Here is a 144179-nt window from a genome sequence, read left to right as displayed (position 1 = left end):
TTGAGTTCAAGCACTGTATATCCTTGTTAGCCTTCTCTCTCATTGATCTGTCTAATATTGAGAGTGGGTTGTTAAAGTCTCCCATTATTATTGTGTGGGAGTCTAAGTCTCTTTGTAGTTCTCTAAGGACTTGCCTTATGAATCTGGGTGCTCCTGTATTGGGTGCATATATATTTAGGATAATTAGCTCTTCTTGTTGAATTGATCCCTTTACCATTAGGTAACGGCCTTCTTTGTCTCTTTTGATCTTTGTTGATTTAAAGTCTGTTTTATCAGAGACTAGGATTGCAACCTCTGCTATTTTTTTGTTTTTCATTTGCTTGGTAGCTCTCCCTCCATCCCTTTATTTTAACCCTGTGTGTGTCTCTGCACCTCAGATGGGTCTCCAGAATACAGCACACTGATGGTTATTGACTCTTTATCCAATTTGCCAGTCTGTGTCTTTTAATTGGCACATTTAGCTCATTTACATTTAAGATTAATATTGTTATGTGTGAACTTGATCCTGTCATTATGATGTTAGCTGGTTATTTTGCTCGTTAGTTGATGCAGTTTTTTCCTAACATCGATGGTTTTTACAATTTGGCATATTTTTGCAGTGACTGGTATCAGTTGTTCCTTCCCTTCAGGAACTCTTGAAGTATCAGTTCCTAGTATCAGTTGTTCCTTCAGGAGCTCTTGTAAGGCTGGTCTGGTGGTGACAAAATCTCTTAGCGTTTGCTTGTCTGTAAAAGATTTTCTTTCTCCTTCACTTATGAAGCTTAGTTTGGCTGGATATGAAATTCTGGGTTGAAAATTCTTTTCTTTAAGAATGTTGAATATTGGCCACCACTTTCTTATGGCTTATAGAGTTTCTGCCAGGAGGTCTACTGTTAGTCTGATGGGCTTCCCTTTGTGGGTAACACGACTTTTCTCTCTGGCTGCCCTTGACATTTTTTCCTTCATTTCAGCCTTGGTGAATCTGACGATTATGTCTTGGGGTTGCTCGTCTCGAGGAGTATCCTTGTGGTGTTCTCTGTATTTCCTGAATTTGAATTTTGGCCTGTCTTGCTAGGTTAGGGAGGTTCTCCTGGATAATATCCTTAAGTGTGTTTACTAACTTGGTTCCATTCTCTCCATGACTTTCAGGTACACCGATCACATGCAGATTTGGTCTTTTCACATAAACCCATATTTCTTGGAGGATTTGTTCATTTCTTTTCACTCTTTTTTCTCTAAACTTCTCTTCTCACTTCGTTTCATTCATTTGATCTTCAGTCACTGATACCCTTTCTTCCACTTGATCAAATCAGCTACTGAAGCTTGTGCATGCGTCACGTCATTCTCGTACAATGGTTTTCAGCTCCATCAGGTCATTTAATGTCTTCTTTACACTGTTAATTCTAGTTAGATGTTCATCTAACCTTTTTTCAAGGTTTTCAACTTCCTTGTGATGGGTTCGAACATCCTCCTTTAGCTTGGTGAAGTTTGTTATTACCGACCATCTGAAGCCTACTTCTGTCATCTCATCAAAATCATTTTCTGTCCAGCTTTGTTCCATTGCTGGCAAGGAGCTGCCATAATTTTCAGTAGAAGAGGCATTCTGGTTTTTTGAATTTTCATCTTTTCTGCTCTCGTTTCTCACCATCTTTGTGGTTTTATCTACATTCAGTCTTTGATGATGGTGACCTACAGATGGGGTTTTGGTGCGGATGTTGTTTTTGTTGATGTTGATGTTATTCTTTTCTTTTTGTTACTTTTCCTTCTAACGGCCAGGACCCCCAGCTGCAGGTCTGTTGGATTTTGCTAGAGGTTCACTCCAGACCCTGTTTGGCTGGATATCACCAGTGGAGGTTGCAGAACAGAAAATATTGCTGCCTAATCCTTCCTCTGGAAGCTTCGTCTCAGAGGGGCAGGAGCTATATGTGGTGTCATTCGACCCCTACTAGCAGGTGTCTCCCAGTTAGGCTACATAGAGTTCAGGGACCCACTTGAGGAGGCAGTCTGTCTGTTCGTAGAGCTCAAACTCTATGCTGGGAGAACCACTGCTCTCTTCAGAGCTGTCAGACAGGGACTTTTAAGTCTGTAGAAGTTTCTGCTTCCTTTTGTTCAGCTATAAGCTGTCCCCAGAGGTGGAGTCTACAGAGGCAGGCAGGCCTCATTGAGCTGTGATGGGCTCCACCCAGTTCGAGCTTCCCTGCCTCTTTGTTCACCAACTCAAACCTCAGCAATGGAGGACGCCCCTCCCCCAGCACAGGCTGCCACCTCACAGTTCGCTTTCAGACTGCTGCACTAGCAATGAGCAAGGCTCTGTGGGCGTGGGACCTGCTGAGCCAGGTGCAGGATATAATCTCCTGGTATGCTGTTTACTAAGACCGTTGGAAAAGTGCATTATTTGGGCAGGACTATCCCGATTTTCCATGTACTCTCTGTTACAGCTTCCCTTGGCTAGGAAAAGGAAATTCCCTGACACCTTGCACTTCCCCAGTGAGGCAATGCCCAACCCAGCTTCGACTCACCCTCGGTGGGCTGCACCTGCTGTCCAACCAGTCCCAATTAAATGAACTAGGTACCTCAGTTGGAAATGCAGAAATCACCTGTCTTCTGTGTCAATCACTCTGGGAGCTGCAGACCGGAGCTGTTCCTATTCAGCTATCTTGGAATGATCCACCCAATTAAATTCATTTTCTAGGGTTGCCACAACAAAGTACCAGAGACTGGGTGGTTTAAGAAACAGAAATTAATTTTCTCACAACTCTGAAGCCTACAAAGTCCAAGATCAAACTCTCAGCGGGGTTGATTTCCTTTTGGGCTCATCCCTCTTTTGTTTGCAGATGACCATTTTCTCTTTGTATCTTACCATTGTCTTCCGTATATATGTGTCTGTGTGCAAATTTTCTCTTCTTATGAAAGCACCAGTCCTACTGCATTAGGGACTACTGTAATGACTTCATTTTAACTTCATTACTCCTTTAACCTATATTCAAATCAAGTTACATTCTGAGGTACTGGGGTTAGGATTTTAATATGAATTTTGGATGGGAACAAAATTCAATCCATAATATCAAGATTACAAGAGGAGTCACTAACCCTCAGTGTATCCATTCCTCAACTTCTTTTTTGAAAGGTCAACAGGTATTTGGATTGTATTTGCCAGTCAAAACAATAGATTGATAAGTTTTGTGTAGACATTGCCTAATTTAGATACAAGCTACATAATCAGATTTAACCAGATATGGAGCTGTGGTATTTCCTCAACACACATAATGATAAAAGCGTAGGGCAGTAGTTACATGGGACTCCACTACGTGTTAAGCACAACACTTTCATATATATATACATATACATATATAATATATATATTATCTGTCTACATTCAGCAATCCTATGATGAGCATTTCAGAAATGCTTAGTCTGAAGTCAGAATTGGTAACTTTCTCAAATTAGCTCTGCTATAAAATGGTGAAGCTTGGGTTTGAATCTCTGTCTGATTCCAAAGACCATATTCTTTCCATATTTTATGCTGTTAAACTTGACCATTCTTCATATTAACAATCTTTTTGGAAATAAATATTTTATTGATTTCAATTTTATATATTTAATTGATCCAAAATGTTTTTTAAAAATTTTGTTACATGGGTATATTGCAGGATGCTGAGGTGTGGGGTATAAATTATTCTGTCACCTGGGTAGTGACACCCAATAAATAGTTTTTCCACATTTGCCTCCCTCCCTCTATCACCCCCTCTAGTGGACCTCAGTGTCTATTGTTACCATCCTTATATCCACGATTATCCAATGCTTAGCTTCCACTTACAAGTGACATGAGGTAGCTGCTTTTCTGTTCCTGCATTTATTCACTTAGGGCAATGGCCTTCAGCTGCATCCATGTTGCTGTGAAGGACAAAATTTTCTTCTTTTTAATGGCTCCACAGTATTCCATGGTGTATGTGTATCACATTTTCTTTATCCAATCTACCATTAATGGGCACCTACGTTGATTCCATGTACTTGCAATTCTGAATAGTGCTGTAATGAACATATGAATGCATGTGTCTAATTTTGGTAGAACAATTCATTTTCTTTTGGATATATACCCAGTAATGGGATTGCTTAGTCAAATGGTAGTTCCATTTTAAGTTCTTTGAGAAACTTCCAAACTGCTTTCACAGTAACTGAATTTCTTTATATTCTCACCACAGGGAACAACCATTCCTATTTCTCTGCAGCTTTGCCAGCATCTGTTGATTTGTGACTTTTAAAAAATAGCTATTCTGACTTTTGTGAAAGTGTATCTTACTGTGGTTTTGACTTGCATTTCTCAGGTGATTAGTGAGGTGGAGCATTTTTCATACATTTTTTGGCCACTTGTATGCCTTCTTTTGAGAAGTGTCTGTTCATGTCTTTTACACACTTCTTAATGGAATTTTTTGTTTGTTTGTTGAGTTGTTTAAGTTCCTTATAGATTCTGGATATTATGCTTTTGTCAGATGCATAGCTTGCAAATATTTTCTCCCATTCTGTAGGTTGTCTCTTTACCCTATTTATAGTTTTTCTTTCTTTCTTTCTTTCTTTCTTTCTTTCTTTCTTTCTTTCTTTCTTTCTTTCTTTCTTTCTTTCTTTAAATATGGCTTTTAAAAATTGTTCATAAAACTTATGCAATAATTTATATTCTTTAGACTTTACTACATAAATATAGACTCACTTTTGTAACACTTTCCCTAATGCCTTTACTTTATGCACTACTTATCAGAGTTCTAATTTGTTTAATAATTTGAAATGCATGATCAAAAGGAATTGTGTAAGGATTGTTTATGCTGAGAATATTAAATTTTCTGTAAAATTTTGTAGGAAAAGATGTTTGACATGCTTTGTATGTGTCAAATACTGGATTATCATATGTAAACTTTCTTGCACAAAACAGTCTAAATTGCACTACATAATTTTGTAAGACCTCTAGAAAATTTTTCATTATGTGTGTGGAAATAAACTCATTTTATGAAATTTTAACAACAGTAAGCTTCTTACTTCTTTGGTCTCTTTAGAAATGCCCTTTAGCCTGTGTAAGTCACAATAGTACCATGATTATGTTGAAATTCACTGAATTTCTGAGTGAAAAAATTGATCATAATAGAGAAGAACATGGGATGGAGAAAAGATAAAACAGATTAGGTCTGTTGTCAGCACCCAGCCACAAACTCAAAACCTCTGATTTGAGGGTGATGAAAGGAAAGGAAAAATTTTTTTGGATACAGGGGGTAAAATTTACAATAGAGATTTATCGATTTATTTAACTTTTACTTTAGACTCAGGGGTACACGTACATGTTTGTTACACAGATAAATTGCACGTCACAGGGGTTTGGTGTACAGATTATTTTGTTATCCAGGTAATTAGCATAGTATTCAATAGGTAGTTTTTTGATCATCACCCTTCTCCATCCCTCTACCCTCAAGCACGTTCTAGTGTCTGTTCCCTTCTTCGTGTCTGTATGTACTTAATGTTTGCCTCCCATTTCTAAATGAGAACATGTGGTATTTGTGTTTCTGTTTCTGTGTTATTTCACTTAGAAAAATAACCTACAGCTTCGGCCATGTTGCTCCAAAAGACATGATCTAATTCTTTTTTATGGCTGCATCATATTCCATGGTTTACATGTACCACATTTTCTTTATCCATTCTACTATTGATAGGCATTTCGGTCGATTTCATGTTGCTATTGTGAGTAGGGCTCCAACAAACATAAGAGTACATGTGCCTTTATGGTAGAACAATTTATATTGCTTTGAATATATACCCTATAATGGGATTTCTGGGTTGAATGGTACTTCTGTTTTAAGGTCTTTGAAAAATCACCACACTGCTTTCCACAATGGTTGAACTAATTTACATCCTCACCAGCAATGTATAAGCCTTCTCTTTTCTCCACAACCTCACCAGCATCTGTTAGTTTTTTGGCTTTTTAATGATATTAATTCTAAATAATACAAGAAGGTATTTCAAATGCATTTGATTTACATTTCTCTAATGACTAGTGATGTTAAGCATTTTTTTATATACTTGCTGTCTGCTTATGTGTCTTCTTTTGAAAAATGTCTGTTCATATCCTTTGCCTAAAGTTTTTTATATGGTTGTTTGTTTTTTGCTTATTAATTTAAGTTCCTTATAGATTCCAAATATTAGACTTTAGTCAAATGCATCGTTTGTAAATATATTCTTCCATTCTGTAGGTTGTCTGCTTACTCTGTCGATAGTTTCTTTGGCTGTGCAGAAGCTCTTTAGTTTAGTTAGGTTCCATTTGTTACATTTCATTTTGTTGCAATTGCTTTTGGCATCTTCATCATGAAATCTTTTCCAGGTCTTCTGTTCAGAATGGTATTTCCTAGGTTATCTTCCAAGGTTTTCATAGGTTTAGGTTTTACATTTAAGTCTTTAATCCATTTTGAGTTAATTTTTTTATATTATGTAAGGAAGGGGTCCAGTTTCAATCTTCTGATGGTTAGCCATTTATCCCAGCACCATTTATTGAATAGGTAGTCATTTCCTTATTGCTTGTTTTTGTCGACTTAGTCAAGGATTAGATGGTTGTAGAGCTGAAGCATTATTTCTGGCCTGTCTGTTTTGCTCCATTGGTCTGTGTGTCGGTTTCATATCAGTACCATGCTGTTTTTGTTACTGTAGCCGTACAGTATAGTTTTAAGTTGGGTAATGTAATGCCTCCAGCTTGGTTTTTTTTTTTTTTTTTTTTTTTTTTTTGCCTAGGATTTCCTTGGCTATTTGGGCTCTTTTTGGTTCTATATGAATTTTAATTATCATCAAATTATCAGCAAATATCATATCATTTGTTCCTCAGAATTTCAGGAGGTAGAAAGGACAGATGTTAAACTTGTTTCAAGAGTTGAAACTTCAGCTTAGAAGGGTTAAGTGATGAACATAAATCCACACAGCTAGTGATTGACAGGATTAAATAACCCATCTGATTTCCAGCCAGGTGCCTTTCCAACAAGTTAATGCTCACTTATAAATGAAAAGTGTTTGGTCATGTTAACGATGCAGAAGCTCTTTGGGAAATTTATATTGAAAAATTTGTATTTACATATATCTACAGCAGACTCTGAATAAGAAAAAAGAGAGACTACTTGATACACCAGTGCAGGAAACAAAAATCTTTTTGTTAAAATTTTAAAGAAGAAATACATTTAATGGGAAATTTCCAGATTTTCCAAATTTGTGTATATTTAAGTATACATCTCAATTTTGTTTCTTTTATGTATTACTGGAATATTCTGACACTGTCACTTTTTAAAGTTTTATTGGTAGTAGACTGGCCAAAATCTCACCCTATGAAGGAACTGATGTCCATTAAAACAGGGGTACTCCAAACCTCAGGCTGCAGAGCAGTACCAGTCCGTGGCTGGTTAGGAAGCGGGTGGAACAGCAGGAGGTGAGCAGCAAACAAGCAAACGAAGCTTCATCTGTATTTACAGCCACTCTCCATCACTCACATTACTGCCTGAGCTCCACTTCCTGTCAGATCAATGGTAGCATTAAATTCTCATAGGAGGGATTTTGAACCCTATTGTGAACTGCGCATGTGAGGGATCTAGGTTGTGAGAATCTAACTAATGCCTGATGATCTGAAGTGTAACAGTTTCATCCCAAAACAATCTCCCACCCCGCCTCATCCATGGAAAAATTGTCTTCTGCAAAACTGGTCCTTGGGGCCAAAAATGTTGGGAACCGCTGCTTTAAAGGTCTCTGATAAAAAAAAAAAAAAAAAAAAAAAAAAAAAAAAAAAAAAAGGACTGTGATGATGAGTAGTATTATGCCTTCTTGTCTGGCACGGTGGCTCACGCCTGTAATCCCAGCGAGCGTTTCGGGAGCTCGAGCACTTAAGATCAAATTAACTTCTACCTAATGAGAAGCTTTTCGAAAGTAATCAACATGGAGTTGATCTCTGATAAAAAATATACCTTAAAAATCTATCTGTACATCAGAAATCTTTTTAAGTTGGAAACATATTTATGATTTTAACTCTATATCCTTGAATTAAAAAATAAAGATATAGCTGGGCACAGTGGCTCATGCTTGTAATCCCAGCTCTTTGGGAGCCCGAGGAGGGTGGATCACCTGAAGTCAGGAGTTCAAGACCAGCCTGACCAACATGGTGAAACCCCATCTCTACTAAAAATACAAAAATTAGCGTGGTGTCGTGGTGGGTGCCTATAATCCCAGCTGCTGGGGTGGCTGAGACAGGAGAATCGCTTTAACCTGGGAGGTGGAGGTTGCAATGACTGAGATCATGTTGCTGCACTCCAGTCTGGGGGACAAAGCGAGACTCCATTTTAACAAATATATAAAAGGTATATACATTGTGAAAATTGAATAGTTCAGAGTCCTTTTGGTAAGAAATTATAGTTTCCTGACCACTCTTCCTCTATCTCCATTCCCATCCCCACAGCCAACATTTTAAAATGGCATTTATTGTAAGTTTCTAGTAATAACATCCATAACTATAAATATTTTTTATTTTTTGTGTGTGTCAATGTTACACCACATCAAGTTAAATTTTTGTAGAGACAAGATCTTGCTATGTTGCCCAGGCTGGTCTCAAACTCCCAGCCTCAAGCGATTCTCCTACCTTGGTTTCCCAAAGTCACCTGGCTACTTTGTTAACTTTAAGTAACATACTTCTACTTCCTGCTCTGTTTACTGCAGTCTATACTTGATTCCCTGTTCTATGAGAGGCTATAAATGGAGTACACTTGCCCTTGGTTTTTTTCACTCCCTCCTCTGTTTTCTTCCAACTGCTTCCTTCTTACAGCTATAATTTTAGTATTTTGTTTGAAAAATTGTTAACGTTTACATTATGTTCTGATCCCATAATAGAAATCATCTTTTATCCATTGGTTGACTTGAAAAGCTGACAACTTGTAAGCACCATTTTCATTACAGTATTATGACTATGTAAATATTATCTACCAGCTTAAGTAGTACTATATTCCCTTGTCTATACTACCTTTATTACTGACTTAGTTCCTAAGTAAGGTCAAGTAGATTCTCCTCTCCTATACCCAAGCTTGATTCATATTTTGTTTGCCTTGTGTTTGAACTATAAATTTATTGCAAAGGTTTAGTCTGCTCCTGATGGAGGAATTTCTATTTGCCCAAATTATATATGTCATCAAATATTTCTATGCTGTAAATTATATTTTTTATTGCAGTTTTATATTTTTTGTTGGAGAATAACTTTCCTGAGTTATTTATTATCCCAAACCAATCTGAATCAGTGGTGCCACTGAGACACGAGAGTTCCCTGATTCCCCCCTTGCAGGACTTGCAACTGGGGCATGGCTTATGTGTTTGGCCACGAGGCACTCAAAACCCTTACTAGAGGGGGAGCACGCAAATGGGCAGGTACAGGAGCCGGGGCAAGCAGTCTGGGGCTCTGGCCCCATGGTAGGGTCTAGGGGTGTGTGCCTGCAACTCGCAAAACCCAAGTGGGTACGGCGTGTGTTACAGTACGCTCTTTTAACTTTGCCATCTGCAGACGGCTTAAGTGTTAACCAGCTTAGTGGACCCTCTGCCTTTTGGCCAGGGCAGAGGGCCAGTGTGACAGCTTTCTGTATTCCAAGCTCTTGTCCAGCATCCCGGAAGAATTGAGTCACACCCAACCTTGAAGGATAAATGTGGGGATTTTATTGAGTGATAGAAGTGGCTCTCAGTGGGATGGATGGGGAGCTGATAGGGGGATGGAGTGGAAAGATGATCTTTCCCTGGAGTTGGCCGTCCAGTGGCCGAACTCCTTTCCCACCACCCTCAGCCAAACTCTGCTCATTCAGACACTCCTTGTCTTCTCTCTTTCTGTACAGTGTCATTCTGTCGTTCATCTGTTTGTCTCCTTGTCTGCTTGTCTTCTCATCTCCTGGAGCCTGGGGTATGGGGTTTATATGTGTACAGTATAGAGGGTTGTGGCAGACCAAAAGGCAACATTTTGGGTGTGAAAACAGGAATGCCTGTTCCCATTTAGGGGCACAGGAATCTACGCTTGAGGGCGGGGCCTTTGCCAGGAAACTGCCCTCTTCTACCCAGTATTTCCCTGGCTCCCGTCTGTGTCACAGCTATGCCGTTTACACAGCTGTCTTCTTGGGATGTAGGACTGTTCTCTTCAATTGGATTCCTGACTTCCTTTACATAGATTTCTGTTAAAGATAGTTCATTTTTTTCTTTTGTAAGAATTGAGTTTTAATTTTCTTAACAAAATATCCTCATTTCAGTTTTGGAATAAGATACTTTTTTGAAAAAAGAAAACATACTATTAAATATTCGTGATGTGTGATTCCTTCTCTGTGGATTTTGGAGAAATATCTTTGGCAAGCTTTGCCATTGATGATGCCTGGGGGTGAGATATATCCATTTACTTTTCCTTCATTAGAAAATCCATTACTTATTTCACTCAGTTAGATAATTACCAAATGGAACATCAATTAGTAGTTAGTGAAACTTTTCAAAAGTGATCATGAACTACGCTTCTGTGTGCTAGCCCATATTATTTTGCTCAAGATATCTTACATATATTTTCTCTCTTTCCATAGCCCTGCAACATAGGATTCATTTATATTTCATACATCAGGAAACAGACTCAGAAGGTATATATAACTTACACAAGGACAAGTGTTTAGTAAGTGGCCAAGCTCTGATTAAACCCATGTCTGACATGTTCTTTCTTGTAGGTGAAACTGCTTCTCTCAGAGTAGCCTTTGTTGGATTTTGGTAACAAAGATGAAAGGTTGGTCCTTGACCTGTTATGATGCATATAAATATTGAAGCATTTGGGTAATTTCCAACTATTTTAATTACTCTCCCAAAGTAATCTCTCTTTTTTGTCAGTATGGATCACTAGAAATATTCAGTTAGAGACAAATAGATGTTAGTTTAACTTTAAAAGAATATATATCAGTTGGGAGATTTTTATTCTGGTTAAGAATCACAACAGAAATTTCAGATATAATTTCCAAATGAAATTGTCATGTTTTAGTTTTCAAGCTTAGAATGCTATTCACATTCATGTACCCACATTAAGAAATCAGTAAAAAATTAAAGGATATTCAATTTCTTGAGTAATCGAGATTCCTTGAAAAATACTCTATGCTTAGTACTCATGTGGTATATATATGATGATTGTTTCAGTGGAAACTTTTGTTACAAATGAAAGCTGTGGGTTTTTTCTAGATCAGTGACTATAAAGAAGAAAAGTAAAGATACGTATTGGCTCCACATTTAGAAGAAAACTAAGAATATTATTGTTGAAAGTACAGGAATTCAATTTATGTCATTCATATACCAGCTTCAGAAGTATCGTTCTTTAAGACAAAGATGTAGGTAATGGAGGGAATGAAAGGAATCTGTATTCAGATATATTCAGTTTTAGCTTGAAATATTAAGGCCCAAGTAAGCCTTCTCTATGGAATTTCTGAAGAATTATCACAACTCCTTGATCTTTGACATCATTTTCCCAGGAGGCATTACTGCAGTCATTATTAGATTATGTCTTCCGGTCATCACCAACTCAGTTTCCCATACATCACAACCTTCTCCAAAGTTGCTATGACAACAGCATGATACTTATAACAAAGTAGCTAGTTAAAGCTAAGCCTATAAGCAGTAGGAAGCACTTGTAGAAATATTAATATCTATTGAATTTTGAGAGCTTCCAGCTGTTTCCACAATTCCACAACTCTAATAAAATGTATTAAAATCCTGATTGCTTCCAGGATTGAATTATTTGGGCCAAGGATATACATATCCTACAAATATGATGCACAGAAAGCACAACATTCAAAATGTTTACAGTAACTTAGAATCTAGTACTTTCATAGAACAAGCTATGGCATATTTTCATGGTGTTAAATAAGTGAGGAAAGAGAAAATCGAATGCTGATATTTTAAACTCAAAGAAAGTGATCTAAAGTGATTTTCCAAAAAGACATTAACCCTATCTAGAGCTTTTTGACCAGAACTCATTCCATCATGTAAATTAGGGGCCTCTTTCTTTTCATCTGTATGGATCCTTCTCTTTATTTGAGTAGCATGGAGGTTAACTCTTGGGGTCACCAGTAGTGAATCACTAACACTGTTATTTACTCAAGTAATATATAAAGTATTCCTAATACATGAATTTACAATTGTAATCAAGTTTTTCTATCCTCCAGGAGCCTTGATTTCATTCTTTGTTTTCTCCAGTTTATAAAAAAAGAGATAAAAAGAGAGAAAAACAGGGAAGAGAAGGATTTGTAGCAAAAACCAAGAATCTTATAAATTCTTAGACCTGGGTCCTAATTCTGAGTGAAATTTTCAAGTGTCACAACAGTTAAATCATTCATCCTCTATAGCAGTGGTACCCAACCCTTTTGGCACCAGGGACCCATTTCATGGAAGACAATTTTTCCATGGACTGGAGTGGGGGCAGGGGGATGGTTTCAGGATGATTCAAACACATTACATTTATTGTGCACTTTATTTATATTATTACATTATAATATATAATGAAATCATTATACAACTCACCATAATGTAGAATCAGTGGGAGTCCTGATCTTATTTTCCTGCAACTTGACAGTACCATCTGGGGCTAATGGGAGACAGTGACAGATCATTAGGCATTAGATTCTCATCAGGAGCACAAAACCTAGATCCCTTGCATGTGCAGTTCACAATAGGGTTTGTTCTCCTATCAGAATCTAATGACACTGCTGATCTGAGGTGGAGCTCATGTGGTAATGCGAGTGATGGGGAATGTCTGTAAATACAAATGAAGCTTCACTCATTCATTCTGCTCACCTCTTGCTATGAGGTTCAGTTCCTAACAGGCCACGGACCACTACCGGTCCATCGCTTGGGCACTGAGGACCCTGACATATAGGGTATGGCTACATAAATGTTCTTTGAAACTTTAGAGACCACTTTGTGCTGGAGATGGTTTAGAACTCATGCCAAGGAAAGAGTACATGTGGGGTTGTATTCTGAGTTCCATGGGAGACAGAAGAAAAAATAAAAATTTCTTCATAATGCCGACATTGTTTGCTTACAAATTGCATGAACTAGTTCTGTCAATAATGTGTAATTAAATACATTTTCCTTCGATGACCATTTAAACTGGTATCTATAAGAAGTGCAGCATTTGACAAAGTCTTTAAGATAAAATCCTTCATAGATTATTCCTCACTTAAGGATTGTAGATGGTGCCTTCAGTACGTTTTGTTTCAACTTCAAAGTACCTGACGGTCATTTCATTTCCCCTTTTCAAAAATAAACAACACAATGCAAACAGTTCCAAAATTTGAGGTTTAAGATGGACAAGCCAAATTTCTTATAAGACCTATTGCAATCAATAATGCATTATGAAAAACAATTGTTATTTAAAATTGAAAACAAATGTCATGAGGTCCACATTGAAAACCTCTGATTTGTTTTTGGTTTTGCTTTTATGACCTCGGCAATATTAAATCAAGGAATAATACTCTGTCACAGCCTGCAAAGCAAATCCAACTCCAGAAAGCATTAGTATAAGCACGGAGTATGGATTTTACTGAGGACGTTGTGGGTAGACTGAAGAAAAAAGGTAGTGTGTGGTACCTTAACAATACTTGCTCAAAATTCTCATTATACATTTCCAACCTCCAGGAATTCTTCTTCAGCCAAAATCCACTTCAACCACATCTTCCCTGCTGCCTCCCAGCCTCCTCCTTTACTGCTTATAGCCAGTTCTTGATTACAGATATGCTCTTGTGTTAGCTTTCTTTAGCTTATCTTCTTTTGTATTCTCCCACTTATCATCCAGCTCAGCAAGCAAGGCTTCCTAGCCAGGATCAACTCACTTTAGAAGAAAGCAAGGGATTACATATTAAAACAAAAATATATAAGCATTTTGTTTTAGTTTGAAAGAGTAAACTATTCTCTTTTCTTACACCGAGAAATGTGAGCAGCAATGAAAAATAAATGAAGATGACATAAGTTTGAGTTATTTCTAGTTCCATTTCCCGTAATGCATGATAAATTTCAACTAATCTCCTCCACAGGGAAACTTTTCAAACCAATTTTCTTCATTTGACTGGCAAAACAAAGCGTGATCTATTTTTCTTCTGTGCACTAATACAGAAAACAACCATGCTTTCATTTTCAAGCCAATAAATACAAAATGACTGATTAATTCGAGGGTAAGTCGTACTATGAACCAGTTTTAGAGTCTTTGGGATTTGCACAGCTGTAGAAGTTCTGTGTGTACACTTTTTAGAAAGTGTTGTTATAAAATCCAACTCAAAATAGTTTCAGCAAAAATGAAGGATTTATTGGAATGATACTGAATGATGTTGGAACAGCTCATATAGTTGAAGGGAAAACTTCCAGAACATAGAGAACAAGAAAACTCAGGACTTGAACAGAGAAGCTGACTTCCAAGATTCTCTACATTTTTGTCTTTGATTTATGTCATTTTCTAAGATGGGAACATCATGGCCAGAAGCTTTGGTTTCACATTTATGTCTGAAGAAGAAAAAGAGGCTCTACTTTGCTCTACCTTAGGAAAAGGGCATGGATGGCCTGATTTGTCCAACTTGTTTAGCAACCAAACATGAGCAAGTCATTGCAGTAAAAGATAAAGATGCAGTGCATAACCCAGGCACACCTTCAACTCTTCAGTGAAGGGAGGAAGCTCTTTTTATCACCTAAGTTACAGGGGCAGTTGTACCCAGTACAGTTACTGGGCAGACAAAACCTTGTCACAAGGGTCATACTTGTATTTAGGATAGCTATTCTTATGGTATATTTACTAATGGCTCAAAGAGTATTTTTAAAAATGTTTTAATATGGTGCAAAATAAATTTTTGGTGGAAAATGAAGAGGTTTAACATTTTAATGTACGACACATGGCTGTTTTAGTTTCCATCTCAAACTGGGAAATATTTTCATAAGATTTTTATAATGTGTTTTAAGATGATAATTGCCAAATCACACTATTCTTATTTACCTTCTTGGCTCCATCTGTTTTTTTCTTGCAAAGAGAATCCTGTTCATGTTAAAATAGATTATTTCTTGAGGCTCTAATTATGTACAAGAGGAAACACATCTGTGAATTTATCCTTGTTCATGAGGTTTTCATGTGTGGTAATTCATTATAATTGCACATTTACATGGTGGTAGCTGCCATACAGACGAAATAATGGTCAGTAATCCTGCATTCTGTTATAGTTCCACTGACAATGATAAATTTTTAAATCACTTAGAGATATGCATATATGAATAATTTTAGATTCATATGAGAAGCTAATGAGAACTCTAGAATACTGTGCTTACATTACTGGCTAGAGGAGGCCATGGGGTATCTTGAATTTGGTGTAGTAATGATTTGCCCCTGAAGAGGGATTTTAGAACTAATTCAAAAGATTTTAGAAAATGCTAAAGAATTAAACAGAAAAAAATACGTATCTGGAAATACTATATTTGGTCTTTCCTTAAATAAGTAAATAAATAAATGTATTAAAATTTCCCACGTAAGTTCATTCAACTGAGACAGAATTGGGAGAATTATTCACTGCTCTCAGAAAAATACCATAAAAAAGGGTGGTCATTATATTTTTGAAGTATAATAATACTGCTTTAAATAATTACAGTAGTTAAAGTAATGAATTGAGGGAGAAAAAAGCAAATAAATTTGTTTTTATATAATGTCTCCTATGTACCAGGTACCTTGCTAGGTATATTGGTACTTTAAACCTCCCATGTATCTGAGAGGTAGATTATTCTCCTTTCAAGGATATAGGAATGAAGGCTTCAAGATTAAGCAATTAATCAAAGGAACACATCTACTAAGCACAAGGACCAATATTCAAACCATATTTGCAAGTTATCTATTCATTTCTTCAGCCAATATTTATTGAACACCAATAAGAGCCAGGTACTCATCCAAGAGCTAGGAATATAGCAGTGAAAACACAACAACAAAAGACTAGAACTCCTGCCCTAGTGTAGCTTAAATGAAAATGTCATAAATAGGGCCCTGGTTGTGAAGTTTATCTATGTATGGACACACATCAACCAGTATGCCTGGTCCTTCATTGAATCAAATCTGATATTCTCACAGAATTTCTATCAAATTGAGAAAGCTCAGACTCGTGTCTTGTCATGCACCATTGATTAGTGAAGTTTTTCCCTCTCACTTTATTCTCTGACTTGATCTCTGCTTTGAATCCCAATAAGAAATCAAGAGTCAGAATCCTTGGAGAACTATTTGGTCAGTCTAAATTATGTTTCTGCTTAATGTCTGATTCTTGCTTCTGATTTTGAGTCTTGTTTACAATTTCGGTAGAGTGAATTTTGTGATTCTAGCTTTAGCTGTGACTTAAACCCACAAATGGTGTTTGATTCCATGGACTAAACCTAAGAGGCATTTTGTCTGTTTTCAGAAAATGCCAAGGTTTCCTAAAGCAAATTGCAAGAAAGGGTGTTTTAAATTCTGGTTTATACTTTTCCCTCAAATTTAATAGAATCATGCGAATGTGACCAAAAACATACTAAGGAATTGTGGATGTGGATCAAATGTAAGGTTGTTAACTAATTCTGCCTTGGGAAGAAGGGATGGTTAACCAGATTTAGAGAGATGGAATTACTTGACAAGAGTCACATAGTCAGATAGTGGCAAAAAGAATTGTAAAACTCAGTTTGTTTGTTTTTGAGACAGAGTCTCTGTAGCCCAGGCTGGAGTGTTCAGTGGCACGATCTCAGCTCACTGCAACCTCTGTCTCCCAGGTTCAAGCGATTCTCTTGCCTTAGCCTCCTGAGTAGCTGGGACTACAGGGGCATGCCACCTCACCTGGCTAATTTTTTTTTTTTTTTTTTTTTTAGTAGAGACGGTGTTTCACTATGTTGGCCAGGCTGGTCTTGATCTCCTGACCTCGTGATCCACCTGCCTCAGCCTCACAAAGTATGGGGTTTACAGGCGTGAGCCACGGTGCCCAGCAAAACTCAGTTTTTGATTCAAAGTTGTATTTTTTTTATTGCCAAACAATTTCTTTTTATTTTTTAAGTTTTCAAATTTACTTTATGTGTTCAATAATGTCATATTTTAATAAGAACACAGTGTTTTTATTTGCCATCAACCATGAGTTGGTTTTGAGAAAATACAGTATTATTACATCAGTTAATTATTGACTTTTCCATTCCTTTGGAGTGACTTTGCTAACAGGTGACAGTTTTCACTGTTTTCCAATTTGTGTTGATGTGTACGTGCACACACATACAGGAGTGGTTCTATTCACTAATACAGCATTCCTGTATTTGTCATGAAAATCAGGTATAGGTTTCTGATGGCTCTACCTTGTGTTTGTTTGATGGATGCTTTAAACTCAGAGGCAAATTAGTTTATTTTTGGCTAAGGGAAGCATTGTGAAGGTGAAGAAACTACAGCAACTTTGGCGATTGATTTGGTTCAACTTTGGGTCAGGTTACCTTATTTTTTGGTGTGTGTGTGTGTGTGTGTGTGTGTGTGTGTGTGTGTGTGTGTGTTTGGTGGTCATGGTCAAAAACACATAACCTGAGATCTGCCCTCTTAACAGATTTTTAAGTGTATCATATTGTTAATCATAAGCACAAAGTTGTACAGCAGAACTCCAGAAATGTCTCATCTTGTATGCATGAAATTCTATAGTCATTGAACAACAACTCCCAATTTTCCCTTCCCTGATTTCCTAGTAATCACCATTTTACTATCTACTTCTATGAGCTTGACTACTTTAGATACCTCATAGAAGTGAAGTTATGGCCAGGCATTGTGGCTCACGCCTGTTACCTCAGCACTTTGGGAGTCCGAGGCGGATGGATCACTTGAGGCCAGGAGTTAAAGACCAGCCTGGCCAAAATGGCGAAAGTCCATCTCTACCAAAAATACAAAAATTAGTGGAGTTTGGTGGCACATGTCTGTAATCCCAGCTACTCGAGAGGCTGAGACAGGAGAATTGCTTGAACCCAGGAGGCGGAGGTTGCAGTGAGCCGAGATGGCCCCACTGCACTCCAGCCTGGGTGATAGGAGTGAAACGATGTCTACAAAAAAGTGACTCCTTCAATTTCATTCTTTTCCAGAATTATTTGGCTATTGTGAGTCCCTTGCATTTTTATATAAACTTTAGGAGGAGCTTACTAATTTTGCAAGAAAGGCAACTGAGATTTTGAAAGAGATTGCACTGAATCTATAGATTAATTTAAAGAATATAAATTCTAAACAGTAAGTCTTCTGATTTATAAACGTGTCATCCTTTTTATTTAAATCTTCAATTTCTTCTAACAACATTTTGAGACTCTCTGTATAAATCTTTTACTTCTTTTTTTAAAGTTATACCTAAGTATTTTATTCTTTTTAATGCTATTAGGAAGAAATTGTTTCTTAAAGTACATTTTCAGAATGTTCATTGCAAGTATGCTGTTTTTATATTGATCTTGTATCCTACAATGTCAACTATTTTTATAAGTCAAATTCTGTAATACATGTTCTCTATTCATGAGTTTTTTAATTCTCTTCTGAATAGAATATAAATTAACTCAATAAAAAGTGTGCACTATCAAAGATTGTCCATATATATCAAAATATTCCAAAATGTAATTATAGGATTTAAAATTAAATCTTGCATACCATTCAAGTTATCATTGTATAATTTATTCAGTTCATCTTTTGTTTTTAAAAATAAATTTCAAACTCTATCTTTCTACAAGCATTGTTTTCAAGACCTACAAATCACTAAAAACCTCAGAAGCTAAACTTTTTTCATGCTCTATTCAATGAATAATTTCATGTAAGATTTAAAATTGATTGAAACCACAAGCAAAATTTAGACGTTTAAAAAATTGTTCAATATCATTGTAGGACAGATGATTTTTTTTTTCAAACATTTCTGAAATCTGATTGAGAACAACAGACAATGAGAAAGTGAATATTGCTGTGCTGAAGTGATTTTGATATTGAGTATTAACTTTGTGTTAGAAATTTTGTAGTTCAGTAACTATGTATAAATAAAGATATTCTTATGTTTTGACAATTACAGCCTCTACTTCAATTATTAGAATAGCACAATCTGTTTGCATGTTGCATTAATTATGCACTAACTAACTTAAGTGTTTGATTGCTGAAAGGACTTACAGACCCTAAATACTATATTTATAGAATAGTTTCATTGCAGGCTAAGATACAGTATAACAACTGCAGGAGAACAATATGCCTTGAAAGGGATCTGAAGCAATCTCAGGTTCAGTCTTTGTCCTCACATTGTTGGATCACACAGGATGCTCTTTGCTTTCCATTCTTGAATGATCACCAGCAGATGTGTGAAGCTTTGATTACCAGGAAGCCCAATGTCTGCTTGTGGTGAGGATCTTTTGTAGTGAGCTGCTTGCATAGGCACATTTCTGCTGTGCAATCAGCTGCAGCCATCGAAACCCCTAGATCCCAACAACACCAAAGGCAATTGCAGTTAGATAGACTGCTAAATCAAATCACTATACCTAATCAATGCTGACAGGTTGGTATGCCCTGCCTTTGAAACAGTTCATGAACCCGTGGTTACAGGACACAATTTGTCTAGTTAAAATATTTTATAGTGTTGGTCCATGGTCAGTACCTTGCTGCAGGCAACTCTGGAGTAAAGCATGCAGTCAACCCAGACCACCTGAGATTCAATCGTGCCATATAGTCCAATCCAGTGACACTCAGTCAAGGCCTTTTTATAATAAATTGTTCTTTATCTACACTCATAGAGTTACATCTTTCACACCAGTGATATAGCAAGCAAGTCAACAAAACACCAGTGGTTATTTTTGTAATAACTCAGGTGTCGATATCTACTTTAAAAGGCAGATCAACTACCCTATAATCCCTTCATGTTGCCTCAGGTTTTTGCATCATTTTAACATTTCTCTTGCCACCTTTGTCTATTGTAATTTTGACTCTGTGATAAGTGTGTGCTGATTGATTTAAAACTATGATTAACTGATTGCTAATTAAATCTGACTCCTCTTCAGAATAATCATCTTCCACTGGGATTAGAGTCGTGTTAGAGTTATTCAATATAACCATCATTTGGGTTTGCATTGTTTCATATTGCACTGAAGCATATGTCTTAGTCACCCCCATAACCTTAGTACTCAGTTCGACTGCCTCCCAGTTAAGATAATTTTGTTTTAGTAATGTCAGAGGCTTTGGAAAACAAAGTGCTTCACCCATATAAGCATTTGAATGTAAGTTAAGAGAGAAAGCTATTTGCTCTAAGCTTGTCTTGAGACATCAAAGATATGCTTGATTTTCTGTTTTGAAGACTGCATTGGTTAGCTCCTTCAGACTTGGCCATTATTTCACCTTCTTTCCATTTGTGACTTAGTTTGACCCAAATTTTCTCTCTCTACTTTGGCATATCAGGTTTGTCCATGAAGCTGGTCCATATTTCTGGAATATAAAATACCTCAGACTGGGCATGGTGGCTCATGCTTGTAATTCCAGCACTATGGGAGACCAAGGCAGGAGGATAGCTTGAGTCCAGGAGTTTGAGGTCAGCGTGGGAAATACAGTGACAGCCCATCTCTAAAAAACAAATTTAACAAAAAACACACCTCAACAATTTTATTTTTCTGAATTTAGCATCTGATCTTGGGAAGGAAACATTTTTATACTCGACATTTGTTGAAGCCTGAGAATCATGTATGGCTGCAGATTGGCTACCTATTAACCAGAGTATCAATGCAAGGATTTAAAATACATATAGCAAAGTCATATCATTATAAACAACTTTAGCTCTTTTGAGTAAATTTTCCTTCCCTCTTTTCTTTGGCCTTTCCTCCCTTTTTCTTTCCCTTCCTCTCCCACTTACTCAGAATTTAAGAACCCCAAACTATTGAATTCCTTGAAGATATATAGACTCCTTCAAGTTCTTTAGTTTATTTTTCCAAGCTTCTACAGACCTTCAAAGATTTCACAGCAGCACCATAAACAAGATATTATTATACACAAACTTCCAGTCTCTATACTAAAGATGGTTGTCCAACCAAGTCTACTCAGCTCTCACCTGGAGATAAGAAAATTATCACAACTTCTAGCAACCACCTAAAGAGAGTATTTAGACTCAGCTCTGGGGGATAATAACTAGAATAGCGAGGCCTTAAGTTATAATTTGCAAATAGTAATCTGACAAGACTTATAGAACTCAAGTTTTCAGTTTTTAATTTTTGAAAGTTAAAGTTAAATAGTTACATGCAAGTCTGAAGGAGTACAAGGACAGTTTTCAAAGATATGTTTATCAGGATGTTCCTTGATCCACAGGCTGCCCTTCCATCCAGTGGATTCTCCTGATAGAAGGAGATTTTAGTAGACTTCCCGGAATTGCCAAAAATATAATCTTCAAAATGTTATAAATCATAATTCCCAAGCCTAATGAGGATGTATCAAAGTTTTACTTAACTTATAATGAAGGAACCAGCCCGTTCAAAAGAGCGTAAGAGAGACCTATATACGCATGGTGAGTGAAAGAAAAAAGAAATAGAAAGGGAAATACAAAATTGGTTAAAGGCCTGTAGGGCATCAGAAGTATTACCTTAATTCCAGCACTTTGGCAGGCTGAGTCAGAAGGATTGTGTGAGACCAGGCATTCAGGACCAGCCTGGGCAATATGCTGTCTCTACCAAAAAAAAAAAAAATTGCCAGTCATTGTGGTGTGCACCTGTAGTCCTAGCTACTCAGGAGGCTGAGTCGGCAGAGAGAATCACTTAAGCCGAGGAGTTTGAGGTTCCAGTGAGCTGTGACTGAGCCACTGCATTTCAGCTGGGTGACAGAGCGGGTCCCTGTATCTAAAATCTGTCTATCAGTCTATCTATCTATCTTTATCTATCTACCTATCTATCTATCTATCTATCTATCTATCTATCTATCTATCTATAAAACATTTGGGTTTATTTTCTCTATCAGACAAAAGTAACATGTTTATAGCAAATAAAAATAATTTTTATCTTGCCAGTTTTCTACAAATTAATATCTGAGATTACAGAATTATAGTATGTTCAGGTCCTCAATAGTAGGAAGTCAAACATTTGTCCCCTTAGAGTCAGATGATACTCAGGGTTATTAGAAAACCTTTATATTCAAAATAAAGATTATAGAGTCATGTTTTTGTCTTATGAATTTTGGACAATTTTTCTTAATATCCCACAAGGCAAGAATAGGGTGCCCATTTCCTTGTCCTGGGTTGAAGGAGATGTATACTGATGGTAAAGGAACTGACTCACCCTTGTGTGGAATTGAGGATCTCCCATTTTATGTAAAATCATTATTTTGAATTATTATTATTCAAGAGGTGGGTTCAATATTTTGCAAGTAAATACTCCATGATCAAAATTATAGGCTGATTTTTGTTCCCTGAAAACAGTATATACCTTTTTAATGGTGAGATCTTATTTTTATTGTTGGTTAACTCTTCCATAACAAAATAGAGTACAAATTTTGAGACAGGAATAATACAGGGTGGTTGCAGGAGATTAGAAAATTCTGGCAGCAGTTTCACATGACTAGCAAAAGGAAACTTCTGAAATAGTTGCAAAAGCTATGAAATGATAAGACCCTGAAAAACCAGGGCGTGAACTAGGCTGGCTAAAACTGGACCCAACATGGCACTGGATTTGACCTAAGTTTCACCTAGGACTGCATTATATGCTCATTAACATACTAAACCACACACCAGTGAGTGCCATGACAGTTCAGAGAACATCCACATTTGGTTTAAAACCGGGTGACACCACAGTGCTAAGAAATCTCTATGTTTTTCCAGAAATGTTCACGAATATTCCACTTCATGGTTAAAGAAAGCAATAAAGCTAGCAGCCCCTTGTATGTGACTCTCTCTTGAGTACGCCCACACTCCTTTTTCTTGAGTGTGTACTTTTCCCTTTGCAATAAATCTCTGTACTTTCATTACTTTCAGACTCATCCTTGAATTCATTCTCCTGACAGTGTCAAGAGCCTAGCTTCTGGCTAGGATCAACATCTCACCTGCATCTGGGGTCCTCCCCTGGTCCACTAGAATCAGTTTTACTTACCATTTCTACCATAGGGTTTTCTTACCCTTTTTAAGAAATAACAGATTTTAGCATTGTCCCTTGACTTTTAAGGTAAAATTCTCCAAAATTTTTTAATAATTTTAAATGGAAAAATGAATAAGATATAATTGGTAATTCTATATTCCATGGTAAGTTACATTTTGAGGTTATATTTTTCTATGTTAATAAAACCTAGAACAATGCAATTTATTAAGATTATCCCCTAATGTTTGTAAATGTTAATAAGCTGTGGGGAAAAAAAACAAAAAGAATACAACTTTTTTATTTTAAGGAATTTCAGTCTCAGCAGTTTAGCCTTATACACAGAGGTCTCCTAAGAATGATTTGCAAAGACACCATCTCACACTAAAGACAATGCGGTGCTATCTTTTACTTCACAGCTACTTAGCAGAGTGTTTTACTAACTCCCTTATGTTACTCTGGAAACACATGTTCCTTTAAAGTATTTTTTTTTATTATACATTAAGCTTAGTTCAATCTGGGTGTCTTTCTGAAATCTCAATGAGTCAAAAGCATGAAGTACTCAGAGGCATGTCATGGAATGTAGTTGTAAAATGAATGTATTTGCAATTCACATTCTCTGTAGTAGTCCTTCTAAGTCAAGTTATAATGCCTTTTAAAATAGAGAGAAACACTTCTTTTAGAAAGATAATATGTTATTAAACATTACTTGACCACAATTATTTTAGGCACAATGACATTCTGTGTCTTGGAACAATTCAGATTTTTTCCCACTAGTAACACAGTTACAGTGCAATGTTTCTCCCTAGTAAGTATGCAAGAGATGGGATTGCTCCCTTGTAGGGCAAAATACTCATGTGCATTATCCATGAAATCTAAATTTCAGTAAGAAGTTAGTTATTTAAGCATTAACATTGTAGATCACTGTTTTAGGACACTGCCACTCTTTTTCTTTCTGTTCGTTTGCCTGTTTTTATTAGATTTTTTAACTATCTAATTTTTAAGCAGAAAGCAACTTGAAAACTGGAAGAGAGTCTGGTTATTTAAAAGTATAGATTTCCTAACACTAATCAACTTGAATTTTTTCAAAGATGAAGGTTTCTCTTATTATGTTTAATCTCTCATTCATTCACTCCTTTAACAAAAAACTAATAAGCATTTATTCTATGCCAGATATAGTAATAAATACTAAAGATGGGAAAGGAACATTTATATGAAGAAAATATGTCTCTGGTTTCTAGAAACTCGTAGTCCGTTTGGAGCTAATACAGCATTCCTTGAATGTAAATGGTGTTCCTCCCAAAATAACTCTTCTACTTGTTTACTTGTGCTGATCTTGTGAACAGGATGAAAGAAAGTCTAATCTTCCCTCAGTGGTCAGGAAAAGAGTTTCAGTGATAATACATGTATTGCTCTAGGAGAATTCAAGTATTAGACCAAGAATAGCTGCCTCATACTTTCCCCAACCACAGAATCACAGACTGCAGCTTGAAGTGATTACCCTTCCTCATTTAAAAGGCTAATCAGGACTGACCCCCTCATGCCTTACACTTCAGCCTATCTTGATTATCTAGAGAAGCCCAAGGCTCCCAGGCCATCCACTTTCCCTAGGACTAATTTCCAAATATTTCTATGTATTCTCTATTCTAACTATCAAATCCCTGAAAAAGCCTTTCACTTAATTCTATCCTTTTTTTTTTTTCCTGAGACAGAGTCTCGCTCTGTCATCCAGGCTGGAAAGCAGTGGTGCAATCTCAGCTTGCTGTAACCTCCACCCCTTGGGCTCAAGTGATCCTCCAACCTCAGCCTCCCAAGTAGCTGGGACAACAGGCACGCACAACACACCTGGCAAATTTTTTGTATTTTTGGTAGAGACGAGGTTTTGCCATGTTGGCCAGGCTGGTCTCCAACTCCTGAGTTCAGGCAATCTGCCTGCCTCAACCTCCCAATGTACTGGGATTACAGGCATGAACCACCTCCCCAGCCATCATTGTGCCTTCCTAAACTTCAAGATTTGTGATCAGCAAAGTCTCTTACCAGATATTCATTCCTTTTCTGAAATGCCTCTGACCCCTTGCCTTCTGAAAACTTTCTCATTGCCTTTCAAATGCAGGTTGTTTTCCCTCTTACAAACTTACAGTAACTTAGGGCTGGGAGGTGGGATAGATATTCTACTGGCTCACCATTGTCTCTTCCTGATTCTTATTTTAAACAAAATAATTCTTGAAATTCATGTCATGTCATAGAACCAACTGTAAATCCTCATTTGTGCCATCCCCAAATCACCACATCCTTTACATTCTTATGTTGAAAATTTTCTTCCTCTCCACCCAACCCTATCATTTTCTGAATGACTTTATTATTTCATGAATGACTGATCTTGGACCCTGAAGATAGTGGTCAAATCAGAAAATCCCTGTATGTCACTTAAGCAGGAAAGATTTATTCCAGGGTAACAAATGACTTGAAGAATCGTTGTGAAATCTGGAGGAAATGATCTATTAAATTAACAATGACTCCAGGATGGACCTCCAAATTATCTGTTGCCCTCCTCTAATTAGGAAGCTATCACCTCCAGATCCACCCAATCACCATCATGATAAAGAAGCTACCCCTACAAGAAGATCTTCAATAATTCAAAAGCTATGATTTGTACTAGAGAAAATGAGTGTGTTGTTCTCTGCCTCTTGACACTACAAAGCTAGTGATTGGATGCTGGGACCTTGGCCAACACTGCCTCCACAAACCTGCTGGCCAAGAGAAATAGAAACATCAAAAGCATATTATCTGCCTCACTTCTGCCTTCCAAAAATCAGACTAACCAAAAAACATCAGAGGGAAATGTCCTCATGTTTTATTTCCAACACCAAACCTATAGACTACATGCAATTTTCAGATCTTCTCAGCCTTTCTTCTTGTAAGAATGCAATAAAGGCCTCTTTTTTAAATGAAATCAAATTCCTATGCTTGAGCTCTGAACCCTAACTTTTCTTTATTTCTCAAGGTCTTCTCTCTTTGCAATCATGTGTCACCTCTATAGTGATTAATTCTCATCCTTTACATGAATGTCCTATGTAATCATCATATTAAAAAACAGAAATCTCACTTGACCCTCATAATGATATCCTTTCTGTTCCTCAAATATGGCAAAACTTTTCTTCCTTTCAATCATTTGCTCACATATATCTATCTTACCTTGGAATATTTTCCTTAGTTCTTTGCATGCCTGGCTTACATTTTCTCATATATACAGTTAATGTCCCAGTTCGAGTTAATCAGAGAGGCCTTCCCTGATCTCCCTCTCTCCCATGTCCACCTTCTCCAATTACTATCCCATCACACTGTTTATTCTCTTTATAATTCTCATCAGATTCTAAAATTGACCTATTTGTGTATTTGCTTATTTCTTCATTTATTTGTTTACTGCACTAGAATATAAGCTTATAGGGCAGGTATGTTTTTAGTCTTGTTCACTTTTTGTATTCACAGTCAATAGCACATAGTTTGGCATATTGGACAAGTTTATGTTGTCCATTGTTGTCCATTATCTTTTGAATAAATGAGTGAATGTTTTATACCAGGCAAAAGGCAATGATGGGGAGGTGCATATCAAGGGATGGAAGAAAAAAATCTGACATTCCCTATTTCCTTCCCTGGTCAAAGTTTTGAAGCTCACAAAAGAAGGCCATACATTTTCCTCCCCTTTCTTGTTCTGGCCTCCCTACAGTAAGTAGAGAGGATTCCTGACATAATTGTGCTCTACATCTATCTTTGAGCCACTGTAGCATTTCGGTCATTTCTCATTTCATGGAAGTTCTACTTTTTAATGATTTCTTTGATTTAGGAGAAATATTTGTAATATCATCTGGTATATGGCATGACTTTTTAGGCGTTTTTTTTTTTTTTTTTTAATTTATTTATTATTATTAAACTTCAAGTTGTAGGGTACATGTGCACAACGTGCAGGTTTGCTACATATGTATACTTGTGCCATGTTGGTGTGCTGCACCCATCAACTCGTCATTTACATCAGGTATAACTCCCAATGCAATCCCTCCCCCCTCCCCCCTCCCCATGATAGGCCCTGGTGTGTGATGTTCCCCTTCCCAAGTCCAAGTGATCTCATTGTTCAGTTCCCGCCTATGAGTGAGAACATGCGGTGTTTGGTTTTCTGTTCTTGTGATAGTTTGCTGAGAATGATGGTTTCCAGCTGCATCCATGTCCCTACAAAGGACACAAACTCATCCTTTTTTATGGCTGCATAGTATTCCATGGTGTATATGTGCCACATTTTCTTAATCCAATCTGTCACTGACGGACATTTGGGTTGATTCCAAGTCTTTGCTATTGTGAATAGTGCTGCAATAAACATACGTGTGCATGTGTCTTTATAGCAGCATAATCTATAATCCTTTGGGTATATACCCAGTAATGGGATGGCTGGGTCATATGGTACATCTAGTTCTAGATCCTTGAGGAATCGCCATACTGTTTTCCATAATGGTTGAACTAGTTTACACTCCCACCAACAGTGTAAAAGTGTTCCTATTTCTCCACATCCTCTCCAGCACCTGTTGTTTCCTGACTTTTGAATGATCGCCATTCTAACTGGTGTGAGATGGTATCTCATTGTGGTTTTGATTTGCATTTCTCTGATGGCCAGTGATGATGAGCATTTTTTCATGTGTCTGTTGGCTGTATGAATGTCTTCTTTTGAGAAATGTCTGTTCATATCCTTTGCCCACTTTTTGATGGGGTTGTTTGTTTTTTAAAACGCTCAATAAATTCGGTATTGATGGAACATGCCTCAAAATAATAAGAGCTATTTATGACAAACCCACAGCCAATATCATACTGAATGGGCAAAAACTGGAAAAATTCCCTTTGAAAACTGGCACAAGACAGGGATGCCCTCTCTCACCACTCCTATTCAACATAGTGTTGGAAGTTCTGGCTAGGGCAATCAGGCAAGAGAAAGAAATCAAGGGGATTCAGTTAGGAAAAGAAGAAGTCAAATTGTCCCTGTTTGCAGACGACATGATTGTATATTTAGAAAACCCCATTGTCTCAGCCCAAAATCTCCTTAAGCTGATAAGCAACTTCAGCAAAGTCTCAGGATACAAAATTAATGTGCAAAAATCACAAGCATTCTTATACACCAGTGACAGTCAAACAGAGAGTCAAATCAGGAATGAACTTCCATTCACAATTGCTTCAAAGAGAATAAAATACCTAGGAATCCAACTTACAAGGGATGTAAAGGACCTCTTCAAGGAGAACTACAAACCACTGCTCAGTGAAATCAAAGAGGACACAAACAAATGGAAGAACATACCATGCTCATGGATAGGAAGAATCAATATCGTGAAAATGGCCATACTGCCCAAGGTAATTTATAGATTCAATGCCATCCCCATCAAGCTACCAATGAGCTTCTTCACAGAATTGGAAAAAACTGCTTTAAAGTTCATATGGAACCAAAAAAGAGCCCGCATCTCCAAGACAATCCTAAGTCAAAAGAACAAAGCTGGAGGCATCATGCTACCTGACTTCAAACTATACTACAAGGCTACAGTAACCAAAACAGCATGGTACTGGTACCAAAACAGAGATATAGACCAATGGAACAGAACAGAGTCCTCAGAAATAATACCACACATCTACAGCCATCTGATCTTTGACAAACCTGAGAGAAACAAGAAATAGGGAAAGGATTCCCTATTTAATAAATGGTGCTGGGAAAATTGGCTAGCCATAAGTAGAAAGCTGAAACTGGACCCTTTCCTTACTCCTTATACGAAAATTAATTCAAGATGGATTAGAGACTTAAATGTTAGACCTAATACCATAAAAATCCTAGAGGAAAACCTAGGTAGTACCATTCAGGACATAGGCATGGGCAAAGACTTCATGTCTAAAACACCAAAAGCAACGGCAGCAAAAGCCAAAATTGACAAATGGGATCTCATTAAACTAAAGAGCTTCTGCACAGCAAAAGAAACTACCATCAGAGTGAACAGGCAACCTACAGAATGGGAGAAAATTTTTGCAATCTACTCATCTGACAAAGGGCTAATATCCAGAACCTACAAAGAACTCCAACAAATTTAGGCATTTATTTTTTGCTCCCCGGCCTCAACCCTTTTTAAAAATCAAGCATATTTCCTTCTTTTTTTCTTCCTCTATTATCCACAATAGTATACAAACCATGAGGGCAGAGTTCATGCCTATGTTTGCTGCTCTATCCCCCATACCAAACATTATGTCTGACATATAGTGGGTTCTTATTTAACATTTTTTGGAATGGCAAAAGTAGAATTTCCATTTGGGTAGCATGATTTTTCCAAGTTCGGAAAACATGAACATATTTTATGACCATTAATTACTCTTAAGAAAATACTTTAAGGATGTTTGTAAATATATTTAAGAAAAAAGCACAAAGGTTCAGAGCAGCTATTTGTTGAAAAGCAAGATACTGTGGTAACATCTATGAGTAAGAAAATGAATAAACGAAGAGCTGTATAGTCATTTGACAGAAGCCTAAATACAGTGGTCAAGTAAATGAACTATAGATATTTATCAACAGGATGAGTTGTAAAAATATAATTTTAAGGAAGAAATAGCAAGTCATAGAAGATTAAAAATAAATTATTCCACTCCATGAAGTTTAAATATATGCAAACATACAAAATATATGCTTCAGGAGCCCTTTTGGGTGCTGTAACAAAATGTCATAGACTGAGTGCCTTATAAACAAAAAAAAAACGAGTATATATATATATACAACATATATATACACATATATCTTACAGATTTGGAGACTGGGAAGTCCAAGATCAGTGTGCCAGCAGATTCTGTGTCTAATGAAAGGACATTTTCTGGTTCATGGATTATTGTCTTTTTGCTGTGCCCTCACAGGACAGAGGGAGAAGGAGTCTGTCTCCGGGAGTCATTATTTTAAAACATAAATTTTGGCAGGGGGCCCAATCACTCAGACCATAGCAGGAGACATACATACGCATAGCAAAAATATAAATAAATGCTTGAATATGGTAAACCAGAAATTCAAAGTAAGGTTATCCTGCTATGGATGGAAGTGAATGGTATAAGAGGGCACCTATGAAAACTACATAGGGGCTTCATGGTAACACTTTCTTTTCTTCCTTAAACTGGGTGTTGGATACAGACACTGTTTATTTTTCAAATTTTTATGTGCTTGAAATATTTCATAATAAATGTCAAATCCCAAAGTTCTGAAATAAAATAGAGCAAGGATAAAAGATATTCTTCCTTAAAGAATATAAATATAGTCAGAGGCAGAGCAAGATGGCTGAATAGAAGCCCTCATCGGTCATCCTCCAAGCAGGAGCACAGCATTTAACATTATCTACACAAAAAAGCACCATATCATGAGAACCAACAATCAGGTGAGTGATCATAGTACCTGGTTTCAACTTCATATCACTGAAAGAGGCACTGGAGAGGGTAAGAGAGACAATCTTGAATTGCCCAAACCACCCATCCCTCATCCCATGGCAGTGATCATGTAATGCAAAGAGAATCTGTACACTTGGGGTAAGGAGAGCACAGCAATTGCGGGACTTTGCATTGGAATCGTGTGCTATCAACACCAAGCAGAACTCAGCCACTGCCTATGGAGGAAGCATTTAGATAAGTCCTAGCCAGGGGGAAACTGCCCATCCCAGCAGTTGGAACTTGAGTTTCAGCAAGCCTTGCCACCACAGGCTAAAGTACTCTGGGGTTCTAAATAAATTCAAAAGGCAATTTAGGCCACAAGGACTGCAACTGCTAGGTAAGTCCTGGTGCTATGCTGGGTTTAGAGTCACTGGACTTGGGGTGCATGTGATCTAGTGATACACCAGCTGGGTGGCTAAAGGAGTGTTTGCATCACCCCTTCCCCAACCCCAGGCAATGCAGCTCGCAGCTCTGAAAAAGACTCTTTTCTTCCTCTTGAGGAAAAGCAAAGGGAAAAGTAAAGGGGACGTTGTCTTGTAACTTGGATACCAGCTCAGCTACTGTGGGATAGGGCACCAGGCAGAGTCACAAAGCCCCCATTCCAAGCTGTAGCTCCTGGATAACATTTCTAGACACACCCTGGGCCAGAAGGAAACCTGCTGCCTTAGAGGGAAGGACCAGTCCTGGCAGGATCCATCACCTGCTGACTAAAGTGTCCTTGGGCCCTGAACAAGGTAGTACATGCTGACGGATTACTCTGAGACACACTGGCTTCAGGTGTGACCCAGCACATTCCCAGCTGTGGTGGCTATGAGGAGAGCCTCTTTCTGTTTGAGAAAAGGAGAGGAAAGGGTAAAGGGGATTTGTCTTGCAGCCTAGGTATCAGCTCAGCCACAATGGGGAAGAGAAATAAGCAGGCTTTTAGGGTCCCTGATTTCAAGTCTTGGCTCTTAAATGGCATTTCTAGAACTACTCCAGGCCAGAGGGGAGCCCATCTGCCCTTCAGACTCAGTGCTGTGTTGGCTTCAAGTCTGACCTAGGACAGTCCCAGTGGCCGTGGCCATAGGGGTGCTTGTGTCACCCTTCCCCCAGCTCCAGGGAGCTCAGCACAGAGAGAGAGTCTCCATAGTACTGGGACAGAGTAAGGGAAGAGAACAAGAGTCTCTGCCTGGTAATCCAGAGAATTCTCCTGGTTCTTATCCATGACCACCAAAGTGGTACCTCTATGAGTGTGCAAGAACCATAGTATTACTGGGCGGGAAGTGTCTCCTAATATAGACATGGCTGCAGTGACCAAAAACTGAGATCACAACACCCAAGTCCCTTCAGATACCTGAAAAGTGTTCCCAAGAAGGATGGGGTACAAACAAACACAGACTGCAAAGACTCCAATAAATTCCTAACTGCCCAGACATCAAAAATTATTCGCAAGCATCAAGACCAACCAGAAAATCATGATCTCACCAAACACTAAATGAGGCACCACTGACCAATCTCAGAGAGACAGAGATATGTGACCTTTTAGACAGACAATTAATAATAGCTGTTTTGAAGAAACTCATAGAAATTCAAAATAACATGGAGAAGAAATTAAGAATCCTATCAGAAATTAAGAATCCTCAATTTAAAATAAATTGAAAGAATTTAAAAAATCATCAGAAATTCTGGAGTTCAAAAATGCAATTGACATACTGAAAAATACATCAGAGTCTCTTAGGAGCAGAGTGAGAAACTTCAGAAAGAATTAGTGAGCTTGAAGACAGGCTATTAGAAACTACACAGAGGAGACAAGAGAAAATAGAGTGAGAAAGAAAGAAGCATGCCTACACTATCAAGAAAACAGCCTCAAAAGGGCAAACCTAAGAGTTACCATCCTTAAAGAGGAGGTAGAAAGAGAGGTAGAAAATGTGTTCAAAGGCATAATAACAGAGAACTTCCCACACCTAAAGAAAGGTATCAATATTCAAATACAAGAAGGTTAGAACACCATACAGATTTTACTCAAAGAAGATTACCTCAAGGCATTTAATATCACACTCCCAAAGCTCAAAGATAAAGAAAGGATTCTAAAAACAGCAAGAGAAAAAGAATCAATAACATACAATGGAGCTCCAATAGGTCTTGTGGCAGCCTTTTCTGTGGAAACCTTACAGGCCAGAGGAGAGTGGCAAGACATATTAAAGTGCTGAAGAAAATTTTAAATTAAAATGCTGAATGAAATTCTATTTCACTATATTTATTATTCTAGGATAATTTAATCCTGGAATAATATATTCAGGGAAATATCTGGTGAATAATTTATCTGATAAAATAGCTCCTTTATGTTTTCTTCATTGAAACATGAAGGAGAGATAAGAGTTTCCCAGATAAACAAAAGCTCAGGGATTTCATCAACACCAGACCTGTCCAACAAGAAATGGTAAAGAAATTTCTTCAACATGAAAAAAGATGGATATTAGTAACCATAAGAAATTATTGAAGGGACAAAACTCATTGGTAATAGTAAGTACACATAAAACAAAGTAAATAGAAACAGCAAAAATTTAAAATTCAGGAAGACAAAGTCAAAGTGTAGAGTTTTTATTAGTGTTTCTTTTTCTTCTTTGTTACTTTGTTTATGCAATCAGTGTTAAGTTGTCATCAGTTTTAAATAATGGGTTGTAAAATATTATTTGTAAGCTTCATGGTAACTTTAAATCTAAAAACATACAATGGATGAACAAAAAATAAAAAAGCGAGAAATTAAAACATGCCACAAGAAAAATAACCTACATTAATAGAAAAGAAGCAAAGAAAGAAGACCATAAAACCACCAGAAAACAAATAACAAATTGGCAAGAGTAAGTCCTTAAATATCAATAATAACATTGAATGCAAATGGAAACCAAAACAGAGCAGGATTAGCCATACTTATATCAGAGAAAATAGATTTCAAGACAAAAACAATGTGAAGACAAAAAGAAGGTCATTATATAATGATAAAGGGATCAATCTGCAGTATAGACCAAAATGACCTAATAGATATTTACAGAACAGTTTACTCAACATTCTTCTCCTCAGCACATAGATCATTCTCAAGGGTAGACCAGATGTCAGGACACAAAACAAGTCTTAAAAATTTTTTTTTAATTAAAATTATATCAAGTGTCACCTCTCTCCACAAAAAAGAAACTGAAAATCATTAACAAGAGGGATTTTAGAAACTATACAAACACATGAAAATTAAATAATATGCTCCTGAATGATCAGGGTGTCAATGAAGAGATTAAGAAGGAAATTTAAAAATTTCTTAAAACAAATGATAATGGGAATACAATATACCAAAATCTATGGGATACAGTGAAACAATAGTAAGAGGGGAGTTTTTAAGTGCCTACATTGAAAAAGAAGACAAACTTCAAATAAAGAATATAATGATGCATCTTAAAGAACTAGAAAATCAAAAGCAAACCAAACCCAAAATTAATAGAAGTAAAGAAATAATAAAGATCAGAGCAGAGATAAATGAAATTGAAAAAAAGAAAACAATAGAAAAAATAAAAGGTATTTTCTTGAAAAGATAAACACAATTGACAAACCATTAGCCAGATGAACTATGAAAAAATGGTAGAACATCCAAATAAATAAAATCAGAGATGAAAAAAGAGACATTACACCCAATATAACCAAAATTCAAAGGATCATTAGAGAATACTAAGAGCAAGTATATGCCAATAAATTGGAAAACCTGGAAGAAATGGATAAATTCCTGGACATGTACAACCTACCAAAATCGGACCATGATGAAATCCAAAGCCTAAACTGACCTATAACAAATATCAAGATTGAAGTTGTAATAAAATGTCTCCTAGTGGCAGGGCATGGTAGCTCATGCCTGTAATTCCAGCACTTTGGGAGACTGAGCAGGTGGATCACCAGAGGTCAAGAGTTTGAGACCATCCTGGCCAACATGGTGAAACCTCGTCTCTACTAAAAGTACAAAAAAAATTAGCCAGGCGTGGTGGTTGGCACCTATAATCCCAGCTTCTTAGGTTGCTAAGACAGGAGAATAGCTTGAACCCAGAGGTAGAGGCTGTAGTGAGCCAAGATTGTGCCATTGCACTCCAGGCTGGGCGACAGAGTGAGACTATGTCTCGGAAACAACAAGAGTCTTAGCAAACAAAGGCCTGGGACCCAACAGCTTCATTGTTGAATTCCACTGAACATTTAAAGAAGAACTAATACCAGTCCTACTCAAACTATTCCAAAAAAATAGAGGAGAAGGAAGTACTTCCAAACTCATTCTATAACACCAGTATTCCCTTGATGCCAATGGCAGACAAAGATGCATTAAAGAAAGAAAATTACAGGATAACATACCTGGTGAACATTAATGCAAAAATCCTCAAAAAATACTAAGCAAACTAAATTAATCAATACAAGAAAAAGATCATTCATCACCCCCAAGTGGGATCTATCCTAGGGATGCAAGGATGGTTCAACATATGGAAATCAATCAGTGTGATACTTCTTATCAACAGAATGAAGGACAAAAACCATATGGTCATTTCAATTGATGCTGAAAGGCATCTGATAAAATTCAACATTGCTTCATGATAAAAACCCTCAAAATCTGGGGAAAGAAGAAACATACCTCAACATAATAAAAGCCATATATGACAGACCCACAGCTAGTACCATACTAAATGGGGAAAACCTGAAAGCCTTTCTTCTAAGATCTGAAACATGACAAAGATGCTCACTTTCACCACATTCAACATAGTAGTGGAAGTCCTAACTAGAACACTTAGACAAGAGAAAGAAATAAAAGGCATGTGGCTGGGCACAGTGATCCACACCTGTAATCCCAGCACTTTGGGAGGCTGCCACTACACTCCAGCCTGGTGACAGAGTGACATTCCATCAAAAAAAAAAAAAAAAAAAAAGACGAAGAAGAAGAAGAATAAATAAAGTCATCCAAACTGGAAAGGAAAAAGTCATATTATCCTTGTTTTCAGATGATAAAATTTTACATTTGGAAAAACCAGAAGACTACACCTAAAAACTATTTGATCTGATAAAGAAAATCAGTAAAGTTGCAGAATTCAAAATCAACATATAAAAATCAGTAGCATTTCTATATGCCAACAGTAAAAAAAAAAAAAAAAAAAAAAAAAAAAAAAAAATTGTAAAAGAAATCTGGAACATAATCCCACTTACAATAGCTACACATAAAGTAAAATACCTAGCAGTTAACCAAAGAATTGAAAGATCTCTACAGTAAAAAGTATAAAACACTGATGAAAGAAACTGAAGAGAACACAAAAATATGGAAAGATATTCCATGTTCATGTGTTGGAAGAATCAATATTGTTAAAACATCCATACCATCCAAAGCAATCTCAAGATGTAGTACAACCCCTATCAAAATACTAATGACAGCTGGGCACGGTGGCTCATGCCTATAATACCAGCGTTTTTGGAGGCTGAGGCAGGTGGATCACTTGAGGTCAGAAGTTTAAGACCAGCTTGGCCAACATGGAAAAACACCATCTTTACTAAAAATACAAAAATTAGCTGGGTGTGGTGGCACGTGCCTGTAGTCCCAAGTACTTGAGAGGTTGAGGCATGAGAATTGCTTGAACCTGGAAGGCAGATGTCACAGTGAGCTACAATCACATGACTGCACTCCAACCTGGGTGACAGAACGAAACTCTGTCTCAAACAAAACAAACAAACAAATAAAAACCACTGACATTCTTTGCAGAAATAGAAAAAAGTCCCCAAATTTACATGGAACTGCAAAAGCCACAGAATAGCTAAAGATATCCTGAGCAAAAAAGAACAAAACTGGAGTAATTATTATTCATTACCCAACTTTGAAGTGTACCACAGAGATATAGTAACCAAAACAGCATGTTACTGGCATAAAAACAGACACATAGACAAATGGAATAGAACAGAGAACCTGGAAACAAATATATATATCTACAGTGAACTCATTTTGACCAACATACCAGGAACATACATTGGGAAAAGGACAGTTTCTTCAATCAATAGTACTGGGAAAACTGGATATCCATATGCAGAAGAATGAAAATAGACTCATCTCTTGTCATATACAAAACTCAAATCAAAATGTATTAAAGACTTAAATGTAAGACCTCAACATATGAAATTATTAAAAGACAACATTGGAGAAACTCTTCAGGACATTGGACTAGGCAAAGATTTCTTGAGTAGTAACCCAAAAACCCAGACAAGTAAAGTGAAAATGAACAAGTCAAGCTTAAAGCTTCTGCACAGTGTAAGAAACAATCAACAAAGGAAAGAGACAATCCCCAGATTGGGAGAAAATATTTGCAAACTACCTATCTGACAATGGATTAATATAGGAATATATAAGGAGTTCAAACAACTCTTTAGGAAAGAAATCTAATAATCCAATTTAAAAATTAACAAAGTATCTGAATAGGTTTTTCTCAAAAGAAGACATACCAATGGCAAACAGGCATATGAAAAAGTGCTCAACATCATTGATCATTAGAGAAATGCAAATCAAAACTACCTCATCCCAGTTAAAATGACTTTTATCCAAAAGAGAGGCAATAACAAATGCTGGAGAGGATGTGGAGAAAAGGAATTCTCATACACTGCTGACGGGAATGTAAATTAGTACAACCACTATGGAGAACAGTTTGGAGGTTCTTCAAAAACCTAAAAATAGAGCTACCACATGATCCAGCAGTCCCATTGCTGTGTATACATCCAAAAGAAAGGAAATCAGGATATCAAATAGATATCTGTACTCCCATATTTATTGCACCTGTATTCATAATAGCCAAGATTTGGAAGTAACTTAAGTGTCCATCACCAGATGAATGGATAAAGAAAATGTGGTACATATACACAATGGAGTACTATTCAGCCATTAAAAAGAATGAGATACTGTCATTTGAATCAACATGTATGAAACTGGAGGTCATGTTACATGAAATAAGCCAGGCATAGAAAGACAAACTTTGCACGTTCTCGTTTATTTGTGGGAGCTTAAAATTAAAACAATCGATCTCATGGAGATAGAGAGAAGGAAGGTAACTAGAGACTGGGGCTGACAGTTGGGGGATTTGGGGGAAGTGGGTATGGTTAATGGGCACAAAAAGTAGTTAGAAAGAAAGAATAAGAACTTGTATTTGATAGCACAACAGGGTTACTACAGTCAACAATAATTTAATTGTACATTTAAAAATATTTGTAACACAAAGGATAAATGCTTGAGGGGATGGATACACCATTTACCTTGATGTAAGTATTACACATAGTATGCTCTATCAAAATATCCCATATACCTCGTAAATTTTAAATGTATACTCTTAATAGGTACCCACAAAAATTAAAAATTAAAAAAAGAATATGAATATGAGGCTTAGGGAAACATTCACTGAATATTGACTTGATTTCTCAAAATTACAAAACGTATATTTTATAAGTAATATTGGAAACAATAATTAACACCGTCACTAACGTCTTAGACTTCAACTAGTATAATTCGGTTTTCAGTATTTTTCCCAAAATTGTTACTTCCAGTCGTTGAAAACGTAACTATCATGTTTAACTTGTAATTGCTGTTGAAAGAAAAGAATATGAAAATAGTTAGAGTACATTGCAAACGTAGCTAGCAGTATTTGTAAGAAGACTGAGATTCTGATGGATTTGCATAGAATTTGAATTATAAGTTACCTCCTTATAAAAGGCAAATTCTACCTTTAATAAAGGCATATACATTTGATAGTAAATATTCTAAATTAATCGCAAATGTTAGCTTATTTAGTCCTCACTAACAAGTGTTATTATTTCATTTGACAGATGGAGTAATTGAGGTGCAGAAAGGTGAAGTGATTTGCCCAAAGTCACACATTTTGTGAGAGGTGAAGGTAGAACTGCAACCCAGGTTGCCCAGTCCGAAAGTTCGATCACTAATAGAAGTTTCCCACCCATCCCTAATCGACAAATTCTCAGTACAATAGAAAATCGTGTTTTTGTTTTTGTTTTCTTTTTCTTTTTTTTTTTTTGAGACGGAGTTTCTTCGCTCTTGTTGCCCAGACAGGAGTGCAATGGCGCGATCTCGGCTCACCGCAACCTCGGTTTCCCGGATTCAAGTCATTCTTCTGCCTCAGCCTTCCGAGTAGCTGGGATTACAGGCATGTGCCACCACGCCCGGCTAATTTTGTATTTTTAGTACAGACGAGTTCTCTATGTTGGTCAGACTAGTATCGAACTCCTGAGCTTAGGTGATCCGCCCACCTCGGCCTCCCAAAGTGCTGGGATTACAGGCCTCAGCCACTGCGCTTGGTCTCAGAAAATCGTGTTTTTAAAGCTCTTTCAGTTGTAATATAGTACAGTTCTGTGAGGAGGAGAGCTCTGAGTGCTTACTAGGCATCAGGCAATTTTTCTGTGCTATATACCCACATCTTCCAAATAACCTTATGAGGTCAGTAATGTTATTATCCATGTTGTACAGATGAGGAAAATGAGGCACAGATAATAGAAATAATTTTTTAAGCATCTCATAACCAACCGACGGTGGATTCAAGTCTATAAAATCGGATTGCAGTCTCTATAGCTTGTCTCTTAAGCCTTGTACGTCAGAACTATTATACTTCTTTTAATTTACAAAAGCAAAACAAACATGAAACTAAATGGAGGTATTATAGAAGTGGGGAAATGGAGAGAGGTGGAAGAGGGCTTTCTGTGTTCAGTAGCAAGGGAAGTGGCGGCAGCTGGCAGTGAGTGGATTAAAATGTTACCACGGAAAGCGCCAGTTTAACTCTGGCCTTGAAATCCTGCCAGCACGCTTCCCAGAGCGTTGCTCCAGGTTGGGTGGACAGGATGGACATCCTCGGTGTTGCCCGCTCTCCATCGCCCCCGGGTGCCGGCATCAGCCGCTGTCTGGACTTTGGCGCCGGGACCCGCGGGGTTGAGGCGCCGGCGCTGGAGGCGGCCGGGAGTTAGCGACCCTCCGGGGCGGGGGACCACCCCGCACATGCGTCCTCAGCGCCAGACCCTGCGCCGGCGGCGGACACGGATCCGACGTCAAGAAGTGGGCACTGCCCGCCCCGTTTTTTGTCCGTGCCCCTCGGTGCTAGGTGAGATCCTCCAGCACCAGGAGGCGGGAGAGGGAGTGGCTCGGGTGTTGAAGCGGGATGAGCTGGAGGCGGTCGAATCCACCTGCTTCGCCCGCGCTGGCTCAGGGCACTCCGAGCGGGCGCGCGCTTTCTCGCCGGGGTAGTCTGAAGGTCGCGGACTCTGCCCGGCTCTGGAGTTTGTTGCGGATTTGGGCGTGGGTGTGGGTAGGAGGTCCCTTCCTGAAGCCCCGAAGAGCAAGAGGGACATAAGTTGGCGCCTTTCTCTTCCACTACTTTTTTCAAAAAGTAGTGGAAAACCACGGTAAAAACGGAGTTCCCTCCTGGGCTGTAGGGATGGGGGCCGCGGAACGCCCCCCTCCCCAGGTTGTCCCCCAGGGCTCTGGGCTGGCTTCTGTTGGGGCCTCTCCGGGACTGGCTGGGCCGCCCAGGCCCGCCCCTCCCCAGTCCCGGCGCCCTGGGCCCTCTGGTTGCAGGGGTCGCGATTTGCAGCCAGGGCACGCGGGGCAGGTGCAGACTCTGTTGCGGGGGACCTACTCGCCTCCCTCCTCCTGCCTTTCCCGCGAGCGGGGCAGGTGTCCGCTCCCAACCCGATCCCCAGTTCGCGGCCAGAGGGCTGAGCCATGGTAGCTCGGCGTTGAGTGGAGACCCAGTTGGCTGCCGTCTCGCCGTTAATCCCCGGCAAAGGCGGGAGAGATCGGGGTGAGCGGTCAGTACTGGAACCTGAGAACGTTTGGGGAGCACAACACGGTCCCGGGAAACCGCTGCTTAACCTCCCTCTCCTGCGTTTTAGATCCTCTTTTGACTGTCCCACATCTGATACTCCTTACTGTATTGTACACTTCAGCATTTGTTAAGAGGGTAATCTCATATTAAGTGTTCTTACCACCATACAAGAAAATAGAGGCATGTTGACTGTTTCATCTCCAATTTTAGGAATCTGTACATGACCTAATTTAAATATCCAAACTAAAACAGTATCTTAGTGAATATTTAGAGGGATGCACTGACTCGCTGAACGCTAGAATTTTTCTGTGTTCCACAGTCTGTTGGAAGATGCAACCATGCCTTTTCAGAAAACTAAATCCGACTAAGGTATTAAACAGCCTATGTTCTGAATAATTACACTGACAGTTTACAATGAAGGGACGTGGGGGAAAGAAGATATTATGACGGACTGGGGTCCTTTGAGAACATAGCAAAGAAAGGAGGGAGTTGAACACCTGGAAGTCCAGTTCGGGAGGGATGCCTGATAGAAAGTTGATCCAAACTAGGGGGAACAGGCTCCAGGGAAGATGAGGAGGGGTAAGGTGGCCGCTGAAAGCGCCTTTTTGGAGGTGTGTTTTAGATTCAGGTTCCTCTATAGCCTTTTTCTTTTTAAAACATATTTGCTCTGTCCATTTCTTTCTCTTAATAAATGTTACCTCTGTCCAAACAACAATAACTTTTCATCAAATAATATTTACCTGCACTTTACAGATTTTCTAAAAGTCATAATGGCTTATTGCTACAGTCTGGATTAATTCTTCACAAAGGAGATAAATATGACAGTGGCTTATCAAAGCAGGAGAGTTTTGTTATTGTTTTAATACAATTGACCCTCTGTATCCGTGGTTCTGCATTGTGGATTCAATCAACCAGGGCTGGAAAATATTCGGAGAAAAAAACAGTTAAAAATAATACAATTAAAAACAAAAAAAAAATACAGTATAACAACTATTTCCACAGCATTTACATTGTGTTAGGTATTTTAAGAAATCTAGAGATTATTTAAAGGGTATGGGAGGATGTGCAATGTGTGTAGATTATATGCAAATACAAGGCCATTCTATGTAAGAGGCCTGAGCATCCTCAACACCTAGTTGGTAAGGGTGGAGGTTGTGGGGGGTGGTCTTGTAAGGAATCCTAGGTGATATCCTGGAACAGCTGTATTCTCCTACGAGCCTGGCTTTGTTCAGACATTTCTTCCTCAATATTTGCCCTCAGTATTTCTTATAAAAATAAAGTAATGCTGTAAGGAGATACAAGACAGAGGAGATTCCTGATTTGGAGGATCTTTTGATCAACTTGTGGAAATGTACAAACAAGAGAGAAATAGTAAAGCAAAGTATTTTAAAATGGCACAGTATAGATTGAAACAAATGGCAAGGGAATGTAGAAGAGAAGAGTGATTACAGAAAGATGTACTTCTGGATGCCAAACTAAGTTCTAATATATAGCTTTCTTTTCTATAACGTACCGTGTTAGTCTGTTCTCACACTGCTGATAAAGACGTGGTAATTTATAAAGAAAGGGTTATTTATAAAGAAACTGGGTAATTAGTAAAGACTGGGTAATTTATAAAGAAAAAGAGCTTTAATGGACTCACAGTTCCACATGGTGGAGGAAGGCAAAAGGCACATCTTACATGGCAGCAGATAAGAGAGAAAATGAGAATGAAGTGGGTTTCCCCTTATAAAACTATCAGCTCTCCTGAGACTTGTTCACTACCACGAGAACAGTATGGGGGAAACTGCCCCCATGATTCAATTATCTCCCTTTGGGTCCCTCCTACCACACGTGGGAATTATGAGAGCTACAATTCAAGATGAGACTTCAGTGGGGACACAGCCAAACCACATCACATACTATAAACCCAAAGTACTTGAGACAAGTCTCAGTCAATTTAGAAAGTTTATTTTGCCAAGGTTACAGATGCACCCATGACACAGCCTAAGGAGGTCCTGATGACATGTCCCTAAGGTGGTCAGGGTACAGCTTAATTTACACATTTTAGGGAGACACAATACATCAATCAATACATGTAAGAGTTATTGGTTCCATCTGGAAGGGCTGGACAACTTAAAGATGGGGGCTTCCAGTGTCATAGGTAGATCCTAAAATTTTCTGATTGACAATTGTTTTAAATAGTTATTATCCATAGAAAGGAATGTCTGGGTTTGTGGAGACCTCGGTTTTATCATGTAGAGGAAGGCTCCAAGTACTAGGCTTCAGAGAGAATAGACTGTAAATGCTTCTTATCAAATCTAACGTCTGTGTTGATGTAAATTCTGGGGAGCTATAATGAGGCAGGTCCAACCCTCTCTTCTATCATGTTCTGAACTAGATTTTAAGGTAACTCTGGAATGCCCTTGGAAGAAAGGAAGGGTCCATTCAGATGGTTAGGGGCCTTGGAATTTTATTTTTCTCTTACAATACATATTGGGTTTAATAATTTGACAAAGTATAGGTAGTTTGTGTCAACAAAGGTTTTAGAGTTAAGTTACCTCCCTGCATCACATCGATAAAATCAGTAGTAGATGAATTGCTCAGCTGTTTTTAGGCATGTGTTGAAACAGACCTGTAGGCTTTGCTTTGTCTTGTTTGGTTTTGGCCTGGTGCTTGAGGCAGAAAACAGACCAGCTGAAGCAGAGTTTCTAGGATACCAATCAATTACACAACTAACAGTTGCTGTAACCAGAACTTCCTGCATGTTTAACCACTTTTTTTACATGACATGAAAATAGGCCACAAAAACTTAGAAACTTACAGACTTAGAAACTTAGAGACTTAGAAACTTACAGACTTAGAAACTTAGAGACTTAGAAACTTATAGACTTAGAAACTTAGAGACTTAGAAACTTAGAAAGCTTAGAAAAGCCACACCAGGCTCTAAAGCACCCACCCAATGACCAGGTGGCCATCTAAAGCACCCGCCCAATGACCAGGTGGCCATCTAAAGCACCCGCCCAACGTCCATGTGGCTATCCAAAACACCCACCCAAAATTCCCGGAACTCAAACAGAAAAACGAGCCCGAGAAATACCCCGCGCGGGTTCAAACCAACTAATCAGAGTAAGACACCCTGCTCAGGCCATAACCTGCTCCAATCATCTTGCGCCTCAAGCTTTGTGAGTTTCTGTGGTTTTTGCCTTTATAAACTGTCTGTACTAGGCATTCGGGGTCCTGTGGCCAACTTCGGACATAGGACCCTAGCGCACTAGCAATAAATCTCTCCACTGTGACTTCCGTGTCGAGTGGTCTCTCGCGACGACCCCTGCCCAGGAAGGAATCTAAAAACTAGGTTCCTACAGACACCTATCCCCATTTTGCTCCAACCAACCATCAATGTCAGTAAATCCACAGACTGTAATGATGACCATGTTATTATGAGATATTTTATTTCTAATTAGAAGGCATATTGTGCATTTCTTCTTTATTTGCTATAGGACTTTTTTGAGGAAATTGTGAGGAATTCCATAAATCTGTATGTTATTGCCATGATTAGAGAGACTTTTCTGTTGAATAGACTAGAGATTCTCAAAATGTGGTCTCTGAACCAGCTGCATCAATATCATCTGAGAAGTTTTTAGAATGCAAACTCTCAGGTACCACCTCAGCCTTACTGAATCAAAAATTCTGGGGTGGGACCCAGAAATCTGTTTTAACAAGCTCTCCAGGTGATTCTAATTCATACTGGAGTTTGAGAATTACTGTAATAGACCATAGTAGGAGGCTTCTCAAAATGTGGTCTGTTGATCATTGCAACAAAAACATCTAGGGTGTTTGTTTCAGAAAAAAATGCATAGTTAGTATTATTTCCTCTCTTCCTCAACCATACTGCATCTGAGTCTGTGATTTGCAGGCTGGCCAACTGCATAGCTAAGTGGCTCATCAGTTAATTCACACACATAATGAAGTTTTACAATCTTTATTGTAGGAGTCACTGTGTACAATGTATGTGTGTGTGTTTTGAAGTCAATTTATCTATCATTTATTAAAGGAAATGTACACTCAATAAATAACAGACAGAAGGATAGAATGGAAATATTGGTTTCTTATGTACTGGGAAAGACTAAAGATTACGCTCCTCCCCACTGAGAAATTAATTTTTCAGTTGCAAATAAGGCTGCCTCCAGATTTAATGCACTATCTATCAGTAATACTCAAGAACCCTGGTTCTATTACTTACCAGCTCTGTGACACTGTCAAGTTACTTAACTTCTTTAAGCCGTAGGCTTTCTCATATGTAACATGGAAATCCTCCTGGATGAATTTTGGGATTTAGCTTAAATGCCATCTCAAAGAGACCTAACCTGACATTTCAATCTGGAGTAGTCATTGTGACATGCACAGTCTCTTCATGGGACTTAGGATCTGTTATTCTTATTTATTTATTTATTGGTTGGTTGGTTTTATTTGCTTCCACTGGAACATATGATGCATGAGGGCATAGAATTTGCTTATTTTGTTCACTCTTGTATGATCAATAACTAGAACATAGTAGGTATTTCACAAATATTTTTTGAATGAAGAACTGACTAATATAAAGACTTGTTCAGGGCCTGGTCATGGTGGTAGCTCTATAAGTGGTTGGAGTATGATAGCACAAGTACATGGGAAGTACTAGGGAGCATGATGGAGTTACCTGGCTAAGGCAAGTCCACAAATTAGAGGCTTGCCTTTGTTTTCTTGTATGATTTATTTAAAAAATATCTTTCATTTTTTTTTTTTATTTCTGAAGCTTTCTGAGTTTTAGCTGTGCACATTCTGTTTTCTTCTCTTGTGTGATTAATCAGTTGGTAAAATTTGATATTTGTGTATATTTGATACTGATTTCTTTTACAGAACTAAATTTTCTACCTATGTGCAAATAAATATTTATTGTACAAATGAATGATGAAGTATGTGTCCCAAGTGATGATAATTTTTAAATTGCATTGGAATTACTTCTAATGGGCTTAGAATTTTTCCTCCCCCAAATGTTTTTCTTCTTTATGTAAGAAAAATTCTTAAAAACACAAACTCTACTATGTGCAGACTCTCATAATACTTGCTAATAAACCAGCATAAATAATTGTTAATTTAGGTGCTAAAGGAAATAATCTGGTAGGAAGGGGAAAAAATAATGATGAAGGATATAAAAAGGGAAGAATTGCAGGATTTATGTCCTTGCATAGGAAAGAGAGGGAAGAATTGTACAAAAGTGGAGGGATAGGCATAGCTTGGAGTCAAGATGATTTATCTATATTGTTAGGAAGAAAAGCTGTTACAATTACTTTGTAAATTAGTTAAAAGAAGAAAAGAGAAGAAATATTTTTACTGTTCTTTATAATTACAAAATCACGCTTATTATCCCTCTTTGTTTTAGTGTGGATTCAAGTTCCTGCTTGGAGTTACTTGCTTTTAGCCTGAAGAGCTTCCTTTAGTATGTCTAGTAAGATGGGTTTTTTAGTAACAACTTCTGTTCATTTTTATATGTTTGAGAATGTCTTTATTTTGCCATCATTTTAGAAAGACAGTTTTGTTAGAAATAAGGTCTTTGGTTGGCAGTTACTTTTTGATCTTTCAGCATTCTAAGTATGTCATTCTCCTACCTTCTGTCTTCATTGTTTCTGATGGAAAGTGAATTGTTAATTTGAATGAGTTTCTCTTGTATGTGATGAGTTATTTCTCACTTGCTGCTTTCAAGATTTTCCCTTTGTCTTTGACATTCAACATTTTTGCTATGATGTTTCCTGGTATGGATCCCATTGCACTTATCCTAATTCGATTTTGTTGAGTTTTGTAGATGTGGTGAATAAATGTTTTTCATCACATTTGGGAATTTTTCAGCCATTATTCTTTGAATATTTTTTTATGCTCCATCACTTCCCTTCTCTTCTTCTGTTATTCCCATTTCATGTATGTTGGTGCACTTAATAGTGTCCCTGCATTTCTGAGGTTCTGCTCATTTTTATTCATTACCTTTTCTCTCTGTTTTTTAGATTGCATAATCTCTATTGATCTGTCATCAGATTTTCTGATTTCTTTCTTCTGTCCTCTGAAATCCACTATTGGGTCCCTCTAGTGAATATTTTGTTTCCGTTAATATACATTTTTACTTCACAATTTTCATTTGGTTCTTTGAAAACTTAATTTCTGTCTTTTTATTGATATTCTCTAATTGATGACACATTGTCATCGTACATTTCTTTACTTCTTTAAGTATTTTTTCTTTTAGTTTTTGAAACATATTATAGTAGCTGCTTTAAAATCTTTATCTGCAAGTCCACCCTCTGGTTCCCTTCAAAGGCAGTTTCTGTTGCCTGTTTGTGTGTGTGTATGTGTGTGTGTGTGTGTCACACTTTCTTCCTTTTTGCATATCTTGTAACTTTTTTGTTAAAAAGAAAGCTAGACATTTTAGATAACACATTGTAGCATCTCTGGCTACTGAACTTTTTCAGGCTTGTTTTTGATGTTGTTTGCTTGTTTATCTGTGTGGTGACTTATCTGGACTATTTTTGAGACGTCTGTTGTACCTTCTGTGTGCAGCCACTGATGTTGCTTCATATAGTGCAGCCTTGGACACATGCACAATCTTTCTATGACGATGGTGGTTTTAGAAGGGTTCTGTTTTACTATTTCTTTGATTTCTTTAGTAAACTATTTGCTTCTCTTGGTATCAGGCTCAGCTGTAAGCCAACACTAATTGCCAACTGATTACACTATTGTTTTTGAGAATGCCCTAGGGCATAGATTGCTCTCCAGTTGCATATAATTAAATCCAGTCCTGTTTCCAGGGGCAGTCTGGGAAACCAGTCTTTGAGATTTGTTCTAGCCTCATGAATGCTCTTCCTGTCTCTTTCCCTGATTCTCTCTGGTAAAATTCTAGTTGGTCTGTGATTTCACTTATTGCTCTCGTACCCTTTCTTAGTTGCTTACTACAAAATCTCCATTGTTTTCAAAAACATCCCTAGGTTTGAAAGTTTCCACACTCTATTCTATATAAAGTAAATTTTCTTAGGGAGCGTTTTGAAGCTTTTTGTTTTTATTGCCAGCCTTTCCCCCGGGCATGACACCCTGTTTACAAATAAGGCATTTGTGGGGGCAGTAGCCTCTGATCATCTTGGGTTGCCTCTCCTGGCATGGAACCTCTGCCCTACTAGCAAGCTGAAGGTGAGGGTAGCTATGACAAACTGTACATCAACTAATGGCGTAAGTCCATAAAGGAAAACTCTGCTGATCAAGACTTTGGGTAATATGTCATTCTAGACAGCCAAGGTTTACAAATAGCTTAAATCATTTCCATTTTAAAGCTTTAATCCTTGTGGATGTGAAACTTTCTCAGATGTATTATATAATTCTCCAACCTTATTAAACAGATCATACTAATTTAATTTCCTTTTGCTTTATGATCAGGAATTATTGTAAATATTAAGTATTGTGGAATGCTATAACATGGTGATATTCTTAGACTTATTGAACAGGAGGTAACTGACCCCATGTTGAAACAATTTTGAGTTAATTGCGTGCTTACATTTGGGAGATTTCCTGTAAAATTTAAATTTAATTTATTTTGAAAAATCAGATCTGTGTAGCTTTCATTTCCATTTGGCTACAATTGGCTAATGCTGAGCAGTGGCTGTCCCTTGTATCAGGTTGGTTCGAAAGCAACCAACCTAATAAAAGTTTTTTGCATATTTGCAAAAGCTGCAATTACTTTTGCACCAACCTGATAGATGGGCATGTGTTTTCTACTTTATCTCAGTCTTCACCCCTCCTTATTGTCATATGCAGGGTTCCTTTACTCATTTGCCTGCTTTGCTTACCCTCTCCCGAAAGTATCAGAGTTTGGTCTTCCGACTTTTTAATTGGACATGGAATCCAGATAGTCGCAATTCTAAAAAAGAAAAGAAAAGAAAAGAAAAGATGGGAGGGGCCTGTAAAAGAGGTAGCAGGCTCTAAGTGAGACTGCTAAATGAACCTCGTGACACTTAATTTGACCACTCAGAGGCCTTCTAAAAAATTACTTGTGGCCAGGTGCGGTGGCTCACGCCTGTAATCCCAGCACTTTGGGAGGCTGAGGAGGGTGGATCACAAGGTCAGGAGATCGAGACCACGGTGAAACCCCTGTCTCTACTAAAAATACAAAAAATTAGCTGGATGTGGTGGCAGGCGCCTGTAGTCCCAGCTACGTGGGAGACTGAGGCAGGAGAATGGTGTGAACCTGGGAGGCGGAGCTTGCAGTGAGCTGAGATCACACCCCTGCACTCCAACCTGGGCGACAGAGTGAGAGTCTGTCTCAAAGAAAAAATAAACAAAATTACTTGTAACTTAAAAAAAATTACAAACTAGTTTCAGATCAATGATGTTTCTAGATAGCTAATCCTTTAAAAAGGAAGTGTCAATAGAGGACTTCGATGATTATCTTTGAAACTTAATGGATAGGTTGGATGTAGTTTATTCACTACATTCAAAATTTTTAATAAGCTAATTCACAGTAGTTATTTCATATAGCAAATACCTGGTCCTTTTCCGAACTTCCATTTCTTTCCCCATGATTTAGGCCTCAAAACTTCTTTCTATACTCCTGTAATAGCTTCCAGATTTTTCTTTTTACCTCTGACTTTTTGTCTTTGGTCTTTTTTTTCTTTCTTTCTTTTTGAGATGGAGTCTTGTTCTGTCGCCCAGGCTGGAGTGCACTGGTGTGATTTCAGTTCACTACAACCTCCACCTCCAGGGTTCAAGCGATTCTCCTGCGTCAGCCTCCCAAGTAGCTAGGATTACAGGTGTCTGCCACCATGGCTGGCTAGTTTTTTTAGTTTTGGTAGAGACGGGATTTTGCCATATTGGCTAGGCTGGTCTTGAACTCTTGACCTCAGGTGATTCACCTGCCTCAGTCTGCCAAAGTACTGGGATTATAGGTGTGAGCCACCGTGCCCGGCCTTCAGTCTATTTTTCTTGTTTTTTTTTTTTTTTTTTTTTTTTTTTTTTTGACAGAGTCTCGCCGTCACCCAGGCTGGAGTCCAGTGGCACGATCTTGGCTCACTGCAAGCTCTGGCTCCCAGGTTCACGCCATTCTTCTGCCTCAGCCTCCTGAGTAGCTGGGACTACAGGTGCCCGCTACCACGCCAGGCTAATTCTTTGTATTTTTTTTAGTAGAGATGGGGTTTCACTGTGTTAGCCAGCATGGCTTCTATCTCCTGACCTCGTGATCCGCCCGCCTCGGCCTCCCGAAGTGCTGGGATTGGAGGCGTGAGCCACTGCGCTCGGACCTTCAATCTGTTTATCATACAGTTGCTGCAGTGCTACTTTGAAACCCAAAATCTTACAGACTATTTTGGCCGGCTGTGAGAAATTTGTTAGCATGTTGTTCAATCAGAACCAGTGTAGTAGAGTTAACTCTGTAATGAAAACAAAACTCTAAGATACTCTATGTGCTAAATACAAAGCAAACCAAGAAATGCAGGCTACAGATTTTGTTTCTATAACTGCTTATGAGATATTAGCTGTAATTAATTACTCTCTTTCTCTACTACGCCTTCTAACATTACCTTGGACTTCAGCTAGGAGTTCAACTGGGCAGGGTTCCTTCATTTCAGTAGAATTGGGTAGAATTGCTATAGTCTTCCATTAATCTGTATCATCAAGCAAAGTCATAGAAGGAGAGCCCTTGGCTTTCACGGTACAGTCCCTGACTATATTTCTCAGGGGTCACAATTGAACTCTCTTCATGAAGCAAGTATGTAAACACAGCTGACAGAATAGGCAATATGGTAACTTGGAAAGGACTGGCTTTCAAGTCCTATCTAAGATGGCCCCACACATGGCTATGAGGATCAAATAGAACCCAGTTATGAGTAGGGTTCATAGCTGAAATATAATATATGTGTTTGTGTATATATAAAAATATATATATGTGTGTGTGTGTGTGTATATGTGTGCAAGAATATACTACAGTCTCTGGCAGGTAAAAGCAAACATTTGTTATTTTATTTTGTTATTTAATGGTTATTCAAAAAGAGAAATATGCATTCTATAGGGTAGTAACTGCCTGTCAATTACCAGGTAATATGTTAATTTACAGCAGTAATAAGACTACATTAGAAATTGGAGTCAACACTGAATTTCACTTGTAACAATTAGGTGCCATTTTCATATACCCATATATCTTCTATGTGTGCTAAATTGAATAATTAATGGAGGGTATAATATAAATTGCAATAGGTGCATCTTTTGAGTATTTGTAATGGCATAATTATCTGCAGTTTCCAAGTCATGTAGTTGTGGCTTTTTGTTTGCTTGTATGATTGTCAGGAGAATTGATAGTGGCTTCAGTATTTTCCTTTGAAAATAGGCTTTGCTACGTGATCAAAGAGTGAATGTAGAGGTACTGTTAATTGCTGAAGCTATCACTCAAGCTTTATAATTAGGAACTAGGGAAATAACCAATGAATGGGATTAAGACATTCCTGAAAGTACTGTGAGGCAAACTCAGGACAGAATAACATTTATCATATGGATTCCATAGCCACCACACTACACAGTGGGATACAGTGGCAGTGTGGATCCCCAGACATTAGTGCTATTTTAGTGCCTGTATTTGATCATCTAAAAAAAACAAGATTGGTATGTTTCCCTATTCCCAAGACACAGTTACCCAGATAAAATAGCCACATATATTTTTGGAGAAGGTTCAGAGTAAGATTCAAGAATACAAAATGATATTAATTTGGCATTTTCTCTCAATGGTACCCTACCCCTTTCACTTAGAGGCTGCTGGGAGTGAACTGACTCAGGATCTAGAACAGTTTGAGAGGCAATGTTGGAGCAGAGTAACTTTATCATGCTGGTGTTCACTAGATTTGGATTCTTTTTTTCTGTTTTACAAATCAGATATGACCTTAGTGATTGCTTATTAGTTTCATTCCTGGAACTTCATATTTTAGCCAGAATCAGAGATCTTTTCATGAATCAAGGTTTTCTGTACCACATGTGTCCTAGTGCCTGCTAATGTTGATGATAGCAGCTGATTTCCGTCATTTTGGGCTCCAGTAAAAATTGCTGAAACTAGAAAGTCTTTTGCATTTGCTCCACTTGCTGAATAGATTACTGGTCTGGAGATCACAGTGAGTTGTCAATATTTAAAAGACTGGTGTTTTCTCCCAAGTGTCTTCATGCAGCAAGAATGGAGATTGATTGGGGTTCTAATGGGCAAAGAATGAGGAGACAAATGGGTGAGATGCACAATAAATCTAGCATTCCACTCTTCAAAGTAAATGCATTACCTGTGCCATGTTGAGTTCTTATTCTGGGTACTAGAACAACAGTGAGAGGAGGTCATAAATGAATTGTATATGCAGTCATCCCTCAATATCCCTGAGGGATTTGTTCCGAGACACCCATGGTTTCCACAATCCACAGGTGCTCAAGTCCCTTATATACAATGGTGTAGTATTTACGTATAACCTATGTACATTCTACTGTATACTTAATTTTTAAATTTTATTTATTCTTTTTTTTTTTTTTTTTTTGAGACAAGGTCTTGCTCTGTTGCCCAGACTGGAGTGCAGTGGTGCAATCACAACTCACTGCTGCCTCAACTTCCTGTGCTGAAGCCTCTCAAGTAGCTGGGACCAGAGGTGTGCACCACCACACCTGGCTAATTTTTAAATTTTTTGTAGAGACAGAGTCTTGCTATGTGCCTATCAGGTTTTGAGTTCCTGACCTCCAGTGATCCTCCCTCCTCAGCCTCCCAAAGTGCTGGGATTATAGGAGTGAGCCACTGTGCCTTGTTGCCATATACTTTAAATCATTTCTAGATTACTTATAATACTTAATACAGTGCTTATACATTACTTCATTTTCATGGATTTAACTTAGTATTAGGTGCAGTGGAAAATTCTAGCTTTGCTTCTTGTAACATTGTAGATTTTTTTTTCTGAATATTTTCAATCCTTAGTTGATTGAATCCATGGATAGGGAACCCATGAACACGGGGAGCCAATTGTGTTTCTTCTGCAAGAGAGTCAAGATAACCTCAGGTAAAGAAAACTTCATGGTGTTTCTGAGAGATTTGTGTTTCTGTAGTTCCCTATTTCTTCCAATACTTCTTAGATATCAATGTTAAACTTGTTAATATCTTACTGTTTTTTTTTCTGAGTAGTGTTTTAATGTTTACAAAAGTGTTCTATTGAGATAGTGTCAATTTATCTGGGTCAGTTTGGAAATCCGTAGCATAAGTTTTTGTGTTTGACTTTCTATGAGCTCAATCTTAAAGGACATCAATATGAGACTTGCAGCAGGTTATTAAAAGGTCCTCAGTTTGATTTCATACCTTGAAGGGAGGGCTTTAAAATGGGAACTTTTAATTTTCGTTTTGTTAAGTTCCTTTACGTTGTTCAGAGCCACTATTTTCCCCAACAGTCTAAAAATCTTCATATTCACTTTATCTTGGTAAATGACAGCAGCTAATTGTCCCACCAGAGCTTCACCATCTGAGATGACTACAGTTGAAAACTTGACTTATTTTGCAGTTTGTAGCAATCAATGGCTACTGGTTTCCTTTCCTGGAATTTGAAGTAGATTTTTATTTTCATTGGACTTACCTCAACCCAATAAGTAAATGCAAATACGGCAAATATGCCTAGGATTCCTTTGCCTGAATTCTACACTGGTACCAATTTCTCTAATTGTAGCATCCTTTAGTTGCAAATCACAGAAACCAATTCTGGCTAACTTAGGCAAAAAGCAATTTGTTTACTCAGAGAATAAAAAGAAAATCTAGTTTCCTAGGGTAGGTCAGGGAATTCCTGAAGTATCAGTGTGGCATTCTTGTCGGTTAACCCAACTCCAATTGCTTTCTCTCCTGAGATTCAAATTGGTCTTAACTGAGTCACATCCTCAGCTACCCTATGGTGACAGTGGGGCTGGGGGTTTGTGGCAGATGGTCATAGTCCTGTAATGAATAGCCCCACCAGCCACTCATGGCATAGGGACACAGCAGGTCTCCCAAGAAGGTTGTGAAGCCCAGAAAGCAAAATAGAACAACCCAGATTACCCAATAACACATGATTTGACCTTTTTATTAATGGCATTTCTTAAGCAGATTATAGTGGTGTTTAAAATATATGTACCATATAATGCTTAGAAGATAATTTTCTTGATACAAGTTTTGTTTATTTCCTAAAGGGAACTGTTGAAATGTGCAGAGTATCTGGAAAAATATCATCTATATCTATGTAAACATTACATTGTTATTTAATTGAAGTTATATAATTACATAAAAGTATGTGATTCAACAAGTTTCTTCAACCTTTGGATATGATGGAGCAAGGTAAATGAAAGTGGGAACAAAAGCAAATGTTCTTGCACAACAGGAAAGATTATTGTTAAATATATAAAGAAGATAAATTCCTAAGGGTATTAATGGAGAAGAAATATCTGCTCAGCAGGCAGATATTGAAAACAATAAGAATCTCAACATGAGTCTCAAAGGCATATAATTAGCATATGGAAAAAACAGTTTGGACCATTAGTTCTCAACTGTGGCTGTGTGTTAGAATCATGTATTTAAAAGCACAAAAGCCCTATCACCATCTCCAGAAAGTGTATAGTGGGGCCCAGTAGGACTGCTGTTTTGCACAGTTCCATGGGAGTCCATTCACATCGAAAGTGTATGCAATGTGTGGCCCTTGGACTTGGGCAATGTGTGACCTGTATGGCTAGAAGCAGTGACCTGACCATCAGCATTAAGCTATTTTTTTTTTTTTTAATTTTTACTATTGTCTTTGTCCACCAACATTTTAAAAAATTTACCCCATTTTTTTTTTTTTTAAAGCTTAGCCAGACTAGCAACTACTGGAGTCAGAGAATCCTTTGTCTCTTATTCCCACGCCCAGCTGTAGGGTGCCTTTTTGTGATTACTCTTTAAAATTGTCTTTGTGTTAACCTTGATCTCACCTGTCTACAGATGTGGTGGGTAGAATTGGGGACATTGAACACACAGAATTATTAGCTCCAGCCTGTACCTTGCATGGGTGACACTGAGCACATCTTATTCCAGGACAAATGTTGAAAGAGCTGGTTATGGGGCATGTTTGGTGACACTGAAATGCTCAAATGTGTTAATGGTAAATGGCTAATTATGATTTATCTGTAGTAACAGCCTATGGCAGAAGAAGTCATCAGAGTAGCTAATCTCTTTGTGTCCAGTACAATCCCTATTACTTAACCATCTCCCTAATGTACTTTCTTTCCTTTTTTTTTTTTTTTTTTTTTTTTGATAAAGGACATGTACGTTAACTTAGAAAAACAGGAAAATATGAAAAAATGTTTCAAATTTAATTAATTGTTGGTGCTGCTTCTGACTTTATTATATGTTTATGTTATATCCTTAATATCTTATTTTACAGAGGACTAACTCATATAGCGAAAGTTCACAATTTGTGAGATGTTTAAGCCTGTGTTACAAGAGGTACACGTGAAGATATTGATATTAATTAAACTCAAAAGAAAGTAATAAGGAAGAGCAAAGGACTCACAAGACTCAGAGTATATTCATGTGATGCTTTAATAAGGTAAAGGATATGGTGCAGTGGGGAAACAAGGCCCAAACAATGAGAAGCGTGCAAGGCTTCCAGGTGCCGCCCTCAGGGGCCATTTCTGGTTTTATAGGTGAACTGAAACAACCTTATTCTTATTTCTTGGAGTGCTTGGAAGAATAGTAGTGATAGTTGGATAAGATATGAATGAGATTTACTACTGATTTATAGAGTTAGTATATACAGTAATTTTTATATGGTGTAATTAAAGTATAAATATACTAGTGATTTACTGGCTTAAATAAATGGCTTAAATAAACACGTCATTATTGCATCTCTGCCTTTTTTTTTCTTCTGGTTTTATGATCATGGCCAGATATTTTAGAATCTGTAAAACATTGTTTCACTTGTACATGATCTAAGGAAAGGCCAATGCTCTTCTTTAGCAATTCACAGGTGGTCTTCCTTGTTTGTTTAATGTGTACAAAATAGTCCTCAAAAGTCTGAATTAGTCAGTGTATATTTTAAATACCCCAAAAGAAACTCACAATTCCAAGAAATCATGTGTTAAATAATTTTGTAAACTTCAGACATTCTTTGCAATATAAATCTTCATCCCTCACTTCTTTTTTATGCATTGATTGGGAATATAGCTATTCATTTTTGAAGTCATTGCCCCTATTTTGATCTTAATGTATATTCCTCAAACTATAAAACTCTGTGAATCTTTACTGTGAATGGGAGAAGGACATATGTCTTATAGGGACTGTTTCCATAGAGCTGAAATGAAAAGGCATAGTGTGTTGGCAGACTGCAGAACATAAACCTGAGAAAATGCTTCCTTTGCTGCTTCCTTAGTAAAGCCCTTCAGGAAAATATTTAATTGCTACTGTCAGAAATCCAACATGTATTAGCCTAAGCAGAAAATGGTATTTTTAAGGAAGAGGCACAATAGGCTGGCTCACAGCAAAAAAAAGGAAACTTACAGGGTTGAGGACAATGACCTGGATCTCAGCAACTCGAAATGAGAACTGAAATGTTACTCTTGTTATCACTCTTATTTTCTTTGTTTTTAGGATTCATGGGCCTCTCCGCATGTCAGAGATCATGGTCCAGAAGGACAGCCTTATCCTAGCCAGTTGCTGCCAAAGAATCCCAAGGAAAGCTGGTGACTAATCCAGCTGAGTCATAACATTGCATATCAGTATTGCTCTGTGCTGAGAAATGGACCCATTTTATGACAAGGAGGTGGGAGAGGGCAGAATATTATTGGCCGTCTCCACTAGAATAACATGGTTGGTGTAGGGAGGGGACATTATTACCAAAGAAAACGGTAGCAATCACCAGAAGGTGGTAAAAAATAGTCCTGGGAAGGGAAAGTCATCATGTAGCAGCTTTTACATTGGACTCAATATGGATACAATGGGAAAAATAATTCCAAATTAACATACTTTCTTTACTGATATGGTTAACCAAGTCATAAAGTAGAGAATGGCTCAAGTAAATTTTTTTCAGCAAATTTTTTAGCAAAGTCTAGCAATATCCTTGCCAATAAACTATGTGTAAGGGATTGAAAGACAACTGTTTTTGATGAATTGCTAATTTGTTGGGAACAGGCCCCCAAAATCTGCCATAAAATGACCCCAAAACTGGCCATAAACAAAATCTCTGCAGCACTGTGACATGTTCATGATGTCCATGACGCCCATGCTGGAAGGTTGTGGGTTTACCAGAATGAAGGCAAAGAATACCTGGAAAATTGCTTAAAGTCGTTCTTAAACCACAAACAATAGCATGAGCAATCTGTGCCTTAAGGACATGCTCCTGCTGCAAGTAACTAGCCAGACCCATCCCTTTACTTTGACCCATCCCATTTCTTTATTTCCCATAAGGAATACTTTTAGTTAATCTATAATCTATAGAAACAATGTTTATCACTGGCTTGCTATCAATAAATACGTGGGTAAATCTCTGTTCGAGGCTATCAGCTCTGAAGGGTGAGACACCTGATTTCCCACTCCACATGCGATATTTCTGTGTGTGGGTCTTTAATTCTTCTAAGCCACTGGGTTAGGGTCTCCATGACCGAGCTGGTCTCGGCACTAATTTCAATAATCCAATGTCAGTCTACAGTGAGGTCTCTGGTAGCATTCCATAAAAAACAGGGTTTGCACTGAAACATTATTTTTGTGTCTTTAATGAGCATAATAGTTCAATCATCTTTTACTAAGAGCATCTTATGGCCAGTCGGTGTCCTAGACTCTGCTGATGGAAAGCATACCAGACAAATTACCTTTCCCAAGGAGCTCACTATTAGGGAAGACAAATCCATAAACTAATAGTTATCTTAAAAGAATATTATTTTAAGGCAGATTAACCTGAGTTGAGGGGGTGTAATAAAAGAATTTCCAGAGACAATAACCCTTGAATCTTGAAATAATCAGTTTAAAAGGGCAGGAGAAATATGTTTTAAGTAGAAGCATGTATGTAGACAATGATATAGGAAGAGCATCACACATTCAGGCATCGGTAAGTGGTTCTATATTTAAATATCTATTAAAATGAAAGTACAAGATAAATATATAAATTAAATACTATATGTCTGGAGCTAGCATCTGTTAGGGGAGTAAAAGTGTGGCTAAAGGGTGATGATCAGACCTTGAAAAGGCTATGTGAGACCTAGGGAGGCCCACTGCATGTAAATGAGGATAGCAACATGTTTGGAAACCTCCTTCACATTACTCCCAGTTAAAGTAGAGTAAAGGCAGCCCTGTGATGCCCTAATAATTGAACTCAATTATAACCCATGAAAAAGGCTTTCCAATATAGACAGACTGAGGCAGGTAGCTGAGAGTGGAAATTGTACCTTGTAAGCTGCCCAAAAATGTTTGCATAACCTCAGGTAATACATCAAAAACACTTCCTTTGAATCTGTCAGTTCCTGGAATGTGGGAAGTCTGTGAGAATACATGTGGACCCCATTTGGCATGCTACAGACTGGCTGACAGCTGAGGTGAATGAGAAAGTGGGTAGCTAGACTTTTTTCTTCCCCACAAATTGAACCATTGGAATGACAGATTGGACCTGAAAATGTAAGAGGTGCGGCTAGTAATGCTGGCTAACTGCTAAATTGAAACACACAGATACACACATAACACCCTTGCACATACACATGAGCACAAATGCCCACATATACATGTACACACACATGCATGCATGCATGCAACACACAACATGTACACGCACATACATAATACATACACCACACACATACACATACCACACACACAAAAGACATACACAGACTCACGTGTGCATGTGTGCATGCCTCATAAGGAAGGGGCTTTGATTAGACCCAAAGAGACTGTTAGCTATGTGCTGCGTAATAAATAGTCCCCAGATAAAGTAATGAAGGAAAATGCCTGGGAACAATAAACAAAAATTCTTTTGCATAATATTCAACCAAAAGTTGGCCTGAAAGACTAAGCACCGTTGGAAGACTTGCTTCTCCCCAACAGAATATGGTGATAGGTTGTCACACTGTGATTTTGTTAATTGTGGTATATAAAACTCAGTCATGTTAGTTTTTTAAATAAATATCTAGAGGTTCTCTCTCTTTTTAAAATGTTATGTTTTTTACTTGTAAAAATTTGGGGGTACAAGTGCATTTTTTTACATGAACAGAATGTATACTGGTCTAATCAGGGCTTTAGGGCAGGGGTCCCCAACACCTGGGCCGGAGACAGATACTGGTCTGTGGCCTGTTAGGAACCAGGCCACATGGCAGGAAGTGAGCACGGACAAGCGAGCATTACTGCCTGAACTCTGCTTCCTGTCTTATCAGCTGGGGCATTCAATTCTCACAGGAGAGCGAACCCTATTGTGAACTGCACATGCAAGGAATCCAGGTTGCAAACTCCTTATGAGAATCTAACTAATGGTCTGATGACCTGAGGTGGAACAGTTTCATCCCAAAACCATCCCCTACCTCCAAGCCCATGGAAAAATTGTCTTCCAAAAAACTGGTCCCTGCTACCAAAAAGATTGGGAACCAGGGTATTCATCACCCAAATAATGCACATTGTACCCATTAAGTAATTTCTCATCATCCACCCGTTCCCACCCCCTTACCCTTCTCTGCTTTGCTGGCTTTGTAGAAGAAATTTACCATGAGTTCCACAGGGCAAGGGGATGAACTCTGTCAACAACCTGGGGGAGCTTAGAGGCAGAACCTTTTCTAGTCAAGATGTTACCAGAAAGGGGACACAATCCACACCACAAGAAAACGTTCTTGGACCTTGCACAAGAAGGAATTTGAGTCAGCTCCATAAAGTGAAAACAAGTTTAAAGAAAGTAAAGCAATAAAAGAATGATTATTCCATAGACAGAGCAGCAGTATGGGCTTCTCGACTAAGAATACTTATAGTTATTTCTTGATTATATGCTAAACAAGGCATGGATTATCCATGAGTTTTCCAGGAAAGGGGTGGGGATTTCCTGAAAGTGAGGGTTCCTCCTCTTTTTAGAACATATAGGGTAACTTTCTAACATTGCCATGGCATTTGTAAACTGTCATGGTGCTGGTGGGAGTGACTTTTAATATGCTAATGCATTATAATTAACATATAATGAACAGTGAGGACAACCAGAAAACACTTTTTATCACCATTTGCCTTCAGTGTTTCAGATGTCTTCTTCACCGCATCTTGTTTTATCAGCAGTCTTTGTGACCTGTATCTTGTGCTGATCTCCTATCTCATCCTGTAAGAATGCTTAACTTCCTGGGAATGTAGCCCAGCAGGTTTCAGCCTTATTTTACCCAGCCTCTATTCAAGATGGAGTTGCTCTGGTTCAAATACCTCTGCAAAATGCATTGAAAATCAATGGTTCAAACCATCTGCTGCAAGCAGATACCTTGATTGCAGCCTCTGCGGATCCTAAGCAGAGGATCCAGTCAAGCCTGGACTCCCGACACACAGAAACTGAGATAATAAATGTGTATTGTTTTAAGCTGGTATGTGGGCAATCATTTGTTACACAACAATAGAAAAGTGATACAAATATGAACACGATTACTGACTTCTGAAGTTTACAGTCTCATGGAAGACATAGACAAATAAAACAGTTATTTGCAACAGAATATGGTAAAAGTAACACTGAGGAATCAGGGCAGTGCCAGACTGTGATGGACACAGGCAGAGGGAATAAAGATAGGTATTCAGGAAGCAGAGGCAAAGGCGGAGGGTGGCTGATCAGTTGGGTGGGAGACTTGAAGACCTGGATGCCTAACTTAGGGCCCAAGAGAATTGATGGGCAGAGAAATGTATATTAAAGGAAGATGGGAAAAAGTGGTGAATAGGAGACAGGACTAACTTGCAGCTCCCACTCAGAGTGAAAGAACGATGTGTGGAGAGCCACATCATGAACTTTTGCTAGAAGTACTTCAGGTACATACCAGGAAAGCCGAGAGAATCCACAGACCCTTTGAAGGAGGTGGATTGCCCCTGAGGGCTCCCTGGGACAACTGATAACTATGAGTCGGCTTGCTTTCTCAGCTGGGAGACTTGTAGCCTGGGGCAAGTTCTCAGCCCTGCTCACCAGTTGCCTGGAAATAAACTCAGTGCTGCTGGTGGGGCACGGTGGGAGTGAGACTGGCTTTTTGAGCTGTGAGTTGTGTGGGAGTGGGGTGAGGCCTCTGGCTCCTAGCATTCCCCCACTTCCCTGATAACCTGTGTGATGCAGCAGAACCCTCTTTGGGAACATAACTGCATTGGCCTGGGAACCACGCCTCCTTTCCCCAACTGCAGCTGCAGCAAGCCCTGCCCAAGGAGAGTCTGAGCTCAGACCTGCCTAACTCTGCCCTCACCTGATTGTCTTTCTCTACCTGCCCTGGTAGCTGAAGACAAATGACATAATCTCTTGGGAGCTCTGTGACCCATCCCCTACCTCCTCTAGGGCAAGATTGTATCCTTCCTACACAACCACAGCTGATGTGCACTTGAAAGAGCCATCTCCCGACTAGAGGCCAATCAAAACAAAATTAGTATATTCAACAAAAATACAACCAAGGACTCTCACAGAGTCCAGTTTACTACCCTGCTACTGCTACCAGGTGCTGGTATCCATGGCTAAGAGGCCTAAAGATGGATCACATCACAGGACAGTTTGCGGACACACCCCAGTACCAGGCTGGAGCCTGGCAGCTGTGCTGGGTGACTAGATACAGAAGAGAAATACCAAAAACTGCAGTTCAGCTCTCAGGAAGCCCCATCACTAGTGGAAAGAGGAGTGCACCACATCAAGGGACCCCGCTGTGGGACAAAAGAATCTCTTTTAGCAACTCTTGGTCACAGATCTTTCCTCAAACATAGTCGACCCAAATGAGAAGGAATGAGAAAAACAATTCTGGAAACATGAAAACACAAGGTTCTTTAACACCCTCAGAAGATCACAGTAGCTCATAAGCAATGGATCCAAACCAAGATGAAATCTCTGAATTGCCAGAAAAGAACTCAGAAAATCAGTTATTAAGCCAGTCAAGGAGGCACCAGAGAAAGATGAAGTCCAATGTAAAGAATTTTTTTTAAAACAGATACAGGATATTAATAGAAAAATCTCCAGTGAAATAGATAGCATAAATTTAAAAAAAATCACAACTTCTGGAAATCAAGGACACACTGAGAAAAATGCAAAATCCACTGGAAAGTCTCAGCAATAGAATCAAATAAGTGGAAGAAAGAACTTCAGAAGTTGAAGACAAGGCTTTACAATTAACTTAATCTAACAAAAACAAAGAAAAAACAATTTTAAGAAAATGAACAAAGCCTCCAAGAAGTTTGGGATTATATTAAACAACCAAACCTAAGAATAATTGGTGTGCCCAAGGAAGAAGGGAAATCTAAAAGTTTGGAAAATGTATTTGAAGGAATAATTGAGGAAAACTTCCCCAGCCTTGTTAGAGATCTAGATATTCAAATACAAGAAGCTCAAAAAACACCTAGGAAATTCATCACAAAAAGATCAGTGCCTAGGCACATAGTCATCAGGTTATCTAAAGGCAAGTTGAAGGAAAGAATCTTAAGAGCTGTGAGGCAAAAGTATCAGGTAACCTATAAAAGAAAACCTATCAGATTAACAGCAGATTTCTCAGCAGAAACCTTACAGCTAGAAGAAATTGGGGTCCTATCTTTAACCTCCTTAAACAAAATAATTATCAGCCAAGAATTTTGTATCCAGTGAAACTAAGCTTCATAAATGAAAGATACAGTCTTTTTCAGGCAAACAAATGCTGAGAGGATTTACTGCTACCAAGCCAGCACCACAAGAACTGCTAAACGGAGTTCCAAATCTTGAAACTAATCCTCAAAATACACCAAAATAGAATCTCCTTAAAGCATAAATCTCACAGGACTTACAAAAAATAACACAAACCAACAAACAAATTAAAAAAACAAAAAAACTTAAGAATATACCTAACCAAGGAGGTGAAAGACCTCTACAAAGAAAACTATGAAATACTGCTGAAAGGAATCATAGATGACAGAAATGAATGGAAACACATCCCATGCCCATGGATGGGTAGCATCAATATTGTGAAAATCGCCACACTGCCAAAAGCAATTTACAAATTCAATGCAATTCTCATCAAAATACCACCATCATTCTTCACAGAACTAGAAAAAACAATCATAAAATTCATATGGAACAAAAAAGAGCCCACATAGCCAAAGCAAGACTAAGCAAAAAGACCAAATCTGGAGGTATTACATTATCCGACTTCAAACTATACTATAAGGCCAGAGTCATCAAAACAGCATGGTACTGGTATAAAAATAGGTATATAGACCAATGAAACAGAATAGAGAACCCAGAAATAAAGCCAAATACTTAAAGTCAACTGATCTTCAGCAAAGCAAACAAAAACATAAAGTAGTGAAAGGACACTCTATTCAGCAAATGGTGCTGGGATAATTGGCAACCCACATGTAGTAGAATAAAGCTGGATCCTCATCTCTCACTCTAGACAAAAATCAACTCAAGATAGATCAAAGACTTAAATCTAAGACCTGAAACCATAAAAGTTCTAGAAGATAACGTCAGAAAAACCCTTCTAGACATTTGCTTAGGCAAAGACTTCATGACCAAGATCTCAAAAGCAAATGCCACAAAAACAAAGATATATAGATCGGATTTCATTAAACTAAAGAGGTTCTACACAGCAAAAGAAACAATCAGCAGAGTAAATGGACAACCCAAAGTGGGAGAGAATCACAATCTATACATCTGACAAAGGACTAATTTCCAGAATCTACAAAGAACTCAAACAAATCTGCAAGGAAAAAAAAAATCTCATCAAAGAAGTGAGGTAATGACATGAATAGACAATTCACAATAGAAGATATACAAATGACCAACAACATATGAAAAAATGCTTAACACCGTTAATGAATAGGGAAATGCAAAATCAAAACCATAATGAGATACCATCTTACTCCTGCAAGAATGGCCATAATCAAAAAAGCAAAAAGTAATAGTTTTGGGTGGGGATGTGGTGAAAAGGGAACACTTTTACACTGTTAAGTGAGAATGTAAACTAGTACAACCCTATGGACAACAGTGTGGAGATTCCTTAAAGAACTAAAAGTAGATCTACCATTTGATCTAGCAATCCCTCTCCAGGGTATTTATACAGAGGAAAAGAAGTCATTATATGAAAAAGATACTTGCACATGCATGTTTATAGCAGCACAATTCACAGTTGCAAAAATGTGGAACCAGCCCAAATGCCCGTTAGTCAATGAGTGGATAAAAAAATTGTTCATACACTATGGAGTATTACTCAGCAATAGAAAGGAATGAAATAATGGCATTTGCAGCAATGTGGATGGAATCAGAGACCATTATTCTAAGTGAATTAACTCAGGAATGGAAAACCAAACATTATATATTCTCACTCATAAGTGTGAGCTAAGCTATGAAGATGCAAATGCATAAGAACAATACAATGGAGTTTGGTGACTTGGGGAAAAGTGTGTGAGGCGGAATGAGGGATAAAGGACTACACACTGGGTACAGTGTATACTGCTCAGGTGTGAAGGGTGCACCTAAATCTCAGAAATCACCACTAAATAACTTATTCATGTGACCAACCACCACCTGTTCCCCAAAAACCTACTGAAATAAAAAAAATAATTAAAAATATAAATAAAGTCTCAATGAGGGAGGTGTAGAGGTTGTTTCCAGGGAAATGAAAATAATTCAGTCTTGCTGATCTTAGGAGAGGAGAGAAAAATCTCTGGAGGGAGAGAGAAATCTCAGAGGGAGGCAGAAAGCTGATGAAAAACTTTGTGATCCTTGCCTGGGAACCTTACTTATATTGGAAAAATGGAGAAACCATGACTTTTGAGCAGAGGTGTAGCTGAATCTAATTTGCGTATTAAATTGATCACCCCAATGGTTGTCAGAAATTTAATTAAAAGTTAATGACAAATAATAATCATCTGTATTTATGGGGTAGCATGTGAAGCTTTGGTCTAGAAATTTATATTTTTAAGAGAAACATTGAATTTGGGAGATATACATAACTAAATCAAGAAAATAAATGCTAGAATTAACAAAAAGTTGTTTGACTTTGGTGATTCACTGAATTTGGCTGGTTGACGAATAGAAATACAGAAGTTACTGACTTATGTGACAAAAGGTGAGTGACGAAGTTAAAATATAAAGATAAAATTATGATTCTTATACAGATACTAAATACACACATGCCAAAAGTTTCACTTATTAGCTCCTTTAACTTACTAACTTGTTAGATAAATAGTAAGATGTTCAAAGGATAAACTGAAGATATTAAAGGTAATCAGGGATACTGAAATGAATTTGCTCATAGACATAAAACTTATATCTTGGAGGAACAATAAAATGTATTGTTTGGAATAATTGTTTTTATAGGGTGGAAATCAAACTGGTCAAACTTCATTTGCAATTCTATAAACAAGAATAATTACCCTCTTCAATGTACAGAGTTGTAAAATAGCCAAAGACAAAAGGAATAAGCAAGCATACAGAGCCAGCATTCCATTGAAAGTACAGCTAGAAATCTTTTGCCCACCCTGGTTTTTCTATTTTTTTTTTTTTTTCTGAGACTAAGTCTCACTCTGCTGCCCAGGCTGGAGTGCAGTAGCGCAACCTCTGCCACCTGGGTTCAAGTGATTCTCCTGTCTCAGCCTCCTGAGTAGCTGGGATCACAGGTGCCTGCCACCGTGCCTGGCTAATTTTTGTAGCTTTAGTAGAGACAGGGTTTCACCATCTTGGCCAGGCTGCTCTTGAACTCCTGCCCTCGTGATCCACCTGCCTCGGCCTCCCAAAGTGTTGAGATTACAGGCGTGAGCCACCATGCCTGGCCCACCTTGGTTTTTCAAAATTCTCCCCAGCAATGGTGCTGTTAGTGTTGGAACATATCTGAAACAGGGCACCAAAGTATGTTAGTGGTGGTGAATACACATGGGTCTACAGACACCTCAATTCTTGCCTCCTCAGAAGAGAAAATTAATTAGAGGAAGCAGAAGGCAGAAGGAGAGACTGAGGCAAGTTTTAGAGCAGGAGTGAAAGTTTATTAAAAACTTTTAGAACACGAACAAAGGAAATTAAAGTACTCTTGGAAGAGGGCCAAGCAGGCGACTTGAGAGATCAAGTGAACAGCTGGACATTTTGAGTTGGGGTTTTATATGCTGGCATACTTCCAGGGTCTTGCATCTCTTCTCCGCTGATTCTTCCCCTAAGGGAAGGGCTGTCCATAAGTGCAGTGGGCCTGCTAATACTTGGGAGGGGAGCATGCAAAGTGTGTTTACTAGAGTCGTATGCATGCTCACCTGAGGCGTTCTTCCCTTACCAGTCAAATGTTCCTAAGACGTCATATACCAGTTAAACTCTGCTATTTTGCCCCTTGGTGTGCCTGTGTGAGCCCACTCACCCAATTCCTAAGATCTTATCAGGAAGCTACTGATCACCAGTTTCAGGTTTTTCCTGTCTTGGGAGCCGGCCTTTCCCTGGTGCTGGCTGCTACCTATTATTCTTCTAGAGAGACAGTTAAAAACACCCAGACCATCACCTGATGGTTTCCTGACATTCCTGGTTGGGGGTTGGGGGCTGCGGGGAGCCCTCTCCTGCCCTGTTTATGTCTAACTAGCTACCTACAGTAACAGTGCCAAAAATGAGTCTAGGAGAAAAGTAAGCTCAGAAAGAAACACAAAGAGAAAACTCAGTATATTCTTGTGAGACAGAAAAGCTTTTGTTTTCCATTAGAGGAGTGAGAGGGTAAGAAGATAGATCTCATGTCAACATTTTCTCTTTCACAGCTCCAGCTTTGAAAGAGTTTGATGTGGCAGAAACTTCAAATACATATTGGGAAATCAAGAACGCTGGAAATCATGCTATGCTTTCCTGGGCACAGCCTGAGAGAGGCTGCAGGCCTACAGGAGGATTGATGCACTTGGCTCAGTGCCACATCCAACATTAATGGAGGGAGACTGTGGATTTGAGGAGGAGACAGACTAAATATACGAGCCTGAGGCTATACTCTTGGCTTCCCATGGCCTACAAATGAAATGCCTGGGATTGAGAAATGCCTTTTTATTCCAGCAGAATAGATGCAGAAGTGCTGAGAGGATAAGGAGAGCAGTGGAGGCCCCAGACCACAGTAAGTGGGAACTTCAGGGCCAAAGGCCAATGCCACACCACCTCATCATTTTTCTTTGCACACTAGAGTGTATTGTGAGTAAAATTTCATCTCCATTGCAATAAATGTTAAAGGAGAGTGCTATTAGAAAACAGAAGCAGGAACATTTGCACATTCATTTTTCCTTTTTTCCAAGTGTTTGCTGAGTGCTTGACATACTTAGACAATGGACTGATAGCCTTAGTTTCTATATCTTTTTTAAGAGGAAAAACCATAAAGACACCTTTTAGGGAAAGATATGTGCATATCCCCCTGACTTCTCCCTTTCTTGGTAGGAAGATATGTCTGTAGTATTTCTGTTCATAGAAATCTAATTCAAGAATTCAGCCAATTATTATTGAGCGACTCCTGTGTACCAGGTGTTGTGTTAACTCTTGGGGAAGAACAATGATGAACACTATAGAAACAGTGTTTTCTTTCCTTCCAGGCTAGGATGGAAATTAGTAATTAAATAATTGTGATACAGCTTCATAAGCATTGTGGTTGGATAAGCACAGTGTGCTAGAAGAGGATCTACGGCAGACCCTGAATCCACATTTATACCCCATCTTCAGGAGTGGTTATGTTACTGTTAGGAGACTTGTACTTCACTTAGAAATTCTTTAATTTATGTAATAGATATCACTTGTGGAATATATAGCATGGTGGTGTCATCTCTTTCTTGCTTATTTCCAGGCTGATACAATAGACACAATTCTGTTATTAGTTATTTGAATTTGAAAGAGGACATCAATCACAGAGCTCAAAAATAGCTTTTCTCCTTGAACAGAAAGATACATCATTTTTATATACAAGAGGAGAAAGTTAATTTTACTAAAGAGATGACAACCCCACTCAGTCATATGACTCCATTCATATGTCAGAGGGCTGAAAAGGAAGTGTAGTCTTTGGCAAGGAAGATGCCTTCAATAACTACCATCGATAACCAATAACCCTGTGGAAGGGCAGCACAAATATTTGCTGGATAGTTAGTTCTCTCTGCTATAGAACCTGATAATTGTTTATGACCAATTGCTTTAAGTCAGTTCCTCAAATTATGCCTAGACAATGTATTTGTCCATTCTTGTGGTTTGCCAAATCACAAAATTTAGAAGAATCAATGTAATTCCTTTATATGACCATTAAAATATTAGTGTCAGAAGTCTAGGTATGCTATGGTTAATACAATTTAAATTAATTTGTACATGTGACAACTCAATCAAAGGGAGGGCTGTATATTGAGAAAAAATATTTATTAAACCCAAAAAGCCCATCCAAACATAGTGAGATGATTCTTGTAAAAGGCTTCTGCTTTAGATTTGTAAAATTAACTTTCTCCTTTTGTATATAAAAATGATGTATCTTTCTGTTCAAGGAGAAAAGCTATTTTTGAGCTCTGTGATTGATGTCCTCTTTCAAATTCAAATAACTAATAACAGAATTGTGTCTATTGTATCAGCCTGGAAATAAGCAAGAAAGAGATGACACCACCATGCTTACTATTGATGAACTTAATAAAAGGACTCTACAAAGCTTTGAGGCAAAATTAGAAGCATCAATAAGGGATAGTGAAACACTCTGAGTTTAGTACAGGTAAGAAGATGTTACTTCCATGCTTGCAGTAGCAATGGGATGGAGCACTGCGAGAACCTGAGACACAGAAGGCTAGTAGATAGAGACCACTATCTGAAGTGGCAACTGTAGATAACCAGCACAGCTGTTAATCAGATAAACTAAATTTCACCCTTTATTATTTCATCTTAATATTTCCTCTCAACCTCAGAGAAGGAATAATAAATGGCATAATGGTTAAAGGCACAAATTCTAGAGCCAGACTGCCTGGATTCAAATCCTAGTTTTGCCACTTTACTTAATATCTTTGTGCCTTAACTTTCTCAACTGAAAAATGAAAATTTATCTCTTGCTGTTGAAAAGATTAAATGGGTTATAAGTAAATTCTTAGAGTACTATCTGACATATTGACAAATGCTGTAAGTCTTTTGCCTATTTTCTTGGGTCTTTATTTTGATAATATACACAAACAGCAAGTTCTTTATGATGAGTCAGTCAGTTTTGAAGTCTATTAGCCTTGGGTAGACTCTATGAAGTGAACAGATTTCTGCCTGCCCACTCCCCGATTCTTAGGCCAGTCACATGGTATAGGTTAGTCTGTCCTTTTGCCCAATGAGTACTCACATACACCTTTCTAGGATATTGATGAAAGACTTCAATTAAGCTAACTAGCCATGTTCTTTGATTATACACAACTCATAATTACACTGGATCCTCTTCACTGGGATGGTTACCTGTCAGGATAATCTGAACTTGGAATTCTTTATAACCATCTTTCCATTCTCCCTGAGAATGAAGACAACAAAGAGGAAAGCAGGAGAGGAAATGGAGAATTTATAGTTGCATGAACCAAGAATTTCCACATCTTCTTTTCCTTCTAGTCCAAGTTGTGTGTTGTATTAGTCCGTTTTGCATTGCTAGAAAGAGGTACCTGAGGCTGAGTAATTTATAAACAAAAGAGGTTTATTTTGTTCACAGTTCCGCAGGCTGTATGAGCATGGCACCAGCATCTGCTCAGCTTCTGGTGAGGCCTCAAGAAGCTTTCAATCATGATGGAAGGCAAATGGGGAGCAGTCATGTCACATGGTGAGAGAGGGAGCAAGAGAGAGATACCAGGCTCTTCTAAACAACCAACTTTCATGTGAATTAATACAGTGAGAACTTGCTCATTATAGCAGGGAAGACACCAGGCCATTCAGGAAAGATCTGCCCCCATGACCCAAACACCTCCCACTAGGTCCCACCTCCAACACTAGAGATCAAATTTCAACATGAGATTTGGAGGGGATAAACATCCAAACCATTTCAGGTGTCTCTTGTTTTAACCAAAATTCCTAATTTCAAAATTATATTGTATTTTACAGTTAGTACCAGTGTCAACACTTTCTATTTTCTAACTATATTACTAGGCATGAGATTTCACATATCCCATGTAGATACTGGAGCTGGAATTTCAAATCTGTAAAAATAGAAATGGCAACAAAAGAATGAATCTGGAAGACTACTGTGTTGTCATTAATTCCTTTAAAAAACTGCAGGCTAACAATTTTTCAGTGAAAAGTTTGAGGTGTAAATATTGGGAGCTTTCTATAAATCATCTAATATTTACCAAAAAGCAAAGACCTATGGGATAGGTGCTACTATTGATCTCTTTCCTAGTAAAGATACTTAGGTTAAAACTGGCCAGGTGTGGTGGCTCATGCCTGCGATCCCAGCAGGTTGGGAGGTCGAGGTGGGTGGATAACAAGGTCAGGAGTTCAAGACCAGCCTGGCCAAGATGGTGAAACCCCATCTTTACTAAAAATACAAAAATTAACTGGGCATGGTAGCGGAGACCTGTAATCCCAGCTACTTGGGACTCTGAGGCGGAGAATAGCTTGAACCCGGGAAGAGGAGGTTGCACTGAGCCGAAATCACTCCACTACACTCCAGCCAGGGTGACAGAGTGAGACTCCGTCTCAAATGAATAAATAAATAAATAAATAAATAAATAAATAAATAAATAAAAGATTAAAACCAACTCCAGGTCCCTCAGTCCCTCAGAAATACTGGGCAAGTAAATCTGTTCAGGTACAGAATATGCTTTAAAAGTTATGCTGCATAAATCACGTTACTGACTTGAAAATATACCAAGTACATACTGTAGATTAAAAAAATAGGTAACATATAAAGTGAAAGAATTCCTTTGAGGTAAAATATCATTTTTGTATTTATATCTTTATATATTTCTATGAAGAGATGTCTAGACAAAATTATGTATATTTATACAATTCATATTTTATGTTTGTATTTTTTATAAAGAGATATTTAGAAAAATGTTCACTAGTACACTATATCTTAATAGAAATGTATAGATATAGCCACTTATATATGTATGAAACATGTTATATACTTATGTGTTTCTATATGAAAATATATACTAAAATGCTCATCACTAGCCCTGGTTTATGGACTTTTAAGTTATTTTAAACTTTCTTCTATTTTTTGTTTTGTTTGACTTTTTAAAATGACAAATGCATATTATTTTTATTAAAACATACCAATAACTTCACAGACTAATAAATCATGAATACCTCAGCATTAAAAAAGGAGGAATAAAATACAAAGAATTAGAATTCTGATATAGCAAGCAGTATATTCTCTTTTTATTGATTCATTCAACAAATCTTCATTGGGTAGTAGATATTGTGGTAGATACCTCGGGGAAAATGATGAACGAAGTCATTTCAGTCTCTAATATTAATGTACAAAATGCTTTTGAGAGCCAGTTCCAGAGCCCTAATAGAATCTACTGCTTCCATCTATATGCCTGTTCTGGCTGTAATTGTGTTTGTGTTTGTGTTGGGGGAGGCAAAGAGATGGGGGTAAGTGGAGTGGTAAGGAAGCCCATTACCCAAGGCATTCACTGTACTTTGCTGACAACCATGAGCAGAGAGTTCCTGTAATCCTTTCATGGATACGGCTAAATGAGATCAGGCACAAGGAAGTACTTTATGTAAGTCACTATCTCCTTTCTCAGAGGGCTGGCTCTGGAAATCTCTGAATACACGATAATTTATAATTTACACTCAGAAGTAGTGCTGGCCTCTATGGGTGCGCACACACCCACGTCCTCTCCCACACTATTCCTTTACACCTTCCATGAAAAGTGTTTATCAGACACATTGCATAATTCAAAGTAAAAAAAAAAATGGGGAAACTTCATTTCAAAAAGGAGAAATTGACAGTGGCTAAGAAAGTTTGAAATGCAATTTTCATCTCCCTTGACCATAACCTGAAAAGCCTTGAGATAAATTCCTTTCCTGTCTGAGTGTCTGAGTGCTTGTTCCAATTATTTTCTTTCTTTCCCTTCCTCCTCCATCAACCTATCCTCGCCCAACAATTTGAAAATAAACTGCTGCTTGACCTGACAGGCAGACTTATCAGAGCAGGAGCACAGTCTAAAAACATATTCTTGATGCTGGGACAGAAAGGAAATCTAGGAAGTTGGAATGTTTCCAAGAACTCAGCAACAGTCCAGGAGTTACGTGGTACTCTTTGTGTCTGTGTGTATAAGTGCCCAGGTTTATTTCTAATACAATTTTTTTTTTTTTTTTTTTTTTTTAAGAACAGGGGCTGCTTTATGACATGACCCTCCTAGATGGCAAGAGGAAACTTCTCTAACTTGATTTTGATCTTGGCTTTTCTATCTAAGGCCAGTTTAAATGATTACTAGATGAGAGAGCAGCAAACTCCAGATACCTTATCATCTAGGCTAGTGGTCCTCAGCCTTTTTGGCACCAGGGACTGGTTTTGTGGAAGACAGTTTTTTTTTCACGGACCCGGAGGTGGGAGTGGATGGATGGTTTCAGGATGAAGCTGTTCCACCTCAGATCATCAGGCATTAGTTAGATTCTCATAAGGAGCGTGCAGTGCAACCTAGATCCCTCACACGCATAGTACACAATAGGATTCACGTTCCTATGAGAATCTAATGCTACCATTGACAGGAGGTGGAGCTCAGGCAGTAATGCTCACTTGTGCAATGCTCACCTCCTGCTGTGTGGCCCAATTCCTAACAGGCCACAGACTGGTAGCAGTCCATGGCCCAAGTATTGGGGACCCCTGTTCTAAGGTTAAAATTTTTGTTATTAAATAGGATCATTCAGAAAATGGAGAATTGTTTTCCTTTGCTCAAGAAAATATGAGTTTTAGGAGTTTTAAAGTTTTATTAGTAATTGCTGAACTTTCAAGTAACATAATATTTATTTCTAGGTTTATAATGTTTTTTCCTTTAAAAGAGTATTAAGGAAGGGAAGTTAATTGGATTTAAGGAGTTAGATTGGATGATCTGCAAGGTCACTTCAGATGGTCTCTTAATCACATTCTGGGATTAAGTGGGTAGGTTTGAGATTTCAGTTTATAATCTGTGGAATTAGGCTGGTAATAGTGCTACATTAAAGGGGTGTCTGGGATGATAAAAGGCACTTGCCTCTCTCATGTTAATGGGTAAGATAGTAGAAAAACACCAAATCGTATTTGATAGCTCATTCATATCCCTAATTTGTCTTTCCCCCATTTTTATCACATAACAAAATAAGGGTTAAAAATTAGAGTTACCATATAGCTATTACATATCATCTACAAATCTGGATTCATAGTTAGTATAAATGTCCAAGATCTAAGAATCAGAATTCTGTTACATGGAGTCACATGGATATGATATAGAACAAAGGGATATAAAAAAAAGAAGGCATTTCAAGCAAAGACAAATCTATTCATGATGACAAAGAGTTGTGCATCAATGTGATATTTAGTTACCTGTAGGTAGTTCATCATTGCTAGACCAAGGGGTATATATTGTAATGGGGAGGAGGCAGGAGGAAATGAGTAAAGGCCAGGGCTAAAGTGGTAGTCAGGGGTCAGATGTGAAGGGCCTTGAGGGCTGAGCTAAGGAATTATAATTTTGTTCTTACGACTATGCTGATCCATGAAAAATTATTGACAGACTCTGAGTCAGGGATGACATGTCTGGTAGATAACTGGGTATGCTGATTTGTACGCCAGCTAGTTAAGAGGCAGGAAAATTAAATGCCACAGTCATCAGCACACAAATGATCATCTCTGGGTACTGGGAGAAAAGTGACAGGAATATAATGGTTATACGATGATACACTTGCCTTCTCTTTACCCACCCCAACTCCCACTGAGAAAAATCAGAAGGATGGGACTGAGGAGTTCAGCTCCACCTCTTGCCCTGTGTTAGGAAGGCAGAGAGTGCTCCTTCCCACCCGGCTCCCCAGGTTGGACTGTGGTATAGCTGTGAAGAGCTCCATGCCTTTCCAAAGCTGCTTTGGTTTTTTTTACTTTACCAGACATTATCCACTTAAGAGCAGGACTGAAGGGAGCAGGAAGCAGCACAATTTACCTCTTTCCCCAAGCCCCCTAAAGAGGAGCTATAGGAAGAGGGAGTACTCTAAAGGGTTAAAAGATGTTTTGGAGAAGAATTCTAGAAAATGCAGTATTTCTTGTAATTTCCTTGCTGATGTTGATGAAAAGAATCAAACCCTATAAAATATTTGAAGAGATTTATTCTGAGCCAAATATATGAGTGACAAATGGCCAATGACATAGCCCTCAGGAGATCCTGAGAACATGTGCCCAAGTTGTTCTAGGTACAGCTTAGTTTTACACATTTTAGGCAGACATAAGACTCAATCAAATACATGTAAGATGCACAGTGGTTCGGTCTGGAAAGTCAGGCCAACTGGAAGCAGGTGCTTCCAGGTGATAGGTAGATCCAAAGATTTTCTGATTAGCAGTTGGCTGAAAGAGTTAAGTTATTGTCTAAAGACTTAGGAATGTCTGGGTTGAGATACAGGGTTGTGGAGATCAAGGTTTTATCATGCAAATGAAGCCTCCAGGTAGCAGACTTCAGAGAGAACAGACTGTAAATATTTTTTATCAGACTTAAAGAGTCTGTTCTATCAGTAACTCCAGAAAAGAGAAGAGTGTAATGAGGCATGGCCAGCTCCCCCTTCCCATCACATCCTGGACTAATTTTTTAGGTTAGCTTTGAAATCTCTTGCAGAGAGGAGGAGTCCATTCAGATGGTCAGAGGCTTAGAATTTTATTTTTGGTTTACATTCTTTATATCTAAACAAGGTTCTAGGTAAACTGCTCACTTTGGGCAACTGAAGGTTTTTCTTTTTTTTTCCCCTTTTATTTTCTTTTTAAAACAAAGAAATATAAAAAATGGATGAGTGTTAACAGAAGAAGTTTATAAATTCTGAGTAAACAAGAGAGAAGAGGCCAAAACCCTACTGAACATTAAATACAAGGTTAAGGGAAAAAAAAGTAATGATTCTTTCATGCAGACCTTTTGTGTATCCTCTCTACACTGCCTTACTTTCTATTGCCTTAGGGCAAATTGAGTCTACTCTGACTTTAAACTTTAATGGGCTTTTTTCCTCCCTGTGTGCTTTTTTTTTTTTTTTTTTTTTTTTTTTTTTTTTTTTTTTTTTTTTGGTGAGACAGGGTCTCACTGTTGCCCAGGCTGAAGTGCAGCCATCATGGTTCACTGCAGCCTTGATCTCGGAGGCTCAAGCCATCCTCCCATCTAAGTCTACTGTGTAGATGGGACTACAGGCTTGCGCCATCACACTTGGCTAATATTTTGATTTTTTGGAGTCAGAGTCTCACTATGTTACCCAGGCTAGTCTCAAATTCCTAGGCCCAAGCCATCATCCTGCCTAGGCCTCCCAAAGTGCTGGGATTACAGACCTGAGCCACTGCGCCTGGCCTGTTTGTTGTTATTGTTTTGTTTTCTTGTTTCTTTGTTTGTTTTAAAGCTGTAAGGATGGCCCAGCAGAGAATAGGGGATATATTGGTTATAGTCCAAGGACAGATCATCAGACTTGCTTGGAAAGGAAGTGCTGGTAGATTAGATTAGAATGTTTTTGTACCCCAGAAAATCTAGTGCACAGGTCTATGCCAGTGTACATCTGTTGCTATGGTTGGACCTAAGCAATTTTGTCAAGTACAGCTCTTTGATAAATACCAGTATTGAGAGGTGGTCACCTTCCAACCTCCATATCAAGTTAAAGAAAGCAAATCTGAGACCAAATGCTGACCATGCATACAGAGATCCATTAAACAAACATTAAGAAGCAGACATAAAACAATTCATACAATATACTCTGTGTTCTTAGTGAATTCCTAGCTCTCTCTTCTATTCTGTGTTTTAACAAGACCTAGCATGAAATATTTACTCAAGGCAAATGTGATAATATTCTAAAGGCAGAAATCAGTTAGATTCATAATCAATATCAGGCAACCTAAATCCTTTAACTAAGTGGCTGGACATAGCTTTGTTACAGAATCAATCTTTGGGAGGCTTTCCAAAAAGCAAAGGGCTTACTAGAATCTCATATTCATTTGAGGGTTGAAGTAGATGTAATATATTTTAGTCAATTCATATATTTTGACTTTCATCATTGAGAATTCTATTTTGAACATCTGTTGTCTAATTAACAGTCCACAAATTTTCACCAACATTTTTCCTAACATTCATTATGCTAATTTAAGTCTTTGGTATTGATCAGAAATAATGACAGCAGAAAGGCTTGCAGTAGCAATCGCTGGAGTGTGAATGTTTCTGATTAAATGCTAGCTGATCAGGCCTGGAGTGTGACTTCCAGATTAGGGCAACAAACTACTCCTATAGTGTCACTTAAACTAATACATGAAGATTATCGTATTGTGCTGAAGTGTTTTAAGTTACAGAGTTCATGACACTTGCGATGGTTAACATCCTAGCCTACTTGCTAATAGGAGCTTCCCTAAAATCCTCAACTGGCTGGCAAAGACTCATTAAAAAAGTATGAAAAGTGGTATGTTACTGGTGCACCTTTAAAGCAATGAGAGCACTTTACACTAAACCATATCAAAATGGCCTTGTTACTTTGCGTTCACACTGATTAACTTATTTATATTCTACAGGAGTAGAGCTTTGGTTTGTAAAATGCTCCAAAATTCAATATGTCAAAGCAAAGCATATATCTAATTACATAATTTGATTAATAGTGCTTTAGAGAGCACACTTGACATTTACTTAGGAAATCTGATTCCTTTGGGAATTGTTTACTGCTAAGACATAAGTATAAATTTATATTAATATTGCCTTCCAAAAGCAAAATTGCCTTTCCTTCAATAAAGAGATCATGCCAATTTTGGTCATTTTTAAAAATTGAGAATTGATGAGTGTTTTCATGTTTTTTTTCAATAAGGCCAGGTAAAATACAGGAAGTCCATTTCACTATGGTGGGATAAAATGACATCTTTTAGTATAGGACAACTCTGCAACTAAATGTTTTGGAAACTCTTATTGATATTTATGTTTAAAATATTACTTTTTAAAGTAAGAGGAGCTTAAGCTACCTATCAAATCTTTAGTTCTTTATTTTCTGATGAGTAATAGCTTTATTTTATTATACCTGTAGTGAAATGTGACAGAATATGTAAGTTCAACTTAAATACCACAAAAATGGTTTTTCTCCTTACTTGAGTTTATTAATAAAGTACAGGACTTCCCACCTCTCTATGGATTAGTTCTGCTGTGTAAGGCAACTGATAGACTGTAATTGTATTTGTAAATATTCTTCATATTGTCCCCTTTGCTACTGATGAGGAAAGGACAAAGAATCATTAGGTAAGACATTACTGAATGAGACCCTAATTACATGTGAACAGTTCTACTGAATAATTAGGTGTGAAGCTGGAGACAGGCAATAGGTAGAGTAGAAGTAGGGTTGCCAGATAAAATATATAGTTAGTTTGAATTTCAGATATACAACACATGATTTTTTAGTATGAGTATGTATGTATGTGTGGGACATATTTATACCAAAATATTATTCCTTATTTACATGAAATTCAAATTTAACTAAGCATTCTGTACTTTTTGTTTGTAAAACGTGGCAACTCTAGGTAGGAAGTGGGGGGTGTTGCAAGTTTATATTTTAATTTCTATTTTTGTCTGCATCTTGAATATTTTTTCTTTAAAAAGTGGTGATCTGGACTGAGATTCAGAGGGTTTTCTTATTTTCTACCTAGGACTTTGTGAATTTTTCTTTCTGAAGCCTGTAATTCAAAATGATGAGAAAAGCAAGCACATTTCAGTTGTTTGGAAATGAGTAACTCAGGGCAACTGGAGAAGAAATGGATGGATTCCAATGCTGGATCATTGGTACAACTTGTAGATTGGCACACCACTTTAGCTCTGGGAGGCTCTACAGTAATTACTAAAAAAAAAATGAGATTTAAAATCAAATATACTTGAGTCCAACTATAAAACTTATGATGTGACTTTGAGCATTATTGTCTTCCTCAATATAATGAAATGAACATAACAGTAGTAATCCTGTCATGTGTATTGAGTCAAATAATTATAAAATTCTTGGCATGATACTTGATACACACAAAATACCACAAAAATGGCAGCTTTGTTCTCATGCCTTTTCAAGTCAAGTATGTTTTGCAATAAGTTGGATATTTATTCTCTACTAAAAAACACAAAAAACTAGCCGCGTGAGGTGGCTGGCGCCTGTAGTCCCAGCTACTCGGGAGGCTGAGGCAGGAGAATGGCGTGAACCTGGGAGGCGGAGCTTGCAGTGAGCTGAGATCCGGCCACTGCACTCTAGCCGGGGCGACAGAGCAAAACTCCGTCTCAAAAATAAAAAAAAAATTAAAACAAAAAGTAAACAGGAGAAAATGTAGTAATGCCAGTTCAGGGAAAATATTTTATTTAATGTATAAATTAGGCTAAGAAATAGGGACTGCCTGTAGTCCCAGCTACTCAGGAAGCTGAGGCAGCAGAATGGCGTGAACCCCAGAGGCAGAGCTTGCAGTGAGAGGAGATTGGGCCACTTCACTCCAGTCTGGGCGACAGAGCAAAACTCTGTCTCAAAAATAAATAAATAAAGTAAAGTAAAATAAAAAGAAATAGGGACAAAGAAATCTCTTTTTCATAAAAGAAGAAAGAACACGAACAGTTTTGCTTGTGCTGTATTTTTTTCCCTGTTAAAATTTTCTCCTTTATTGTATTTCTAGAGCTCTATGAATTTTTAACTAAACTCCTCTTTTAAAATATTTCAGTATTTGTCACTGATACGGTTTGGATTTGTGTCCCTGCCTAAATCTCAGGTGGAATTGTAAATCCCAGTGTTGGAAGAGGGACCTGGTGGGAGGTGATGAGATTATGGGGGCAGATTTTCCTCTTGCTGTTCTCATGATAGTGAGTGAGTTCTCACAAGATCTGGTTGTTTGGAAGTGTGTAGCACCTCCCCCTTCACTGTCTCTTTCTCTTTTTCTGGTCATGTAAGACGTATCTGCTTCCTTTTTGTCTTCTGCCATGACTGTAAGTTTCCCGAGGCCTCCCCAGCTATGTATGCTTTCTGTACAGCCTGTGAGTAATTAAAATGTGAGTAAACTGTGAGTGAACTGTGAGTAAATTAAACTTCTTTTCTTTATAAATCACCTAGCCTCAGGTAGTTCTTTATAGCAATGAGAGAAGGGACTAATAGTCACCAATAATATTCATTTTCCTTTTTACTAAAAAGCTAAATTTATGTCATCAGTAATAATGTCAGATCTAGAAGTCTATGGAATTTCAATGCAGAAATATTATATTTCCAAGTAGGCAGAAACCTGTGAGAATTTTATTCTTATTGTTACTATAATAGGATACTTTATTTTTATTTCATTTTTAATAATTATTTATTTTTACAGTATTGCACTCATCCTAAAACTGATGATACATTGTAAAAAATATGCTATAATGTGTGATTATTGTAGCTAACCATAACAATAGTAACCTTGTGATAGAATTGATATGATATATCTATGCTTTTTTTCTCAACTAAATCAAAGTATAATAACCTGGTAAGGCAAAGTTTCAGAATCTCAGTGGATGGAATTGCTGTTTCAAGGTAGTACTCTTTGGGTTCTGTATGAATTACATCTGTTTATGTTGACTAAACCATCATTCTGATTTTGTGGATGAGATCACCAAATTCATAAGTCCTCCCTTTGTGAACTGAGGAGGCTCAGTGACTTAGAAGAAACCCAATTCTCTTCAACTCTGTATTTGAATCTTTCTGGAATTTTTGTCACCTAACTGACAAGGTTTAGGGAAGTATTTCCACTTAATAGGAAACTACATTTATCAATCATGTCCTAGGTGCCAAGAGTAGATGGACAAAATACACTTAAACAATTTGCAGTTACAAGAAGATGGACCACCTGTATGCATGGTGTGATTGGAAGCAAGTGTGGCGTAGAAAGGCAAGAGATATAAAGGAGGCCAGGGAAGTCTTCTAAGCTAAGGCTTGTAAATGAGAATAGACATGAGCCCCAATGACTTGACAACACCAGCCACTTCCTGAAGGTAAAAGAATTGGAGCAGATTAAGTTAAAGATCTCCATAGAAAATAACCCATCTTGAAGATTGTAAGAGGAAAATAAAAGGACAAACATTGCTTAGACTAACAGCGTTAGAATTTTTAGACATTTAAAACAAATTCTTCCTCATTAACACTTGACTAAAAATAACAATAGAAATAATATTAGGTACAGTCAGCTGTCCATATCCATGGATTCCACATCTGTGGATTCAACAAAGCACGGATCAAAACTATTGGGGAAAAAAAATGTGTCTGGACTGAACATGTACGTGTACTTTTTCCTTGCCATTATTCCCTTAACGATAGAGTATAATGACTATTTACATAGCATTTACATTGAACTAGGTATTATAAGTAATCTAGAAATGTGGATTAGAGACTTAAATGTTAGACCTAATACCATAAAAATCCTAGAGGAAAACCTAGGTAGTACCATTCAGGACATAGGCATGGGCAAAGACTTCATGTCTAAAACACCAAAAGCAACGGCAGCAAAAGCAAAAATTGACAAATGGGATCTCATTAAACTAAAGAGCTTCTGCACAGCAAAAGAAACTACCATCAGAGTGAACAGGCAACCTACAGAATGGGAGAAAATTTTTGCAATCTACTCATCTGACAAAGGGCTAATATCCAGAACCTACAAAGAACTCAAACAAATTTACAAGAAAAAAACAAACAACCCCATCGAAAAGTGGGCAAAGGATATGAACAGACATTTCTCAAAAGAAGACATTCATACAGCCAACAGATACATGAAAAAATGCTCATCATCACTGGCCATCAGAGAAATGCAAATCAAAACCACAATGAGATACCATCTCACACCAGTTAGAATGGCGATCATTCAAAAGTCAGGAAACAACAGGTGCTGGAGAGGATGTGGAGAAATAGGAACACTTTTACACTGTTGGTGGGATTGTAAACTAGTTCAACCATTATGGAAAACAGTATGGCGATTCCTCAAGGATCTAGAACTAGATGTACCATATGACCCAGCCATCCCATTACTGGGTATATACCCAAAGGATTATAAATTATGCTGCTATAAAGACACATGCACACGTATGTTTATTGCAGCACTATTCACAATAGCAAAGACTTGGAATCAACCCAAATGTCCATCAGTTACAGATTGGATTAAGAAAATGTGGCACATATACACCATGGAATACTATGCAGCCATAAAAAAGGATGAGTTTGTGTCCTTTGTAGGGACATGGATGCAGCTGGAAACCATCATTCTTAGCAAACTATCACAAGAACAGAAAACCAAACACCGCATGTTCTCACTCATAGGCGGGAACTGAACAATGAGATCACTTGGGCTCGGGAAGGGGAACATCACACACCGGGGCCTATCATGGGGAGGGGGGAGGGGGGAGGGATTGCATTGGGAGTTATACCTGATGTAAATGACGAGTTGATGGGTGCAGCACACCAACATGGCACAAGTATACATATGTAGCAAACCTGCACGTTGTGCACATGTACCCTACAACTTAAAGTTTAATAATAATAAATAAATTTTAAAAATAATAATAATAAAAATAAAAATAAAAATGCAAAAAAAAGTAATCTAGAAATGATTAAAATATACTATATTTTAAATGCTATGTATTTAATGTGAATATGTTGTAATATAAAATACTATTGCCATTTTATATCAGGGACTCAAGATTTTGGTATCCACAGGAAGTCCTGGAACAAATTCTCCATGGAAACTGTGGGTCAACCATAATTTATCTGCATTTAAAATGTAACAGGCACTGTGCCTAAGCTCTATGTACATTATCTCATTGCATACTCACTAAGCTCCTTAAAGGATCATTGTCCCCATTTTGCAGAAGAAGAAGTTGAGGCTAAGGGAAGTTAAGGACTAGAGCTCAGGTTAAAACCTAAGTTTGGCACCTTAGCCTGTAGTATAATTTTTATAAACTGCTCTTCTTTAATCCAAGGGACAAGTTGCTTGGTATTCTTCTTGTCACACTAACAAGGCAGAATAGACTGAAGAAATCAACAGAAGTTCTTAAAATTGAATTATTAGCATTATCTTCCATGCTCTTTCACCCACAGATGAAAAAAATATATGCACTCAGCCACTTACGCAAACAAAGAAGGCTAATAAAAGATTTGTTTCTTATATTAATGGAATTATCTTGTAGAGAGGAGAAAAAGCAACAATAAGTCAAGTATTTGCCTCTTGGCATAGCCCCAGAAAACCGAATCCATTTGGAGGGCTAAAGTGGAAATAGTTGTCTATTTACAACACATTTTTAATGCTCTACTCTTTCCAAGTGTTTTTTTGTTTTCTTTTTTCCTCTGTCTAAAAAGAAGGTTGGAAGGTTTTTGTAAGTACATTGGGTGATGAGATCCATATCTTAGTGGATCAATATTTTAAAGATTTGTAGGTGGCTAAAACCTGTTTGTGATAGGGCTAACAGAGCAGGGAAGAAAAATGGAAATTAGGCAAATACACAGCCAACCAAATGTCAAGAAATGAGGATAATTTTTCTGGCTGTATTTATTTTCAACTCAAGCTGCAACATGAGCCTGTGTGTGAAAATTCCATTCCTTGCGAGACACTCTTAGAGTAGTCTTCAATGTTTCCACCAGAGGGCAGTAATGTCCTCTGCTATATCTTGAGTGGCGGTGAATATTCATCAGTCGGATGGAACATGGGAGAGTGATTTACCCAGTCTGCATTTAGACAGGAGGGTGAATTTGGTACCAAAGCCCAAATGGAATTCAGAGCAGTGATATTACAGCAACAAACATGAGCTGCAAAGGCTTTTAAATCAAAAGTACAAACAATAATACAGTCGTCAAAGTTGATTGAATTGGGATGGTATTCGAAATTCAGAGTATGATTAATCCTGGAAGATACCATCAACGGTGTTCAGTGAGCATAATGACAAAATCCTTGTGTCTCATGAAACCACAGGAAGATCATCTTTCAGACCAAAAAAGAAATAAAGATGGAGCATTTCTTCTAAGATGCACAAATATCTAAATCACTTTGAAGGCAATGGGGTAGGTCTCTTTTGTCTAATTACACCTGTCTCTCATACCACTATTGCAGATTGGTTTAGCTGGAATTAGACACTAAGATGGAGGCTGAGGTGCAAAATGCTCACAGTGGTCCAACACTTGGGAAAGGAGGTGGGAGAAAGCAAAACTGGCGAGGGCATGAAATTGAAAAGTGGTCCAGGCCTGGCAAAGCCTTGACCAATATGGCTAAGAGCTCTAGTGCAAGAATTGCCCACCAGTGTTCTGTGTTACATGAACCTGACTAGGTCTTTATACCCCTGCCTCGCTCAGTCCTGGATGTGAGCTGCCCAAGAAGGGCTGAGGAAGTCTCTGTAGGAGCTGTGAGATGAAGGCTATGTGGATATGTGAAATGGAACTTTTCTTATGTATTACAGATGAATTCAGTTTTTGGATGTAAGATAAAGTGGGCCAAGGGGTCTTTCCTTGTCATTCCAAAAGAGTCCTTCTTCAATGCAATCATACTGCAATTTTTCTAAGAAATAGTTTTGTCCTATGATTATGATGGATTTCCTTTTCCATAAAATTACATAGCTGTAAGAATGACAAAAGCTCACTCATCTCAACCTACTCAGTTTACAAATGTGGAATGTGAAATCTATAAGAGTTAAGTAACTTATTGGCAATTACACAAGTAAGTTAGTAGCAGAGTCAGAATTCAAATCTCATTAGATTACTCAATCCAGTACTCATTCTAATTTACCAACATGTACCAATCTAGCCACACACTACTGCCAAGATTTTTTTTTTTTTTTTTGGTAATCAGCAACGTCAATAATATACTAGCTTCTCTCAGCAGTGGATGACTCAATCTGGAAATCTATTCTGCCCCCAGTTTTAGCTGTTGACATCTTTCTTTCAAGGCCAAGTTCAAATGCTGTCTCCGTTCTGTTTGGTTGAATTTTCCTTTACTTGGTAAGGAAGGAGGTATCAGTTGATTCAAGTTTCTTCCTGGTTGGAAACCAATGGAAAGCCGATTTAATGAAACTCTTCATGCGTACCATTAGTGGTTGGGGAAAACGTGAGAAAACTAGGAGCAAGATAGGGGAGGAAAATAAAGTATTTAATTAAAAATATTGAAGTTATGACTCAAGCCCGTTTTTAAAAATTATTTCAATAATTTATTAATATGAAGAGAGCACAGATTCTTGTTTATTTTATCTTTTTTTTTTTATTTCAATAGTTTTTGGGGAACAAGTGGCATTTGGTAACATAAATAAAAGTTGTTTAGTGGTGATTTCTGAAATTTTGATGCACCCATCACCCGAGCAGTGTACATTGTATCCAACGTGTAGTCCTTTATCCCTCATCCCCTTCCCTCCAGTTCCCTTGAGTCTCCGATGTCCATCGTATCATTCTTATGTCCTCATAGGTTAGCTGCTACTTACAAGTTGCTGCAGATGCCATCATTGTATTCCTTTTTATGGCTAAGTAGTATTACACAGTATGCATATAGCACACTTTCTTTACCCATTTGTTGATTGATGAGCATTTGGACTGGTTCCATATTTTTGCAACTGTGAATTGTGCTGCTATAAACAAGAATGTGCAAGTATCTTTTTCGTATAATGACTTCATTTCCTCTGGGTAGGTACCCAGTAGTGGGATTGCTGGATCAAATGGTAGCTCTATTTTTAGGTCTTTAAGGAGTCTCTACACTGTTTTCCATAGTGGTTGTACTAGTTTACATTCCCACCAACATGTAAAAGTGGTCCCTTTTCACCACATCCACACCAACATCTATTATTTTTTCTTTTTTTTTGTGGTCATTCTTGCAGGAGTAAAGTGGTATTGCATTACAGTTCTGATTTGCATTTCCCTGATAATTAGTGATGTTAAACATTTTTTTATATGTTTGTTGCCCATTTGTATATCTTCTTTTGAGAATTGTCTATTCATGTCCTTTGTCCACTTTTTGATGGTATGGTTTGTTTTGTTCTCACTGATTTGTTTGAGTTCCTGGTAGATTCTGGATATTAGTCCTTTTTTGGATGTTATAGATTGCAAAGATTTTTCTCCTACTCTGTGGGTTCTCTGCTTACTCTGCTGATTGTTTCTTTTGCTGTGTAGAATTTTTTTTTTTTTTTTTTTTTTTTTTTTTTTTTTTTTTTTTTTTTTGAGACAGAGTCTTGCTCTGCCTCCGAGGCTGGAGTGCTATGGTGTGATCTTGGCTCACTGCAACCTCCGCCTCCTGGGTTCAAGCAATTTTCCTACGTCAGTCTCCTGAGTAGCTGGGACTTTAGGCATGCACCACCACATCCAGTTAATTTTTGTATTTTTAGTAGAGATGGATTTCATCATGTTGGCCAGGATAGTCTTGATCTCCAGACCTCATGATCTACCTGCCTGGGCCTCCCAAAGTACTGGGATTACAGGTGTGAGCCACTGCGTCCAGCCAGAAGCTTTTTACTTTAATGAAATCCCATCTATTTATTTTTATTTTTGTTGCATTTGCTTTTGGGTTCTTGGTCATGAAGTCTTTCCCTAAACCATGTCTAAAAAGGTTTTTTAAATGTTATCTTCCACAGTTTTTCTGGTTTCATGTCTTAGATTTAAGTCTTTGGTTCATATTGAATTGATTTTTGCGTAGGGTGAGAGATGAGGATCCAGCTTCATTCTTCTACCTGTGGCTTGCTGCTTATCCTAGTACCATTTGTTAAATAGGGTGGCCTTTCCACACTTTGTTTTTGTTTGATTTGTCAAAGATCAGATGATTGTAAGTATTTGGCTTTATTTCTGGGTTCTCTATTCTGTTCCATTTGTCTATATGCCTATTTTTATGCCAGTACCATACTATTTTGGTGTCTATGGCCTTATAGTATAATTTGAAGTCAGGTGTTGTAATGCCTCCAGATTTGTTCCTTTTGCTTAGCCTTACTTTGGCTATGCAGGCTTTTTAAATGTTCCACATGAATTTTAGGATTGTTTTTTCTAATTCTGTGAAGAATGATGGTGGTATTTTGATGGAAATTGTACTGAATTTGTAGATTGCTTTTGGCAGTATGGTCATTTTCACAATATTGATTCTGCCTATCCATGAGCTTAGGGTATGTTTCCATTTGTTTGTGTCATGTATGATTTTTTTTCAGCAGTGTTTTGTAGTTTTCCTTGTAGAAGTCTTTCACCTCCTTGGTTAAGCATATTGCTAAGTATTTTATTTCTTGCAGCAATTGTAAGAGTTTGAGTTCTTGATTTGATTCTCAGTTTGGTACTTGTTGGTGTATAGTAGAGCAACTTATTTGTGTATATTAATTTTGTATCCTGAAACTTTGTTGAATACATTTATCATTTCCATGGTCTTTTTGGATGAGTCTTTAGGATTTTGTAGATATACGATCATATCTCTAGCAACTATTACCAATTTGGATGCCCTTGATTTCTTTCTCTTGTCTGATTGCTCTGGCTAGGACTTCCAGTACTATGTTGAATAGAAGTGGTGAAAGTGGGCATTCTTGTTTTGTTCCAGTTCTCAGAAGGAATGCTTTCAGCTTTTCTCTGTTCAGTATAATGTTGGCTGTGGGTTTGTCATAGATGGCTTTTATTACCTTAAGGTATGTTCCCTTTATGCTGATTCTGCTGAGAGCTTTAATCACAGGGATGCTGGATTTTTTCAAACACTTTTTCTGCATCTATTGAGATAATCATGTGATTTTTGTTTTTAATTCTCTTTATGTTGTGTATCACATTTGTTAACTTGTGGATGTTAAACCATCCCTGCATCCCTGGTATGAAACCTACTTGATCATGGTGGATTTTCTGTTTGATCTGCTGTTTTATTCTGTTAACTAATATTGTTTTTGAAGATTTTTGCATCTATGTTCATCAGAGATATTGGTCTGTAGTTTTCTTTTTTTTTTTTTTTTTTTGGTATATTCTTTCCTGGTTTTGGTATTAGGGTGATATTGGCTTCATAGAATGATTTGGGGAGGATTCTCTCTTTCTTTATCTTTTGGAATAGTGTCAATAGAGGATTGTTACTAACTCTGTTTTGTATGTCTGACAGAATTCAATTGTGAAACCATCTGGTCTTGGCTTTTTTTTCTGTTAGTAACTTTTAAATTATCCTTTCAATCTAGCTTCTTGTTACTGGTTTGTTCACAGTTTCTATTTCTTCCTGGTTTGATCTAGGAGGGTTGTATATTTCCAGGAATTTATTCATCTCCTCTAGGTTTTCTTGTTTGTGCATGTAAAGGTGTTCATAGTAGCCTTTAATGATCTTTTGTATTTCTGTGGTATCAGTTGTAATAACTCTCATTTTGTTTCTAGTTGAACTTATTTGGATCTTCTCTCTTCTTTTCCTGGTTAATCCTTTCAAAGAACCAACTTTTATTTCATTTGTCTTTGGTATTTTTTGTTTCAATTTCATTTAGTTCTCTTCTAGTCTTAGTTATTTCTTTTCATCTGCTGGGTTTGGGTTTCATTTGTTCTTGCTTCTCTAATTCCTTGAAGTGTGACCTCAGATTGTTTATTTGTGATCTTTCAGACTTTTTGATGTAGGCATTTAATGCTGTGAACTTTCCTTTTAGTATTGCTTTTGCTGTATTCTGGAGGTTTTGATAGATTGTGTCACTGTTATTGCTCAGTTCAAAGAATTTTTAAGTTTTCATCTTGATTTCATTGTTAATCTGACAATAATTCAGGAGTAGATATTTAGTTTCCATGTATTTGCATGGTTTCGAGGGTTCTTTTTGAAGTTGATTTCCAATTTTATTCCACTGTGGTCTGAGAGAGTTCTTGATATAATTTCTATTTTTCTAAAATTTGTTGAGACTTGTTTTGTGGCCTATTATATGATCTATCTTGGAGAATGTTCATGTGCTGATGAATAGAATGTATAATCTGCCGTTGTTGGGTAGAAAGTTCTGTAAATATCTGTTAAGTCCATTTGTTCTAGGATATAGTTTTAAGTCCATTGTTCCTGTGTTGACTTTCTGTCTTGATGATCTGCCTAGTGCTGTCAGTGGAGTATTGAAGTCTCCCACTATTATTGTGTTGCCATCTATCTCATTCCTTAGATCTAGTAGTGATTATTTTATAAATTTGGGAGCTCCAATGTTAGGTGCATATATATTTAGGATTGTGATATTTTCCTGCCAGATGAGTCCTTTTGTCATTACGTAATGTCCCTCTTTGTCTTTTTTTAACTGCTGTTGCTTTAAAGTTTGTTTTGTCTGATATAAGAATGGCTACTCCTGCTTGCTTTTGGTGTCCATTGGCATGGAATATCTTTTTCACCCTTTACCTTCAGTTTATGTGAGTCCTTTTGTGTCAGGTAAGTCTCTTGAAGACAGCAGATACTTGGTTGGTGACTTCTAATCCACTCTGCCATTCTGTATTTTTTTTTTTTTTTTTTTTTTTTTTTTTTGAGACGAAGTCTCGCTTGTTGCCCAGGCTGGAGTGCAGGGGCACAATCTCGGCACTTACTGCAACCTCTGCCTCCTGGGTTTAAGCAATTCTCCTGTCTCACCCTGCTGAGTAGCTAGGACTACAGGCGTGTGCCACCATGCCTGGTTAATTTTGTATTTTTAGAAGAGATGGGGTTTCACTATGTTAGCCAGGATGATCTCAATCTCCTGACCTCATGATCTACTTGACTCAGCGTCCAAAAGTGTTGAGATAGCAGGTGTAAGCCACCACACCCGCATCCGGCCTTTGTATCTTTTAAGTGGAGTATTTAGGCCATTTACATTCAACATCTGTATTGAGATGTGAGGTACTGTTCTATTCATTGGGATTGTTGCCTGAATACTTTGGTTTTTTTTTTTCATTGTGTTATTGTTTTATAGGTCCTGTGAGATGTATACTTTAAGGAAATTCTATTTTGATGTATTTCAAGGATTTGTTTCAAGATTTGGAGCTCCGTTTAGCAGTTCTCATAGTGCTGGCTTGGTAGTGGTGAATTTTCACAGCATTCATTTGTCTGCAAAATACTATATCTTTCCTTCATTTATGAAACTTAGTTTCACTGGATACAAAATCCTTGTCTTATAATTGTTTTGTTTAAGGAGGCTAAAGATAGGACTCCAATCCCTTCCAGCTTGTAGGGTTTCTGCTGGGAAATCTGCTGTTAATCTGACAAGTTTTTCTTTATAGCTTATTGATGCCTTTGCCTCACAGTTCTTAAGATTCTTTCCTTCGTCTTGACTTTAGATAACCAGATGACAACGTGCTTAGGTGATGATCATTTTGCAATGAATTTCCCAGGTATTCTTTGAGCTTCTTGTGTTTGAATGTGTAGATCTCTAGCAAGACTGGGAAAGTTTTCCTCAATTATTCCCTCAAATATGTTTTCCAAATTTTCAGATTTCTTATTTTCCTTAGGAACACCAATTATTCTTAGGTTTGCTCGTTTAACATAATCCCACACTTCTTGTAGGTTTTGTTCATTTTTTAAACACTTTATTTTTTTGTTTTTGTTGGATTGGGTTAATTCAAAAACCTTGTCTTTGAACTCTGAAGTTCTTTCTTCTACTTGTTTGATTCTATTGCTGATTTTCCATTGTATTTTGCATTTATCCAAGTGTGTCCTTGATTTCCAGAAGTTGTGGATTTTTTTTTTTTAACTTATGCTATCTATTTTACTGGAGATTTTTCCATTGATATCCCATATCTTTTTTTTTTTTTTTTAATTTGCACTCTACCTTTCTCTGATGCCTCCTTGATTGCCTTAATAATTGACCTTTTGAATGCTTTTTCTGGCAATTCAGAGATTTCATCTTGGTTTGGATCCATTGCTGGTGAACTAGTATGATTTCCTGGGAGTGTTAAAGAACCTTGTTTTGTCACTTTACCAGAGTTATTTTTCTGGTTCCTTGTCATTTGTGTAGACTATTTCAGAGGGAAGATCTGGGACTCAAGGGCTGCTGCTCAGATTCTTTTGTCCCACAGGGATGTTCCCTTGATGTGGTGCACTCCTCTTTCACCTAGGGATGGGGCTTCCTGAGAGCTGAACTGCAGTTATATTGTTATTTCTCCTCTGGATCTAGCTACCCAGCAGAGGTATCAGGCTCCAGGCTGGTATTGGGGAGTGTCTGCAAAGAGTACTGTGATGTGACCTGTTATCAGGTCTCTCAGCCATGGATCCCAGCAGCTGCTCTGGTGGAAGTAGAAGGGGAGTAAATTGGACTCTGCGAGGACCATTAGTTGTATTTTTGTTAAGTGTGCTGGTTTAGTGTTGGCTGGCCTGCAGCCAGGAGATGGTGCTTCAAGATTGCATCAGCTGCAGTTGTATAAGAAGGATACAAGCTTGCTCTAGAGTCACCTTTGGATAAGTATTCAGGTTTCTCAGGTGGAGAGTAAGGCCATAGAGCTCTCTAGAGATTATGGCCTTTGTCTTTGGCTTCCAGGGTGGGTAGAGAAAGACCATCAAGTGGGGACAGGGTTAGGCGTGTCTGAGCTCAGACTCTCCTTGGGTGGGGATTACTGCAGCTGCTGTGGGGGATGGGAATGTTGTTCCCAGACCAATATAGTTATGCTCCCAAGTGGATTATGGATCTCTCTGCTGCATCACACAGGTCACCAGGGAAATGAAGGAAAGCCAGCAGCCACAGGCCTCACCCAGCTCCTACACAGCCTGCATCCTAAAAGACTGGTCTCACTCCTACTGTGCCCCTGCAACAGCACCGAGTTTATTTCCAGGCAGCTGGTGAGCAGGGTTGAGAACTTGCCCTAGACCACAAGTCTCCCAGCTGAGAAAGCAAGACACTCACAGCTCCTCAGCTGTCCCACAGAGCCTGCAGTGACAATCCACCTCCTTCAAAGGGTCTGTGAATTCTCTCAGCTTTCCTGGTATGTTCCCTTGGTAGTTCTTGGAGCAAAAGTTCACGATGCGGGTCTCCACATGCTGCCCTGTCCTTCCACGTGGCAGCTGCAAGTTAGTGCTTCCTCCTATCAGCCATTTTTCTGATAACCGGGTCTCCTTAAGCCCATTTTTTCTGGGTCTCCTTAAGCTCATTTTGAGGTTTATTATGTTATACACTTGATGATGATGATATGATGATGATTACCCTTAATCACAGCACTACTGGGCAGGCGCAGTGGCTCACACCTGTAATCCCAGCATTTTCGGAGACTGAGGCAGGAGTATCACGAGGTCAAGAGATGGAGACCATCCTGGCCAACATGGTGAAAGCTTGTCTCTACTAAAAATACAAAAATTAACTGGGCATGGTGGTGTGAGCCTATAGTCCCAGCTAATTGGGAGGCTGAGGCAGGAGAATCATTTGAATCTGGGAGGCAAAGGTTGCAGTGAGCTGAGATTGTGCCACTGCACTCCAGCCTAGTGACAGAGCATGACTCTGTCTAAAAACAAACAAACAAACAAAACCCCAAAACAACAACAAGAACAAAAAACCCATAGCACTATTATCTTATGTTATAGATATGAAAATTGGGGCTGGGATGGTTTATATAGTTTGAGCAAATTTAGGTGGGATTTTCTTTCCTTCTATTTATTCATTCCATCTTTTATTATATATTCATTGCCTATACTGTGTCAAACACTCCAGTGTATATGTGCCTTACATTGGACTGCATTGTATAAGAAGCAAATAACCTTTTATTTCTTAAGCCACTGAGATTTGTTAGTTGTTTGTTTTTGGTTTTTGTTTTTTATAACAACCCATACCTGACTAATGCAAAAGTATTGGTCAAGTCTGTCCTTGTGACTTCAAATGTTGAAAAAATTAATATATGGAATTCTTTCCTTCTAATGTGACTAAAACATTTGAGATGGTGTGGTTATGGCGATGGGACTGTATGACAGCTTATTGTAGTACTCACAGTTCTAACATATTTGCTATGTGATATGTTTACTTGGAAATTAAACCACATGCCCTGTGTATTACTCAGGGTGTGTTTATTCATTTATTTTAATCTGATATTTTTATTCTATTTGTACCATGTACAGAACTTTGGTCTTCTCATTTCTAATCAGTTTTCTCTTTCTATCTCTCTGTACTCTCAATTGTTTTAATGTTTAGTCTAGTAGTAATTTCTAGTCTAGTAGTCTATTTGATCTTTCCTGAAATGTTTCTTTACTCTTTATGATTTTTTTCAGTATTATCTTCCTTACATCTTTAAGACTTTCATTAGGTAAATGTTTAACAATGTACACAATTTTTTATTGACTACACAAACACTCTGAAACTCACATCTTAATAAGCCCTTTAATGCATTGTATTAAGTTCAAAATCAGTGACACATGTTTAATATTATATGCTTAGCAGGTCCCAAAATTAATTTAAAATATTAAGCCAACACATCCTCAGAAATGCATTCAATTTTTTTTACCTGACAGTGTCAAGTTTTATAATTTTTTGTATTATCACTGGGAACTTGTCTTTTCATTGGTAGATGTGATCATCTGAAAACTGAGCTGAATCTTGGAAAAAGATAAGAATTTGGATTTTAATTGGTTCCTCAACAAGCCCTCTGAAATTAATATATGAAGAAGAAATAAAAAACAGCAAAAAACTGAGAAACATTGGAAACTATAATTTCACTTACTTTTATTCTTAATAAGGCAGGAAAATAAAGGAATTACAGATATTCTGGAAGAGTAATTGCCAGAAGAGAAAGTTTCCAGAGTAAACTCCACTGACTTAGTTCATTTCATGCAGTCATTGAGTAAACTGCCAATCTGTGCTAGGCACTGGCAATACAAAGATCCATATTATGTGTTGATCAAGGTATTTATGTATGGAGTATGGAGTCAGTGAGAGGTAGGTATGCAGACAGGCAATCACAATACAATACTTAATTTCCCTAATAGCGCAAGCCTTGTACAAAGAACAAACATTTGACCTCCTTGGGAAAACAGGAACACTTCATCCAGGATGGGCCAATAATGCAAGGACTAATGGGACTTGGTGGAGAGACCAGGGCATGCGATACTGGTAAGGTACTATGAACAGCTCTCGATAAAGACAGGGAAAGCAATGAGTGCTTGGGAAATTGCAAATGATTTGATGTGCTTGGGGAATACAGTGAGAAGTGGATAGGATGTTGGGTGGAAAGAGTGAAGGTGGAGATGACAAAAAAAGACTTAGTGGGCAATACTACTGGAATATAAGTTTATCCTTAGGAAATGGTATGTTATTGTGTGATTTTAAATCAGGGAGTCACAGGATCAGAGTTGTGTTTTAGGAAGATCATCTGTCAGTGGTGTGCAGGATGCAAGAAGTTGCCGAGGATGATGGCTGGAGGGTAGCTTAGGGGCCAACTAGTGTTACCAGGGGTCCCTGCTCCCAGAGCTCCCAAGATGGTGGCAGGTCAAACCATGTGCTCTCTGACCTGGGGTTCTTGGCCTCATAGATTCCAAGGAATGGAATCTTGGGCCATGCAGTGAGTGTTACAACTCTATTAGAAGCCGTGGATCACAGAAGAGAACCATGGAACCCAGCGACTAGTATTCAGCTTGATTAGGATGAACCTGAGCACTTAGCCGTGCAGGAACAATGGCAAGTATTTAGCCCAATCGGGAGTGGCACTGGGCTCCTGGCTGGATCAGGAGTAGAGCAAACACCCTGCCGGATCCTGAGGGATGGAAGTCAGTGGCGGGTCTGCGACAGCGGCAAACACCAGTGGTGGACGGTGAACCAAAGCTCAGCTGGAGCCATAACAAACACAGACCAGAAGAGAGTGCAGTTCCAAGATTTACTAGAGTGAAAACAGAGCTCCCATACAAAGGGAGGGGACCCGAAGAGAGTAGCCGGCTTGAATGCCTGGCTTTACACCTCGATCACTGTCCCTCCCACTGTACTCTCAGGTGATAGATGATTGACTGTTTCTTTATCTCCTGTTTTTGCCTAATTAGCATTTTAGTGAGCTCTCTTTACTACCTGATTGGTCAGGTGTGAGCTAAGTTGCAAATCCCGTGTTTAAAGGTGGATGCAGTCACCTTCCCAACTAGGCTTAGGGATTCTTAGCCTAGGAAATCCAGCTACTCCTGTCTCTCATTAGCATAGTCCATATACAAAATGAGGGACTGACTAGGGGAGGGCCATAGAGAAACACAGAAAGGGAGGAAGATATGAAGTATTCAGGAGATAGAATTGAGTGGATTTAGTACCTCATTAGATATAATCAATGAGGAAGGAAAAGGAGTCGAGGATAAATGTCAGGTTTCTGGCTTGGCTAATTGCATTCTCAGTATTTTCACTCATAACAATAAGAAATACAGGGTGTTGTAGACTGAATTTTGTCCATCTGCATTCTTGTGTTGGAGCCCCAACTCTCAACACCCCTGGATTTGAAGATGGGGCCTTTAAGGAGGTAAGTAAAGTTAAATGAGATCATAAGTGTGGGCTCCTAATCTGGTAGGACATATAAGAGGAAGAGACACCACATTTTTCTCTTTCCCTCTTTCTCTTCCTCATTCTTTCCCCAATACCCCCTCTCTTTCTCTCTCCTCATAGGAGAGGCTAGATGCTGACACTTTGATCTTGGACCTCAAGCTTTCTGAATTGTGATAAATAGATGTTTATAATCAAGTCACCCAGTCTGTGGTATCTTGTTATGACAGCTGGACCTGGCTAATACACAGGGCATGTGGCAAGTTTAAGGGTAAGATGTCTTTCTGAAACTTTTGAATTAGAAGTTCTTTTGGAACAACTAAGGAAAGATGTCAGGTAAGCAGATGAATATATCTCTTTCAGTCAGGAGAGTTCTGGGTTGGAGATATAATTTTGGAAGTTACTGGGAAATATGCACAGTAGTGGAAGCCTTAAAAATGGTTATGATGGCTCCCAGTGAACAGGCTGATTCCTTCATCTATTTAGCAAATATCTAACAAATATTTACCATATTCCAGAAATTCTGTGCACTTAGAGAGTGAATAAAACAGTAATCCCTGAGCATCTAGAACTTGGAGAAAGACAGTATACGGTAACAGTGATATGAAAGCATATTATACACAATGTTAGAATGGAATAAATGATGTAGAATAAGATAAAGTTAGTTAGGGCAAGAGGAATTGGGAGTGCTGGATTGGGGCAAACTGTTTTACAAGATAGTCAGATAAAAATGATTTGAGCAGTGTTTTGTAGTTCTCCTTGAAGAGGTACTTTACATCCCTTGTAAGTTGGATTCCTAGGTATTTTATTCTCTTTGAAGCTATTGTGAATGGAAGTTCATTCAGGATTTGGCTCTCTGTTTGTCTGTAACTGGTGTATAAGAATGCTTGTGATTTTTGCACATTAATTTTGTATCCTGAGACTTTGCTGAAGTTGCTTATCAGCTTAAGGAGATTTTGGGCTGAGACGATGGGGTTTTCTAAATATACAATCATGTCATCTGCAAACAGGGACAATTGGACTTCTTCTTTTCCTAACTGAAGACCCTTTATTTCTTTCTCTTGACTGATTGCCCTAGCCAGAACTTCCAACACTATGTTGAATAAGAGTGGTGAGAGAGGGCATCCCTGTCTTGTGCCAGTTTTCAAAGGGAATTTTTCCAATTTTTGCCCATTCAGTATGATATTGGCTGTGGGTTTGTCATAAATAGTTCTTATTATTTTGAGATATGTTCCATCAATACCGAATTTATTGAGCATTTTTAGCATGAAGGGCTGTTGAATTTTGTCAAAAGCCTTTTCTGCATCTATTGAGATAATCATTTGGTTTTTGTCTTTGGTTCTGTTTATATGCTGGATTACGTTTATTGATTTGCGAATGTTGAACCAGCCTTGCATCCCAGGGATGAAGCCCACTTGATCATGGTGGATAAGCTTTTTGATGTGCTGCTGGATCTGGTTTGCTCACTGCTCAGTGAAATCAAAGAGGACACAAACAAATGGAAGAACATACCATGCTCATGGATAGGAAGAATCAATATCATGAAAATGGCCATACTGCCCAAGGTAATTTATAGATTCAATGCCATCCCCATCAAGCTACCAATGAGTTTCTTCACAGAATTGGAAAAAACTGCTTTAAAGTTCATATAGAACCAAAAAAGAGCCCACATTGCCCAGACAATCCTAAGTCAAAAGAACAAAGCTGGAGGCATCACGCTACCTGACTTCAAACTATACTACAAGGCTACAGTAATCAAAACAGCATGGTACAGGTACCAAAACAGAGATATAGACCAATGGAACAGAACAGAGTCCTCAGAAATAATACCACACATCTACAGTCATCTGCTCTTTGACAAACCTGACAAAAGCAAGAAATGGGGAAAGGATTCCCTATTTAATAAGTGGTGCTGGGAAAATTGGCTAGCCATAAGTAGAAAGTTGAAACTGGATCCTTTCCTTACTCCTTATACAAAAATTAATTAAAGATGGATTAGAGACTTAAATGTTAGACCTAATACTATAAAAACCCTAGAAGAAATCCTAGGTTATACCATTCAGGACATAGGCATGGGCAAGGACTTCATGTCTAAAACACCAAAAGCAACGGCAACAAAAGTCAAAATTGACAAATGGGATCTAATTAAACTAAAGAGCTTCTGCACAGCAAAAGAAACTACCATCAGAGCGAACAGGCAACCTACAGAATGGGAGAAAATTTTTGCAATCTACTCATCTGACAAAGGGCTAATATGCAGAACTTACAAAGAACTCAAACAAATTTATAAGAAAAAAACAAACAACTCCATCAAAAAGTGGGCAAAGGATATGAACAGACATTTTCAAAAGAAGACATTCATACAGCCAACAGACACATGAAAAAATGCTCATCATCACTGGCCATCAGAGAAATGCAAATCAAAACCACAATGAGATACCATCTCACACCACTTAGAATGGCAATCATTAAAAAGTCAGGAAACAACAGGTGCTGGAGAGGATGTGGAGAAATAGGAACACTTTTACACTGTTAGTGGGATTGTAAACTAGTTCAACCATTATGGAAAACAGTATGGCGATTCCTCAAGGATCTAGAACTAGAAGTACCATATGACCCAGCCATCCCATTACTGGGTATATACCCAAAGGATTATAAATCATGCTGCTATAAAGACACATGCAAACATATGTTTATTGCAGCACTATTCACAATAGCAAAGACTTGGAATCAACCCAAACATCCATCAGTGACAGACTGGATGAAGAAAATGTGGCACATATACACCATGGAATACTATGCAGCCATAAAAAAGGATGAGTTTGTGTCCTTTGTAGGGACATGGATGCAGCTGGAAACCATCATTCTCAGCAAACTATGGCAAGAACAGAAAACCAAACACCGCATGTTCTCACTCATAGGTGGGAACTGAACAATGAGTTCACTTGGACTCAGGAAGGGGAACATCATACACCGGGGCGTATCATGGGGAGGGGGGAGAGGGGAAGGATTGCACTGGGAGTTATACCTGATGTAAATGACTGGTTGATGGGTGCTGACGAGCTGATGGGTGCAGCACGCCTACATGGCACAAGTATACATATGTAACAAACCTGCACGTTATCCACATGTACCCTAGAACTTAAAGTATAATAATAAAAATTAAAAAAAAAAGAAATGAAACTAAACTAAAAAAAAAAAAAATGATTTGAAGGAGGGTGGGAGAACACAAGAATTTGTCTCAGTGAAAAGCATTCCAAACAGAGGGAACAGGCGCTGCAAAGTTCATGGCTGGGATGTGTTGACCAGGTCATCGGTGTGGCTTGAGTGGAGTGAGTGAGAAGAGTGATGGTAGATGAACTTGAAGAATTCACAGTAGGTTAGGTGTTCAGATCAAGGCTCCGTGTAGGCTAAGGACTTTGACTTTGAGTCAAATGTGATGTAATTGGGGATTTTAAGTAGAGAGTGATGATAGACTCTGCCTTATGTTTTAAACACATCACTCTGGCTACGTTATGAGAACATAGACAGTAGTGGGGCAAGTGCTGAAGCAGAAAGACTGGCTAGAAGACTATTTTGGAGTTCCAAAAGAAAGATAGATGGTGGTAGCTTGATGCACTTGCTGACTGCTGTGAGGGAGAGAAGTGATAGAATTCTGCATACATTTTGAAGGTAGAGCTAGGAGGATTTGTTTCTGGATTGGTAGAGTTTAAGAGAAAGAGTCAAGCATGAAACCAAGCTTTTCAGCCTTAGTATTGAGAAGGATGGAGTTAGCTTGTACTGAAATGGAGCAGATTTCTCTTTTTCTTTTTGGTTTCAGTGGAGATTTGGGGAGCAGTGCAGAGACAGGGAGGTAAGGGGAGCTTCTTTTTGATATGTTAAATTTGCATGTCCAATGCATATGGAAGTGCAAATGTGGTGAAGGTAGTTGGATTGTTTGAGTTTGAATTCAGGGAAGGAGTCTGTTTTCAAGTTACAAATTTGAAAATTATCAGTACATAGATGCTATTTAAAGCCATGAGACTGAATGCGACCCCTTAAGAAGATATTACAGACTAAGAAAAGAAGAGAGCTCAGTCATGAGTCCTGGGGCACTCTAATATTAAGAGATTGAAGAGAGAAGTGCAAAACAGAAGAAGAGATTGAGAAAGTGTGACCAGTGAGGTAGAAAGAAAACCAAGGTAGAAAAAAAAAAAAACCCCAAGAAAGTGTGGGTCCTGGAAGCTGAGTGGAGAAAGCAGAAAAAGGATGGGGGATCAGCTATGTCAAATGCTCCTGATAGTCACTTATACAATAAGGACTAGGCTAGGTGCGGTGGCTCAAGCCTGTAATCCCAGCACTTTGTGAGGCCAAGGCGGGCAGATCATGAGGTCAGGAGATCAAGACCATCTTGGCTAACACGGTGAAACCCTGTCTCTACTAAAAAAGTACAAAAAAATTTAGCCGGGTCTGGTAGCGAGTGCCTGTAGTCCCAGCTATGCAGGAAGCTGAGGCAGGAGAATGGCCTGCACCCGGGTGGCGGAACTTGCAGTGATCAGAGATCGCACCAGGGTGCTCCAGCCTGGGCAAACGAGCGAGAATCCGACTCAAAAAAAAAAAAAGACAAAAAAAAAGACTGAAGCAGAGGTTCCCAGCCTTTCTTGGTTTATGGTTTATGTCACCCTGACTGTTTCGGTAGTTTTTTTATGGGTCTCCTAGGCCAAAAGAAATACATAACAATGTTGTTTATTAAGTGGCCTTACCCCAAACATTTCATAAGTATTTTTGTCCTATCAACTTAATAGCCATTTGGAAACCTAAAACATACAAATTTAAAGAAAAAAATTAATCTTTAATTTTATTCTAAAATAACCATAATTACTTTCTAATGAGATGTGTGTACCTATTGGATATAGTTATGAATAACGCTAAACCTTGGAACCTCTTTGAGAACTGCCAAATTTATTTCCTGTTCCACACTGGTTTTTGTACAGTCCTTAACTTTTTATGACAGACAGCAAATGCCAGAAACTCAGATCTGCAACAATACGATATCATTGAAAGGAATACAGTGCAATCTAACATTGTAATTGTGAGTTAACTTGAGCTAGTAGCCTGTGCAGAATTTAAGAGATATGTTTTCCTTGACATTTTAAAACATCTCGAGGGGTCCAGTGACTTTGCTGGCTGTTTAGGGAGCCTTGGAACCTAGAAGGAGAACTGAGGTGCCGAGAATTGACCACTGGGTTTTGCAACCGGATTCATAGATAGGTAGACCATATATTTTATCGTTCAAATAGGGATAGCACATGTGAAAATGAAAGGGTGCACTAGCATTATTAAGTGTGACATCTGGAGTAACTCAGATTATTGGGGAAAACTGGAACTATCGCCTACCTAGTAACTTAGGTGGAAAGGTGGGGTGAGAACCTTATTTGAGTGGCTTTAAGAATGAATGAAAAAAGGTAAGTTGAAGACAATGAATACTGAAGAAAACTGAGAGTTGAGAACACAGCCTAGTATTTATGGAGCTGATGGAGGAATAAAAAGCAAAATGATAGGAAAGAAGCAAGAGACAAACTAAAAGAGAGGAAAATTGCAAGGCTGTCATATTTGATGGTATCAAATGCTAAAAGCAAACAAGATAAAACAATTGAAATGTATCCATAGGATTTGCAAGAAAGACAAGAACAGTCTTTGTCGACCTATGGGGATTATTAAGCTACCATTTAGTTAGTTGAGGCATGTAAAGAAGAAATAGAGGCAGCTAGTTCATTGTAAAAGAGATGAGTGGGGCACATGCTAGAAAGCGTTGCATGTAAGCAGGCTGAATTATTTGAAAATGTATCTCACACTTGAGAATCACCTAACTTTTTTTCTTAAGCATTTGCTGTGATGCTATTGCTCATCTTTGTAACTGCTTTGTAACTTTTACAAGCACTTATGCTCATTGAATTTATTCCCGTGGGAAGAAAATCTCAAAAACATTTCAAGGCCCATTTAAACTCTCATCTCTTCCTCAGAGGTTTCAGAAATCCTCTGAGATTTACACTTTCATTTATTTCTTTTGGAGAATTTGTAATTTTGTTTTTGCATGTAGTCTTTTACTGATCTCTTATTTTCAAAGTATAAGCCTGCCCTTCCCAGTAGCTGTAAACATTCTGAACTTTGACCCTCCTGGCATCCATCAGGAATGCTCTATCCTCAGATTCTTGCACAGGCTGCTTATAAAGACACCCTTCTTCTTTGCTTCAGATCTGTGTTCAAATGTCCCCTTCATAAAGAGGCCTGTCCTGGGCACACAGATTTAAATTGCAACCTGTCTGATATGCTTTTGATGTCCCCTCCTAATCTCATGTCAAAATGTAATCACCAGTGTTGAAGGTGGGGCCTAGTTGGAGGTGTTTGAATTTTGGGGGCAAAACCCTCATAATGGCTTAGTGCCATCCGCTTGGTGATGAGAGAGTTCTCTGGAAATCTGGTAGTTTGAAAGTGAGTGGCATCTCCCCCTTTTCTCTCTCTTGTTCCCACTCTTGTCATGTGATGTGCCTGCTTCCACTTCACCTTCTACCACTAGTAAAAGCTCCCTGAGGCCTCCCCAGAAGCTGAGCAATGCCAGCACCATGCTTGCATGGCCTACAGAACCATGAGCCAATCAAACCTTTTTCAAATTACCCAGTCTCAAGTATGCCTTTATAGAAATACAAGAAGATCCTGACACACCTTCCTTCTCTCACCCCAATAACCTGTATCTCAATCACTATTACCCTGCTCCATTTTTTCCTATAATATTTTCAAATTCTGACATATAATTGCTTTTATGTTTAACATTCATCTTCTGTGTTCCATGAAATAGAACATAATTTCCACCATGGCAGAGATTTAGGAGGAAGAGGGTGGTCTATTTTGTTCAGTGATGATCCTAACAGCCCAGTGTATAAAATATGCTCAATAAGTTACTTCTTGAGTGAATAAATTTTGTTTTTATGAATCTCCTTCAGTAAGTCTCCTCTGTGGCCTCAATATCTCCTTTTTTAATTTCAAAGAACTGACTTGAATTGGTCCAAAAATCTTAAAAGTTTCCTAAATTCCCAAAGCCATGACAATTGCTTCCTTTATCTCTCAGTGGGCCGAAGCACACATTTCTGTCTAGGTTGGCCAGTCAAGAGCTTTTCTTTCTTTCTTTCTTCTTTTTTTTCTAAGCCTTGAATGAAATGGTTCTTGAAAATTACATGGACTACTTTCATGTTCCACATTTTTATTCAGAATTTCTTTTTAATTGACTTTTATCATTTTTATTTGTCCCTTTTGTGTCCCCTTATACTTTTCATACAGTATGCTGCCTCACAATGTGTTTGATGACACTGGCTTAGAAAATAGAAAACAGATTTTTCTTTTCTCCAAAGAAATAGAAAACTTTCCTCTATACTCCAAGGGATATACAGGAAGAATAGAAACATGAATTTGAACTATGACTAAGAGTCAGCATGTACCTTCCTTTCTCTGGAAAAAGAAAAGAGAAAAGCTGGAGAAGTAAAGCTCAGAAGCACGGTTGGGTATTGTTGAGTTAAGTAGACTACATGAAAAATAAAGACTGTCAACAGTCTTATAAAGAAAATGAATTTTGCTCTTTCGTGTAAGAAAAAATCCACTCACCTTTATTTTTAAAATGTCCTGAGTTGAGGTAAACAATATCTATTTTTGCTATTAAAACATTCTATTTCTGTCTGATATTTTTCCCAATTGATAGAAAATTAGAAGAACATTCCCAGAGAAATTAGCACTAAAATGCAAAAGCACTGTCATGGCTCCTCTTTGATATTATGAATTGACTTTAACCTGATTTGCTCTCTCAATTTCTTAGGTTATTTTTGAATTTTGTTTATAGTTTATTAGCATGTGAAATATTTTTTGTGGTTTTGGTTTTGTGGACATATACAATATTTTGGTCATATTAAAAATGAAATAACTGGTATGTGTTTACTACCTCCTGATTTGCTTTCTGTCACTGGCATAAGCCTATTTTACATTGCTGTCAGGCCTATTTAGTTAATAGGATGTGTTAGCCAGTGTTTTCTGTATATACTTCAGTGGCTTTAGAGTTTTACAGTTCAGCCCATTGCCTTTTTAAATTACTAGGTTAGAGTGGTTTTAGGTTTACAGTGAAATTAAGCAAAAAGTACAGAGTTGCCACATACTGCAACTTCTCCCCCTTCCCCTACCCCATCCCTATAATACACAGTCTGCCTCACCATCGAGATGCCCTACCATGAACAACTATAAGCCAATAAACTGGAAAACCTAGAAGAAATGGATAAATTCCTAGATACATACAATCTACCAAAATTGAATCATGAAGAAACAGAAAATCTTAATAGATCAATGTCAAGTAACAAAATTGAATCAGTAGTGAAATGTCTCCCATGAAAGAAAACTCCAGGACCTAATGCCATCACTGCTGAATTCTATCAAACATTTAAAGAAGAACAATCTGAACAGATCAATATCCAGTAACAAAACTGAATAAGCAATATAATACCTTCCATCAAAGAAAAGCCCAGGACCTGATGACTTCACTGCCACATTGTCTCAAACATTTAACAAAATAACACCAACACTCTGTAAACCATTCCAAAAATTGAAGAGGAGGGAATACTTCCAAACTCAATCTATGAGAACAGTATTACCCTAATACAAAATTAGACAAGGACACAACCAAAGAAGAAACCTACAGGCCAATATCCCTGATGCACATAGATGCAAAAATCTCAACAAAATATTGGCAAGCCAAATTCAACAGCACATTAAAAATGCCGTTAACCATGATCAAGTAGGATTCATCCCAGGTATGCAAGAATGATTCGAGAATATGGAAACCTGGCCAGGTGGGGTGGCTCATGCCTGTAATCCCAGCACTCTGGGAGGCCGAGGAGGGTAGATCATCTGAGGTTGGGAGTTTTAGACCAGCCTGACCAACATGGAGAAACCCTGTCTTTACTAAAAATACAAAATTAGGTGGGCGTGGTGGTGCACTCTAGCCTGGACAACAAGAGTGAAACTGTCTCAAAAAAAAAAAAAAAAAAAAAAAAAAAAAAGAATATGGAAACCAATAAACTTGATATATCACATTAACAAAATCAAACACAAAACCCATGGGGTTATTTCAATAGGCATGGAAAAAGCATTTGGGAAAATTCAGTCTCCCTTTATGATAAGAACTCTCAAAAAATTTGGTGTAGAAAAAAATGTACCTCAACACAGTACCATAGCTAACATCATATCGTACAAGGAAAAGTTGAAAACTCTACCTCTAAGACCTAGAACAAGACAAAGATACCTACTTTTACCACTTTCATTCAACATGGTACTGGGAGCCCTAGCCAAAGCAATTAGACAAGAGAAAGAAACAAAGGGCATCCAAATTGGAAAGGAGGAAGTCAGATTGTCCCTATTTGCAGACAACATAATCTTATAAAAAAAAAAAAAAAGACTCTTCCAAAAACTATTAGAACTAACAAATTTGATAAAGGTACAGGATACAAAATCAACATACAGAAATCAGTAGCATTTTATACACCAAAAGTGAACTATATGAAAAAGAAAACAAGAAGGCAATCCCATTTATAACACCTATAAAAAATACATAGGAGTAAATTCAACCAAGGAGGTGAAAGATCTCTACAATGAAAACTATAAAACATTGATGGAAGAAATTGAATAGGGCACAAATAAATGAAAAGATATTTTATGTACAAGAATTGAAAAAATTAATATTGCTAAAATGTCCATATCACTCAAATAATCTACAGATTTAATGCAATATCTATCAAAATACCAATGACATTCTTCATGGAAATAGAAAAAACAATCCTAAAATTTATATGAAAACACGAGAGACTCCAAATTGCCAAAGTAATGTTGGGCAAAAGGATAAAAAATTGGAGGCATCACACTACCTGATGTCAAAATGCACTACAAAGCTGTAGTAACCAAACATCCTGCTATAAACATAAAAATAGGCACATGGACAAATGGAATAGGAGAGAAAACTCAGAAATAAACACACTCACTTATAGCCAACTGATTTTTGACAAGGCATCAAGAACACACATTGAGGAAAAGACAGTCTCTTCGATAAGTGTTGCTAAAAAAACTAAATATCCACCTGTAAAAGAATGAAGCTAGATCCCTATATCTCACAATCTATAAAAATCAACTCAAAATGGATTAAAGACATAAATGTATGACCCAAAAACTATAAAACTACTAGAAGAAAACATAAACATACAGGTAATGCTTCATGACATTGATCAGGGTAAGGATTTTTTTGGATAAGAATTCAAAAGCACAGGCAACAAAAGAAAACACAGACAAATGGAATTACATTAAATGAAAAAGTTTCTGTACAACAAAGGAAACAATCAAGAGAGTGAAGAGACAACCTAAAAATGGGAGAAAATATTTGCAAACTATGCATTTGCCTAAGAGGAGTTAATATCCAGAATATAAAAGAACTTCAAACAATGCAACAGCAAACAGCAAATAATTTGATTTTAGGCGGGGCACGGAGGCTCACTCCCATAATCCCAGCACTTTGGGAAGCCAAGGTAGGTGGATCACAGGGTGGTGAAACCCCATCTCTACTAAAAATACAAAAATTAGCCGAGTGCGGTAGCAGGTGCCTGTAATCCCAGCTTCTCGGGGAGGCTGAGGCAGGAGAATTGCTTGAGCCCGGGAGGTGGAGGTTGCAGTGAGCTGAGATCACACCACTGCACTGTAGCCTGGGTGACAGAGCAAGACTTTGTCTTAAAAAAAAGAAAAAAATTAATTTTAAAAATGAGAAAAAGGCCTGAATAAGTATTTCTTATAAAAAGACATGCAAATTGCTAAGAGGTATAGAAAAAAACTCTTAATATCAATAACATGTTGCTGTTGCTACACATCCTTGCCATTTTGTGGTATTAGAGCCCATCACTTAAACATTTTTTTTCTAGTTTATTATGTTAGGATTTTCAAAAAATAATGAAGCCTCAAAAGCTAGAGATTAATTAGTTAATTTTTTTTCTTTTTAGGGGTGACAGAGAGACAGGAAGGGAGAGATGAGAAGGGAGAGGGTGGGATGGGATAAGGAAAGAGTGGAGAGAAATGGGAAACAAGGAGAGGAGAGGAGACAGATGAGAGAATTCTTTTCTTTATAGAATTTCTTAGTTCTGAGGTTTCCTTGGTATCTTGTTGATATGATTTAGCTCTGGGTTCCCACCCAAATCTCATCTTGAATTGTAATTCCCTTGTGTTGAGGGAGGGACCTGGTGGGAGGTGATTGAATTATGAGGGTGCTCTCCCCTATGCTGTTCTCATAAAAGTGAGTGAGTCTCATGGAATCTGATGGCTCTATAAGTGTTTGGTAGTTTCTCCTTAACTCATGCTTCTCTCTCCTGCCACCTTGTGAAGAAGGTGCCTGCTTCCCCTTCATCTTCCATTTTATTTAAGTTTCCTGAGGCCTCCCCAGCTATGTAGAACTCTGAGTCCATTAAACCTCTTTCCTTTGTAAATTACCCAGTCTTCAGTATTGCTTTACAGCAGTGTGAAAATGTACTAATACACTTGCAGGCCATTCCTGGAAGGGAAAATGTACTCACAAGATTAATAACCATGAAGAATAGTTTGAAAAGGATGGACAATAAACAAATGCCTAGATTTTTAGCTCTATATAAGCAAGGTTTAATAGTACTTATTTAGCAATATTCAATTAGAACTATATACTTCATGGTACATTTACTTCTTCTACTGTCTATTTTTTACCTTCTACTTTTGTAGCACTAAAATTAGATAAGAGCCTTTCACCATATCTAGTACCACCAATATTCAAGATTGATCTAGATATTCAATATATATATATTGAACCCATTACCTCCCTGTGCATTCTTGACTTCTTGAAAAGTTGCTATTGTTAACATAATTAATAACAATAAACACGTCATTTATCTCACAAACCAAATAATATAAAGCTTTCATTTTGCAATCTCCTTGCAATGTGAATGTATCACTTTTATAGTGCCCAAATTCTAAATTGTACTAATTAGAGCTATTTTGCTAATTGAATTACAAATACTGAGTTGGAAAATTCATGATAGTCAAGGCACCTGTTTCCACCTGAGGCCCAAACCTAAGCACTGTCTTTAGCAGACTCAAGGGCCCTAACGTGCAGAGTCATGCCTATGAACATCTGGAAGCCTTAGAGTTTTCATTTGGTGATTCATAAATCCACAAGGGTGTAAAAAGGGGTTCCCATTGGTTCATGAATTAAAGGTCACAATAGCATCTACTTAATTTCTGGAAAAATGAACAAATAAACAAGTTGCTAATAATTTTGTACCATTTTAAATTGGAACAATGCAGAAGTCTCTGTACTGACTGAATGTACACCATGAGTTGGAAGGAAGTCAAGATCACAGGAGAGGAGGTGGCATGCTGAAGACTTGGATGTTTCAAGTTACCACTCAGCTAAAGAGTAGCATTAGTATTTTAAAGTTTTTAATATTTAAATTCTCATATATTGTTTATAGTCACAAATGGTTACTAGTTCAAGTCAGAAGCAAAAGGAATACAGATGCTAGAATGGAAAACAAAATCGATGAAGACTGAAAAGGTGATAATTCTTTAAATTCACCTAAAGAGGATATTTCCCAGATCTGTGTCTTGCATGCATCAGATCAAATTATTCAAACTTCAATAAATCTCTTACACTTCAAAAAACAATGCTAAAAGGAGAAAAGGTATTGTTAATAGATGATTTGGGTTTTTTTGGGTTATATGGGAATAAATATTTTCTGTAACTACAATGTATTACTTGAACATAAATGTTATTTTTAAAAAGCCTACAATCCTCTCTTCAGAAATATTTTTCAAAATATGTTTTAAAAATAAGTCATAAAATTTAATTTTATGTAAATATAATCTTAATAAGACCACAATGTATACAGGCACTAAGTTAACTAAAAATACATAAATACTTTAGGCATGGAAATTTGAAGCTGTAATCAAGGACATGGAAAACAATCTGGGAAAATGGAGTGACATCCCATGCACTTAGATGGAATGACAATATTATAAAAATATATCACTTCTCCCCAAATTAATCTATAAGTTAAGTGCAATTATAAACTTTTCTGTTGGATTTTTGAAGAACTTAATGAAGACCCTCTCAAGTTTATTTGCAAGGATACATATCCATGAACTAAGTCATCTTTAAGAAGGAATGTACAAGCTTGCCCTCCCAAGTTGCCCTTTCTTTTTTTCTGCACTATATATATGCATATCATACATATATATAAATAGTAAAATATAATAATATGGTTTTGTCTGAAAGAAGCACCTAAACGTTTTAAGAATATTTTAAGAAAACCAATTCACTAGAAGCTTTTAGATGTGATATGTTAAACATAATGGAAAAGAGATAACTTTACATGCACCTCAACTTAGAGTCATAGCATGAGCTCTGAAGAATTTTCAGCTGTTCTAATTAGGCAAATACTATTTTGGCCACAAGAATCAGCTTGTATGGTGCCTGTATTTCCTTAGCTAAACTAATAAAGTATCTTTGGTTTGGACTGAGGTCTACTTAGTTTACTGGAGCTCTGTTTTCACCTCATTAAACAATGACAAGCTTGATTTTCACATTTAGGTGTGAATTGCCACAGTTTTCATTTGCTAACTAGGATCTACTCTAAGTGAGAAATTTCACTGAGTGATGTCCCCTGAAGTATCAAGTTCTCACTTAAAGTAATGAAGTGCTTAATTAATGAAGCTGCCAACGGCAATTTCTTTTTTTTTTTTTTTTTAACTTCCAAATGTATTTGTTTTCTTGTTTCACAATACATAGTTCATTTCTCACATAGCTTCTATTATGGCATTACTCTCAAGTACATTTTTGGATATGGTCTTAACTACTAATTTGTTGGATTAGAGTCAAGTGTAGTTCTTAGTATCTCCAATATAGGCTCAGTTCTTACCTCTTTAGTCTTCTTATACCTTTCCTATGTCTGATATGTCTTTATTAATCTCAGTCCATTTCATTCTTATGAGATTTTAGTTTCTACTTATCTCTTTCTTTATTATTATTATTATTATTATACTTTAAGTTCTAGGGTACATGTGGATAACGTGCAGGTTTGTTACATATGTATACTTGTGCCATGTAGGCGTGCTGCACCCATCAGCTCGTCAGCACCCATCAACTCGTCATTTACATCAGGTATAACTCCCAATGCAATCCCTCCCCCTGCCCCCTCCCCATGATAGGCCCCGGTGTATGATGTTCCCCTTCCTGAGTCCAGGTGATCTCATTGTTCAGTTCCCACCTATGAGTGAGAACATGCGGTGTTTGGTTTTCTGTTCTTGCCATAGTTTGCTGAGAATGATGGTTTCCAGCTGCATCCATGTCCCTACAAAGGACACAAACTCATCCTCTTTTGTGGTTGTATAGTATTCCATGGTATATATGTGCCATATTTTCTTAATCCAGTCTGTCACTGATGGGCATTTGGGTGGATTCCAAGTCTTTGTTATTGTGAATAGTGCCTCAATAAACATACATTTGCATGTGTCTTTATAGCAGCATGATTTATAATCCTTTGGGTATATACCCAGTAATAGGATGGCTGGATCATATGGTATTTCTAGTTCTAGATCTTTGAGGAATCGTCATACAGTTTTCCATAATGGTTGAACTAGTTTACAATACCAACAACAGTGTAAAAGTGTTCCTATTTCTCCACATCCTCTCCAGCACCTGTTGTTTCCTGACTTTTTAATGATTGCCATTCTAAGTGGTGTGAGATAGTATCTCATTGTGGTTTTGATTTGCATTTCTCTGATGGCCAGTGATGATGAGCATTTTTTCATGTGTCTGTTGGCTGTATGTATGTCTTCTTTTGAGAACTGTCTGTTCATATTCTTTGCCCACTTTTTGATGGGTTGTTTGATTTTTTCTTGTACATTTGTATGAGTTCTTTGTAAGTTCTGCATATTAGCCCTTTGTCAGATGAGTAGATTGCAAAAATTTTCTCCCATTCTGTAGGTTGCCTGTTCACTCTGATGGTAGTTTCTTTTGCTGTGCAGAAGCTCTTTAGTTTAATGAGATCCCATTTGTCAATTTTGGCTTTTGTTGCCATTGCTTTTGGTGTTTTAGACATGAAGTCCTTGCCCATGCCTATGTCCTGAATGGTATTACCTAGGTTTTCTTCTAGGGTTTTTATGGTATTAGGTCTAACATTTAAGTCTCTAATCCATCTTTAATTAATTTTTGTATAAGCAGTAAGGAAAAAATCCAGTTTCAGCTTTCTACTTATGGCGAGCCAATTTTCCCAGCACTATGTATTAAATAGGGAATCCTTTCCCCATTTCTTGCTTTTGTCAGGTTTGTCAAAGATCAGATGACTGTAGATGTGTGGTATTATTTCTGAGGACTCTGTTCTGTTCCATTGGTCTATATCTCTGTTTTGGTACTAGTACTACGCTGTTTTGATTACTGTAGCCTTGTAGTATAGTTTGAAGTCAGGTAGCGTGATGCCTCCAGCTTTGTTCTTTTGACTTAGGATTGTCTGGGCAATGTGGGCTCTTTTTTGGTTCCATATGAACTTTAAAGCAGTTTTTTCCAATTCTGTGAAGAAACTCATTGGTAGCTTGATGGGGATGGCATTGAATCTATAAATTACCTTGAGCAGTATGGCCATTTTCACGATATTGATTCTTCCTATCCATGAGCATGGTATGTTCTTCCATTTGTTTGTGTCCTCTTTTATTTCACTGAGCAGTGGTTTGTAGTTCTCCTTGAAGAGGTCCTTTACATCCCTAGTAAGTTGGATTCCTAGGTATTTCATTCTCTTTGAAGCAATTATGAATGGAAGTTCATTCATGATTTGGCTCTCTGTTTGTCTGTTACTGGTGTATAAGAATGCTTGTGATTTTTGCACATTAATTTTGTATCCTGAGACTTTGCTGAAGTTGCTTATCAGCTTAAGGAGATTTTGGGCTGAGATGATGGGGTTTTCTAAATATACAATCATGTCATCTGCAAACAGGGACAATTGGACTTCTTCTTTTCCTAACTGAAGACCCTTTATTTCTTTCTCTTGACTGATTGCCCTAGCCAGAACTTCCAACACTATGTTGAATAAGAGTGGTGAGAGAGGGCATCCCTGTCTTGTGCCAGTTTTCAAAGGGAATTTTTCCAATTTTTGCCCATTCAGTATGATATTGGCTGTGGGTTTGTCATAAATAGCTCTTATTATTTTGAGATACGTTCCATCAATGCCAAATTTATTGAGCATTTTTAGCATGAAGGGCTGTTGAATTTTGTCAAAAGCCTTTTCTGCATCTATTGAGATAATCATTTGGTTTTTGTCTTTGGTTCTGTTTATATACTGGATTATGTTTATTGATTTGTGAATGTTGAACCAGCCTTGCATCCCAGGGATGAAGCCCACTTGATCATGGTGGATAAGCTTTTTGATGTGCTGCTGAATCCGGTTTGCCAGTATTTTATTGAAGATTTTTGCATCAATGTTCATCAGGGATATGGTTCTAAAATTCTCTTTTTTTGTTGTGTCTCTGCCAGGCTTTGGTATCAGGATGATGTTGGCCTCATAAAATGAGTTAGGGAGGATTCCCTCTTTTTCTGTTGATTGGAATAGTTTCAGAAGGAATGGTACCAGCTCCTCCTTGTACCTCTGGTAGAATTCAGCTGTGAGTACATCTGGTCCTGGACTTTTTTTGGTTGGTAGGCTATTAATTATTGCCTCAATTTCAGAGCCTACTATTGGTCTGTTCAGGAATTCAGCTTCTTCCTGGTTTAGTCTTGGGAGAGTGTAAGAGTCCAGGAAATTATCCATTTCTTCTAGATTTTCTAGTTTATTTGCATAGAGGTGTTTATAGTATTCTCTGATGGTAGTTTGTATTTCTGTGGGGTCGGTGGTGATATTCCCTTTATCATTTTTTATTGCATCTATTTGATTCTTCTCTCTTTTCTTCTTTATTAGTCTTGCTAGCGGTCTATCAATTTTGTTGATCTTTTCAAAAAACCAACTCTTGGATTCATTGATTTTTTGGAGGGTTTTTTGTGTCTCTATCTCCTTCATTTCTGCTCTGATCTTAGTTATTTCTTGCCTTCTGCTAGCTTTTTGAATGTGTTTGCTCTTGCTTCTCTAGTTCTTTTAATTGTGATGTTAGAGTGTCAATTTTAGATCTTTCCAGCTTTCTCTTGTGGGCATTTAGTGCTATAAATTTCCCTCTACACACTACTTTAAATGTGTCCCAGAGATTCTGGTATGTTGTATCTTTGTTCTCATTGGTTTCAAAGAACATCTTTATTTCTGCCTTCATTTCGTTATGTACCCAGTAGTCATTCAGGCACTGGTTATTCAGTTTCCATGTAGTTGAGTGGTTTTGATTGAATTTCTTAGTCCTGAGTTCTAGTTTGATTGCACTTTGGTCTGAGAGACAGTTTGTTATAATTTCTGTTCTTGTACATTTGCTGAGGAGTGCTTTACTTCCAATTATGTGATCAATTTTGGAATAAGTGTGATGTGGTGATGAGTGGAATGTATATTCTGTTGATTTGGGGTGGAGAGTTCTGTAGATGTCTATTAGGTCTGCTTGCTGCAGAGATGAGTTCAATTCCTGGATATCCTTGTTAACTTTCTGTCTCGTTGATCTGTCTAATGTTGACAGTGGGGTGTTGAAGTCTCCCATTATTATTGTATGGGAGTCTAAGTCTCTTTGTAAGTCTCTAAGGACTTGCTTTATGAATCTGGGTGCTCCTGTATTGGGTGCATATATATTTAGGATAGTTAGCTCTTCCTGTTGAATTGATCCCTTTACCATTATGTAATGGCCTTCATTGTCTCTTTTGATCTTTGTTGGTTTAAAGTCTGTTTTATCAGAGACTAGGATTGCAACCCCTGCTTTTTTTTGTTCTCCATTTGCTTGGTAGATCTTCGTCCATCCCTTTATTTTGAGTCTATGTATGTCTCTGCATGTGAGATGGGTCTCCTGAATACAGCAAACTGATGGGTCCTGACTCTTTGTCCAGTTTGTCAGTCTGTGTCTTTTAATTGGAGCATTTAGTCCATTTACATTTAAGGTTAATACTGTTATGTGTGAACTTGATCCTGCCATTATGATATTAACTTGTTATTTTGCTCCTTAGTTGATGCAGTTTCTTCCTAGCCTCAATGGTCTTTACATTTTGGCATGCTTTTGCAATGGCTGGTACCAGTTGTTCCTTTCCATGTTTAGTGCTCCTTCAGGGTCTCTTGTAAGGCAGGCCTGGTGGTGACAAAATCTCTAAGAATTTGCTTATCTGTAAAGGATTTTATTTCTCCTTCACTTATGAAACTTAGTTTGGCTGGATATGAAATTCTGGGTTTAAAATTCTTTTCTTTAAGAATGTTGAATATTGGCCCCCACTCTCTTCTGGCCTATAGAGTTTCTGCTGAGAGATCTGCTGTTAGTCTGATGGGCGTCCCTTTGTGGGTAACCCGACCTTTCTCTCTGGCTGCCCTTAAGATTTTTCCTTCATTTCAACTTTGGTGAATCTGTCAATTATGTGTCTTGGAGTTGCTCTTCTCAAGGAGTATCTTTATGGTGTTCTCTGTGTTTCCTGAATTTGAATGTTGGCCTGCCCTACTAGGTTGGGGAAGTTCTCCTGGATGATATCCTGAAGAGTGTTTTCCAACTTGGCTCCATTTTCCCCCTCACTTTCAGGCACCCCAATCAGATGTAGATTTTGTCTTTTTACATAATCCCATACTTCTTGCAGGCTTTGTTCATTCCTTTTTCTTCTTTTGTTCTTTAGGTTTCTCTTCTCGCTTCATTTCTTTCATTTGATCCTCAATCGATGATACTCTTTCTTCCAGTTGATGGAGTCGGTTACTGAAGCTTGTGCATTTGTCACGTAGTTCTCGTGTCATGGTTTTCATCTCTGTCCATTCGTTTATGGCCTTCTCTGCATTAATTATTCTAGTTATCAATTCTTCCACTTTTTTTTCAAGATTTTTAGTTTCTTTGCGCTGGGTACGTAATTCCTCCTTTAACTCTGCGAAGTCTGATGGACTGGAGCCTTCTTCTCTCATCTCGTCAAAGTCATTCTCCGTCCAGCTTTGATCCGTTGCTGGCGATGAGCTGCGTTCCTTTGCAGGGGGCGATACGCTCTTATTTTTTGAATTTCCAGCTTTTCTGCCCTGCTTTTTCCCCATCTTTGTGGTTTTATCTGCCTCTGGTCTTTGATGATGGTGACGTATTGATGGGGTTTTGGTGTGGGTGTCCTTCCTGTTTGTTAGTTTTCCTTCTAACAGTCAGGACTCTCAGCTGTAGGTCTGTTGGAGATTGCTTGAGGTCCACTCCAGAACCTGTTTGCCTGGGTATCAGCAGCAGAGGCTGCAGAAGATAGAATATTGCTGAACAGCGAGTGTATCTGTCTGATTCTTGCTTTGGAAGCTTCCTCTCAGGGGTGTACTCCACCGTGTGAGGTGTGGGGTGTTGGTCTGCCCCTAGTGGGGGGACATCTCCCAGTTAGGCTACTCAGGGGTCAGGGACCCACTTGAGCAGGCAGTCTGTCCGTTCTTAGATCTCAACCTCCCTGTTGGGAGATCCACTGCTCTCTTCAAAGCTGTCAGACAGAGTCATTTGCGTCTGCAGAGGTTTCAGCTGCTTTTTGTTGTTGTTGTTGTTGTTTAGCTGTGCCCTGTTCCCAGAGGTGGAGTCTACAGAGACAGGCAGGACTCCTTGAGCTGCTGTGAGCTCCACCCAGTTTGAGCTTCCCAGCCGCTTTGTTTATCTACTTAAGCCTCAGCAATAGCGGGTACCCTCCCCCAGCCTCTCTGCTTCTGCTGCCTTGTGGCGAGATCGCAGACTGCTGTGCTAGCAATGAGGGAGGCTCTGTGAGCATGGGACCCTCCCGGCCAGGTGTGGGATATAGTCTCCTGGCGTGTCCGTTTGCTAAGATCCTTGGTAGAGCGCAGTATTGGGGTGGGAGTTACCCGATTTTCCAGGTGTTGTTGTCTCAGTTCCCCTGGCTAGGAAAAGGGATTCCCTTCCCCCTTGTGCTTCCCAGGTGAGGCGATGCCTCGCCTTGCTTCAGCTGTGGCTGGTCGGGCTGCAGCAGCTGACCAGCACCGATTGTCAGGCACTCCCTAGTGAGATAAACCCAGTACCTCAATTGAAAATGCAGAAATCACCTGTCTTCTGTGTCGCTGGTGCTGGGAGTTGGAGACTGGAGCTGTTCCTATTGGGCCATCTTGCTCCGCCCCTCCGGCAATTTCTTTTTGTAAAGCATTGTATGCCGTTAGACCATTAACCATGCTAGAAAATAACCTTGCTTTTTTTTTTGCACTGGAACCCATTCTCCTTAACAAATAAGTCCACCATTTAAAATTCTTTGCCTTCATAGTTCCTGGCTGAAAGTCATTGAAATAATAGTCTTTGTGGAGTCCTTTTTCTTTTAACCTGGGATTATTTTGTGATTCAAATTGTACTTTATATACAGTGACAGTACTGCTTCTAGGATTTCTAACTAAAGATTGTGGAAGAAATATAAAACAAAGTAACTTTCTCAATAGAAAGCCTTCCTTTCTATTTTTCTGATTAGAAATCAGAAATATATACTCACTATTATGTTTTTAGAATGGGCATTCGGGTTGGGCACAGTGACTCACACCTGTAATCCTAATACTTTGGGAGGTCGAGGCAGGAGGATTACTTGAGGCCAGAAGTTTGAGAAGCTGGGGCAGCGCAGTGAGACAACATCTCTAAAAAATAAAAATAAAAATAAAAGAAAGTGGGCATGGCAGTGTGCAACTGTAGTCCTAGCTGCTAGGGAGGCTAAGGTGGGAAAATCACTTGAGCTCAGGAGTTGGGGTATAATGAGCTATACTTGTGCCACTGCAATCCAGCCTGGGTGACAAAATGGAAAAAAAGAGAGAAAAAAAGTGCATTCAGTGAAAATCACACACAAATTTATGAATTTGAGATGTTGTAAAGTATTTCACAATGTATTATAAATATTTTTCCATGTTTTTAAAAGTGTTCAGGCCAGGTGCCGTGGTTCACACCTGTAATCCCAGTGCTTTGGGAGGCCGAGGCAGGAGGATCACATGAGCTCAGGAGTTCCAGGCCAGCCTAGGCAACATAGTGAGACCTAGTTGCTACTAAAAATTTAAACAAACAAACAAACAAAATCTAGTTTTAGTGTTATTTGGAGGTGGGAGCTACTTGGAGGTGGGAGCTACTCAGGAGACTGAGATAGGAGGATCACCTGAGACTGGAAACTATTTAGCTATTTTTTTACTCTTGTAATTAATGTTGTAACAAACAATGAAAACATTTCTTTATGGCCTCTTTACTGAGGTGAACAAAAGAACAACCTGCAGGCTGGTTGTGGTGGCTTACGCCTGTAATCCCAGAACTTTGGGAGGCTAAGGCGGGTGGATCATAAAGTCAGGAGTTCAAGGCCAGCCTGGCCCATATGGTGAAACCCCATCTCTACTAAAATTTCAAAAATTAGCCAGGTGTGGTGGTGGGAGCCTGTAGTCCCAGCTACTCAGGAGGCTGAGGCAGGAGAATCACTTGAACCTGGGAGGCAGAGATTGTTGTGAGCTGAGATCACGCCACTGCACTCCAGCCTGGGCAACAGAGTGAGACTCTGTCTCAAAAAACAAAACAAAACAAAACAAACAAACACAAAAAGCAAAGAACAACCTGAAATGTGCACTATTTGTGGAAATGGGAGACAGTGTTTTTGATTGTAAATGTAGCTACAGTATGTAACTACAATATTTAATAGTTACAAGGAAGCTAGTACTTCATTGGTTTAAGGTGAAACATTATTGACAGACATAATACATATACCCATTCAGACTCATTTGTGATTTTGCAAGAAATCATTAATCAATCTATCTCTTATTACTTCCTAGCAAGAATGAGGCAGCAGGACATGGAACTGGTAATTACGACTGGAAGAAAGTTCTGGAACATTGGTTGCCCCAAGGTAGATAGGCCAATTAAGTCCTCAAGTTGAGACTTTAGGTAGACACAGGAGAAGTAAATGGCTGAAATGGAGGATTAGAGGAGCACTTTTGGAAGATAAATGTACATCATGAACCACATGTACGAATAAATCACATCATAATAAAAACTACTTTGTGAATGATTGGAAAATTAAGGAGGCTTTTAACCGAAACATTAGTAACTTTCAATATTGTAAATTGGTAATATTATGGCCCTAATTAATTTTTAGGATTAAGTCACCTTGCCAGTGTAGTAAATATTTGTTCGGTTTGTCAGATGTTAGCTATGGTCTGAACGTTGTTGTCTTCTTAAAATTCGTACTTTGGAGCCTAAACCCAGTGTGATAGTGGGGCTTTGTTCCCCCAAATTCATTAAGTCATAAGGACTCTACGCTCTAGTCAAGAGAGTGGGATTGTGCCCTTATAAAAGAGCCCCCACAGAGCTCCCCAGATCCCTCCCCCATGTGAGGATACACACCAGGGCACCATCTCTGAAGTCCTTACCAGACATCAAATCTGCGGGAACCTTGATCTTGGTTTTCTAACCTCCAGAACTGAGCAGTAAATCTGTTTTTTAATAAATTACCTAGTCTAAGTTATTTTGTTATAACAGCCTAAATGGACCAAGACCCCTTCTCACTCAAATAATTAAACATATATTTAAATATAATATGTATAAAATATGTCACATATATTATTTTACATGTATATAATTTACAAATATATAAATTACACATAAATATATATAATTACATATATATAAGAAATTACATATATACTCAGTTTGCAACCATATATGAGTAAGGTGCAACGTGGCTTTGATAGGAGGAACGCTGTCAAATAGGTGTTCTTAGCTTGTTGGTCCTGGCATCATTGAATATATTTTGACTCAAAAAAAGATTTGACTTCTTGTTATGTAGAGTATTATTTGGGGAATGACTCTCAATGAGTTCTGTGAATAATTTGACTTGGAAAAAGGGAATACTAGAGTTGTTGGTTAAAGTTTGACTTGAAGTTTAGTAAAGTTTATTATTTATATCTGTGACTGGAGAGTAGAATAAAAGATCCATCGTGAAAAATTTGACTTTCTGGGTCAGCCTGGCTTATTTCACTTAGTAAAATCCTCCAGGTTCAACTATGATGTCACAAATGACAAGATTTCCCATTTTTAAGGCTGAATAGTATTCCATTGTGGTTATATCCCTGAATTTATTTATTCATCCAATGACAGACACGTAGGTTGCTTTCCTATCTTAGCTGTTCTGAATAATGCTGCAGTGAATATAGGAGTGCAGATATCTCTTTGGTATTCTGATTTCAATGCATTTGAATATATATCCAGAGGGGGAATTAATGGATCACATAGTAATTCTATTTTTAGTTTTCTGAGGAACCTCTATATTGTTTTCTATGAAGGCTGTATTAATTTATGTTTCACACTTTCCCAGGGGAAATGCACCAGCAGTGCATAAGGGTTCCTTTTTCTCCATATTCTCACCAACATTTGTTACCTTTTATCTTTTTGATAATGGCCATTCAAATAGGTGTGAGGTAATATCTCATTGTTGATCACATTATACCCCGTAAAGATATACCGTTATTTGTCAGTTAAAAATCAATTAAAACAAATTTAGTGGCCAGAGAGGAGTAGACAGTATATTGAAAGATAAGTCTGGAAAGAACATTGCTAAATTTGGAGAAGTGAAGTAAAACATGTTTACTGAGATCCTGCAGGACAATTTTCAAAAGAGACCTTAAGCCATGGTAATGATTGAAGCAGTTTGAGGTCCCTCCCTTTCTCCCTTCCTCCCTTTATCAATACTCCCATATATTGAGGTGTGGGTATAGATCAGTTGATAGTTAAGTCATTTTTCCAGTTTGATTATTTCTCTAGGTAAAATATTTAAGTTCAATAAAGTGTTAAGTTGACACCTTTATCTTTCTGCTGCCCTCAGAGGGTGGAATTTATGAGAGACACAGGCTTTCTCAATCTCAGCATAAAGAGCTGCTCATCAATCATCACTAAGTAGCAATAGGGACTGTGGGGTGGGGGTGGGAGGACGTAAGTACTGAGGCTAGGCTGCTGTAGAATTTGCTATGCTTACTGAAGACTCTCAGATCAATGGACTTCTGTTTATGCTCCCCTCTGGGAAAGTGCGAGAGTGACTGACTTAGATTACGTTTCAGAAAAAGTATTAAAAGAAAAAAACAGCAAATATTGCAGTGGATTCTTCGTTGGAAGTTAGATTTTGTGGATTGTCCCTTCTGTTCAGTAGGATATGCATTTACACATGCTTCTAAGCATGTTCCGCTATATCTGTTCCTCTATCTTTCCCCCCACATTGGAAATTTGTAATGGAAATTGTAATTTATGTTAAAATATAGTCCCTTATTTCATTAGGAGTTGGCAAATGACGACTTAGCTTACTTTCAGTCACTGTCATTTCTTATTTGCTAAAATATTGACCTTTTTTCTGAAAAAAATTCAACCAATATTTTAAAAATACCAACAGCTTTAGCCTACTATTAGATGTAGAGGTAATAGGAAAATCCCAGGCATGAAATGGAATTTGAGTCTGGCTAGAAATGCATTGATTTCATGTTACTATAACCCAATTAAACCCCCTGTGGCTTGGCAAAGCTATACCTTGTTGGCGTGGATCTCCTGTGTCCTCCTGCTGCTCCTGGGGATTTCTGTTCATGACACTTATCACCCCACTTTGTCTGGGAGGACAGGATTTGTGTCTGTCCTGTTCATGTTATGTCACCAGTACCTAGGCAGCATCTAGTCTATAGTAGTGCTCAGTACATATTTATTCAATGAATAGATTTACTACCTTTTAAAAATATATTTCCTGAGCAGAAATTATAAGTAAGAAATATCTATAATGGAAGTATACATAAATGTGATGGAAAAGTTTCTTGAATTATGTGAGGATTTGGAAAAAGAGAAACTTATGTGTACACATATGGGTGTGTGTGTGTGTGCGCGCGTGTGCATATACACCCCTCCCAGATTTATTATATTGTTCAAATGCACATGATAAATAAAATAATACCTGTCACTTCTCTCCCTCCCCATTTCTCCATCAACTAACCACTATATATTAAGGATGATGTTGAAGCAATTACTGATTTAGCTCTGACCTTCTTTCCCTATATCTGTTGTATTATGAGATCCAGCCATTTTCCTTATTAGACTGCCTCCTGAATATTCCATTTCAATATCTTTCTTATTTAGATTGAATATCCAGAATGCTCTCACAAGCAGTTTTTCTACTTAAATATGCTGAACCCTAGAAATTGATGGATGCTTGTGATCTGTATGTCAATGTGAAAAATGAGTGGCACAGCATATTAGAATTTCTGTTTATGTAAGCTTAAAATAGCAGTTCACTGTTAACATGTTTGAAAAATATGGTGCCTTCTATAATCAGCATAATCTGTTAATGGGATTGTCAAAAAGGGGTGATTATAATCAAGTTAGTAAATATGTACCACAGTAAATATTTAAGAAATTGAATTTTTATTGTAATTGGAGTTTTAAGATAAATTATTTTAATAAGCTTTTGAGGAGGAATCTGATTTGTCCTTAGGGTTTCAAATTATCAACAGTGATATAACACAGTCTACAAAGATTGCAAAACCACATAATTCTTTATCCTTAGGAATTAGAGAGGGTATTGCAATTAATTAAGGTGGATCACAGCATTGATTTCTTTTTATGCGTCTGTTTCTTTCTTTGAATGTATTGAGTAAATAAAAAATAAATAGTTAAAATATATAAGTACAGCTGGGAATGTTAAGCATACATCTAGGATATGGATAGATTAGTATACGTGTACATATGTAAATTTTTCTTATCCAGTGGGAAATAGCACGGGAGCTAGACATTTATGAAAATGTTAAGTTTATGACAGGAAATTTGAACAAACTCTTATTGCACATCATCTCTTATTTTAACTTAAAAAACAATTATAATTACATATATAATATCATAGATAAAAGCACATTCCTAGGAATATTCCTAACTTTCAGCGAATAATGAAGATTTTCAAAAATTCATTTTTGAAAACACACTGAATTTGACTCTAACACATATTTAAAATTTTAATAAAATATACACTGTGAATAATTGTTGTAGTTAATGTTCCTGACCATTTCCTACTTTGTCACACTGCGTATAAATCATCTAAGATTTTCTTGTGTCTAAGGTTTTCCCATTCTGTCTGAATCTTAAATATTCTATCTCATTTTCCCCATAAAAGAAAATTAATTTCTTATATATTATGTCTCACTTTTTAATTTAAAAATATGGGTACCATGTATATATGAGCTTGACAAGTTTTTAAATATGTAGAACTTTTTAAATTAAATAGTTTACTGCATTTTCAAAATATCTAATTGAAAAGTGGCTAAAAATCAAGTTTCTTTATTTCATTTGTACTATTTACATGAACATTTCACATTATTCACTTGAAAAGTAGTGCTGTAAAGTGGCAGTGTATGATAGATATGTGGGCCGTGCTCTTCAAGAGCCCTGGTTGGGTCATTCAGATGATAAAACCAGAATGATTGGTTTGCCAACAATAATATTCAACAGGATGATAAATGTGGTGCTCTACTTACTGAATTTTAAAATATATCTACCCTATGGGATGTATATTTCCTTTACAGAAGCTCTCTTGTACGTCCTCATGTTATAGAGGGAGAGGGATTAGGTGATACACTGTTGTCTCTGTTACCAAGACTCTGTGTTCTCAAGGCATTTTCCTGTCAAAATCATTGTAACTTGAACTAGAAACAGAGACAGTGCTATGACACAGCAAACATGCAGATGTCTTCCTACCCACATTTCAACAACCCCATTGAAATCACTGGGTTTCTGAGCTTCTCTATTCTATTCTGAATTCTGCTGTGTCCAGGCAGAATTTGCCACAAGGAACCAAGTTCTCAGGAAGCTACCAGTGGAAGTATCAATATATTTGCCAACAGACTCAGTTTCCCACTTAAGGTGATTAAGAGATTTTTATGTAAAATTCTGAGAGACAACAAGTTTGTCTTTGAGAAACTTCTCTTGTACTTTTCACTAATGTTTGATGTTAACTGCCCCCTTCCCTTCCCTCATGACCAGATTCCAGGCTTCCTGTACAGATTATTAAAAAGCCAATCAGCTGGTGTGAATGAACTAGCAGAGGGTCCTTTTACTTCTCCGAGGATCCTTCCTTTCCACTTAGGAAAAAATTTAAACTTTTCCTTTTCCTTTTCTTAATTTAAAAATTACTTCTAGTAAAATACAACTCCTCGTCCTTGTAATCCTAAAGCTGAGACTTCCTGGTTGGGAGAAAACATTTTTTGCTATGGCTTGTTAGTGTGAGGGAAGGACACTGGAAGACAAAAACAAACAAACAATAATAAACAACAACAAAAAAGCTTATCATCTTGTGACTTTGGTTAGCTTGAGTGGCCCTCTAAGTAAACTCTCCCAACCCTAACTACATGGCTCCCACATTCAAAGCCAAAGTACAGTGACTGAATTGTCAACAAGAAATAGCTTAAAATACCCTAAGAATTGGAATTTTCAAAGTTTTGAAAGAAAAAATTATAATCCATTTGCAGCTTCGTTTACCTTGTTCTTAAATCCCTTAGTAGCTCAAGGGACCTAGATCATGTCAGATGAAAAAGTGTCTGATTATCCATTGATGTTTGCATTCTTAGGCTATTGTTATAGCAATGATCCCCATCTCACTCCCCTGAAATAGACAGGGCAGGTATTATATCCATTTTACAGAGAACAATCCTTGACTCATAGAGATTGAATGACACACCCAGACTGCCACAGCCAAGGGAGAGTTAGATTAAACCCTAGGCCACCTGTATGCTAATCTCATGTCTTTCCATTAAATAGTAGTGCCAGACACTGGTAATGTTGTGAGAAAAATTTCAAGGAGTCCTTCTTGGCCTGGGTTATACTTCATGGCTCTGTAGAAAAAATTCAAGGCCAAAACAATTTATTCAAATTGTTCTGTATAAATACATCACATTCCATGAACAAATATCATTTTCCTGGAACAGTGAAGTCCGTAAGACTCCTCCATTTTTGTTCCACGGTTCTGGCAGGTGAGTAATTTATCTTTTGACAATTTTTAACACTTTTAAAATAAAAATTAGTACAAAATTTAAAAGAACTAGTAGGCTGTGCGCTGTGGCTCATGCCTGTAATCCCACCACTTTGGGAGTCTGAGGTGGGAGGATCACGAGGTCAGGAGTTCAAGACCAGCCTGACTAATATGGTGAAATCCCGTCTCTACTAAAAATACAAAATTTAGCTGGACGTGTTGGCGTGCACCTATAATCCCAGCTACTCAGGAGGCTGAATCAGGATAATCACTTGAACCCGGGAGGTGAAGTTTGCAGTCAGCCAAGATCACGCCACTGCACTCCAGCCTGGGCGACAGAGAGAAACTCCATCTCGAAAAAAATAATAATAATAATAAAAAGGACTGGTAAATCACCTATCTAACACTTAGTCCTTAATATATTACTATATGCTCTATGTTAGCATAGACAATAATCAAACTTATAAGCTAAGCTTTACCATTACTGTTTTAAATATGATCAAACCAAAGCTAGGAAAGTTTGAGTGGCTTATCTAAAGTCATACAGCTTGAAAGTCCCAGAGCAATGTTGACCCCAGGAACACATACCTGCAGTTGGTACAGAATAGGGAAGGAAAACTGGAAAAGGGCAGTGAGGCAGTGAGGAGACTTTTGGTAACACACAAGAGAAATTGAATGAGAAGCTCATGTGGACAAAGGATAGAAAACATAATAACCTGAGTACAGACTGAACTGATGCAATAATAAGGGTAAGTTAGGATGAGGGCTAGATGTTTATGCATGAAGCTATTCATTTAATGTTAATATTTGGTTGGTCTGAATTTTGAGAAACAGAAGTGAGAGAATGAAGCTTTCTATTAGTTGGAGTCGGCATTTTGTTTTTGGAGTATTGTAAGAATAAGCATTTCCAATTCAATCATGTAATATGGAGCAGTGGTCTTTTTACTCCAATTTTCATACTCCTTGGGATATGTGATGTTTTTCCTAGAGGTAGATGGCTACAGACAGCTTTGTAGAGCATGTATACATTTATGGGCACGTGTGTAACATGTAGTTTGATAGATACTGTTAAATTCCCCTTAATAGGGATTGTGCAATATTTTGTCTCCATCAGCAACGTACATATAAGAGTGCCCATTTACCAAAAAGGTATGTTGATCAATTTGATAGCCAATTCTGAGGTAGGTGTTTCATGGACCTTAATTGCAGAAAACACAGTTTAGAAATCATTTATAACAGAACCAAAAAGAGATCAAATGTTGCTTGTGACTACTATCAAAATATTAATTAAATCATGACTATGTTCAATTTGTGATTTTGGAGCAAAAGTGAATTGCATCTGTATTCCAACATATTCAATTTATGGGGACAAAGATTAGCAATCCTTGAAATTGATTACATTAGTAGAACGAAAGTCCCCTAAATATCAAAGGTGAGAAAATAATCAGCATTGGCAGCATAAACCTAGGATTTTTAAAAAATGAAAGCCACAGAAGAAAGGGAATGAAAAAATATATCAGTATTATGGCTTTTTTGAAGGCCTGGTATCTGTTAGCTTTGAGAAAGCATGTATAGACATTTCAGCAGTATTATTATTGGAAGCCTGACAACTGGTATCTAGTCTGTAAATGAAGGAAGGCATAGCAAATAGGAAAGAAATATTTATGTTGACTTTTGTGAAATCCATTTGGTAACATTTGGAAGATGATAATGAATAGACAACTAAGACTGAGGAACCATAAAATATGTGCATTCTGAGAATATTACAAGTGACTAAATAATAAATGTTAATACCGCATTTTTAAGGGACAGGTTTTTGTTTTACTCAGGCTGACAAATTTATAGTAGTTGCTTCATATCCACCAGCTATTCCACTTGCAATCTAAGCATTTTAGACATCCTTTTTTTTTTTTTTTTTTTAAGTTCTATAAGTGTCTTGATTATAATAAGTTTTCAAGATACCGTTTCATTTACGCTGCCCTGCTTTCCTTCTTGGTTCAATTCTAGCCCAGCCAGTTAGTTCAAGTTCATGCTCAGCACCTGTAGCTGCCCTAATTACATAAGGACTGTCACCCTGATCCTGGAGTTTCCCAAGACAGATGTTTGGCCAGGAATTGCTACTGATCTCCATCTAAAATGTCAGGCATCCCACGGTGTTTTGAGAAAACTGACTCGTGCTCTTCAGTAGCGTCCTCTGAACGAACTGACTGTTATCCAGAGTCAGGGGCAAATGAAGTTTCCTGTACCAACTGTGGATGTCACTGGTGTGTTGCTGACAATAAGGTTCCATGTTGCTTCTTTAATTCCAAACAAGAGGCTGCTTGTGCTATGCGGTTTCCCATTCAGAAACGCATCAATTGCCACCCTCAACCAGGAACCTCTCGAGAAAGCTGTGAAGCTAAAGGCTGCTTCTGGTGTTCCACAACCACTGCCAACATTCTTTGGTGGTTTTACTCAGCAGATGGTTCATACGGCTACACCATAACTGATCAACCTGAAAAGACAGATTCAGGATGGAGGTATATGTTTTCAAGAACTTTTAATAAGCATTTCTCTCATCTAAAATTTCTGATGTATGCTTGTGGGTTTATTTGGTTCAGGATGACCTGTCATCTTCAGAGATTACGTTCTAGTTTTATTTGCCATAGCCTAGGAACTCAGAACCTTCACGGTGAATGAAAAAGCAAAAAATGCATGGTTTTTTGCTTCCCAATCATTTGTACTTCTAAATCATTGTCAACTCATTCAATTGTTGAAGAGGAGGTTACACTTTTTCTTCTTTCTCAATCAGTTGCGTGGGCCTTGCCAAATAGCCAGAAAGACGCGTTATTTTGTGTAGAGAGATCATTCACTGCAAACGAGTTGGGCTAAGGTAAAATTTTTGTCATTTACGGTATCATGTAAACCTTTTGAAAAAAGCTTTCTTTTTTTTTTGCATATTTTTGTGAAGCATGAGACAGCATCTAATTTTCAGTGAAATGACATAAAAGAATGAAAAAATACCCTTAACAGCAACTATTTTATAACATCTGAAATCATACTCTAAAGTAATCAGAGTGCTTATCCTAATCAATAAGTACAAAAATAACTCAATTACAAATGTTATGCTTAACTTCGCAATAAAAAAAAAAATACTCACTTTTTATTAAGATTTTCAAGAGAAAAGCCAGATTTAATGTCGAATGCCACTTAAAACGTTTGTCCATGCACTGATTATTTGGAGACTAGATTCTTGATTTTGATGTGTTGGATATTTTTCTGGGAAATGTATGGAACGTATAAAACTGTGGCATTTGCTTGGAACTGAGCAGAGTGTTCTGAAAGCTAACTTTATTTCAATTTCTGTTTGGAATCTATGAACTATTTTCTCTTTACATTGCATGACCAGGGCTTGAGAACTGTGTCAAAATCTGTTTATAATTTACATTTCTTACTGGGCAGTAATGCAAAATTGAATTATGATGCTTAGGAGAAGGGATTTGGAGGACCATCCTCTTTAAGGACAAAGGCAAAAAATGACTATAGAGACACAAGCAAGAAGCAGAAGAGTAAAATCTGGGCTGAGAGGAGCTGATTCATAACAGGAAAGAACAGGGTAGTCTCAGGAATACAATGAATTCCAAATTGAAAAAAGAGAAGAAAAATAGCATTACATTTCATTTTTATTGCTTCTGGACCTTGAAAGTCCTCTACTTTGAGGAAACCAGCCTATTTTACAGGCTTGAAAATAGAACTTGATTGAGCTAACTTATATTATATGCTATTTTCTGTTATTCTAAATTTACCATTGGGCTGAGCTTTACAGATTTTAGCAGAGACCATTATGGGAAACATTTTGAATATTGATTAAAATTTGAAGTTAAAAGAAAGATTTCAGGAAAAGTAAGAGCAGTGAACCATAAAACTGAATAAAATAAATAATAATCAGATAAATTAAATCATTAACAAATTAAATTCTGATTGGGAACAGAGGTTAAATGGAACAGAATTGCCTAAGAGGTAGAAGGACTTTGAGCAATTCACTATGACAGATTATTAGTGTCTTCATAGTCTGGTCTGCCTTTGGCTTATTTGTAATGCATACCTAGACTGGTACTTAATTCTGGACCTGGGAGAGCTCATCATGCCCCAATTTTACCATTGGATCATTTTGCTTACTGATTTTAGACAGCTCCCAAATTGTAATGGAATTCCTTGTGAATCAGGTCTTTGGAAATAATCTTCCAGAGTAAAACAATATAAGAGGAGCTTTGCCACACTAGACTAAAACTTGTGGCCATCACTAAGAATTTACCTGAGGAAATGGGCCTCTGTCCTTGAACCTGAAAATGGAAGGCTTAGTTGGAATGGGTGAGTGGGTGGCGGTGATGATGATGACAGTGGTGATGGTGGTGTTAACTGGAGGTTCCAGCAACTGAGCTGTGAGTGACCGTTTCACACAGTTGTGCAGGGTGAGGAAGAAGGATAGCACCACAAGGAGAGCCACTGTGCCTGGAGCTTCAGCGATCACCTGTGGCTGCCCTTTGATGACTTCCATGGCAAGTTTTTAGAAGTCGTTGACAGCTGACTGAATATGACTAGAGGAAAGCCCACTGTTCATTTTTTCATTCTACTACAGAAAAGACTGTATTGTAATCAATTAAATCAGAGTTAAATGACCAATTTTATAATTGTTGCAGTTTTTCCTATTCTTGGAGATATACTGTGAAGGGAATTAGATTTTTCTTATTACCATTTCAATATCTAACATCTACTGCTCAATGTTTTTGCTTTTACTTAGGCATTTTTATTTTAATTTCCTTTCTCCATTAGAATAAATTATTTATTTCTCTGTTTATCAACATTCTTTTAACTTAAGGAACAACATTCACTTGTAAAACATAAATATGTTTCATTTGAGCTAATAAAATCAGTTTATCTTATAGGATAATATTAAGTAAACGTGACACTATATCTCTGCTTTGCAATTATATTTCCCCAGTTGCAATGGATATAGAATTTCACACTTCAGATCGGCTCCAATTTAAGGTAGGTAGAACTGATGGTCTATATTTTTCATGAATACAGTGTTTATTAATGGAAGTTTTCAAATATCATAACATCATTTGATTAAGTACTTCATGATATCTCGTTCTGGCAGTAACTATAAATTTCCCATTTTACTTATTGGTTACACTAAAACTGAACATAACATTAGAATTAGATCATTTTTAAAAAATTTTTACAATTTTTGATTTTCAAATATATTTTAGATTTATGATTCTGGTAGTAAATGATTTGAAGTTCCACTCAATACTGATTTTCCCTTAAATGAGGCTGCTGATGCAAAACATAACGTGGAATTGGTAAATGATAGGTTATCTCAATTCTGAGTCATAAGAAAAAAGGCGGCCACGTGTGGTGGCTCACGCCTGTGATCCCAGCACTTTGGGAGGCTGAGGTGGGCGGATCACAAGGTCAGGAGATCGAGAACATCCTGGCCAACATGGTGAAACCCTGTATCTACTAAAAATGCAAACAGTAGCTGGGTGTGGTGGTGCATGCATGTGTTCCCAGCTACTCGGGAGGCAGGAGAATCACTTGAACTAGGGGGGTGGAGGTTGCAGTAAACTGAGATTGCGCCACTGCACTGCACTCCAGCCTGGTCACGGAGTGAGACTCCGTCTCAAAAAAAAAAAAAAAAAAAGAAAAAAGGAAAAAGACAAAGACAAAGACACTATTTAAGTACAGTGTATGCTAATATGATCTTAGTTTTGTCCTTAGAAACAGCACATGCCTGGGGAAGTTATGGAGGTTATGGAACCAACAAACTTAGAAATGTGTTGCTTAACTTTAAAACTGTGTGGTGAGTAGGAAAACTTTTTCATTTAGCTTCTTGTTAAATTGTGTACTCAGCAGAATTGAATTGTAAGGATGGTTGTCATTCTGTTTTAAAATTCTGTGTTCCTTTTCAAATTTCTAACTGAACTGGTACATGGTACATGTTCAGTAAGTATCAACTGTTATTATTTTCACTGTTATTATTATTAATCAGTGATGATATTCTTGACCATTGTGGCAATCAAAAACATATACTTAATAGTCTAAAGTTATAGTGACTATTTGAATTAATGTAGGGCATATTGTTATTATTATGCAAAAGAGTATCATGCCATTTTTTGCTTTGGATTTCTAAGTTAATACTTATGACCACCTACTTATGACATACTTATGACCACCTACTTCCTTTCAATATGTCTTTGAATTACAACATGGCTATGGCTACACAGAAAGTAAAGCTATGCTTGGTTTTATAACTCAGATGATCAGCTTCTGGTTCTAATAGCCAGTGCCACACAGCTTTCAATGTTTATACAGCTCACTTAGCCATCTTTATTCCATGGGGATACACTGAGTTTCTAACTGTGATAGATTAAAAATGGCTGCAAGTACTTTACAGCTCCTCCCATCAAGAGGTGGGGTCTACTTCCTCACCCCTTGAATTTGGGCGGTCCTGCATAATGCTTTGACTAATAAAATGCAAGGGATATGACCTGTGGCTGCAAAGCTGGCCTCAAGAGGCCTTGCAACTTCTTCTTTTATCCTCTTTGACCTCTTTGGCCATCATGTAAAGAAGCCTGAAATAAAAGTCTACACAGAAAGAAAGGTCTAGTCATTTCATTGGTTCCGGTCATTCCAGGTAAGTTTCCAGACCTAGAGTGAGGCCTGTTGTACCATCTAGATCCAGCCACAGTATAGCTGACAGCTGGTTCCTTTCTGACTACAAGGTGTGCCAATCGTAATTTATGCTTGTATTAGTGGTAAGACCAACCAGAATCATTGCCCAGTCAGCTCACAGAATCATAAGAAATAATGCTTTTTAAAGCCACTAAATTTTTGAGTGGTTTTTAGTATGCAGAAACTAATAACTAATACATAAAATGTGTTACAATGGCATACATTAGAAATGCAATGCCATTGGTGACATAAATATAAATCATTTATCATTGGCTTTGAGACCCAGTGATGGGCAGAGGCTGTAAAAATAGTAAATAGTAAAATCTTGTGGGATGGTGAACAAATTGTTAATGGACGCTAAAAAGATGGCCACACGTGTTTTGTACAATTACCAACAATAATTTGGAAGGTAGAAAATGTAGCTAATGAACTTGTGTATCTGACAAAGGAGATTTCTGGGCAGAATACTGAATATATTGACCTCTTTACATTGTGTATAATGTTATAGTAGGAGAGAAATAAACTAAACAAGGAAAAGTACAGTTTAATAAAAAGAATTTAGAAAGAAAATAGAAAGTCTTGGACTGGCTGAGATGGAATATCAAACTGTTTCTCATCCTCTGTCTCTCCAGCCAGCAAAATATTCCCAAAGAAAGAAATGGCTGTAGGTAAAGATCAGCAAGTGTGTGGCTATAAAAGCCTTTGTTGAGACCACAGAACAGTTTAGCATGGTGTCTGATAGGCCTTCTAAACCCGACAAAGGGCTTTAAAAAATATTAAAGACATTTTCTCACAGCACCCTGAACACAAGGAAGGGACTTTTGTCTCAACAATAATTATGAAGGCTTTTGGAGCACGGAATGAACTTCAATCACATTTATAAAAAATTTACAAGATTTTAAGGGCATTACATTACAGCCTCTGAGACTCCACTCTCTATGAATAGTAAGTAGGATTGGAAAGCTACTCAGCTATAAACATTGACCATTTTTTTTTTCTGAGAAAGGAAGGACCTCTAAAAAATGAAACCTGGAGCCATAAGAGGGAGCAAAGAGTAAAAGAACAATGTATCAGGGATCAATTTTAAAGGACAAAACTGGACCTTAATACAGAAACGTTTTCTACCTCCAGAGTAGGGGACCCTAACGTGTGCTGGGTGGATTTCAGAATTGCTATGGACCAAATATTGCTATGTATTTCCTATCATTTCTCTTTTTAATTGAGAATGATGACTGCAATTCTCCTATCCTTGTTCAACCTTTGTGTATGTTGGGTGTGCAGGGGCAGATATTTTACCTTTGGACCAAGATGACTGGACCTGAGGAGACTTACCATGAGTATGAGATTGTGGATGTTTAACTAGATGTTGTTATGGGTGGATCCTTTTAAGGATTTTAGGAGGAAGCAACTATATTTGCATGTAGAAAGAATGCAAATAATTTGTACACAGAGAATAATCTATAGTGAATTCAAAATGGCGAACAAATCCTTTTCATTTCCTCCTACTAAAAGATGAGGTCTAATTTATCATCCCTGGACTTTGAGCTGGCCCTATCACTTTCTAGAACTAATAGAATGTGAAAGAAGAGATGTATGATTTCTGAGTCCCAGCCTCAAGAGGCCTGATAGGTTCCATCTGATGCCCTTGGAACACTTCTGTTTCATGTGCAGAAGTTTGGGATGAAAGGTCATCTGGAAAGAGAAGCTTGATTAGCCCACCCAGTCTGACCGTCTTAGCTGAACTGCCAACCTAGTCATCAGCTGACTGTAGCCACATACATAATCCCAAGTAAGACCAGTGGAAGAGCTTCACAGGCCATTGTGAGGAACTGCAGAGTTGATATTCTAATTTACTTAGTTTTGGGATGGCATGATGCATAGCAATAGAAAATTGATACAAAAGCATTGAACATCGGTCTTGCAGCTATGTGTCCTTGGTCACAGTGGGCAGAGTAAAAGAGAATGCAATGTGTAGCAAGTTCATCATCATGGAAGGAAAAGAAGCTTAAAGCACACTTTACAGAACATGGAAGTGGTAATATAACCTTTTTTGGAATTAAACAAATATTCAGACAGAAGAAATTCACCATAGTCAATTGTACAGTCGTCCCTAGGTATCTGTGGGGAATTGGTTTCAGGACCACTCCCTCACCTCCTGCGAATACAATATTTTATTTTCATCCAAAAACGATTGAATCTGTGGATGTTGAACCTATGGATACCCAGGAATAACTGTATAGTCCTTAGGTCAGAGGAACGTGAGTCCAAATTTCTGCTTCGCCACTTGGGTTGCTGTGTTAACTTGGGGAAGTAATTAAAAATCTTGAAATGTAACTTCTTTTTCTGTAAAATTGATTTTCATTAAGGCTAGAGTGAAACAATATAGGCTTTTTAATGATTGCCATTCTAACTGGTGTGAGATGGTATCTCATTGTAGTTTTGATTTTCATTTCTCTGATGGCCACTGATGATGAGCATTTTTTCATGTGTCTGTTGGCTGTATGAATGTCTTCTTTTGAGAAATGTCTGTTCATATCCTTTGCCCACTTTTCGATGGGGTTGTTTGTTTTTTTCTTGTAAATTTGTTTGAGTTTTTGTAGGTTCTGGATATTAGCCCTTTGTCAGATGAATAGATTGCAAAAATTTTCTCCCATTTTGTAGGTTGCCTGTTCACTCTGATGGTAGTTTCTTTTGCTGTGCAGAAGCTCTTCAGTTTAATTAGATCATATTTGTCAATTTTGGCTTTTGCTGCCATTGCTTTTGGTGTTTTAAACATGAAGTCTTTGCCCATGCCTATGTCCTGAATGGTACTACCTAGGTTTTCTTCTAGGGTTTTTATGGTATTAGGTCTAACGTTTAAGTCTCTAATCCATCTTGAATTAATTTTCGTATAAGCAGTAAGGAAAGGATCCAGTTTCAGCTTTCTACTTATGGCTAGCCAATTTTCCCAGCACCATTTATTAAATAGGGAATCCTTTCCCCATTTCTTGTTTCTCTCAGGTTTGTCAAAGATCAGATGGCTGTAGATGTGTGGTATTATTTCTGAGGACTCTGTTCTGTTCCATTGGTCTATAGCTCTGTTTTGGTACCAGTACCATGCTGTTTTGGTTACTGTAGCCTTGTAGTATAGTTTGAAGTCAGGTAGTATGATGCCTCCAGCTTTGTTCTTTTGACTTAGGATTGTCTTGGAGATGCAGGCTCTTTTTTGGTTCCACATGAACTTTAAAGCAGTTTTTTTCCAATTCTGTAAAGAAACTCATTGGAAGCTTGATGGGGATGGCATTGAATCTATAAATAACCTTGGGCAGTATGGCCATTTTCACGATATTGATTCTTCCTATCCATGAGCATGGTATGTTCTTCCATTTGTTTGTGTCCTCTTTTATTTCCCTGAGCAGTGGTTTGTAGTTCTCCTTGAAGAAGTCCTTTACATCCCTTGTAAGTTGGATTCCTAGGTATTTCATTCTCTTTGAAGCAATTATGAATGGAAGTTCATTCATGATTTGGCTCTCTGTTTGTCTGTTACTGGTGTATAAGAATGCTTGTGATTTTTGCACATTAATTTTGTATCCTGAGACTTTGCTGAAGTTGCTTATCAGCTTAAGGAGATTTTGGGCTGAGATGATGGGGTTTTCTAAATATACAATCATGTCATCTGCAAACAGGGACAATTGGACTTCTTCTTTTCCTAACTGAAGACCCTTTATTTCTTTCTCTTGCCTGATTGCCCTAGCCAGAACTTCCAACACTATGTTGAATAGGAGTGGTGAGAGAGGGCATCCTTGTCTTGTGCCAGTTTTCAAAGAGAATTTTTCCAGTTTTTGCCCATTCAGTATGATATTGGCTGTGGGTTTGTCATAAATAGCTCTTATTATTTTGAGGTACGTTCCATCAATACCGAATTTATTGAGCATTTTTAGCATGAAGGGCTGTTGAATTTTGCCAAAAGCCTTTTCTGCATCTATTGAGGTAATCATGTGGTTCTTGTCTTTGGTTCTGTTTATATACTGGATTATGTTTATTGATTTGTGAATGTTGAACCAGCCTTGCATCCCAGGGATGAAGCCCACTTGATCATGGTGGATAAGCTTTTTGATTTGCTGCTGAATCCGGTTTGCCAGTATTTTATTGAGGAATTTTGCATCGATGTTCATCAGGGATATTGGTCTAAAATTCTCTTTTTTTGTTGTATCTCTGCCAGGCTTTGGTATCAAGATGATGTTGGCCTCATAAAATGAGTTAGGGAGGATTCCCTGTTTTTCTATTGATTGGAATAGTTTCAGAAGGAATGGTACCAGCTCCTCCTTGTACCTCTGGTAGAATTCAGCTGTGAATCCATCTTGTCCTGGACTTTTTTTGGTTGGTAGGCTATTAATTATTGCCTCAATTTCAGAGCCTGCTATTGGTCTATTCAGGGAATCAACTTCTTCCTGGTTTAGTCTTGGAAGAGTTTAAGTTTCCAGGAAATTATCCATTTCTTCTAGATTTTCTAGTTTATTTGTGTAGAGGTGTTTATAGTATTCTCTGATGGTAGTTTGTATTTCTGTGGGGTCGGTGGTGATATTCCCTTTATCATTTTTTATTGCGTCTATTTGATTCTTCTCTCTTTTCTTCTTTATTAGTCTTGCTAGCGGTCTGTCAATTTTGTTGATCTTTTCAAAAAACCAACTCCTGGATTCATTGATTTTTTGGAGGGTTTTCTGTGTGTCTATCTCCTTCAGTTCTGCTCTGATTTTAGTTATTTCTTGCCTTCTGCTAGCTTTTGTATGTGTTTGCTCTTGCTTCTCTAGTTCTTTTAATTGTGATGTTAGAGTGTCAATTTTAGATCTTTCCTGCTTTCTCTTGTGGGCATTTAGTGCTATAAATTTCCCTCTACACACTGCTTTAAATGTGTCCCAGAGATTCTGGTATGTTGTATCTTTGTTCTCATTGGTTTCAAAGAACATCTTTATTTCTGCCTTCATTTCGTTATGTACCCAGTAGTCATTCAGGAGCAGGTTGTTCAGTTTCCATGTAGTTGAGCGGTTTTGATTGAGTTTCTTAGTCCTGAGTTCTAGTTTGATTGCACTTTGGTCTGAGAGACAGTTTGTTATAATTTCTGTTCTTGTACATTTGCTAAGGAGTGCTTTACTTCCAATTATGTGGTCAATTTTGGAATAAGTGCGATGTGGTGCTGAGAAGAATACAACAAGTGCTGGAGAGGATGTGGAGAAATAGGAACACTTTTACACTGTTGGTGGGATTGCAAACTAGTTCAACCATTATGGAAAACAGTATGGCGATTCCTCAAGGATCTAGAACTAGATGTACCATATGACCCAGCCGTCCCATTACTGGGTATATACCCGAAGGATTATAAATCATGCTGCTATAAAGATACATGCACATGTATGTTTATTGTGGCACTATTCACAATAGCAAAGACTCGGAATCAACCCAAACGTCCATCAGTGACAGACTGGATGAAGAAAATGTGGCACATATACACCATGGAATACTATGCAGCTATAAAAAAGGATGAGTTTGTTTCCTTTGTAGGGACATGGATGCAGCTGGAAACCATCATTCTTAGCAAACTATCACAGGAACAGAAAACCAAACACCGCATGTTCTCAGTCATAGGTGGGAACTGAACAATAAGATCACTTGGACTTGGGAAGGGGAACATCACACACCGGGGCCTATCATGGGGAGGGGGGAGGGGGGAGGGATTGCATTGGGAGTTATATCTGATGTAAATGATGAGTTGATGGCTGCTGACGAGTTGATGGGTACAGCACACCAACATGGCACAAGTATACATATGTAACAAAACTGCACGTTATGCACATGTACCCTAGAACTTAAAGTATAATAATAATAATAATAAAGAAATAATACAGGCAAAGCTATGTTCTCTATAAATGGTAATTGTTATTGTATTTTCTCTCCTTCACTCTGTGTCACAGGTACATATTTAATCTTCTTATCAATATTTGAAAGTTTATTCTGAGTGTTTTTAGTTGTTTTATGTGTTTATTATCTTCTGTTAGAACAAATGATCTCTCATGGAGGGGACTCAAGTTTTGTTTCAGCATCCCCAACATATTGGTGCTCAGTAAATATTTGTTGACTAATTGTGAGCTTGAATCTAATTTTCTTATTCATTTGTGCTGAGAAAGCCACACATAAAAACAATCCTTGATAATTTTACTTTGCTCTTCCTCTCTTCTCTCTGCACTTTCACCCTTGATCATGCCATTGCTTTTCTGGCCACTCCTATTCTGCAGATCTTTAAATCTGCATCTTATGTTTTGACTTGCTCCAGTTTCATACTTTCAGCTTCCTGTTGGACAACTCCACTTTATTGTCCTTCTACTATTTCAACTTTGCATATCAAAAACTTAGTTTATACCTCACATCCCATCCAAATTTTCCAATGTTCTTTGTATAGCCTACTTCCAGCCAAACTGGGCTACTGGCCTGCTATTTCTGGGGCCTGTCCTATACTTTTGCTCTTTTCTACATTTATTCAAACTGTTTCCTCTTTCTTCCATTTCTTGAATGCCTTTCTCTGCTGTCTCTGTACATCCAAATTCTTCCAATGCTTCATCTACCTTCTTCATGAAGCCTGCCTGAAAACCATATATAGAAATAATCTCTTTCTTCTGAACTCCAGGAGCACCAAATATATACTTTTCTTTAAAGTCTTATTTATAAATATTTACAACATGTGTATTTAAAAAGTATAAAATAATATTTATATTTACAATATAAATATTTACAGTTATATTTTAAAAATTAAGTTTTCTATCTTGCATCATATTCATTAACTTCACTGTCTTATTTCTCCCTCCATATTTTGACCTCCTTATGGCAAAACTAATGTCTGGCTCAGTTTTGCATGTTTCACATCTCCAAGCATAATAAATATTCAATAAGTAAATACTGGTGAGTACTTGTCCGTTGCTCTGTAAATACCTTTTTGGGATGCAAAGAAATAGCAAGACACAATTGGACTGAAATTATAGAAATATGGAGTTTCTTCACCAAAACTGAATGCAGAAAATGTCTCAGAAAAGAGGATGTGAAAAAATTCCATCAACTGTGCTGATAAGATGGGGACTCAGAATTGAACATGGGTTATAGCAACCTGCAGTTCTTTGTTCATCTTGATAAGAGCAGTTCCAGTAGGGTTTTGTGGAGGTTAAGGCCTGAGATGAGTATCTTCAAGAGAGAGCAGAGAGAGAAAGGGAAAAGATTGAGAGTAAACAATTCTTTTGGGAAAGTTAATTTTAAGGAAGAGAGAAATGGATGAAATGAGGTCAAAAAAGAATGTAAGTTGTTATTTTTTGAAGATGAGATAAAAATATGTGTTGTATGATGATATGAAAGATGGTATAAGAAAAAGGGGAGGAAGGCTGGAGTCCAATGAGTTGCTGAAAGAGTTCATCTCAGGAGCACAGGCAGTTCATTGACCATAACAGATGAGAAGGTCAAGTTGGAGCACATGAGCACAGAAACAGTCGACTTGGCGGCTCAGCTAGGTTTATAACCAAGTTCTTTCGAATGACTGAGCAACACACGGAGGGATAATACATTGAGATTGAAGGGCTTAAAAAGGCCATCAAGTTCTATCCTTTTCAATCTGTCTTTTTAGAGAAACAAATCACAGAAACCTGAAGAAACTTGTCTGTATCATTTAATAATAGAAATGAGACTAGAACTCAAATTTGCTCAGAAGGCGTTTCCCCTGTATTGCATTGTCTAAGACGACTTTCGCCCTTTAAGAAAAATATTCCAGCTGCCTGCAAGTCTGGTTGTTAAGGCTGAGGCATGAGTGTTGGCTTGACATCCTCTCTGACTGAGTTTGAGCCTGTGGAGTCGTGTTTGCTCTGACATCCAATGCTCCCGTGTGTGCTGCAGTTCAGGAATCTTGGTAAATACATCCTTTATCTCCTCACCGCGCTCCCATTAAGCAGATTTGTAGGACTTTCTCCAGTGATTTGTGAATTACCATGTACTCAAAATAGAGAGTGGAAGGGCTCAGTTTTCTGTTACTATGTATTGCTATACTATATACTTAACAAATTCTGTTACACCTTGTGTTTTCTCCAAGTATATAGAAAAATTACATTTGCTGAATATTCACTTGGTGTTTATTATTGGGAATAAGAAGGAATAAAGGACATACTACCTGTTCTCAAAAGGGCTAACTATGACAGCTAAGCGAATGCAACAACAACAACAAAAAAACAAAACAAAAAAAGCCAAATGGAGGTGTGAGGAATGCAAAAGGAGATTTTAATTCTGACAAGAATTAGGTAAGACTTCAGGGAGGAGGTAGTTGCACTGAGGCCTTATTTTGTTTAAAAGAACTACATAAGAAAGGCACAAAAGAAGAAAAAGACTCTAGATATTTTCCAGTTATAAAAAGAACAGTATGACAGGAAGTAAAAGGAGGAAATATAAAATGGTTTTATAATTCCTGTCAGTACATAGCTCACATAATAAATGTTGGGACGCATGTGTTAGAATTCCATCATCTATTCATATATACAAAATATATAGTTTGCCTAGAACAACCCTTTCCCCTCACATTCTAAAAAGATAGTATTTATTTATATAAGCCACAGTATGTGTACCTCTGCTTAGTTGAAAAGGGAGGTTAAATATAAAGAATGGATAAATATGGGGAATTCCTTATAATAATAAACAGATATGGAGAGCTATCTTTTTTGAAACAATAAGTAAAATGCTAAGGAAGTTTTATTTCACTTTTAATAAATAAATTTCATCTGATCTAGTCAGTTTTATTTCATTTATAAAATACTTAAAAGTAATGTGAAATTATTTTATTTTTATGTGGTATTATTTTAATTGCACTCAAATTATTTAAGTTTCACTTGAACAATGAGAATGCTTTATTTCAATATCATTTTAAAACTCAGCATTGTTGACATCATACTATTTTTTCCTCCCTTTTTTTTTTTTTTTTTTTTGACTTATTAGTGTCTAGTTTGTAGACTGATAAAGCCCTCATTTTTTAATGTCAAATGTAGGTAATTTCAAAATAAACAATGAAATCTGGTCTCTTATTCAAGCATTATTTTCCTTTCCTTTATATGATTTTCTTTTCTTTGTATACAATCACTGTTCATGAAAGGAAAGGAGAAATAGAAGAGAACTTTTGTCAATATGGCTTAGGAAAATCTCAAGAGACTGTGGACTCTCTGTAATGGCACTAACCATTTTAGAACCTTGGAAGTTATAAAAAGAAGTGAGAGAGAGAGAGAGGACTGACACAGCTTATGCCTCTTATATCAATTATTCCCTAGTGAACTGGCAATAACAACTCACAATATGCCACAAACCATGGCAACCCAGCTGTTTCAGAACAACTAATGTGAATTTTATAGATAATGTGATTAGATTAATTTTCTGCTAAGGAAAGTAGAGTCCAAAAGTGTGTACTTAACAAAATATATCTAGGGGGATGCATTTCAAGTTTGTGGTCAAAACTAATGAGACGCACAGCATGTTGTCCTTGGTTCTGCTTGCTTTCTCTAAGTAAATAACACTTTAGATAATTCCAAGGAAGCCAGGTTCTTTTATAAACAGGAGCATAAATTGCCTTATGAAGGATCATTCATTGATGGTATACTACTAAAGCTTAATTGATACTATTCTTTACATAGAAAAGTCAAGGCCAAAGATTTTCTCTTAAATGCCATTTTCTGTAAGCTAAACTTATCTTTAAACTTTAGAGGTAAATTGAATTAGAAAATAATTCCATGCTGGGCGCGGTGGCTCACGCCTGTAATCCCAGTACTTTGGGAGGCCGAGGTGGGCGGATCACAAGGTCAGGAGATCGAGACCATCTTGGCCAACACGGTGAAACCTCGTCTCTACTGAAAATACAGAAAATTACCCGGGTGTGGTGGCGGGCACCTGTAGTCCCAGCTAGTTGGGAAGCTGAGGCAGGAGAATGGCCTGACCCCGGGAGGCGGAGCTTGCAGTGAGCCAAGATCGCACCACTTCACTCCAGCCTGGGCGACAGAGCGAGACTCCGTCTCAAAAAAAGAAAAAGGAAAGAAAATAATTAGCTGGGGCATGGTGGCGCGCGCGCGCGCACACACACACACACACACACACACACACACACACAATAGGAAATACTTCCTTAGAGGCATGCTGACTGTTATTAGAGACAGACACCAGCATGGTCATAGCTGTTGCTAACATGTTAAGGTACTTCCATAATAGTGAGTAGCTGCTGCCTTAGGCTAGTCTCACATCTCCGCCCTCCTCTGTTGTCCTGCAGCCCCTCAGCCACTTTACAGCTTCCCTAATTCCAGCTAAGGGCCAATACCTGAAATCTCTTTCTAGCACAGGGCCAATGCCTGTCATCTTCTGGGGCATTCAGGTTCCGGCTTCAGGCTATGGCCCCTATGGATTCTGATTGGTCAGCATGTGCTGAGCTGACTTCCAATATTTTGAACATAACCTTTTAGTACACCTTTTATGAATGATTTCTTTGGAGCTCAAACTCAAGGTAATTTCTTAAGTACTGTTGATATTCTTATACAACCTTTGAGACAGATGCTTAACTAAGAGCACATCTTTCTCTCATTAATATTCATGACCCAGCGTGGTGGCGCATACCTATAATTCCAGTGCTTTGGGAAACTGGAGGCAGAAGGTTGCTTGAGGCCAGGAATTTGCCAGCAGCCTGGGCAACATAGTGAGACTCTGTCTCTACAAATTTTTTTTTGTTTAATTAGCCAGGCATGGTGGTACACACCTGGAGTCCCAGCTACTTGAGAGGCTGAGGTGGGAGAATTGCCTGAACGTGGGAGGTTGAGGCTGAAGTGAGTAGTAATCATGTCACTGCTCTCCAGCCTGGGCCACAGAGTGAGATTCTGTGCCAAATATATTTATCTATATTTCTATATATATATCTATATACAGCTCTATATATCTATATATAGATATATAGATCTATATATAGCATCTATATAGATCTGTATATCTATATATAGCATCTATATAGATATACTTACACAATCTTTGAGGCAAATGATTACTATTAATATTATTAATTAATCAGAAAGGACCCCAGTAGCATTTTGGTGTTTATTTCAGGTTTTTTTGGCAAAGTGACTTTTTAATGAACTATTAGAAAGTTATACATAGAGGCTTGGATGCTTGTCAGAGAAAACAATGAAAGATAAATCTTGTTCAGAGGCTCCTGATGACTTGAAAGATTAAATGAGTTTTCTTATTTATTAGGGTCTGAGAAACCTGTATCCAACTAAAAACACAAGAAAAAGTTAATTAAAGCTTTTTTCCTATGGGAAACAGAGTTGATACAGACTATTCCTCTTCCTATACAGTACCTGACCTGCTCATAATAGCTTTCCCTGATCTTTTACCTTCTCAGGCTATAGTAAGTGCATGCTCCTGTTCTGCACCCTTATTAACAAGAGCTTGTCTCCACATAGCCCATTGTGTTATAATGATCCACTGTTCCTGCTTCATATTCCTCTGTGTATTTCTCCAGCTTATGGCACTCGGAAAAATTTCCTTGAATGAGGAGAGAGGGACTAAAAGCAATGATATTTACCAAACGTATTAAGTAACAACACTGGCCATACCATGCTGTTACTTAGTAGCAGTCTCCTCAAGTGTGTGAGCAACTCCTCTCACAGTGGACTTAGGTGCACCTGTCGGTCTTGTGGACTAGGAGCAGGCATTGAACCACAATAGAGGGCGGTAGGAGGTATGAGTTGGGCAGCAGCATGGGGTTACCATTACTGCGACTCTGTAATGTCACCAACACCACCGCTGCTCTTCCCTCTTTCCCTGAAGGGATTTAAGATAGGCTTCCACAATGTCCACAGGCATTCTATATAGGTTTCTGTAATCTACTACCTTTGAAAAATGTCATATATGAGAGTCACCTCTTGGAGAATCATTATGCTTGCAACAATCAAGCATTCTTGGGGAATCATAATGTTCCTCGATAAGAATTCTGAAAAAGGAGGCTGGGCACGGTGGCTCATGCCTGTAATCCCAGCACTTTGGGAGGCAGAGGCGGGCAGGTCATGAGGTCAGGAGATCGAGACCATCCTGGCTCACACGGTGAAATCTCGTCTCTACTGAAAATACAAAAAATTATCCGGGCGTGGTGCCGGGCGTCGGTGGTCTCAGCTACTCCGGAGGCTGAGGCAGGAGAATGGCGTGAACCCGGGAGGCGGAGCTTGCGGTGAGCTGAGATCGCGTCACTGCACTACAGCCTGGGCGACACAGCGAGACTCCGCCCCAAACAAAACAAAACAAAACGAAACAAAACAAAACAAACAAAAAATTCTGAAAAAGGAATCTAGCCAGGTTTGGGTAACCCAATATTTTCCAACCTTTGTTTGAACATGGACTATTTTTATTTCAAGAAAGACCTACTTCCATCTCCACAGATAAAATGCTTTACTAAAATTTGAGCAGGCAAAACTCACTGAATTTTGGTACTATTATTTGTAAAATTTTAGGCAAGTTATGGGACTTTATGTTATGCATATCCATGTGAAGAGACCACCAAACAGGCTTTGTGTAAGCAACAAAGCTTTTTAATCACCTGGGTGCAGGTGGGCTGAGTCCGAAAAAGGAGTCAGCAAAGGGATACAGGTGTGGGGCAGTTTTATAGGATTTGGGTAGGTAGTGGAAAATTACAGTTAAAGGGGGTTGTTCTCTTGTGGGCAGGAGCGGAAGTCACAAGGTCCTCTGTGGGCAGCTCCTGAGATTCATTGCCCAGGAGAAGGAATGTCACAAGGTTAATTGATCAGTTAGGGTGGGGCAGGAACAAATCACAATGGTGGAATGTCATCAGTTAAGGCAGGAACTAACTATTTTCACTTCTTTTGTGGTTCTTCAGTGCGTCATGCCATCTGGATGTATAGGTGCAGGTCACAGGGATGTGATGGCTTGGCTTGGGTTTAGAGGCCTGACACTTTACTCTTTCTGAGTCTCATTTTCTTCCTTTATAAAATGGAATAATAATGCTTTCCCACAGGGCCATTATAAGGATTGAATGAACATCATAGAATTTATAATCAGTGTATGGGCTAGCATTTAGTAAATACTCAATGGACATGAATTTCCTCCCATTCCCTCAGATCCCCTCACACCTGTTTTTGTGTTGTCATCCTCTATTTGAGCTAACTTTACAGGATTTATTAAAACCAGAATCTAAAGGAAAAAACACTTCCTCTGTAAGAGCTGCCTGGTTACTGTCTTCTTGCTTCTTGTCTGGAACAGGTGGGAAACGTTTCTTGGAGGCCTGATTTTTTCTGACCAGTTTATACAAATGACGACCGTGGTCCCATCCACTTCAGTGTATGGATTTGGTAAACGTGAACATCTATCCTTTAAGCATGACATGAATTTTATTAAATATGGAATGTTTTCCAGAGGTCACTCACCAACAGTAATATGCGAGCATAGATTGTTAATACTAGAAATTTGTTTACTGAAAGAAGCAGGGACCATGAATAATAAGGAGCTTCTATAAGATCCTATAAATATAATATGATTTACTCTCATAAATATGAATATGATTTACTCTATTCTTAGAGTATACATGTTATTTACTCTATAACTGTAAATATGACTTACTCTCAGAAATCATATTGGTTTATACTTAGTCATAAAGACAAGTTCAAAATTTTACATCCACTCTGGTTTTCACTAGTTTGCCTTTACCCTCACAATAGAAATTATACATTTTTGGCAGGTCATTAATTGCTACTGTGTCTTTTTTAGTAGAAAAATAAAATGATACTAAACCATCAGAAAACATAATATTTCTTCTTGCTGTTGCAGCCTTTTAGCAATCTCTATGGAGTTCATCCTTTTTATAATTGCATAGAGAATGATTTTAATGCTCAAGGTGTTCTTCTCCTGAATTCCAATGCCCAAGGTAATGTGATTGTCTGGTTAAATTATAAAGAAGCAAATGCACAATTTAAATGCTAATTTTGTCTTTTATCCTTTAAAAATGCTTATTAATTAGAAACAAATAGATCGAGAGATTGTCCACAATTTAATATTTTGGTTTCAAAATGGAAATTTTTTTAATGAAAGATATACATTCATTCTAATTTATTGCAAAATACCATTAAGACACACAACACTAAAGACACATAACTGGAGAAATCAGAAGCCACTTGAACAACCAGTATTAGAAATTTCATGGTAATGTAATGTCTTTGGCTCTGCCTTATCATCTCAGGAAGATAAACATTGCCAAGGCCACATTTCTGCATTAAATTAGTCTAGAAATATTTGAAATGCATTGCTTCTGCAGTGGCTTTCCTTAATTGTGTGCTTGTGTTTAAACTAACTCCCTCTCTCGGGTCGTGTGTGTGTGTGTGTGTGTGTGTGTGTGTGTGTGTAGTGGGGGTGGAAAAATTCTACCTCCCTTCTCTTAACGCTCCCAGTTTGATTTGATAATGAAATTGGTCTAAGATAAACTAATGATAAAGAAGTATACAGATTTATTTAACACATGTTTTACGTAGCATGGGAGCCCTCATAAAGAAATAAAGACCTGAAGAAGCAGAGTCAGATACTTATATACTGAATTGGACAAAGAATAGTAAATTGTGAGGAAAACAATTAAATTATTTGGGGGAGGCTTAAAGGACAATAGTTATTTTAACAGAGTCTGCACAGTATTTTCCTAGTCTCAATGTTCTGTCCTTGATGATGAGAATGTTGCATCTTTCTAGCATGGGGTGGATATCTTTCACATGGGGTTTCCAAGCTTTTAAGAAACAGGACAAAGGTCAGAGTGATCTTTTTGCACCTGCTCTTTTTCTAGTGCCCTTAACTTCAGTTGTCAATATGCCAGAATGGCATATTTTAATCCCTTCAGTGCATAAGTGCAGTAAGTAACTGACTTGATGAACTCTTTGAAAAAGAAAGTTGTGAACATGTGGAACTGGGAAATTCAGGCACACACTTAGAGGTTATTACAGCTATAAATAGGGCCTAATATAATTAGGCAGCCAGCCTAGGTAGCATACCAATGTTAGAAATATTAACAGTAATCTTTGCACTTCTTTTATTGGTGCTTATTTTGTACTTTGCTTTTTTCTCCTCAAAAACCACTCTTAGCCCATATCCTTCTTTAACATTCCAGACTATTGGAGGAATTTTTGACTTCTACATGTTTCTGGACCCCACTCCTGAAAATGTCCAGCAATACACAGAGATGAGTACCGTACTGTAA

The 144179-nt window shown here is 37.8% G+C and overlaps 1 long non-coding RNA gene across 2 annotated transcripts; it reads left to right on the top strand.

Annotated features, from left to right (window-relative positions):
* The first annotated feature begins 39575 nt into the window (after nucleotides 1-39575).
* LOC140712849 (uncharacterized) lies at nucleotides 39576-101629 on the top strand. Of its 2 annotated transcripts, none has more exons than XR_012094656.1 (3): nucleotides 39576-39680; nucleotides 94156-94368; nucleotides 101347-101629. It is a non-coding gene; the product is annotated as an uncharacterized lncRNA (long non-coding RNA). The 2 variants fall into 2 exon arrangements; XR_012094655.1 differs by lacking the exon at nucleotides 39576-39680 and adding an exon at nucleotides 90298-90526.
* Nucleotides 101630-144179: the final 42550 nt, after the last annotated feature.

Source organism: Chlorocebus sabaeus, chromosome 11 (assembly GCF_047675955.1).
Source record: "Chlorocebus sabaeus isolate Y175 chromosome 11, mChlSab1.0.hap1, whole genome shotgun sequence".
Lineage (NCBI taxonomy): Eukaryota > Metazoa > Chordata > Mammalia > Primates > Cercopithecidae > Chlorocebus > Chlorocebus sabaeus.
The sequence above is the reverse complement of the archived record's forward strand: the minus strand, read 5'-3'. Positions and strand labels throughout refer to the sequence as shown.